Consider the following 144179-nt stretch of genomic DNA (forward strand, 5'->3'; position numbering starts at 1 on the left):
TGTGACAATTTTTAAAAAGTTCACATTTCATACTCGCATGTACTTGCTTCATGCTTACACATACAACACAACTTTGACATCTACATATCTCCTGTGTATACCTTACAACAAGTTTCTAAGATATACGAAGGTCAATTTGGAGAACTCAGACACGAAGACTATTGACCAACTTACACGAGCCCAACTTTATGTCCAAATTCAGAACTGAAAAGAATTTTAAAGGGTCAACTCAAGTCCAGTAGGATAAGTATAGAGATGAACATTAGAGAACAACAAAGTCGGACAAAAAATTATTCTTATTGTTATACCCCTAGTCACACAAGAAAGATATGTCCAAATATCGCTCAAGCTTCTAGTTTCCGCCATTGATTTATGTTGTTGTTATTATTTTAAAATCTTTTTAATGTCATTTTTAATTTTATGAATGTCATTACAACTTTTAAATTTTTAGTATTTGTAATTTATATTAAATATATAATTATATATAATATATATCTACATAATATTATATTTATTAATATTAATAATATATTTTTTAAATAAATAATTATGTATAAATTTTAACAAATATTAATATCTCAAAATAAATACATAAACTGGTTATTATTTAATAATTTTATTTAATTTTTAAATATATAAAATTAAATAGATTCATATTATAATTTTTAGTTTTTTAAATATAATATTAAATAACTAAAAATATAATTTCAGAATATAATATTAATATCATTTTAAAAAAATCAAACTTATATTAATAATATAATAAGAAAAACAAAAATATTATTTATTATCTTAAATATGTAAAATAAATTTTAATAAATATAAATATATTTTAATTAATAATATTTATTATATTATATAAAATACATACATATATATATATAAATTAATTTAGAATTCAGTTCTCAAGATCCGAATTTTGAATTGACATTTTTATACTATAGTAATTAAGTTTGTCCCAAAAAATAAATTCTTGTTGAGTCTATTTTTGTAATTTTTTATTTTTTTAATAATATTTCTGTAAAAAAGTCTACATTTTCATTTGATTTGTTTAGAGAAATTCTTGCATACAAATTTTTGTGTGATATTTTGTAGAAATTTTAAAAAATATAATGTGATAAAAATATTATATAATTTTATCATGCAGACACCCTTTTTCTTAGAACAATCTCAAAGCACGGATATGATTTGGATCCACAGAAAACGAGGCATATCCCAACTCTGACCTGACTGCCGACACCGACAGAGAGTTAAAAGGAAAGGCAAACAAATTACAAAAACCTTCAACCTTCGACAAGACCTTCCATTACCCACAAATAACACTTTTGTTGTTTAGCAGATCTTAGGCACCCATTCCAACTCATCATATTATATTAACTGCGTGTTAGCTAATTTACGTAGCTCCCACTCCCACTACGCTTCACATATGTTAATTCATATCGTATGAAAATAGGACCGTAGTTTTTTACGTACATTATCTTACATGAGTGTGGGTGGGTGTGATTAATGGCCAGTCTCTCATAGTAATACACTCAACGCTCCAACACCAACCACTGTACATCTTTATCTCCCTCCTTCCTACTTCCATGACCAAAATGCCTCTTCCATCATCACATTATTTCTTCTTCGCCATCTTCCTCTCTTACACTCTCCCTCCCACTCTCCAAGTTCCCCTCTTTGCTCCAATATCAAAAGACCCTTCCACGCAACTCTACACACTCTCTCTCTACCTCAAAACCCCACTCCAACCCACCAAACTCCACCTCGACCTGGGTTCCTCCTTCACCTGGCTCCTCTGCGACTCCACCTACACCTCCTCCTCCTACCACCACATTCCCTGCAACTCCTCCCTCTGCGCCTCCTTCCACTCCACGGCATGCTCCAACTGCTTCCACCCACGTGCCCCTAACTGCGCCAACGATACGTGCGCTCTCTTCCCCGAAAACCCCCTCACCCGAACCACCCTCCTGGACAACGCACTCATCGATTCCCTCGCTCTCCCCACCTCGGACGGGTCAACTCAGGGCCCACTCATTCTCATCTCCGATTTCATCTTCTCATGCTCTTCATCCTCTTTACTCCAAGGCCTAGCCACCAATGCTGCAGGCCTAGCTGCATTGGGCCGGTCCAGTAACTCACTCCCGGCCCAAATCAGCGCCGCTTTGTCCTCCTCACTGTGCTTCGCCCTATGCTTACCCGCTTCAACCTCAAGCCCAGGCGCGGCTTTCTTCGGCTCCACTGGCCCTTATTTCACTTCTTCCAAAATTGACCTCTCCAAGTTGCTTAATTACACCTCGCTCATTGTAAACCCCGTTGGGGACACCGTTATCACTCACGACGCGCAACCGTCCGATGAGTATTTTATAAACCTCACCTCCATTCTAATCAACGGTCACGCTGTTCCCATCAATTCCTCTATCTTGACCGTTGATAAGAACGGATTTGGTGGAACTAAGATCAGCACCGCCGAGCCCTACACAGTTCTGGAAACTTCCGTGTACAAACTCTTCGTAGAGCGTTTCGCGAACGCGTCCGCAGCTTTCAACTTAACGGTGACAGAAGCCGTCGAGCCGTTTGGGGTGTGCTACCCTGCGAAAGACCTGACGGAGACGCGGGTTGGACCCGCGGTGCCGACCGTTGATCTTGTTATGCAGAGCGAGGACGTGTTCTGGAGGATCTTCGGGGGGAATTCGATGGTGAGGATTGAAAGGGAAGGAGTGGATGTGTGGTGTTTGGGCTTTGTGGATGGTGGGAGCCGTAGGAGGACGCCCATTGTGATTGGCGCGTATCAGATGGAGGATAATCTCCTGCAGTTTGATCTTCATTCCAACAAACTCGGTTTTACCTCATCTTTGTTGCTACAAGCTGCCACGTGTTCTGATCTCAATGTCGCTAATTTTTACAACCACACAAAATAATTCCAATTACAAATATTTGGTATTTTTTCTTTTTGGGTAACATGTACAGTATCTACTTGTTGCTGTTTTTATTGTTTACATTATCATTGTAATTGTAAATAGTCAATGTTCCCGGTTTAGCTTACCATGAATCATTTTTCATATATTCGTTCTCAAGGGACTATGCAGATTAAAAATTGCATCACTATTATTGAATTAAAATTTCAAACTCTAAACTTTACAAAGTTAAGAAGACATTGCCAAGTACTGCAATTGGAGGAATATTATATTATTGTCAGAAAATCTATTGCATCAAGTTAGGAATGTATTTCTACAACAGAATTTTCAGACTCGACTACAATACAACCTAGGAGAAATGATGAGCTTTTCATATTAAGCTTATTTGAAGTGCAAAAATTACTCAAAACACTTTATTTTTTCTTGCTAATTTGCAGTAGAGAGTCGTATGAAATACACATTAATGTTCTTTCAACAAGTCAAAATCAGATTAATTAGTATTGTATGTATGGAGCATCCAAAAGTAAAAAATGATGATAGTATTGCCTTTCTCCCCAGTGTTGCATCTCAGCAGAGTTGAATTCTTAACAGGGTCCGCATGAAAACTCAATTTAATATAAAATCCATCCCGAGTATGATTCAGAAGAAAAGTGGTGATTATTTTTTACATACCTGTTTTCATAACTTTCTGTTGAATATTTCACAGAATCCTCAACTTATCAGCCAAAGACAACGAGCGAAGATTGATAACACACAGAAACTTCTTTTATAACAAAGAAAAATGCCCCATTGGACTCACCCATGTTTTATTCTCTCCATTTAAGCTAAGAAAAGGACAAAAGCATTAAAACATAAAATATGATGAAGTTACTAATTTAAGTAATTAGATTATATTAAGTTATAATAGTATCATCATCTATTCAAGAAAAAAATTCTTTAATATTTCTCATATATCTCAAATAACTTAAAAAAAAATTTCTATCGAAGTTTTTCTTTTTATCTTCTTTCTTGTATCAAACGAAGTGATAGGGAAGAGGGAGAAGAAAAAAATGTTTGATACTTCTTTTTGTTTTTTAACTTTTGAATAGTTTTGTATGTGGAACAAAAAAAAAGGCTCATAATATATTGAGCAAAAATGTTTAATACTTTTCTTTTATTGTGTGCTTGGTCTATATATTACTTCGTTACGTCCTATGGCTATTTCTAAATCAAACATGGAACATGTATTCTTGTGTTATTTAATTTAAGATATCCAAATATTCCCTTTTAAACTTATGTTATCTTTTAAATATTTATCATCAGTTTGCTCTTAGTTTCTTCATGCATTTTTTCCCTCTCAAATTTTAAAATTAACACGAGTAAATATACTTATTTATGTTAGACAAACATTCGACAACTGTTGAATTGTACTATCAATGAGTGACTGATTTAAGTGGGACCCTGAAGTACAAAAAATAGTTTACTTGAAGTCACTATAACTAATTTTTTCCCAAGATTCATCCCGAAAAGAGAGATCGAACCAGTACTAACTCATTTCTGATTTGTATTAAGAAAGGAGTATATTTAAAGCCTGTATATTTTTCATATCTTGTGAGATAGGCCTTTGATACCAGCTACCAGAAACCTTTATACGTGTGCGAGAGACAAAGTTTGGAGATAAAAAGAAGGGAATAATAACCGATCTTATCATAGCAGTACATATATACTCTCTGCAATTTGCTACTCTAGCTACCTATATAGCCCCACCTAAGAAAGAAGAACCTTGTGCCCACTATTCGTATTCTCTGATGTTATAGTAACACTTTGACCATGAAGAGCTAGCTCGCTTTCCCTTAATTATTGAGCCTCCTCAGGATCAGCACAATTTCTATTTGGCATGAAGACAAGTCTAGATATTTGCATAATATTCAGGCTTCAAAATCATGACCGCGTTACAAATTTGAAACTGTGGGAATATTTTGTGATGGCCACTATTGCATATTATCTTCTTGACCGATCATAATTCCTAGTACTTTACAATCTTGAATAAATCGAGTCAGAGAGTGATACTTTTTTTATCCCTTTCGGCTTGCCTTAGCTATAAATACTCAACAAACTAATGTTCCCAATCTCAATATACACAACTAAAGTTCCTTTGGGAAACTTTGAACATACTTGATATATGCCCTCCAATCGCCCCCTTTATTCCAATTGATTCTTAATCTCTTTTCTTGCCCGTTTAGACCCTTTTTAGTAAATTGGGTCCATTATTCGTTCACCAATTAATTTACCATGACCATTATGTCAAAGGTGATGTGCAGGCCAACACAACCACTGAAAAATGTTCCCTCCAATGGGCAAAAGCAGAACATTAGGCAGAAAGAGAAGGTGGTGTTGGTGATGGGAGCAACAGGAACTGGAAAGTCAAGGCTTTCCATCGACCTAGCCAAATCTTTTCCAGCAGAAATCATAAACTCGGACAAAATGCAAGTCTACGAAGGGCTTGACATAGTCACAAACAAAATCACCAAAGAAGAGCAACTTGGGGTGCCACACCATTTGCTAGGAACACACAACCCCAACTTAGAGTTTACAGCTTCTGATTTCTGTGACATGGCATCACTCGCCATCGAATCAATCACGGATCGTGAGAAGCTTCCAATAATCGTGGGAGGCTCCAACTCCTACATTGAAGCCTTGGTCGATAAATTTGGTCCAAGGTACGATTGGTGTTGTCTTTGGGTGGACGTGTCAACGCCCGTTCTTCATTCCTATGTAGCACAGCGTGTTGATCACATGCTTAACAAGGGAATGGTGAATGAGTTAAGACCCTTTTTTAATCCCAACGGGGATTATTCAAGGGGCATAAGAAAAGCCATTGGGGTACCCGAATTTGACTCGTATTTTCGAAGGGAAGAGTTCTCCAACAACGAAACGAGACAGAGGTTGCTCCAGGAAGCGGTTGGTGAAGTGAAGAGTAATACGTGCAAATTGGCATGCAAACAAGTTGGGAGGATTCATAGGCTTCGAAGCGTTAAAGGGTGGAAGATTCATCGCGTTTGTGCCACGCCCGTGTTTCAAAAGCGTGGCCAAGAATCAAATCATGCATGGAAGAATATGGTGGCACAGCCTTGTGCCTCCGTAGTTGCCCAGTTTCTATACAATGCTAACGTTGTTTCTGGGCTTAGAGTGCCAGCAACATACCACTCAATGTCATGAAGTATAATAGTTTTTTTCTTTTCTTTTTTTGTTTTCATAGGTTAAACTCATAGTAAGTCTTGTTATAACTAAAAAAAAGTTTGAAATACACTTTTTGCCACGCTAGCTCATTTACAAACTAGCTTTTATGTTTAAAAATGTACTTTTACTTTATATACGAATCCTTCATTACATAGGTTTTTAGAGTTATAATATCGTTACAAAATATAAATATAACAATATTAATAATTATTAATAGTTTCATAATGATAAGATTAAAATGTAATAATAGAATCATTTGACCAATCTAAAAACTTTGTAAATTTAAAATTTTCAAATATATGCGCATTTAATTGTAAAATTTGTATAGTTTTGATGTTATTTTACATTGCAATTTTGAAGAAAAATTAAGTGATATAAAATCAATATGTGTATAAATTGAGACACTTTTCTTTCCTTTTATTGTTACTTAAGAATATAAGAAAACAAATAAAATACCTATGATTAAGCCTCTTAGAAGAAGCATGGTTAATCAACAAGAATTGATATTTTTTTTACTTACTTTTCCTATATTAATTCTATACCTTTTTTTAATAAGAGAAAATTTTATTTAATTTTATGTTTACATAGATTACTAATCCATAAAAATATTAAAACATTTAATAATAGCTTAACAAAAATTTTATTCAATTTTAATCTTAAAATTAATAAAAAAACATGATTTATGTTTTTTTTTACCAAAGATTGAAATCACATCACATATTTTTTTAGAGACTAAAATTCTATCATATAGTTTTAGAAATTAGTAACTCGTTTAAACTTTAATTTTGTAAAAACATAAAATCTAATAAAAATATAAAAAATATTTTTCTTATCAATTTATAAGTGTTGAATTCTGTAAAATTTTGATTTTTAACATATATTTTAATTTATCTCTTTTTTTATTATCTTACCTCTCACGTTACTCTTTCTATATTTTCAAATCTTATTTTTTTATGTTATCATAAGGTGATGTTAGAATTTAATTTCTTAAAAATAATAAACTTTAATAAGAAAAAATTAAAATTGATTTTTTAAAGTGTATTTTAAAATTTTTAAAATCCCTTTTATTCTTATCTTCTGGATGCAGTTTTTAGACTTTCAATTCTAGATAGTTTATGTGTTTGGAGTTTATCTTATTTTTTTTTTATAAAAACAATCCTACTTTTTTTTTTACATTACTTGTAGGCTACTCTTTTTTTTTTAAAGTAGAAGAATAAATTTCATTTCAATTTATGTAGGAACAGTACATAATAAGAGGAAAATCAAAATAAAATAATTTGATATAGTAAATAGTATAATATAACAGAAAGATAGTAATATAAAAATATCAACTATTTTACAAACTTTTTTGACCTAAGGACTCGAGCAAACCTTAAGCATACGGTGCTTTGAAAATACTCTTTTAATTCCAAGATAACAAAAAATATATAAAAAATATTCTTGTCAATTTATGAGACATAGAATTAATTTCTGTATATTCATAATTTATAAATTATCCATAAATTATCTCTAACATTAGATAATATTATTTAAATGATATTTTATCTTAATATTTAATTTAATAAAATAATCATATAAGCACTTTTTTTTAATTTATACAATATTGTATATAATAAAAAGTTAAATATGATATTTTTTATTAAAAATTATAAATTTATTATAATTTAATACATTAATATTATTAAAAACTATAATTTTAATACAAAATTATTATATATATAATTTTTTAGAATATGCAATAACACACATATTAAAAAATTGTATAATTTATTTCATTATCTTTAACCTGAATATTTTGTCTTCTCAATATTAAGAGCATGTGATGATTGAATCGATGACTTTTTGGCTTTTTACGTAATATGTTCCGTAATTCGTGTTAATGGACTTTTGAAACTAATGCAAAGAGATCATTAAAAGTTTGATTTCTCTTAACTCGTCGAATTTAAATATTAAAAATAATAATTTTTTATTAAAATTAAAATATTTATTATTTTAAAATATAATAAATATTTATTATTAAAGTTTTTAAATTTAATCTTAAGAATTAATGTTTAAAATATTTTTTTTAAGAAAAATTTACTAGATATTATTTAATTATTATATATTAGTTAAAAATTTTATTTCAACAAATTGTATAATTAGAATTGACATTAAATATTAATATATTAAAATAAACTTTAACTCAATTTAAAGAACAATAGCAACCATATAGTACAGTTTTTTCAAAACGTGCTTTGAAAAACTTACGGCTTCATTTCCAATTTTCGGTCATAAATAGCTGTCACCTCATAAAAAATGGAACAAAAATATGATGAGGAAAACGAAAAAGCAAAGTAAAAAAAAAATTAGGTTGGGGGAACTAAAAGAAGGATACCACTCAAACTTCTTTAATCTTCGTTTACCGCTGAACCGACCATCAACGTTTTTTTTTTTTTTAGATATTTTTAATTAAGAATATTAGTAATATAGGTTTACTATTAAATAAATTTTATGTATGTTTTTAAAAACAAGTCTTTAATATGTGCTTAGAAGCACGAAACACAAAATGTTATAATATTCAATATTATTATTACATTAAATATTAAAATACCACACAATTTATAATAAAAATATTATATATATTATTTTTGCTATGAAAATACTAGTCTTCAAGTCTCTGCTTGGGTAAGATGATATCCTTCCGTATCTTTCTGACGTTACTTGACGTGGGAAAGGTATTTGCAAAAGGCACTCTGATGCTGAAGTCAGGATTCGGTTCTGAGCAATAAATGTTATTTTATATTGAAAAGTCCTCCCCTTTTACCTATACTTCCTACCTTCCTTTTATAGGTAATGTTATGAGCTAATGGGCTTGCTGAATCAGCCTTAGTTTTGGACCCTTAATTAAAGTAAATAATATTCTGATTATTACCCTTAATTAGATTAATTACCTTTTAATCTGACAAAGGATATTCGTCTATATTAGACCGAAGGGGTACTCAGTTACCTTTTCCTAAAGATAAGACTGAATAGTACCATATCCAGTACACTAGCCCCAAGCCCGAAGAGGTACGAGACGAGGGCTTAATAATGTATTTACCCATGACACTTTGACGGAGGAGGTATTCGGTTGTAATGAAGAAGTAAGCAGGCCGAAGGGGGATGTTAGACGCCGTTCATCCAAGGATGAGGTTGAAGGGGTGTTAAGCGTCATACATCCAAGGATGAGGCCGAAGGAGGGTGTTAGGCGCCATGCATCATTGTCCTATGGTATTGTCAATATCTCTGTTGCTAAAACCTGCTCAAGTACCTTGGACCGACTGGTGTTTAATATTGTGTAACTTACAAACCTAGGTCTCCTCGGGAGACGTTCAGTTCTGATCTTTTGGTCCTTGTTTCCGTGTTTGTTTCTTGCGTGTTCCTTCCCTTCAAATTCTCTTCAACTGGATACTTGCTCCATTTGGGCCTAGTTGTGGAACTCGGCTAATTCTTCAATTTGTATATACTTGGTTGCTCGACAACGTAGTTCATCTAGGTCAACAGGGTTTTTTTTGCAGATACTATTGACAAACGGCCCTAGCCTAAAGGCTATTGTGAGATGGTGCATCGCAACTGCCGGATCCAAGTTCCGGATAGAGAGGGCCATTTGCCTGAAATGTTTCATAAACGACCTGAGTGTTTCCTTCTTCTCCTAGCAAATATTAACCAAAGCCAACGAGGTCAGTTGATGAGGATGACTAGTGAAAAACTGTAAATTGAATCATCTAGTGAGGGTTGCAAATGAATCAATGGACGAAGGGGGTAGCCTAGTGAACCAACTGAGGGCCGATCCTCAGAGTGAAGTAGGAAATATTCTACATCATAAAACATCATTTTCTGTATACAGACCGACCTGAGTTGTGAAGATATCCAGATGTTCTCCAGAGTCTGATGTTTCATCATACTTTTCTATTGTTAGGCTTCTCCAGTTGTCTAGTAACTTGGCATCCAATATATGGTGAGCAAACAAGCTTCGGCTCACTACATCATTTCGTCAGTTTGGGTTCCAAGTTGCTGAACCACCCTTGGCATCTCTTGTAACGCCGAGGACTCCCCCTGCTCTTGGGCGAGGGGTGTAGTTTGAGAAGGTATGTGAGTTCTTATCTCTTCCCTTAAGTTGACATTTTCCCTTCTCAAAGTCGAAAGCTCAAGAGCGTCTTTCTCCCTTTCCTTTTTCATTTCCATTATCTCTGCTTTGAGTTGCCTCAACACTGCAAAGAGGCTTTCATTGCCACCTCTCTCCATTAGAACTTCAGGGATAAGCTGATTAGGTGTAGTATCCTTCTGGTGTCGAGAGGTTCCGCCTTGCTGAGTCTGTCCGTCTTGCTGACTTCTTGTAAGTACCATGATTACTCTTAAAAAATGAGACATATATATATATATATATATATATATATAGTTTACTTTTTTAATGTGTATTCAATAAATATGAAAAAAAATTATATATACTTTATTTTTATAAAAAAGTATAAAATTTAATAATAGATAATATTAAATATTATAATATTCAATACAATTACTATTTGCTTTTATTAATAGCCTTCATATATATGTTAAAAAATTTAACAGTTTATTTAATAATAATAAATATTTTTTATTAGTTATTAGTAAATAATGATAAAATTTACTGTATCCTCTATAGTTGAGAAGGCTTGATACTTTTTTTTTACATGTAAAACAATCATCACCATTAATTTTATATTAATAAATAATAGAGTTAAAAATTTAGTTTAAAAAATTAATACCTTCTAAATTTTAAAATATTAAAAAATTATAATTATTAATTTAAAAAATATAAAATATTTTTTAAAATTTATAAATACCTTAATTTTAATTATATACTTCATACATGAAATTGGTTGCTAAATGCAAGCTCCAGCCCCTTTCATGTTCCAAGATTTAACTTTTTTAAGTCTAAATTTTAAAGTGACTGACAAGGAAGCCTCGATACATAATTTGCAAGAGAATAAATGGATTTTAAGAAAATATATACCTGGGATCATTGTAGCTTTGTGGGATTTGTAGTAAATTAGCCTTAGAATAATATTTGCACGAATTTGAAGCTGAATTAAAGCTTAATTAAATGTTGTTTAGTTAGTCTAGTGCCGCATATATTTCAAATTAAAACGTATTGCATATCTTAAGTTTAAAATGGACACTTCAAAATTTAATTTAAAAAGATTATGGACAAATAATTTTTTTAATTTGATCGTGGGTCCAATTATATATAAGCCTTTTAAAAATGAATTTATAATAAGCTTTTTATAACCTTTTTCCGAAGTTCTTATTTTTTCTCCCTCAAGTCTAGTCACAGCTTATTTAGATTAAGGTTACTTTAGCATCCGATAATTAGAACATTAAACCGCCCGGTGAAGAAGGAATTTTTGCTGCGTTTCTAACCTTCATAATGATTCCTTGGGGCACCTCATTGTCTATATTTTTTCAAAATATAAACAAACAAAAACAGGATAAGAATTAAAAATTGACTAATCAGAGCATACATGTTTCCTCTGTTCCTGTTGGGTCAACATGAATAATCACCTTCAAGTCTTCTTAATTTAAAAATAAGGATTTTTTAAAATTAAACTCATTAGATCAATGATACAATTCCTATTATAATATCTAAATTTTATTAATTCACCTAGGATGACTTAATATAATATCTAAAAAATGCTTTGGCCAAGTAAATTTCTTAAAAATGTGGATTTAATTTAAAGTCTAAATGGAGTCAAACATTACTGCTGCTCAAGTGCCGCATGTATTCCTACCGTACTGACCATGATAATAACAGTGCATTGTGGTGGATGATGCTGAACCCGAAAACAAAGAAAATAGAGCTATTCCATTCCATTTGTGATGCAAAAGAGTATAACATAATCTATTTAAGATTACGAGCCACCAGCGTTGTAATTATCATAGCTGCTACCAACAATGACAATGAACACTATCTTTATGTTTACATTACTAATATTGTGTCGACCACATAACTCTGTTAAATGGTTGTCGGATGTAATTCCGGAAGTGCTTGCAACGTAACTTAAGCAGATCATATGGGAATGCTGTGGCTAAAAGCATCAACCTTCCATATGGGAATTAATGTAGTTTGTGGTCGTTGTTATTATTGCTTCCAGACTCCAAACTTCTCTTTATGTTGCTGTATTCACATGGGAATGTCGTAGCTAAATGCACCAACCTTTCCTACAAACCAAGAAAGATCAGTCTTCCTTGTACTCGATGCATTTGATTTTGAGCGAGTGTTATCTGAAACTACTTAGACCGACACCGCAGGATATATAAATATTCAGATTTGTTTACAGTAGTCTACTTAATAATTTTTTATAAAATACTAAATTAATCAATTTAACTGTTAAATTATTTTATATTAATTTTTTGATGATGTATGATAAATTTTATATAAGTATGTTATTTAAAATTTAGTATTTAATTATAATTTAAAAATATATCACTCATTGAAATAAAGTAATGTAATAAAATATTTAATTAGAAATCTTTAAATTAACAATTAGATTATTTAATCTTGCATCCTATAAAAAATTATTAAAAAGTATAAGAGTTTAAATCTGATACTTAATATTAATGAATCTTGAATCATATATCACACTTATTTAGTTTGGAATATCAACTTATCTGAAACTTGGTTTTGAAATGAAGTTTAATTATGTCTCGTTAGATAATATCTTAACCTTTATTTTAGCATAATTAAAAAAAATGAAAATTCTGTTAGCATAAAGTAATTTGAACTATATATTTTTGTTGGAACACAAGTTTTTTAGGAATATGTACAAGAAGCAATGGGTCCTTATTTTTTTCGGTCAACCAAGCAACGAGTCCTCTTAAAGCTCATGCTCAAGGCCTCTTTTTGAAACCGAAAACCATGTTTTACCTACTAATTGCTTACTCTCTCGTTGATCTCACTTTTAACTTTAAGAAGCGTTGCTTTTACGAGAGACAGCATCATAAAGTCATTTCTTTCTCTCTTACCGTCCTATTATAAAGTTGGACAGTAGATAAAGTTACTCTTAAGACTATGCTCGTGTTCCTCATATTTTCGACATCTGTTTGCACGTTCTTCCTTTTTGTAGTATACATATTACGCTTTAGACTTGTGTTGTTTATGTTCTAGCGGGAAATGTTATTTCCTATCATTTGAAGACTTAATCATATTAGATTCTATGTAGAGTTGGTGTGATTAAGTTGATTATTCTTGTATGTGACTGTCTATAACTTTATTTTAAAGTGAATAACTAGTGATATTTTTTCGTATCATTTATCTTAATGTATAATATATTATTTAAAATAAAAACAAATCATTACTATTTGATTATTTTTTATACATGATTATGTCATGATAAATAACGTGGAGAAATCAGTAAATATGTCAAAGTGCTTAGCTTGGTTCAAGGCGCAATATGGGGGCAATGACAAGCTTGCCAACAATAATTCAAACTGCCCAAATGGAATCTGCAGAAAATTCGAGAAATAGAGAAAGCACATTGTTTATTTGGTCAATTGCAAGAATGCTTACAACACTCTCTCAACACAGTGGGTTAAAGGGGTGCTAAAGATTTATTTTTTTAGTGGAGGACTATGCAAAATAAGTCCCCACTAAATTAAAGGCGATGATATGTAAAAGCGGTGTTCTATCTGTTGACTATAATTAATGTGTGATATGTGTGGTAAAGAAAAGAAAGATACCCAACATTTATTTTTGGAGTGTAATCCTTCTGCTAAAGCATGATATGATTGTCGCAACTGGTGGAGAATGTGGTAATTCCCTATTCCTGGGAGGTTTTATTTTGGTGTAATAAGTAGATGTTTGAAAATAGAAAGTTGAAGGAGGTATGGGTTCATTCGTATTTTTTGGCATTTACATGGGAGGTGTGGAAAATAAGGCATGCTCTAAAATATAGGGGTAATTCTCTCGAGAATGGGTTATTGGTAAAAAAATCAAGGTGTGTGCTTGGAGATGGCTTAGCACAGGTCTCTTACCTATGCAAATGTCTTTTCCAATTTGGTACTTTATTCCAGTTGCTTGTAAGTAGGGATTTGACAAAATAATTATGTATACAGTCATTATTTGGATTGGCAGTCTTATTTTGGGATTTTATAATTGAAATTTTGATCATTGTAAATGTGAAGTACCTTGTAATATATTACATTTTTTTTTAAAATTTTAACAAAAAAAACTGTAATATATATATATATATATATATATATATATATATATATAAATCTTCTCATACTAGAATAAATTTAAAAATTGTTACATTTAATTTAAATTTTTTAATTAACTTACATCTAATAATTTATATTAGTATAACAAGATCTTTATATATATATATATATATATATATATATATATATTAATATAAGACTGTGATTTTACTTGTTATGATAAGAAAATGACACATATATTTTCTTTTTAAATCGTATTTTTTTAATGTAATATATATTTAGATAGAAGAAATGAAGAAAGAGATAAAAAGAAAAAAAGAATATGACTATCATAAAAATAAAAAGAATAAAAAGATTATAAAAATAATATAAATAGTAAGATGTACTAAAAATATTGAAACTAAACGTTTCTTTTGATAATATTTAGAAAATTAACTTTAAAAAACATTTCAAGCTCTTGCACAAGTTAAAAGTTCTCTTTAGGAGGTCGTAACTCTCTGCAAAGCCCCCATCCCCCTGTAACTCGTGAGTTATTCTACTTGATGAGTTAATATACGTGACTTTAACTATGACATGTTAAATGGGTTGGATCGGCAACAACTATTTTTCACTCAATAAAAAATCGATTCCAAACCTTATTCGATTAGGCCATAATTCTGCTTATTATATAGTACTCGTGCCTATATATATATATATATATATATATATATATTCACTTTACACAGTCCAACAAAAGCTGCATCAAAGTCTAAAAACAGTGGTAGTAATTCTTATTCTATTCATAGTACATATAAATTCACGAAATAAATATGGTTATACAATAGTTAACCAAGCCATTGTTTCCAACCTCTAACGATGGCCCAGTAAACATGACTAAACAGCAGCTAGATAATAAGACTAGATAGTAACTAGAAACGAGAAATATAATGTTAATCCTTAAAACCAAACACAAGATTGGAAGGATGGCTCAAAATGAAAGTTTGGCAATCAAATTGGTGCACCACAAGAGTAAGTGATGTCGCAAGATTCTCCAATGTTGAGAGTGTACTGATGCAAAGGTCTTGTAAGGAAAGGTGGTAAGCGAAGTAGAAGTTCACACACACATTGGTTGTCCACTTCCTTAGCCCACCGGCAACAGTTCTCTTCATCAGCGGTTTGTTGGTGCCTATGCCTGTGTCCATGTCTGTGTCCGTGGCTGTGACCGTGCCCGTGTCTGTGATGGTTGCTGTGTCCATCATCATCATCATCATGATTGTCATCATGATCATGATCATCATCTTCAGGGGTTGGTGGAGAGGTTGAGGAAGATGAGGGTGCAGGTGGGATTACATGGATGAATGGCAACCTTGAACATGCATAGTTTACTAGTGCAAATTGTGATGCACAGAGTGGGCGAGGAGTTGTTGATGGGAGAGGAATAATTGGGGACCTTATTTGGCTCTCAATCTTTGGCACTATTGCCAGAAATGTTAGAGCCACTGTTACTATATTGAAAATCTCCACTCTCTTCCCCATCAGATCCTAGAAGAGTTTCAATGTTCATGTGGCCCTGTAGAACTGTTTATATACTTGCAATTTCATAGGAATGCTTCAAATAGGTAGTTTTATGGTGTGTTGCAAGAGTGTCTACTTGTTCAAAGTTTCTCATCCATTTTGTGTGATGACTTTGTAGGTGACGTGCAAATTATTCTAATTGGGCTCCAACCACCAACCTAGCTTGTTCCTGAACAATTTTTTAATTAATTAGTCTCCATTGGCGAGGAGTGTAGTTAAACGGTGTTAGTGATAATGCACAAATAATCAGCACGTAGAACTTGTGAGGGAGAAAGGCACTTCAGGGGAAAAAAAAGTCATATATTGGGAGATAAAAAGTGAGAGGAACAAGTCTCAAACAATATAAGAGATAGCCTTTTAGAAACCAATGTTTTCGAATACTGCTCATAAACTATGTATTCACGCTTGTTGCAGGGGTTAAAGAAACTACGTGAACAACACCCAAGAACAAAAGAGACACATGTATATAACCATTGGATTGCACGCAAATTTGTGGGGGAAACAAAAAAATTGATGCGGTCAAAGAGGTAAATCGAATGGTACAAAGATAAATGTGTGACCATTTTGTTGTATATGTAGTGTTGTCTAATATCGTAGTTCATGGCAAAATGTGTGATCAGTAGGATAGTAAAAAACACAATGTCATTAAATTATAGACCAAGATTCAAGTATTAATCATGTAGACTCATTTTGGTATTTACCACGCATTTCATTGGTTCCCCATCTAGTCCCCTCGGCCCTTCAGTGATAGGATGTTATTACATAGCTTAATTCTGCAATATGAACAAGGTGGGGGGAAGATGAACTTTTACTCGAATTCCAACATTTGCATTTTTAATTAATTCTAAATAACTAACCAACCAACAACACAAAACCTAAATTATAACTAACTAGGCAGTAACCCAATCTATACGAGTAACTAACATTTCGATTTTTGTCATTTCTTTCCAAATCAAGTTGGGGCATATCATTAAAAATACAATCCTTTCTAAGATTAGTGTCAACAATAAAGACATGGACAAGAAGTTTTCATCACCAAAAAAACAACGAAACCATAAACTTCTACTATAGCATAATTTCAGTAACATAATAACGGGGAACAACACATGCATCCAAGATACTTTATTTCAACCAACTCCAACATAAACCAATTCATGAAATACTCCCATTGCCCCTTTCTCCATTAATCTCAAACAGAACAGTTCTGAAAGATGTGTGTGCTTTTAATTTATTTGTCAAGTAAAAGGTGAATTGAACACCATTTAGCACAAAAACTGAAGGGGCCTGAAATCACAATTCATAAATAAACCTGTAGAAACTTCAACATAAACGGGCCACCCTAACACACAAAGGGGTGGTTACAATTACATTGACCTGAATGACAAAAAAAAATTAACTTCACCTGGGCCCAACACAATAAAAACGCGTACACTTACCTGACAACAGAAAACGACACATTATTATGATATACGTAACGCATGACACGATGAAAATAATGATAGGATCATAGGAGTGGACGGTACATTTTGTCAAATATTAGTATCGTCGTAATGCTCGGTGTTTGTTTCCACACTATACTAAGGTGTCAATTCATGCCCTGTTTCTTTTCTCTTTTCTTAGTTCCAAGCGAAAGAGCATGTTGTCTCCGACTCTGAACACCCTCAGTCATGGTGGGAACGAGTTCCAACAAGGAAGCTTCGTGTACGATGCTGAGGATATTCCGTTTGGTACGCTGTGGTGGTTCGTTTATGCCGGAATCTCTTGCTTGCTTGTGCTCTTCGCTGGAATCATGTCTGGTCTCACTCTTGGTTTGATGTCTCTGGGACTCGTTGACCTTGAGATTCTTCAGCGTAGTGGATCTTCCACTGAGAAAAAACAAGCTGGTAAATCGCTTTCTTAGTGAATTCTAACAACTTGGTGCTTTGTTATTTGGTTGTTCACTTTTGGCTTCACTCTGTAGCTGCTATTTTGCCAGTTGTTCAGAAACAGCATCAGTTGCTTGTTACCTTGCTTCTTTGTAACGCTTGTGCCATGGAGGTATTTGAAATATATTATTATTTTTTGGAAATTCAATTCTTCTGAAACGGTCTGTTTTTTTAGCTATATGATGGCTGTGCATAAAAGTGTTCATTTATTAATTTATTTTTTCCTAAGTAAGTTTTGTTCTTTTTAGAGAAATTTTTTTCTTTGAACATTTAACTAACTGTTGGCCTTTCAAAGGGTTTAGTGCTTCTGCCAACAATATTGCCGATACTTTCAGTAACCAAATGATACATGATATGGTATCTTGAATTTGGAATGTCTACAACAGTATATCTTGCTGGCATATATTCATCGGAGAATTCTAAGGATTTAATATTCATCCAAATTTGGTGTAAGAAGTGTTACACTGTTAGTGAATCACATAATGGCAATTATTTAAAGAAGATTAAAATTAATGCAATCATGTAATGTCAGTAAATGATATAATTGTTACTACAACTAATGAATATCGGTGGATCCTTCATCTCTGCGTTTCCTTTCATGCCTTTTTGATTTGCAGGCACTTCCAATTTACCTTGATAAAATTTTTCATCCTATTGTAGCAGTATTGTTATCTGTGACTTTTGTTCTAGCTTTTGGAGAGGTACAATAATTTTTCCAATCCAGTTTACTTGGATCATATAAGCAGGTCATTGCACTGACTGTTAATGCCACTTGGGCTTAGGTTATCCCACAAGCTATATGCGCACGATATGGGCTCTATGTTGGTGCTAATTTTGTGGGGCTTGTACGTGTCCTAATGATTATCTGTTATCCAATTGCTTACCCTATTGGAAAGGTGAGTCTAAATTCCAACTTTAATTGAAGAAATTATACTAAAGTCATCAATTTATAATAGAGCATAAAGGTGATACATAATTTCATCCACCTAGTAGAATTTGATTCTTACAGGTTTTATGAAATTATGATTCTAATTATTTAATCAATTCTATGTTCAGATAGATCATTCTGAGTTTTTCTGATTGCACAGTAACCTTATGCCCTATGGTAAAAGGGTTGGTGTTAGAACAATTTGGGAGTTGGGTTATCTTAGGTTGAACCACTCAGTGTAGTCATATTAAGTTAATTTAATTTTTCCTGGAGGCATCTGCTATATACAGTTCATAATAGTGGACATTTTTTTACTTAAAACAAATCATGGCTTTTGTAGTGCTATACCTTTATGCTTCCAGGTTCTAGATGTTTTGCTTGGACACAATCATGCACTGTTTAGGCGAGCACAGTTGAAAGCCCTTGTATCAATCCATAGTCAAGAGGTAATCTGCTTGAATTACCACGTGCATTTTATACAGCTTCCTTTTCAAGTTGAGTAACCACTGGATTTTTCTGAAAATATGTTTTAGTAATGGTATTTTAATCTTTTACCATGTTAAAAATGATTTTGATAACATAATATAAAGGAATTATGCTAATTTCACCATGAAAGATTTCAAGTTTCGTCAATTATCTTCAGTCTCCCTTAAATTCAATTTCCTGACAATTTTAGGCTGGTAAAGGAGGTGAACTCACTCATGATGAGGCAACAATTATCAGTGGAGCACTGGATCTCACTGAGAAGGTAGTCACTGATTTGGAGAAAGGCATCTACATACATACATACATATATGTATTTGCTTTGTTCTAAAATAGAAAATATTTTTAAATCGTTATGCAGACAGCAGAGGAGGCTATGACACCAATTGAATCTACGTTTTCGTTGGATGTTGCTTCCAAATTGGACTGGTGTGTTTGTTTTTATAAGTTTTTCTGTTCAGATCTATGTAGCAGACACAGAAGGTCCAGTTATTTTTAACCAAAGTATTGTGGATTATGTCAGTCTTACTTGACCCAGACTTATCTCACTTTATCAATCTCCTAATAAACTGAACTTGTGTATTTGAATTATATATGTGAATATTTTTCTCATTCTTTTTTCTTGTTCCATGATTTATATTGAAGTGGGTCAAATGAATGAGTTTCTAAAAGCTGGTGTGCTGCAGCTCTCCTGTTTGGACAGAAATTTCTCTGTTGTCTTGAATTCTACTCTCTTAGAATTTCTGCATAGTTAACTAAACACACACATAAACATAGTGAACAGGATGTTATTGGCTAGTGAGTACCAATGGCTTATTTGATTGATGAAAAAGGATGAAATGGAGTCAAATGAAATGGAATGATATTTGGTTCATTGTTTTTGTTGTTTAAAATAAGATGAAATAAAATGGGACTTGATCAAATGCATTCCATTCCCTCCAATACTTGAACTTTTTTATCTCTCTTCAATTTGGAAGTGTGTTTATTGATTAATTATATTATAATGCAAAAAGCATATATATATATATATATATATATATATATATATATTTTGCTTAACTGATGATGTCATTCAGTTCTTTCCTATGCCCGAGTACCAAATTCTGTGAGGATTTCTTTATGACTTTATGCATATAATATATGCTTGTATTTCATAAAATGCATTGCTTTATCAGATATATCACATTCCTTTTTTCTTTGGAATGCTTAAAAAAGGTTATCCTTTTTAGTACAATAGTTGTGGTTAGTTTTGAATTGAGGGTCAGGTTAACTTCTACTGAACCATTCTTTGATTAAGGCAGTTGAATTTTTGTGGACAACATTCCCAAAAACGAGTGAAGAAAGGCCGTCTAATTACCATTCTTTCTAATGAGTTTTGACCTGTGACATGTCATTGAGACCACACACATTTCTGACAATAAGTATGTATATTAGAGCTGAAGTAAAGTCATATACTTCTTTTTTGCTGCTATATCATAGGGAAGCAATTGGGAAAATTCTTGCTCGAGGTCATAGTCGTGTCCCTGTATACAGTGGAAACCCCAAAAACATAATTGGCCTCTTACTAGTGAGTGTTTATATATGGTGTATCCAAAATGCTTAAAAAGTTTGTTTTGTAGGTACATGCTTCTATAGACAGTTTTTCACTTTATAATTTCGTAGGTAAAAAATCTTCTTACTGTAAGAGCTGAAACAGAGACACCAGTTAGTGCAGTTTCCATCCGGAGGATTCCAAGGTTTGACCAAGGTGCCGTTATATTTCATCTTTCAAAAACTTATTAATTGACCTAAAGTATTGTTCATAAACAACCCAGGGTTCCAGCAGATATGCCTCTATATGACATTCTCAATGAGTTTCAAAAAGGAAGCAGCCATATGGCAGCTGTAGTCAAGGTTACAAGACCTCATGCAACTGGTGATATTGAAAAATCCAAGGATAAAGAAGTCATCAAACATAGTTCTCAACTAACTATGCCATTGCTAACCAAGACTTCTGAGAAAACAAAAAATGTTGTTGTCAATATTGACAAGCCTCATAAGCATGCTGCAGACCAACAGTTTCAAAAAGATGGCATTGCAACAAATGGTGTCCACCACTTTTCAGATAATGCTGAAGATGGGGAAGTTATTGGCATCATAACCCTGGAGGACGTTTTTGAAGAACTTCTGCAGGTACCATCTACTTGCACATTGCACTAGTCACATCTTACGTGTCTTCAGCTCCCAGACTAAGAATTAGAATTATGGATTAACTGCTAGCAACTTGGTGATACACTTACATTTATTATCACCCTTTTTAGCTTATGTCAATTAGATGGGATTGTTGAGTGTGGTGCTACAACGAAAATAAAAATATGTTGCCCTTGCTAATATTTTTCATTCATGCAGGAAGAAATTGTGGATGAGACTGATGTGTATATAGATGTACATAGAAGGTGATCTAAAATTTCTAGTTTTATTTTTCTTCTTAATCTATTGCGTCCCCTAGCTTTTGAGTGATTACTGACTAACTGAATGTGGAATGAACAATGAATTTGGCAGAATACGTGTGGCTGCTGTTGCAGCTGCTACATCTGTGGCACGAGTTCCATCTGCCCGAAAGTTGACAGGTCACAAGCCTGTAGTAAATTTGAATTAGTGTTACGGTCTCTCTCTCTCTCTCTCTCTCTCTCTCTCTCTCTCTCTCTCTCTATGTTGGTATAGAAACATGACCATTACGGATCCATTTCTTCTAAGTTTGGTAGAATTTTGAAAGAGTTGATGTTTGAAAGCAATAACTTTGAAAAAACTAATGTGAAAAATGGTTTGTATCTGGAAAGGATATTTTAAAAGTGAGTTTTAATCGTTGTAACTTGCAAGTATATGTATGCTTATAAAATTTTTCAAGTATCACACTCAAAATGAATTCGAGTAAATTGTAAGCTAAAATATTTCATTTCTCTCCAAATAAATTGTACTTGCTGTAAAATTACTTTTGTGAAAGAAAAAAAATGTCAAGTGGACAATCGTACTGATTTTAAAGATGGAAACTAGATTATGAGAGCAACAAAACAGCTATGTTGGGGCATTTTGCATTGTGTACTAAATTTATTATGTCAATTGCAAATAATTATTTTTGGCCCATTGCACATAAACTTTGAAGTACATGACTATTCTGATTTCTGCATTAATTTATAGGACGAGTTCTGCTAGAGTTCAGGTGAAAGATGATTTCGAAATCATCAAATATAAATACCCTGCTTGCTATAGATTAAATTTGGAGCTCAAGCTTTCCCCCATTTTTCCTTTTCCGTAATCTAGATATTCTACTGGTAAATTTCTCTGAAACTATGCCTGCTACTAAGTCAATTTTCCAGCCTCTCATATCAATCTTCAGTTAGTCAAATTATACTTTAATTAAAAATCGTTGCAGATGCATAAAACACGTGAAGCTTTTTCCCTAGATGTTTCCATATATAGAATTCTGGTAACAATTATAGCAAATTTATGGTTGATACTTGCTAGTATGAGATCATGTAAATATCTAGATATCTTGTTTTGAAATAATGTTGCTTTCCTTCAGGGGAATTAAGCAAGCAGGTTAAAGTTAGATGAAGATTTTGGAGAATGATGTACATTTAAGGATAATTTCAGGATCTCTGATGGAGCCTGTAGGGAATTTAAGATGAGCTTAAATCAGACCACTCTTCCTATATATAGTTATGTGGCCACTAGTGCATTTTGATGTTTGGATGGCATAATACAGCATGGAGATGTTGGTCGTGATTTTTATTTTTCAGTTTTTTATGAGCAAGTAGGTCCCCGATTTCAGAAAATAAATTCTTATCTTTGACACATTTGTTATCTAAGCAATTTTGTTTTAATCAAATCAATCGTACTTCTTGTCTATAATATGCACAGTTGTGTTCCTTCTTGTGAGTTAAAATTGCTGCATATAATTTGGACTTGGATCCCCTCCTGTTGTGCATCTCTCTGCAGCAAAATCACAGCCTTCAAATTTCCATCCAAAGGTTATAAAATATTATAATGTTTTATTGTTACTCAATCACACATTCAACTATAGGTGAATTTTGTATTGGAGAGGGTTGCACGCTGTAGAGGATCTATTTTGATATAATTTCCAATATATCATAATCTCTATACTGTTTTGTCATTAAACTTTTGATGTTTGGGATCAGGTATAGTATGACAAGGATGATGATTATGGTGTCAATGAAATGGCAAAGAAAAAACTAGGCCAGAAAAATGCGTGTTTCTTTTAACAAACTGACACATATAAGCTTAGTTTGTGTCTTGGTATCTTAGAAGGAGATTGATTTGTCACTTTCTATTCACGTGAATAGTTCCATGTCATCTAGCCACTCTGATACAACTAGAAGTTCCAAAATAGCTTTCCTTTCAAATCTTTTAAGTCTTTTCTACACTATTTTGGTGAAGCAAAGAATAAAGGGTTCACCAAGTAATAAAGTTTTGGTGTACCATACTCGATTCTCAACCTTGCGTTTGTGGAGGAGTTGTTGGAAAAATTATAAGTTGTTTTGGAAGAATGAGACGTAGAAAGAAGAGGATTTTTTTAAAATAAAAAATGTATATACAAGAGGATTGTATTTCAAAACTTAAAAAAAAAAATAGATAGGGACAATGTCTAATGTTCTTAAAGGTAATTATTTAAAGTTTCAAAGAAATGAATAACTAACATAATTGAAAAAGATAATTAAGTTATAAATGTGATGAAAAAGTTTTAAATTAGAACAACAAAACAAAAAGAAAAGAAAAAGAAAGAAGAAGTAAGTCAAAAATTAATTTCAATTTAAGGTGATATCGCATGAAAGTCACATTTAATCTTTAATGTAGAATTATTATTTTTTATTATTTACAATTAAATTCAACACAAAATTTACATTAATTTTTTATTTTTTTACCTGAGTCTTTTCTTTTCTTTTTTTGTTAAAATATTCTTTATTTAAAAAGTTTATTTAAGTTCACGCTTACAAAAAATTTATAATAAACAATAACGATGATCAAAATTGATTTGAATTTTCTCATGTTGCAGAGTGCATGCTATTATCATGTTAGAAGGTTGATTTTTATGTGATAAAAATTGTCTTTTTCTCTCCGACATGACCATATTATGTTAGTTATAAACATGGGAGGAGTCAAATTTAGAATATTCTGTTAATAACTACACAAAAGAAGCAGATGAGCATACTAAGAAGAAGATAATAAATGAAGAATGTTTTCTTTAATGCACAAGGCCTGTCCCTTTTCATCTTCATAAATGAATAAAAATGTTATGACTTGAAGTTTCTACGGCTGTGTGAACGTTTTGTATCAACAATTAATGCACGAGGTCGTTGTGCAGTTGTTGATTTCAGATAAGGTAGCATAATCTTTGAAAAGAATGACTTCAGACCATCCTCTATGGTACTTGAGTGGTCTGATACTTCAAACTATAACATATATCGCTATTTGTTTTAGACGTCATCTAAAATTGTATTTTTAGGAATTTTATTCGATTAATATTTTTTCTCTTTCAAATATTGAAGTTATGTTTCATCAAAACTTTGAGATCTATGAACATCAAGCATCCTAAGTGCTAACAATATATTTTTTTAAATAATGGCAAACCTTTAATGATTCGATGAAATGTTTCCATTTAAACAAATCAAAGTATCATTTTCTCGTTTAAACATATGTGTTTGATTGTATACTAAGTAATATAATTATCAAAGGAAAGTGAATTAAAGTAAGTCAATGAAAAGGATATAGTGGAAATATTATCCTCCTTTCATGTTACATCAAATCTTATTTTCGAAAATCTAATTATCAAGAAAATTGTTTTTTCTTTCAGAGGTAGGAATTGAGAGAGGGGGATAAGATTGTAGTTTTTGCATACCGTGATCCTTACATATTCCTCTAAATTTACCACTAAATTTTTAACTAATCACAAGAAAATAGTTTACTTAAGAATAAAAATACTATAGAAAATAGTTTATTCTAAATATCATTTAGCTTATTGAAAACTAGTTTTCAATAAATTTTTCTATTTTTAATCTTAACATTTTAAACAAATTTACACACATAAATTAATCTTAACGCTCTATTTATTTATTTAATAAATTTTAATTAATTGTATTACTAATTTTATCAAATTATTTTAATTTAAATTAAATTAAATAATTTATCAACTATAACCTATATCCTGCAATATTCAAGCTTTCAGTTAATTTTACTTGACGAAACTTTAATCAGACAACGCTTAAAAATGTTATTTTTAACAAAGGTGTTTGCAATTCAATTTAGATTAATTTTAAGACAAAAAAAGTGTCATATCCAATTGTAAAGAAGACTTATGATTTGGATTGATTTTTTTCTTCTTCAAATTTTACCTTATTTTTTTTAAGAAACAATACTTTTTCTTTCTGTCAGTAAAAAATAAACAATACTTTGTTAGTATAACTTATCAAAATAAATTATTTAAAATTTATCTTAATAAATTTCATCATTAAATTTTAGGCTTAAGTTATCATTTAAAAAATTATTAAATAAGTATGTAAATAAATAATTATCTAAATGTACCCATAGTAAATATAATAAATTTTAACTTAATTCATTTAGTTTAAGAATATTTTATTTTTAAATAATTTTATCACCTCACTTCACCACATGTAAATTTAATTTTTAGGATATTAATACTTAAAAACAAAAATAACTTTCTTTGACCTAAAAAAAATTAATATCACTGAGAATTATTGAAATAATGGCATGCCCATTTCTTGTTTTTCTTATGTCTTATGTCTCACGTTGCTCACTTCATATCATAGTTAAGTCTTTATTTACTCTATTATTTCTCCTTTGTTAGTCTCGATTAGTGTTAGAAGTATGAGCTACTGGCTAAACACATAAAACGCGTGTCGTTGGTTTGGTCGAACGTAGGTGTGTCATAAAAATCCAACTTCTTCTAAATTCCAAGACTTTTTGTAGACAAACTTTAATTTAATGTACTATTTTGTAGCATTTATATTTAAGATTTTAATTTGTTACATGACATTTCTATAATGATCCAATAATAACATTTATACCGTAGAGTGCATAGTTGAACTTCTTTCTTTCTCTTTTATGTGCCTCATTCCTTTTTTGGGTAATAATTGTCACAGGATCTAACATGTGTTAACCTTATTGAACGCAGAGTTCTAATGTATTGTTGTATTAGCTTTAATATTGTATTTGGTTTAAGAAAGAAAATAAAATCGGAAAAAGAATAGATAAAAATAAAACAGTAAGAAAATGACTAAAGCTTTAATTTGTTTGATGTAAAAAATATATTAAAAAATAAAAAGAAATAATTTTTTCTTGAATAAATAATCATACCCTTAAAAGATTATGAAGTGTTGTAAGTAAAGAGAATGAATAAGGAATAGTAAAAATCTCTCTCATATACTTTCTCTCTAACTTTTGCAAGATTATAATTTATGCAAGTCTTACACAAAACACTTATTTATTATTATTTTCTTGATATAACTAAATTATGGAGGAGTTAAAATTTTATCAAATTCTTTTTCTCTCACTTTTTTTTTTCTTAGATACTAACCATAGTATATTAAAAACACATTAATATTGCACTAGAAATTCATCTAATTCTTACCTTTATGATAGTAACTTTTTTTATGGCCTAACATTCTTCATATCTCCTTTACTAACAACGCCACTTAAAAGTAATCCTTTGATAGAACAATAATTACCAATAACAGTCATGCCATTATTGCTACGCTTGATAACATATTAGAACAGTCCACCATTATTATCATTTAAAAGAAAAAAGAAAGAGAGAGAGGAAAAAGACAGAAAGAAGAGCAAGATCATTGGAAGAGAGTTAAGAATAAGTCGACATCTTGAGTGTGGGTTTGGTTGCTCCAGTGCTATGATTGTGACCAAACAGCAACTTGTTTTTTTAAAGACTAAAGAAGTCTGCGAAAGTGGTTCTATAAAATGCTATGTTCCTATATTACACAGTGAGAAATTTTGTTTTATTTTTTAATGGTATTCACTTTGCCACGGATCCAAAAAATTCAAAGGCTGAAACCTCGAGCTTTCAGTTTAACAATAAAACCTTTGACTTAAATTATGTAGATTTAAATATATTTCTAATTCTTAAAGCGTGAAGTTTATTATTTTAAAATTATTTTTGTTAAATACAAAAAATAAAAGTAAATAAATTGTTCATACAAACTAAAACAAAAATAATATTATATTTTTAAGAAATAAAACGTATTTAAGCCGTTATATCTTTTCTCTTGAATCTGAACTGACATATCAATGCAATTTAAAAATGTGATTGAGCTCTTCCTTTAGTAAAAATTGATAGACCACTGGTGGAACCTGACTTAAAATGTGATAAACCTGAATTACATATTAATTCCATAAATTATAAAATCCTAATCAAATTAAAATAGAAAAGCTTAACCTAAATGAGATATAAAAAAAATCTCGAATAAGAGAAAATTAAATTTCTGCTAATTAATAATTTCTAAATAATTCTTATAGATTCCACGGCACTACAAATGAAATAGGATCTGGTTGGTAACCCATTGACCCAAGTTGGTCGTTGCTCACGTTAGCAAATGGTTGCACTAAATGACCAACTTTCTTACAAGACAACAAGTTTACCAGAAACATTTGTCAATTAAAATTTTGTACTCTTAACTTCGGTGCAGCGGCATCAATTTACCACAAAACTAAAAAGCAAGGACTGAACTTATTTTAACAAAATGAGTGTCATGTCAAATACAATCAATGAAAACTGGGGCCTGAGATCGATCGATCGATCTTAAAATTAATTTAGCTCAGCATGTTTAACTTTTTTTCTATTTATAACAGCATGTAGTTTACACATTCAAGAGGTACCCTTCTTCGTCTAATTTCTTTACATACTTACCTACCTCCTAACGTACAAGTTTGGTCTGGATCAGCATGGTTAATCAACAAAAATTCTTGAAACATGCATGCAGTAGTGGCACCAGACAGAACAGTGGTACATAGTTTGTTTACTAATAATTAATTACTCGTGCCAACATAAGAGTAAGACAGTGCATCTCCAAACGATGTAAAGCCGAGTCCTCTGTTGCCGAATGTATTTGGAGCATCTTCCCAATGGTCGAAGCTTTGAATTTGATGAGAACACAGTAGATGCTGTCATTTGCTCCATACCTGAAGGTTGAAACTTAATTACGTGGATGAAGAAGTTATTGAAGCTGAGTTAAATGCTTGTAGTCTCTGAAAGGTAATGGTACTCTAGAGGGAGAGAATAAATCATTTATATATATATATATATATATATATATATATATATATATATATGTGTGTGTGTGTGTGTGTGTGTGTGTGTGTGTGTGTATAAGAATGGAATAGCAAGTTATGTTGAAGATATGAAGGAAGGGAATTTGTGGTGGAATAGATGTTGTGGCCCATAGTTTCAGAAATGGGACATTTCCCACTGTCCACCTAAGATATCTAAGTGACACCTATGAGTCTGTCTCCTTATCACCAAACCCGCATGAGAAGGACTTCTCATCCACTTCTACTCAGTAAGGCTCTTCCTTGTCCCCCTTCAATAGTAGCTATCCCTTTACTTTTAGTTTGTGGAATGCTTATGCATCTACTCCCTACTACTAATACTGTATATGTACTCTACTGCACTACTGTTTGTGTTTTCTTATATTTTAGCTATGTTGAAAAAGATATGGTTGATATTAGATCAAATTTGGTGAATGAAATAAGTTATAATCTTTAAAAAAATGTTATAGAGTAATTAAATTATTTTATTCATCAAACATTTTATTTTAGTCACAAAGTTCTTAATTAAATAAATAAATCAATTAAATTACTCTATAGATTCTTGAATTTTTTGTAAAACTGTAAATGTTTCAATACTTTAAAAAATTTTATAATTAATGTTTTCAAGCCTTTAAATTAGTTTTAATTGAATCATTCACTACATCTTAATTAGGATTTCGTCAAATGCATGGACTTGATTATAAATTTTTAAATAGTTTAAGGGATCAGATATAACAAGTTTGATTATTTAGTGAGTCTTTCAACTATTTAAAAATTCGTAATTAGACCCCTACATTTAATGGAATTCCAACGGAATCTTGACAGAAAAGTGGTAAAAAAATAATTAAAAATTTTGGAAAATGAATTATAAACTTTTAATTTACAAGAATTTATTTACAACTTTTTTAAAGAATTCAGTAACCTATGGAGTAATTTTAATAAAAAAAATTATAAGTTTTTCTTAATAGAGAATGAAACATACAAATGTTTTATAATCTATTTAATTATATAAGCCCTATTTTATGTGTACATTACTTGGTCTAACCAATGCTTTTGTTTATTGTGAAAACATTTCACTTTAACTATTTATGAGTAAGTTCTCCTTCTATTAATGGAAATGAAGTATGATTCTAGATGACATGTAGATTTAGAAATTTAAATTTAGAAGTTGTCATTTTAAAAAAAACTACATGTAATGTTAGAATTTTAAGTTACGAAGCTGGAATTTTAACAAACCTTTACATATTAGGAGATCTTTTTTATGTGCATTGACCATGTCCTTGAAAAGAGTTACTAAGTCATGTGTTAATTTATTGAGTAAAAGAAGTATGGCTGCTTTAAATATAACTGAGAGCCAATGCAGAGATTTCAACTCATGCGTATACTAGTCTAATGTGTCCAGATTTCAACCCATGAAGACATATTCTAACAACAATGAAGTATGACATGTATGTTATCTTCTAATTTTTGCAATTATATATATATATATATATATATATGATCAATTTAAAAATTTTGAACGTTCTAACAATGCTACATAACTTTTTTGTTTGCATAATAACTATATTAATCATAAATTTTAACGGTTAATAAAATTTATTCTCATATTAAAAAATCTCATTTGATGCGCTCTCTCTTTTTTTCTCTCTCTCTCTCTATGTATATTACCATTAGTTACTCCTCAAACTTTTGTTGCGTAAAAAGTTAACTTGTACTTTTAAGAAAGTTAAAGAGTTAGATACTTCGATACAAGAAGATGATGCATGAGTGGAAAAGTAAGCTTGAGTTAAATAATTATGGGGCTTTTGTAATGTTCACGAAAAAGAACAAGAATTGTGTTGTAAAGTATAATAACCACAATAGGATATAGATATTTATATACCGTTTATGGCAATTATTGTATGTCGACCGATACTTAATCATTTCTTTTAAAACTCTATTTAATTTTAAAAAAACAATAAAATATCACATAAAATTTATCACTAAACGAGTGATTAAGACAATCATTCTACAATGACTTGTGTAAGTTACTGAAAAACAAAAAAGAACCTGTGCAGTATATAGCCGTGATATACTATTTTGGCTTAAATAAAGTTATAATTCTTTAATAATTTTTAATATGTTATTTTTTATTTAATTTAATTTTTCAAAAATTATTCTTATTTTTATTGAGTCCTTTTTTAGTTTACTAATTCTGTTATTTGATACTTATAATTAAGGTTAAAATTTTAAAAATTTTTAAAATAAGGTTATTATTCATCTTAACTTCAAGTTATATTTTTATAAGTCAAGTTATATACCACATATTTAACTACATTATGGTTTACTTCAACTTCGTCACATTTAACAAAAAAAAAAAATTAATAAATCATCAATAAAAAGTTTTATAAGAATAAAAAAATTAATGGACTTGTCTAATGAAAAAAAATCAAATGAGAAAAACATGATTTAAACCTAAACTTAATTAAGCCAGTTATTGTTATCTAAATCTTAATACTTTCTTGTTTGAAATGCATCAGGCTACACGATTTAACTCAAGTGATCTGGCTTGATAGTGAACGCAGATGTGTTCTTTTATCTTAACCTTTCGATTTTCAACCTTGAACAAGTAAATAGAGAAATTGAGTCATATAGAGTGAGCCCTAATTACCCAATAAACACGTTTATTCTCACTTGACACCAAAATTAGCACGAAATTAGTATCTTTACCCAGAAGTAGTTAATTTTTATTGTGGGAAGAAACCACACACGTGTAATTTTGCAACTTCAATTCTATATAATCATAAAATACTTTAGGACCAATTAATCACAATAATATGATTTTCAAGATATATGTGCCATTGTACATAAAAATCTTGAAACCTTTCGCAATATATTGATCACCAACCACACCTTGTTGTCTTCCGTTCAGCTAAAAGCCTGAATGTATGATTGTACTATCAAAAGTCATCCGGTTCAATCTTCTTTTTCTGAATTCCTAACCCTCGAATTGATAGTAATTAATTAATTTTAATTTTCTATGTATGATTTGTATTAAGATTAAATATTTTTATTATTTAGAATGCTAAAGTATTTCTACTTGAATTTTTTTTAAGAAATATGACAGTAAGGTGCATATTAATTTAAGAATATTTAATAAATCTGAATTTGTACATTGTTAAAATGTTTAAAAAAGTAAAAGTGAAAATATCTTATATAGCAACCCTACATGTGTGTATAAAAGGGTAGATCAATTTACATCAAAATAATACCTACGATTATTACATTATTTAGTAAATTCTATAAAGAAAATGATAATTATTTATTTAAAATACAAAGTTCATAAAAGAAATTCGAACCGAAGAGTTTCTCCGACAAACCGCTAATTATGGATGATGTGACTGATGCTTGTAGACAATGGACATTTCTTTTTGTCCACTTAGATATACCTTTTTTTCCATCTCAATCTATTGGATGACATTAAAATGTGCTTAAATCTCATATTCACATTACAACCACATTGCAAATTAAACATAGTATATACGACATTTTTGTTTAGCACTAATTAATCAACGCCAGCATCAATCAGATATTTTATTATAGTTAGTCAAAACACGATATTTTAAACAGAAGAAACTTGGTGTATACCACAACCCAAGAAAAATCTTCACAGCCTTTAGATTTGTAATGAATGTGTGGAGGGTCTGAGAGAATCATGGGCACTCGTAGACCAATGATAACGCTATAGATGTATGTATTGTATCCTCCTCATGTTGCTGTTGAATCTTGAGCATGAGAAGACATTCACTTCCCCACGAGGCTAGAATATAATCATGATTCTTAGCCTTGAAGATGCATGCATGCCTACAGTAGAGTCCACAGTCACGTGTACTGTGTCGCTGCAAATCAGAACCAAAACCTTGTCATTATCAACCCAGTTTGCCGGCAGCTATGACACCACGTCAAAGGTTTCAACATCCTTCATATTCACCACATCCTTATCTTACAAACTTCTTTCTGAAGATCTTTTCAAAGTTCAAAATTACTTGCAAGTCCCACATCGATTTGTCCATATGCGGACGCTCTGGGTATCATTGGGCCAGACTCTATGACTTAGTGGGTTGAGTCCAGTACACGTATATGATGGACTTGGTTCCTGGCCCATATTCTATATTTGGGCCCAGATTTGTCCTGATTTTTAAGTGTAGGGCAGGAAATTGGAATATGAAGTACTCATCGGGACATGGCAAAAGAAAAAATTTAATCCCAATTCTTCCCTTTCTTTGATCTTCCGAAAAATATTATAAATTTTTGGTAGAGCAATTTATATAAATTTAAATCATATCATTTGTTGACTATTTGCTAATTACGCGACTTCGTAAAATTGAGACTTTTTTATTGTATTTTGTTGATTTTATTTATTGACACAGTGAAAAAACGAAATTTCCTGTTCTTGAGGTAAATATGATTTTAAAACATCTTAGTAAGGTTGCTTAAGAGTACTCTAAATTCAACTTTAACCTTAATATCCTCTCTCTCTCTCTCTCTCTCTCTCTCTCTCTCTCTCTCTCTCTTATTGGCCCACATGTTAAAAAAAACTACTGTAATATTTTAAAATTATTTTTGACTTAATTATATTTTTAATCTTTACATTTTAGTAATCTTTTAGTTTTAATTTACTAAAATATGAGGATAAAAATGCATTTAAATTTTTTTTATTTTTCATAAATAATATAAATGCCTGTTAAGCAAGTATACTAAAAATGCTGTCAGTGGCAGGGTTCACGCACTGTCATTATTGGTGTCGTAATCAGTGACATGACTCACTGGATGTCATTATTACTATGTTCTTAACATAGCTAAACTTTATAGAAAAATAATTTTGGGAGGTTTGTCTGAAGGAAGCTTTCATGGGCTTATCTGAACAGGACTTGAGATTAAAAAATCAAAAGGGATAAGATGTTTATGGTGCAATAGTGTAATTGTCTACCCTCAATGCCACGCGACAGTGACCCTCCCATTTGTGGAGTGGAATTTAGTGCTGCAGGTTTTGGTAAATTTCATCATTCCCCTCCCAATGTCTTTGCACAGTCATGTTTCTTTCCCCTTTTTATTGTTCTGTTAGAATTTACACATCACTACTGTTTGGACTGTACACCAATTTGATTAGACAGAATACAAGAGATTTAAGGAAACCAACGAAAGCATTCATGTTCTGTTTCAATACATAAATGTTTACCAGCATACTTCTATTATCAGGATCAGCTTATACGGACAATGTTATCGTCTGTTGTTAGGTTCACTTTTTAAAATAGTAAGATAAATTATTACATAAGAAAAATAATAAATATTCACTAGATAAAGCTTTATATTTTTAAATATTTAAAATCAATCTGAAAACCTTACATTAACAAACTTATTTACGTATCATTCCCTGTATAATATGACTCACATGAAATTTCTCTAAATAAATGTGCCCTTCATCATTTTGCCTGTACTTCACACCTTCATTGCAACCTACAACGATTTTTTTTTTCTCCACCTAGTTTAACATTACTTTTCAAATATTTAATTTCAGAATATATTAAGCTTCTGAAAAATTGATTCAATCTTGAAGGTAGTTTATAAATTACTTCTGAAATTAAATTTTCAAAAGAGTATTTAATATATTTTAAAATTAATTTATCAAAAGTGATATAAAAAAGTGTTGATGATTAAAAAAATATAATAACCAGAAAAAAAAGTGATAAAAAAAATGTTATTTCACTTTATAGGCTGCAAGCCTAAAACCTGCTGGCTTCGGTTATGTACATACTGCCATGCATGGCTACTACATTTACAAGCCAAGAGCAATTCACATTTCCGTTTATGCTTCCACAAACATTTAACAACTCAAACCAATGTTCATCAATCAACATGTAAATATCGACTACTATCACAAGGCCAAAACAGAATAATAATACAACAAACAAAACCTAGCCATGAAATATGTAATAAATATTCACTAGAAGAAACATCTACAAAATATACATTTATTTTGTTCCAAGTATCTTCAACACGAGCCCAATTTGAAGTGATTCTAGAGTCTTTCAAGCCTCCCCCAATGCCTTCTTGATATCGTTCTGTAAAGGCAACAATGAAATCGGGTGGGTCAATAATTTCAAGTTTCAAGATCGGCACATGCCACCATTTCTCACAAGAAACCATTGCACACTCTTAGTAACGTGAGTTTGTGCTCCCTCCATTCATATCTTAACATCTTAGGCTTAAATGGAAAACCCCATCGTTATTTAAGGCTGAGATGTCAAAATCCAAATGGAATGAGCACAACCTTACTTGGAAATAGAGAGAAAGAGAGAGTACTTCAATGGCAAACGGTGAGGTGGTTGGACCGTATCGCTGGATGACTTGCCCTTCCTTGTCAACCAAAAACTTGGTGAAATTCCACTTTATCCTAGAACCAAGAAATCCAGATTTCTTTGCTTTAAGGAATCTGTAGACAGGTGCGGTATCAGGTCCATTGACGCGTACCTACAAATAAAAAGAAATTTAATATACATGGTTAACAACCCAATGCACTTTTCTGTTTCTTTTTGCTCCAATGGTGACATGAAGGCTTGAACCTGTGGGACTCTAGACCAGGGAAATACCAATAGGGGATCCAAGAAGAGAAAAGGCCAAGTGAAGAAGCACGTAAGCCCATGATTTGGCATGTGCACAGGAGGAGGGATAAGAAGAGAAAGGAAAAATCTCATCTGTAGAGTGCGTTGTGGTTATGGGAGAGGGGATACATGCGTAAGAGGAGAATAGAGGTAGGGAAAGTGGGGTTATGCTTGTGGTTCAGCAGGAGAGAAAATGCTTTCTGCATCTCTGTAAGAAGTGTGACTCTAAGTATTACATGGGATACTCTTCTATAATTCCTATATTCAGTAAACAATACAACTTCTCAGTTCGTGCTTTTGGTTTTCTATCAAAACCTATGACCTCTTGCAAATTATCCATAACACTCACCACTAGCCCAATCTTAGCATCTTTCAAAGCTGCATTTATGAACCTAATATAGAGCTTGAATGAGTTAACAGGGTGCATAACGAAAACCATCTCTAACCAATGGAGGTTCTATGATTTACAATAAACTTAGACTGATCATGTCTGCTAATTATAATTCAGCGAGGGGAACAATCACAGAACATTGAGTCATCGGAAAACAAAAACTAAAGTTTGATTTAGAGAGGCAAAATCAGCTTTAAAACAGTTGCATGTGTAGCAAGGTAAGCAGATGTGTGATCAGTGTAGCAATCTTTTTAGAGAAATGCTACTAATACACTTTTTTCAACATTTTATTATTGGGTGAAATTTAATGACAACTCAACTAACAAAGAGTGAGCTCCACTTATCTAGTGGAGTTCACATGGTATTTCACCCAATGAGTTGAAAAGAGATGCCATGTTTGGATTGATGGAAAGAGTGGAATGAAATATATAGTATACAATCTGAACAAGTTCCATTGTTTGGATTGCTTATATTAGAATGAAATGGAATGGATTCCATTCCATTCAAAACTTCAATCTTTATCTCCTCCCAATTTTGGGTGTATGGGATGGAATCAGAACAATTTTTATTATTATATCTATTAAATTATGTTCTATCCTGTCTCTGCAATCCATCTGCAACAAGTACAGCTCCTTGCTTCATCCCAGCTTTGTTCCTTTTGGTAAGCTAACTTAGATAAGCCCATGCTTAGTCATATCTTCATCATGACTGCACAGTCCAACAGTACATAGAGACATAGCTACCAAGCCTGGTGTTTTTTAATTTGTCACAACCCATCTCCTCCAGCATAATTTCATCCAATCAAACTCTAGTTGCCTGAACCATTGGATCTAGCTTCACGTAAATTATTCATAACTTTTTCTTTTGTTTTTTGGTTCCTTCCCTTTTCCCTGTGTCCTTGCGTTCATATGATTTGATAACATGCAGGCGTACTAATTTGTAAAGCTTAGTTTATACAAACTGTAAATGTTGCTAAGACAGTTAATTTTTAACTTCTCTTTTTTTTTTTTTTTTGATCTGCACCAAGGTATTCTTTAACTGATAATCAAGGACTAATTCTTTTTGAGGTGAAAAGATCATCGGAACAGATACAACCTCTCTCAACTAAGGACACAACCAGTACCATGTCATCGAAATAGACTATTTACTTTTTTATCTTTAAGTCATGTCGATATGATCAACACGGAGCTGGTTACATATACCGTGATTGTGAGGGAAAAGTATGATGTCTATAGCTTCACAGTAGTAGCAAGCTGGCAATTGCAAGTTTGCAACTTCCATGGGAAGTCACCCTAAGGAAATAATGTGAAGTACTGGACCAATGCCTGCCACTGCCAAATATGATAGTTTTACTAGGCATAATTCTTGTTGGCGTAGTAGCATTTGCATGTTTAAACCCCAGTCCTTGCTCTTGGCCAGCGATGCAATACGTGTCTCAGTGTTTTGTTATCAAGCCAACACCGTAAGGCATTCCTTTACATGAAATTTCATTGCAGCAGCGTGAGTCCAGTATTAAAGTATTATTTAGACTTGTCTAGTAACCACCTCTCTGTAATACACTTTTTTCACTCATAGCCAACTCTTTGGTCATACTCAGTAGTCCTAATAATAAAAATTAGAACTAGAATTTAGACAAACACTGAACTTGATCATAGTATTCAGTAGATGCAATAACGAGTTTAACAGAACTAACAGCATGGTTTAGATTCATGCAATATGACATGTTCCATTCTTCCATTTTAAAAATCACTAATTATCACTAACTTAAAAGTTAAAACTACTGGATCAATCTTCATTTGATGACAAAATATAATTACAACAACCAAACCAATTAATCACTTCACCGTTGTATCTAAGACATACATAAAAACAATATAAGTAAAAGGATCCAGATGCACAACGCAAACAACCAGCATCATACCTTTCTAAAAATGGGATACTCAGCCTTGTATCTTGTACAGGCAAATTCCTCTGCCTCCTGGCTGGTCCCGGGCTCTTGCTTTAGAAACTGGTTGCATGGAAATGCCAATATCTCAAGACCTGAGATCAACCAACAAAACATCCTCAAGTTTAATCAACTTCGTAATTTCTTTCAGGCCTTTCACTCTAACTAAGTTCAAAAGTATTTGGTCACTGAAAAAACAAAGTTCCAAGACATGCAACAGCTGCATACCTTTGTCTTTGTATCTGTTGTAAAGCTCAGTTAACTGTGTGTAATTGGAATTCGTAAATCCACTGTGATTTACACCCACGAATTTAATTAGCTAACCCATTTACAATAAAAGAAGAAAGAGAAGGAAAGATTGAATTTTTGTAGAGAAAATGAGAAGAAAGTTGGGTTAGAGAAGAGGGGGAGATACCATTTTGAAGCGACGTTAACTACAAGAAGAACCTTGCCCTTGAAGCTGCTGAGGTCCACGTCTTTGTCCTTGGCGTCCTGTGCCAACCATAACCCATATGATAAGAGATTTCAAAACCAAAATCAAATAATAAAAAAGGGTTTTTTAATTCTGGTGTTGAGATTCTAAGAGATAAAAAAAGTGTGTACCTTGACCGTGAATTCATAGATAGATTTTTCTGAGATTGATTGTGAAGCACCCATTTCTCTTCTTGTCTTCCCTTCAAAGACGGGAAGGGCACAACTTTCTGTCTCCTCGCTTTCCCAATTCGGATGGATGCTAATATTTGGGTTTTTCACTCTCTCTTAAACACTTTTATAGTATTCAACATCTCAAATCTGTTTCAGTAAGTTTGTGGTCCAACAATGGCAGATAGACAGCTTTCATATTTTTGATGATTAAGTTTGACAAAGTTTCCAATTCAACATTGTTTTAATCGATTAAACAAAATTTCAAAATTTAAAACTCGTTATCAATATTTTAGTATTTTATTTCCTTTTCTAACGTAATTTACAACCAGTCAGAATAATCAACGTTGAGCTCGTCCTTTTATTCCAAATTTCCAACTAATAACTGGCCCCTTTGCACCCTGGAATCATGACTTGACATCGTAATTCTGGAAATGGAAGAATAAGAAATAAATTTGATTTCTAACGTAATTCGTGCAATGCTGGTATAATAATAATAATAATAATAATAATAATCACATCTTTCATACGGTGAAGAATTTACTGTCAGCTGAGTTGATTACTAGCAAATGTCATACAGCATACTACCCACTAGGAAATTATTAGTTTCCATTTTAACGGTTAATCACAGTTACACTTCTGTTTAGTGGGAAGAAATTCAATTCCTTTAATCCTGTGTTATAAATATTGTAAACAAAAATTAAAAGAAGAAAATATTAAGAGAACTTTGTTTTAATTTAATAATATTTGTTAAGAGACTTTGAGCGCTAAACGACTTGTAAATAATTAAATATTAATAGTTTTAAACAAAAGGTGCGCACACATATTCTAGTGAGGAAGTTACACCTCATATTATACATATATTTACATCATTTTAATGATTTCCATAAATAGCACCTAATAATATAATAATTAAACTAAATATTGTGTATATTAGCTCCAACTCACTGAACTGTTGGCATAGAGGACAGACAGTCACCTCTGTACTTCTTGATTGTGAAGAAATAAGCCTATCCCAAAAGGAAAGAACGTGACCATAAGTGACACGGAAGGTGGTCCTCACTCTTTTTGAGCTTCAGCTTCGTGATGCAATGATTGGTTGATCTATATATATTAAAGTTCCATTTTTAAAAAATAATATGGACTAACTAAAATTTTTAGACAAAAAATTCTTCAAGTTTTTCTTCACTTCAGAAACAAATTTTCTAAGGACTTCTTTGTTTTACAGTTATAAAATCAATTTCGAACTTCATGATAAAAATATACAATTCTAATTAATTTTACGCATATCTCAATCACATTTAATCACTCAAAGTCAATTTTATCAAAATTAATTGTACTCAACTTTAAATCAAATTCACAGTAAAAAGTACTTTCATAAATTAGAACAGAAAGTCACGCTTCATGATATGGAACACTTGCGGGGATAAACACACCAACTACCTCAATAAATTCTAACCAACCACGAAGTGGCTACAAATGCCCCACGCGTTTTTATGTAGGGCAACGTTTTATTGTCACATGTCAACCACCAAATTACAGGCTGCACTGAACTCAATGCTGTATTGGGGGGGGGGGGAGGAACACAAGTAACTCAGCTAAGAGTTACCTGAGGTAAAGTTTTCGGTGTACTAGGAAAAACAATTTCAAGAAACCGCACTGAAAATTGTTTTATGTATTTTTGTCTAAAATCTACAAGGGCTTCCATGAAATAAATTATATAATCTGAAACAAAAGAATTTGATTTGCTGACAACCTAGAGATAAGTTACAGTTCTTCAACAACTCTACAATGACTTCCTGCTCTGCATTCTGCAGAAGAGGCTGCAATATATATAGATATATACAAATCTAGCAAACTATGACCATATCCTGTGCAGATTCTGCGGAACTCTAATGATTCTTTCTTGCATGTACAGAAAGATGGGATAAAAACCACCTCTTCTAAACGATGACAGGACCCACGCCAAAAAGTGGGTTGTATCTAACATTCATTTGGTGAAATATAAGTAACAATGATACTGATTGTTGAATGATAACTATAGAGGCCTGCTGATTAACGGAGTATGCCAGCCTTCATTTATTGGTTATTTCAGTTCACCTTGGCTGCCAAAAGCTTGGGCCTGAAACATAATTATTATAAACCAAAATATGTTTATAAGTAATATTTCAGAATGTCGAGGAAATGATAAATCGAAAAATAAAGAATTATTCATTATTGATGAAAACCTGTAAACAGAGGGTAAATACCTCGGTTAGCTACATGAATTGGATCTTCGAAGTGTGGTCTAAAAGGCATGGAGCCCCTGTAATTCATTGACTGGGGAGGAAATCTCCACCCATGACCTGGTAATCTACTTGATTCACTTGGATGACAACCATACGGGGCAGGCACACCTTTGTCATGATACCGAGGACCTGAAAGCAGAAACCCCAAGAATGACAATTATTAATACATACACCACCAAAGCAAACCATGCACCCTTTCACCCCAAATATCAGTCACCATCAGTTATCACAGTCTTACCAGAATAAGGAGCAGGAACACCCCATCTCTCTTGGTAATCATATGAAGGTGGATTTAATCTCTCGTGATTGTCATAAACATTCTCTCTCGTCATGTTCTGTGCAAAGTGGTGTCTATTGGAAAATGAAGGGGGTGGTGGGACCTCCCTCTCAGACATCATACGACGTTCCCCATGAACAAAAGAAAACTGATGGGATGGCACATAGTGAGGTGGCCGTAATGAGTAACCTTTATTATGCATTGTCACACCATCAGTATTCCTAGAATTGTCAGGTGGTTGTCCAGGGTAAGTGTTGAAAGAACAAGTAGATTCCGGCATCTGCATCTGCCTATCTCTACATTCATGGACAGTATATTGCACTGCATCGCTGATAGGTTCACTATTTCTTGGCAGAGCCACGGGCTGAGCCATAGGATAAAGTGCATTGGCTTTCACAGGCTGCAAAAATGAATCCAAGCCCAAGTAGAAAAGAGTAAGTTTACAACATGAGTTGTCATTTTCTGCAACTTACAACATGGAGTGCAAAAATCCCAAGCAAAAGTTGTAAAACATACCAGCGAATCTGTAAAACTTTTTGAATCCACTGCAACATGATACTGTTTAGAGGTTGCTGACATGAGGTGCAATGTAGGAGGTGGGGGTGGAGGTAGAGGTAGAGGAGGAGGTGGCAGGGGTGGAGGGGAAGATGGTGGAGGTGGGCATGACAGTGTCACATCCTGTGGTAAAGGAGGAGCAAAGGCCGAAGGAAGATTGTTCTCAAACTGTGTAGCATTTCCTCTTTCAACATTACAAACCGAGTTCAATTCAACATCAAAAGAGGGAGCCACATCTTCCATTTCAAGCTCGCCATCAACATCTTCCAACACATGCCTGTGTTTTTCAATTGCATGTGCTGCTTCTTGCACTTCATATGTATCAGAATGATGCTCAGGCGTGACAGCCTCAAAGTTCCCTCCATCAGAGTCACTCCCTTCATCATCAAGCATTCGGGGCATGCAAAATCCAGGTAGCTGAAAACTTGAGTTGCTGCAAGGCCAAATGCAACTGAAGTAAAAACACTAACAGAGGTACAAGATACAATGACAAAATCAGAATTGTTATGCCAACAAATTCCAACCTTCCATATTCGTCAACCAGCATACCCTCCATATCTCTGACAGGGTCATCAAAAGCCCTCTCTGTTCTTAATGAACGACGTGAGAAGACACCTGCAGAAGCAGAACTGCTATACAAGTCTAACTCCCGGATGTGATGTCTAATAACGGGTTCAGGTAGGATTCTTCTCTCCAACCAAAGCCTTAAAACCTACATAATTGGGATGAAAGCTTAACAAGAATAATGACACAAAAAATAGATGTTTAGAAAGGACTTGAGAGCACATGTTCAACGTAGAAAACAGGAAATTTCATTAACTTGCCTTAAGACACTGCCTACGATTTTCTTTTGCAGCATTTCCAGGAGGAGCAGCAGCAGACAATAGGCGTGGTAGGACAGCTGTCATAGCAGATGGATATACTCCACCAATGTCTCCTGGAAAATCAGATATATTTCTAACATCAACAGATATTAAATACCTATATAATATTCTAATATGTTTACAACATCAACAGATACGCACATATTCTTTTGTTTTTGTTTGCAAAATTAAAGAAGCATCAAGGGATAAGCAATTACCTTTCAGACCTCGAGAGCATTGAGCAATAGAGTCAACAAGAAAAAACAAATCCACCCTCCTCTGCAAGCTTGACTCAGTTTCCAGATTGTGGACAAGAATTTCCACCACCTAGAATACACCCCCATAGCCCAGACCCCCAAAAAAAGAATTCACATATTATCAATAAAAGACATGAAAAGCTTTTATAAGGTACAACAATTTTCTACATGAAATAACCACAAAGTAAATTAGACAGTTAATTTCCAATTAAAGGGCAGACATAGTTATGCTCAGACAAACAAATTAAATAAAGTTCCTCTATGAGCCTGAGATGCCAAAATCTTTCAACCCGATTCACAAATATTCATTTAAATCAAAACATACAGGTGCAAACCTAGTGATACTCAGAAAACACATTAAATAAAGTTCCTCTGTGAGCCTGGGATGCCAAAAGCTTTCAACCTGATTCACACATTTGCACTTTTTAAAATTGTAAGCAATTATATGCAGAGGCCTCAGTGTTCTGCTTAATTGATTTTGACCATTTGGCTCTCTTTTTAATTATAGTAAAAACAAATATTGAGCATTTTGTGAAAGTTGACAATAAGAAAACATGTGGGGGTCTGGGGGGACTCCATTTTTCAATAATAGTATAAATAAATTTGTTTTAATTCTTAATTAGCATCCTCAAGTGATAAAACCCTGTGGGTAAGTGCGCTCTCAGTACAACTTTTCACTATATTCTAAATTCCACTATTTCCCAAACCATATAACTTGATTATGCAAATTGGACCAAAAAATCTTTACAGGCAACACTTATCAACCAATACTTGTGAGTTGTAGTTATAATGATTTTACAAGTACTTAAGCCTCTCTCCTCTCCTATACAAAGACATGTATGCCTACTTTACTTTAATGGCCAAATGAAAAGCAAGCTGAATGATACCCCAAAAAAAATCAAAGAATTTAAAAGACTGGCCCAAAAGATTTGGCCTTTTAATCCCAAAACAAGCATGCAATTTATTATTCAATTATTTGGGGGATGGGGGGAGGTATTCTGGCTAAGGATTCCACAACAGGAACAAGACAATCTTCAAGATCCACAAAGGACTAACGAACTTGACTCCAAATTTTTGGTCTTGCCAAAACCATATGTTCCCCCCACAAGCAATCCAAATTCTACCAAGACACAATATGGTTATCATCATCACACTAAAGTTTCCAAAAGTCAATTTTAATGCATGAAGACACAAATAATTTCCTATCAGCCTTGCATTTATATCCTGAACCTATAGAATATAAAAAAAGCAGAGAAAATAAGGTAATCTTGAAGAACAGGGGCAAATGAGAAAACACAGTTGTTCCCAAGCTCAATATACATACCAATATCCCATTATTCCATCATAGTTGAAACCATACTTCCAATAAATTTTTCAACCATAAGCAAAACTTGAACATTGTGATTAACATAGAAAAAACTAGAATATTTGACATTTTACCTCACTGGAATTCTGCATTTTTCTTTTACACAATAGTAATAGTAATAATAATAATACACCTAATTTAGGTTGCACAAACTCACTGTCCAATTAATACCAGAAGTTGTTAAGTAGATAAGATGTCAATGCACCAAGAGATCATGGGATCAATTTATATTTGTAAGTAAAAATCTAGTAAGTAACCAAGCTTCCAAGGTTAGACTATGAGCTCTCAAGAAGCATAAATTGGATACATCCCTTGACTTGAAAGCTAGTACAATATAATTCCCTTATTTTATTACACAAAAATCATAATGGTCCAAAAAAATCCTAAAAAAGTCATTTGTTATAAGTAAAACAAATCTAAATTAAAAAGTATTCACAATTCAATGATTAAACATTTCCTAAAGGGGCACAAGGAGGAAAATGAAAATTTAAAGTAACATTATACCTTAGTTGCAATGCCAAACTTTCCACAGTCAATAGCAATGCGTGTTGCTCGACCAATACTTTCCTTTGTCCTTGTCAATGTTCCAAGCATAGCTTCAAAGTACAACAAAGCAGCATCTCCGGCTTCAGTTGACTTGCCCACAGATCTTGATTGGTGAATTGCCACAGTCCCACTCGCATCTTTCCAACCATCAACAGGAGCAGATAAATCGTTCTTCTGGTGTACATCAGGGCTACAACTTCCATTTTGAAGGATATTACTACTGTCTGATGTAGAAATATTGCAAACTGATGTATTTGGAGGTGAACCTTGTGGAAGGCAAACCCTGCCATCAGTCAAGGATGGACTTGACAGAATGCCCAAATTACCCTTTTCACCTGAATAATCATTTGATATTGAAACAGAATTCATATCCTCCTCTTGTCCTTTAGATTTTACCTCTTTCACAACCTCATGCCTGAAGAAAAAATAAAATGAGTTTCTTGAATAGAAAAAGATGTAGCATACTTTCATTAAACAATTGTTCGCTTTTCATTTTCATTATCTTTAACAGATTGATAAAAATGTTTATCCTATGCAACTCCATCAAACATACCCCAGTAACTGAATTTGATAGACCCAAATAAAACATGTACAACACAAGGGGTGACAAATTTACCAAAGAGAGTTATAGTGGAAAAGGGTAGCAGAACTTGGACAGGTCACAACCTACAAATGGAGAGGGGAATATGGAGGATTCAGGGCACATGTGGAAAATGATGCGAGAAGGGTAGGAAACAGAGGGGCACAAGACATGGAAATCATGCAGATTGTGGGTTACCGAGCGCTAGTATTCATTTTGAGAAGACAATTCTCTTTTCTGTTTCTTTACTGTTTTTCCTGTGTAAGGAGGTTTAGCTCCATTCACACTCTTAGTTTCAGTGCTGTCTTGAGGTGTTTACCTCCAGCTCATATTTCTGTTTTTTTCTTAATCAGCAGCTGTAGCTATCAGATTTTAAGTTGGAAAACACAACTATTTGCACAAGTATGATCTAAATTACAAACACAAGTTCATCCAGTCAAATTTTCTAATGAACAATATTTATACATAACAGAGAATGAAAAGCAAAAAAAAATTGGGAAGGCCATTATAACTTCTTGCAAATTTGGACTAGCAATTTTGTGAAACCCAAAATATCTCAGCTTGAAAAATAGAATGACAATAGCTTGTTAGTGCTTTGCTCATATGCTATTTAATCTTTAGCTTCTCAACAAAAACTTCTTTCTTTAAAGAAAAATAAAGTTAAATTATATATTTAATCCCTATAATTAACACTCATTTATAAATTAGTATCTATACTTAAAAAAGTTACGTTTTGGTCCCAACAATTATAAGGTGGTTAACAAAAGAAGAAACCAAAACAAAACACAATAATCATATACGGATTAAAATGTAAGCTTTGTTAAGTATAAGGACTAATTCATAAATGTGTCAAATATAAAGACCAAATGTGTATTTTAATCAATTATAATTTTAAAATAATACCAAACACAAACTTAGTTGAGAAAAGACATGTATTATAGTTCAATCTTATCTTCATAACACTCAATTTTTAACTAATAAGAAATTTACTGAATTTTATATTTTACATTTTATCTTACCTTTTAAAAAAATAAACAAAATATCAACTTTAACATTTTCATTATAATTTTTTAATATGTAACTATCTCAATTTGTATATTCTATATTTTTTATATAATATATCAATTTCTATAAAATCTATGATATCATCTTTTTATAAGAAATTAAATATTTACTATATTTGAGATGTGAAATTACATAGTTAGTTTTAAGTTTAAAGGATTAACTTTATTACATAAATGAATTGATAACTTTTCTATCATAATATAAGCAAGCATTTCTCATTATATTGACTCAAAACATCATTAGTTGATCTTTATGATACTTTTCTATCAACTAGATATTTTGTCCATAAAAAAAATATCTAGACATATCTAGTATTCTATTCAAGCATAATAAAAACTCTATCATATGTGAGTTATTCTTAATATTTTATTAAATATAACTTTTTTTATTGATCTATGTATTCACCAAATCAATAAGTTATATATCAATAAATATTTATAACCTTGAACCATAAATCTTTGACTTAAATATGAGTTTTCAATTTCTTAAAAGTTCACAATTCTTTTATTTAGTACCCCATTCTTTATTTTTTCCTAGACAAGTCTACCAAAAATCTTTATTTATCTCCAGTTATAATGTACATTTGATCCTTATTGTTAACATTCATTTATGAATCAGTCTCTATACTTAAAAAAAAATTATGTTTTATTCTTAAACGATGCTTTGTTACATATTAATCTCTATTGTTATGACATTGTTAACTGTAGGGACTAAAATGTAAATGACATGAACTAAAACATAACAAAACACTCATATAAGTACTAAGGCATAATTTTTTTAAGTATAGAAACTAATTTGTAAACTTATCAACTATAAAGACTAAATGAATTATATTATTTAACCCAAAAACAATAAAAGTAATTTTTCATCAATGAACACAAGCAGTAAAAATGCTTTATTTTTTTCATTATTTTTTCTCACTTCAAGGTTACGAGTAGTCAGAAACTAGTAACTGTAGCAAGCTAGAAAAGAAGCTTACGTGTCATTAATTTTGCTGCTATCACCAACTGCTCGCATCATATCCTCACGGACATCCACATTCTGAGGCATGTTAATACTGTTTTGAGGTAACAATTTATCACTTTCACAAGCACATGCCACAGGATCAAGACTCATTCCACCAAGCTCTAATGTATCATCAGATGCATCTGAATGGTTCACAGGTCTGATATTATCATCATCATTTGGTGGCAATGAGGGACTTGGTGAATCTTGATTGCTTCCAACTTGACAACATTTCACATCAAGATCAGGAGAAATTTCTCCATGGAATTGAATCTGTGAATCTATTTTAGCAGGCTGACAAACAATAGAATCACTAAGATCTTCACCTGAGATGACATCCTTTCCAGTTTCATGTCGTTGGAACTTGGCCAACTGCTTATCCACTTCTGTAGATGACTCGTTCTCTATTGGAATAAGTGGATTTGAACAAGTTGTAAAACTACACACACTAACATGAGAACAGTCAATCCCACAAGAATCCAATTCTTGCAGTTCTAAACCATTACCTCCATTATTAACAGTTATACAAGGACAACTCTTGATGGCAGATATACAGCATGATGATTCCATACAAGCTTGACCTTCTTCAGCAACATTGGCAGACATGGCTTCTAAAGCACGATGGATGCGTTTGGATGGGGGTAAAGCAGCTTCATCATCTACAGAGCAGCCAAACATTTCATCTTTCTTAATTTTACAAATCCAAGACCCATTTTCAGAACATCGAGCTATTAAGTTAGAAGGGGAAACATTAACCAAAGCTCCATTCAATGCTGATGAGTCTCCTTCTGCAAGGCTACCATTTTCACAATTTGAAGATGTGATTATCTGCTTTGGCAAGTCAAAAATATCTTCCTTGCCGCTTTTCTCCTGAACATGTACAATGCCACTGAGCTCTGCCACTTCGGATGATTTACCCATTCTAACTCTGGCTCGTTTCAACAGGGGCAAGTGTTCATCTCCATCTTGGTCAAGGCATCTCTCTTTTGAATTTCCACACATTTTCTGCAAATTTTGACTGGCATTTTGAGCACCAGCATCATTAGTTTCCTTCTTCTTGTTTGGTTTTCTTTTCTTCTTGTTGATTACAGTCTCAGACTGTTCAAGTTTTAAATTAGAATCTATTGTGTTTCCCTCACTTAAGCTAAAGGCATCAGAATTTATTGTAATAATTTCAGAATCATTGTCCTCCATGCTACCATTTGAGGCAAAGCCAGATGAATCAGTATCATCACAACCAAAAAAGTCAGGTGATTTCTTGATACGTTTACTCCTTCTTATTGACGTATTCTGAATTGCATCAGTTGATATGTTACCATCACTATTGCCACCATCACTACAAGATACAACAAAGTTTTGGACCCGTAATGAGTGTCTATACCTATGAACTGGTGCATTGCTCTGGGTTCCTAGAAAAGGTGATTTTACAGTCCCAGTTGCAATAGCATTGCCAGTAGGTTCTTCCAATGAAGCCTCTACATTATAAGATTCATCCCTCGGTTGTGCAACAGTTGAGTCCTCCTCAGCCGCACAAACTAGCTCAGGTCTGTCAATCATAGAATTTGAAGATTTCATTTGTGAATGAATTGTCAAAGGAGCATCCATCTGATCCTTTAACCCTATGTTCACAGATGGATCAAGTGGATTTGACACATTTGCAATAGCAACTTCACCCCGAGAGCTAGTGTCATCAACTTGATTCTCTCTCTTTAATTTTTCATAACTTTCAATAATCTCATTTACTGCACGAACAAAATCAGCACCCCTTCCTTGACGTTTGACAAGAGACTGTTTCTTCTCTTCAGTAAATGCTTCCACATCAGCAGGATTGCAGAAAGCTCTACAAAGCCAAAACCATTTCAAACTAAGGCTACGTGCAGGCTGAATAAAATTCAGGCTTGTACGTGGGTGAATAACTAAATATTAAGAGAGAGATTCCACATTGCAGCACAGTTACAAAAAGTCTTACATAAAGCAAATGCAGTTGATCGATAAATAACTAAATGCTATGAGAGAGATTCTGCATTGCAACACAGTTATGCAAAGCTTAACTTAAAGCCAATGCAGTTAGACAAAAATAATATTATTTAAACCATGCCCATTAAATCATATCATCAACGAAGAAATCAAAATTCAAATTTCAACACCTATTATTCTTTGCCTTCAAGTTCGTGTTAATCACTCCGTCCCCTTATTAAGTATGAATATTGGATTGAATATTAAGTCACATCATACCTTATTTAAACATAACCAATCTTGTTGGTATGTTTTCTCTGACATAGAGAGATATTGTCTGCATTTAATTCATATTTATTTCCCTAGTCATTACCTGTAATTCTTTCCTTATTTGTATTTGTCATCTTAATTGTAGTTATCAATTTTCTTTAATTATAGGAGAAAGTCTATCATACATCTTGTATACATATAGGAGATACGCAGTTTTCATCTAATCAAATATAGAAAAATTATTCCAGAACTTCTATCACTGATTGTATCAGAGCCCTTACAGGAGCTCTAGTGCAACTGTCCTTCCATTTTTTCTAAGCTAAAGGCCTTCATTGACACTGCAGTCCCATTCATTTAGAACCTTCCAAAACAAATAGTCAAATTTCAAAGTTGCAAAATTTGGGGATTGTCGTACAAAAATGGATGGCAAAAATTATTTTAACCGCAGACAAGATTAGTGAAGCTAGCTTTAAACGGGAAGCAGAGACTTCATCATCTCTGAGACAATCAACCTTAGTGTAATGATAAGAAGTTCAAAACATGGGATGTAGAAGCATAGTAGTCAATAGCGGAAATAGCGGCCGCAATCGCGGCAGAGCGGGGCGGAGCGGCCCTTTCCCGCGACGGCGACGCTGTCGCGTCGCGTTTCACAGTAGCGGCTGTCGCGCCGCGATTCGCGGCGGAAAACACCGAAAATAGCGGCTGGAGCGGCCGCTATCTCATTCTCACGCGTTTCCCCTTTTTGCCCCTCATCTTTTACCGTTAGGGCCCTTTAAGGGGGGGCAATTTTGGAATTTCGACCCCCCCTTATTTTTCTGAATCATCTTCTTCAACCCTAGCCTCCATCAGTCTGCTCTCCTCTCTTCTCCCGTCGGTTCTCTCTCCTTTGTTCTCGGTTCTCTCTCCTCTGTTCTCGTTTCTCTCTCCTCTGTTCTCGCTTTTCTGGTCATCCTCTGTTCGCTGTGCTCTGTTTTTCCGGCGAGACTTCCACTTGATTTTCCGGTCATCTTCTTCGTCTCCGGCAAGCTTCTAAGGTGACCCAAATTATTTTGAGTCATTTTCTTCATCTCTTCTCATCTTCTTCAAGGTCAGCACAACTTTCCGGTCATCTTCTCCAACTCCGGCAGACTTCCGGCAAACTTCCGGCGAACTTCCGGCGAACTTTCCGGTACTGAACATTTTTTTTTCCTATATTTTTCTCTGTTTTTTTTTTCTCTTCTCTGTTTTGATTCTTCTATTATTTTCTGTTCGAAATTTCAAAGCTTAAAGAAGTAATGGCTACTCCTCCCAATCTGTCACAAGGAACCGGCTCTGTTTCAATTTCATCCTGTGCATTAGTGAAGCCTTCAGGAAATAATTTGGATATAGGTTGGCAATGGAATAGTTTAAAAGACATAAATAATAAAAAGTCTGTTACTTGTGACTTTTGTGAAAAAACGACTACAGGCGGTATTACCCGAGCAAAGAGGCACCAAATGGGAGTGAAGGGAGATGTTGATAAGTGTCCAAGGATTCCCAAAGAAATAAAAGAAACACTAATAGCAGCTTATAAGAAGAAGAGAATTGAAAAAGAGGTATATTTACTTCAGCATGATGAAGATGATGATGATGAAGAAGAGGTGCAAGAAATTCAAAATATTCGTAGTGAAAAACAACCTGCAACCTCAAGTGTTGCATCAGTTTATGTTAGTGGTTGTAATGCCACCAAAAAAGGAAAAAATGTCAAGGGCCCATTGGATTTATTATGGTTAAAGAGTACAGAAACAAGCATCAAATTAGCAAAATCAAAAAGACAAACAAGTATAAATGATGCTTGTGTCAAAGAGGCAAGAGCAAGAACAGTTCAATACATAGAGCGATTCCTTTGTAGGAATGGAATTGCTTTCAACGTTGTGCGCTCAAAAAGTTTCAAATTAATGGTTGAAGCTATTGGAAACTATAGTCCACATCTAAAGCCTCCTAGTTATCATGAGTGTAGAGTTTCTCTTCTTAAAAAGGAGTTAAAGTATACAAAGGAAATGTTGAAAAGTCGTGAAGAAGAAAGAGAAAAATGTGGATGTTCAATTATGTCAGATGCGTGGACGGATAAAAAAAATAGAACATTGATCAATTTCTTAGTAAATTGTCCAACTGGTTCTATGTTTGTAAAGAGCATTGATGCATCTGCTTATATGAAAACTGGAGAAAAGTTGTTTGAGCTCTTGAATAGCTTTGTTGAAGAGATTGGAGAGAAAAATGTTGTGCAAGTAGTTACTGATAATGGAAGTAATTATGTATTAGCTGGTAAGAATTATTCTTAACTCCCTATATTAATTTCAGTTACTAATTATTTTATTAGTTTCTAATTTTAGACTATGCAATTTAATTTTAGGTAAGTTGTTGCAAGCTAAAAGACCACATTTGTTTTGGACTCCATGCGCTGCACACTGTATTGACTTGATATTAGAAGACATTGGAAAAATACCTAGAGTCAAGAGAACAATCCAAAGGGGAGTTACTCTTGTGGGTTTTATTTATAATCATTCATTGACTTTGAATATTATGAGGAAGTTCACCAATAAAGCTGAATTGGTTAGATATGGAGTGACAAGGTTTGCCACAACATTCCTCACATTACAAAGGTTGCATAATAAAAAAAACAACCTTAGAAAAATGTTCATTTCCGATGAGTGGTTAAAGTCCAAAACAGTCAAAGAAGCTAAAGGAAAAAGGGCAACAGACACTGTACTTATGCCTTCTTTTTGGAATGATGTGGTTTTCTGTCTTAAGGCTATGGGGCCACTTGTGCAAGTTTTGAGACTTGTTGATAATGAAAGAAAGCCTGCAATGGGTTATATATATGAAGCAATTGATAGAGCTAAAGAAAGCATTCAAAATGCATTCAAAGGAAATGTAGACAAATATAAGGAGATTTTTGCTATAATTGATAGAAGATGGGAGTGTCAACTTCATCATCCATTACATGCTGCAGGTTATTATCTGAATCCTCAATTTTTTTATAGCAATAAACAAATTGAGAATGATCCTGAAGTTGTGGAAGGCTTGTATAAATGTATTGAGAGACTATGTACAAGTGAAGATGATGTAGACAATGCTACAGTTCAATTGTCAACATATAGAAGAGCTGAAGGTCTCTTTGGTTTAAGTGGAGCAAAAAGACAAAGGGCTACAATGGCTCCTGGTAAGAGATTTGTTTAATTTTTTTATTGTAATGTAATTATGTAGATATAACACAAAAGGTTAATAAGTTGATGCATAACTTGCAGCTGAATGGTGGAAGAATTATGGAGTACGTACACCACATTTACAAAATATTGCTATTAGAGTGTTGAGTTTGACTTGTAGTTCATCTGAATGTGAACGAAATTGGAGTACTTTTGAGCACGTAAGTAAATATCTGAATCCTCAATTTAAAGTTCTTTTATGAAAAGTGAAAATCTAATATTTTTTTTTTATGGTAAAATAGATTCATTCTAAAAAGAGAAGCAGACTTGAGCATCAAAGGTTACAAGACTTGGTTTTTATTAAATATAACCAAGCTCTTAATGAACGTTTTGAGTGTTCTGACGTGGTGGATCCTATTATCTTAAAGGATGTTGATGATAGTAATAATTGGTTGCTAGAAGGAATAGCTGGAGATGATGAAGATGCTGTAGATGAATTAGTGTTTGATGATGATAACTTGACTTGGGGAGCTGTTGCTAATGCAATTGGGGCTAGTGAGCCTATAACCTACACTAGGCAACAAGCTAAATCAAAATCCAAGACAACTACAATTGCTTCTTCATCTAAATCTAAGGGAAAAGGGAAAGAAATTGTACAAGAAGAAGAAGAAGAAGAAGAATGTGATGACGAAGACTCTGAAGAAGAGGATGAGGAGGAGGAGGAGGAGGAGGAGGTTCTTTACAAAAGTAGTGATGAAAGTGAAAATGAAGAGGACATTGCAAATCTTGGAGATGAAGATGATGATAATTATTAAAATATTTGTATTTGAATTGAACACTTAGTATTTTTAAACATCTAAGCATTAGAGACTTAAATTTAGTTAGTTAAATTTATTTTTATATTTTGTTGTTACTTGTTATTGACATCTAAGCATATATATATATATATGTGTGTAATTTAATTTATGAGTTTATGAGTATATTTATAATACCTAAAATAGCGGCCATCCCGCTATCCGCTATGCCGCTATAGCGTTTTTGAGGTCGGCCGCTCCGCGCCGCTATCCGGGATTGACTACTATGTGTAGAAGGTACTATCATCATAACCTGGCTGCTGAACTCAATGCTGGTTAAAGGCATCTCAGAATTTTATGTTACTTAAGACACAAAAAAAAGGGGAAACAGTCCAAAAGAATTGCTTGTAAGCCCCAGATGTTGCTACAATCTACGAGTTAAGACAAGGCTTGTTCATATGAAGCAAGGCAAGTAGACAACCTTTTCAGTTACAGAATATTTCAATGTAAGAACAGTTTATAGCAGGCAACAAACTTGTTTGGAATCTGGAACTGAAATCAAAAGAAGCTAATCAAACTCTTCCATAGGTGAGGGAAAGAGCTCGAGTTTTTTCATTCCTGCCTGGTCAAAGCATAGATTTTGATCAAGTTCATGTCCAGACTTTTGGAAGAGCCTTATCAAGCCTAAATGAGACCATCCCACTGTCCAAGGAAAAGAAAGACCATCCTGTAATGATGGATTATACCTCTTCCCCTCAATCCAACAACACGGATTCAGTTTTCACAGCTGCAGAGAGGAGAACTAATGAAAATGGTCCATACCAAGACCAAGCAAAATCCTGAACCAAGGGAATCTGTGGTGTACTCATTGCAATAAAACAAGGCACAGCAGGAAAATTTGAAGCGCATAATCAGAGGCAGAATGAAGCTGGTTCTACAGCCCAGAAAAGAAAGCAGAACCTTTGAATTTGCATAAAGTTGATGTTCAGTGATCGGTCCCTCTACAAAGAAGGGATTGAGAAGCTGTGAAAATTTCTTGAAACTTAAATAGCCAACTCTGGCTCTATAGCTCATTCAGGCAAGTACCCTTCCTGCATACCGCATTCACCTACTCACTTACCTTGAACCAAGCTAACTTTAAAGTAAGCTTGTGACAACAATGTAAAATGTGAGAAATCAAGTGTCTATATGAACCGTACATTAATACCATGTTCTTGGTAACTATTTTAAGACTAATCATACAGCCATGAGTCATAGATCATAAATTTAGCTGTAAATGACCACATGAACCACTCCTCACAAATTTTTAAAACCTACAAGCCTAGTTCTACTAATTAGTCCATCTTTGCTGCTGCTAATGAAAAATCCATTATAGTTAAGGGAAAGTGAATTATTGATCTCTGAGGTCTCACCAACACTTTCATTAAAAAATGCCCTTCACATTCTAAAAATCTCCAACAATCTAATCTCTATTAATGGAGCAAGATGATTCATATCCTTCATTGATGATTGTACAAGATTAATTTGAGGTGAAGCAATGCCAAACTTCAAAATCTCTTTCAAACAAAAGCCCTTTATATGCTCTTCTAAGCCATTATCTGATCTACTTCTTTAAACACATTGCACTGAGAATTTTTGGTTGTCCTCATATTCATAAACAGCAATTGTGACAGCAAACTTGGTCCCTAAGCCCTCAACTGTGTGTGTTTACGATACTCCAATGTCTAAGAGGGGTATACAGTATATACATTTCCATCGTCCTACCATTAAAATTCTGTTTCTATAGATTTTTTGAATCTCTCCCATAATATTCATATGTCAGGAGGAGAAGTCTCATGATGTTAAACAACTGTTGTTATCTAACTTAACAGTAACTACTTTACTCATATCCTTCCACCCTCCAATCTTCCATCTGATTGTCAAACTACTCCCTATTCACCGAAACTAACTTAGTTCATTCCTACATGTTCAGGAAAACAAAAAAACAGAGCCTACCTCACAGTCCAAAGAACCACTAAAAGTGTACTTGAGGAGAGGAAGTCCAGACCTATTCGATAGCATGCTCAATCATTGGATTTGACTTTTACTGAAGCCCACAGAGAATCATCAGGATGGAACCCAAATCTAGTCCTCTTTTTGCTGATACCTCTACTCTAGGTAAGAAAAAATCCTCGTTACATGTTGTGCAGAATTCTAATCTTCATCTATCCATTGCTGTAAGAAAAGGCAAAAGAAGTTGCACCCTACACTCCATATCCCATTATGTATCTTACGACAATCTTTCAAACAGAAGATACAACTCCTTCTTGCTAACCTTAAACACCATAACTTATACTATGACCCAATAGAAAGTTATCAGTAGAGAGCGTATGGATGTTGACTAGGAAGGATTACTAGTTAATCAATTCTGTTCACAGGATACTGCATCTTTATCAGAGTAACTATGTAACATGGAGAACAAATGCGATGTAGTAGCAAGATCAAGTGCAGAATTCTAGATTTTTGAGTTACTGTGGTTACAGATAATTCTGGATGATTTTGGGACTGAGAGAAGAAAGGTCAAAGAACCAGAATTGTGACAAGTCAGCAATGAGCCTTGTATATAATCCAGTTCCCCATGATTACCCAAAGCATTTGGAGATTGATAAGCATTTTTTCAGAAAGCAACAAGTTAGCAACTGGTATAATTGACCTCCCAGATATTTAATCAGAAGATCAAATAGCATATGTACTAATTGAAAGGCCACTAAACTAAGAATTTTCAGAAGCTAATTAGCAAGCTGGGACTAAAGGACATGTACGTGCCAGCCTGAAGGAGAGTGTTGCAATAACTTCTCTAATTTGGAGATATTGTCTGCATTTATTTCCTGATATATTACTTGTCCATTCTTAACTTATTTATACTTGTCAACTATCATTAAGTAGAATTCTGTCACTTTGATTGTAGTTACCAATTCTCCTTAGTTGTAGGAGAATGCCTCTGTTCCACATCTTGTATGTGTGTGCACACGCACACATAAGTAGTTTGCCCCTAATCAAATATGGAAATATTTCCAGAACCCTTATCATTCAAACCTTATTTTAATATTTAAAACAATCAACAAAGAAGTGAAAGAACTAGCAATTCCCAAATAAATTAATAATCCTCCTCTTTAAATCACACAACATAATAGGTTATGAGGATCTCAACACAAGATAAAAATTAAAGCCTACTTTATGATCAACCACTTTAACTCAAGAAGTGAAACTAACATAAAAATGGAGATATATCAATATGACAATATTTCCATATTAGATATGCACATACACCAAAATTTAATATTCTCACTGCATGTTCAACCAGCTTATAACTTCCTTGGGTATCAACATAATAAAGAACTGGAAAAAGTTCCAAATTAGATTTAATGAGCTTAAGAATAGGCAGAGACAGTGCTAAAGGAAGGATGATAGTGGGAACATAGTAAGAAAGTTAATTGAGGATGTCCATTTTTTTAGGGAAATAAAACAAACATAAAACCCATACAACCGCATTCAGTCTCTGTGAATAGGATAAACAACAAAAGATTAAATAAATCAAGAATCCAACCTGTAGCACAGAGGCAGGACAGTTATTAAAGACAACAAAGAGACAAAGGACCGAGCAGAAACCAAAACATTTGGGTTACGAGAATTTGCAATCACAAAGCCTAACTAGGGATCCAGTATAGAAAACATTTCTATCCAATAAAAACACTAGAAGCACTACTCTCTAATATGAACCAAACACCCCTGTTTCGGTAATTACACATACAAAATTAATTTTATCAACTCTTTCAAAAATCAAGTATCAAAATATAGTCCAAACAATAGTGTGTTGGCAACATAACTCACTCCACTGCAATATGTGACAAACATTAATCAAATCCCCCCATAAAAGTAACTGACATAAGAGCCATTAGCATTCATTTTTTTCTCCCTTCTCTGCAGGTGAGAACTAAAAAGCTAAAACAGACACTACAATAAGCACAAATATGTATGGTCTGATTCTCACAAGAACCATGCCCTAAAGGTAAAAACTTATATATGCACAAAACTTGTAACTACTATTATCAACTCAAACTACAGAGAAAAATTATCAGAGAACAAAATCTTTTAAATATGACTAAACCAATAATACATACATGCCATAAAGGCACATTAATGGAAAACAACAGTCAACAGGTATGTCCTCAATTAGCATTATCGTCACAAGTGGACTACAATAATTGAAGCCATCAGGTTTTTTACTTTGCATAAAAAATATTGAAATATACAATGTACTCCCAAGTAATCCAACCGTTCACCTTGACATATGAATAATCAAGTTGTACTCAAAAAACCAGCAGTACAAAAGGAAAATTACTTACTAACACCACAATCTCTAATAACTTTACAGCAAATACCAAATCAATGACATATCAATAAGAATGCCACAGTTAAACCTTACGAATTACAATGTCCCTAGGTGAAACAACATGATGTTATTGCTATCACATATATTTGTTTTGGGATTTTTTTCATGTACATTCAATTCCATAAGTTACACAGCACATCATTGCTACAGGCATACTAACAGCAACACAATCAAATGAGACATGGATTGAATACATACATTTGTTGGGTACCAAAGAAGTAAACAAGCACTTTCTTCCAATCAGCAGTGTAACCCCACTTCTCTGGTTCACTTACCTGCCCCCAGCGAAAGAACTTAATCAGCCAAACAAAATCTCTATAACATACAAAAAGAAAAGAAAATTAAAAAAAAGTGGCCATAACAAACCTATAAGCTATATAGGACCATAGAAATATCAAAGCAAGGCTCTGGGTTGTATAACCTAGGGCCTCTGGTCTGTTACCTTTTCCATCCCCGTTCCTAATCAAAGATTTCCATAGAAGCCTTCCGGCCCGCTTAAGTTATCCATTAAATATCTCCACAAGAATATCATTTAAGTACACCAATGCCCAAGTAATATCAAAATACAACGGCACAAACTTAAGATAAGAGATATCAGAAAATCAAGGTTAGACCCAAGAACTTTAAATTAAAAATATATATTAACCAAAGAAAAAATCATCCCCAATTCATAAATTAACACCAGACAAACCCTCTACACTACACCAAACCATGGTTGAGGGAAAATAAAGTATCATGCAACACAAGGGGGTACTATTCAACAATCAACCCAAAAACAAAAGCCTTTACTAAAAGTTAGCTAGAAAGCTAAAAGCACCCACCGTTGCAGGCCAGGGAGGGAATCCCTTAACCTTGGCAAGCACAAGATCGCCAACCTTCCATTGCCGGCATGCAGCGGCTGCTGCTGCCGCCGCCTTTTTCACGGCCTTCCTACGACTAGGCGGCATGACAGTAACCGAAAGTCAAATAATAGTGAGCGATTGGTACGGAATCGAAGCGGAGAACTCAACAGTGCACCAAATTCGCTCAACAAATGAACGGATTGGCACAGTTGGGAAATTGCAGAGAGAAATAGAATTAGGAGGCATTGGGGAAAACCCTAATTGGGGAGAGAAGAAGAGAGAGTTTGAATTGAAATGACATGAGCTGGTTTGGTGGTGTGGAAGAAGAAGTTGCTGTTGTTGTTGCTGCAGCAGTGTTGTTTAGGGTGCGGAGGAGCTGAGTATGCATTCATACTCCCGTGAAGTGCGCTAATGTGCGCCTTGTGTGTTTAATTGTCTTTCATAGTTTAATTGGCTCTTCCAGGTGACCCCCTGAACTAAACCTAGTTTTCTACCTTATGTGAAAAATCCATTAATAAGGAAGAAATTACCATGGCTGACTTGAAGTATGAGGCATTTAAACTTAATATAATACTGAATTAATTTGGAGTCTTTCTGGATAAGGGTATTGATTACTAATGTTTTATTAAAAATTATGTAAAAACAAAAATCGTAAAAACAGTTAATAAATATTTTTATAAAAATTTTAATTTAATATATTTTTAATATGCCTTTTAACAAAAATCATATTTTTAATAAATTTTTAATCCTTGATTTTTCAATTATTTTCCTAAAAAAGTTATGCAAATGACACGTTGAGTGTCAGTCATTTATAATAATTTTGGTCAAGTGTTAGTTTCTTTTTACAAATCAATCACTGTAATTTTAATTTACGGAATGTGATTATTGGTTAAGAATTTGTTTATGTAAGTTTTAAGACATGTTAGACCGCATTATTTTTCATTATCATACTCTATTATAATTTTCTTGTAAATTATAAGTAATTTAATATAGAAATTGTTTTTACCTTTTTTCTGTAATTCAGTTGTTTTAATAAAAATATAAAATTAAACTCAACTTTATAATAAAATGATTGTTCTTGTTTACTGAGTGTGGATGTTGACGGAATGCTCGGAATTTGTGACCTAATTAAATTTAACATCAGTTAGTTTCAACAATTTTTTTCTTTCAAAATAAGCATTGAGATGCGTAATTTCACATTTAATATAACAATAAATATTATTTCTAAATTATATATAACATTTTTCTAAAAAATATTTATAATAATTCTCTAAAAATATACTTCACCCTTTCTTTTTTAAAATCAAATTATATTTTTTTATACTTTAAATATAAGGTAATATTTTATTACGGTAATTAAGATAAAATATTTTATTTACATGTTATATGATATTTTTCTAAAAATACACTTCACTTTTAATTTTTATTTTGAAAATTATAAAATATTTTTAAAATATTTAATTTTTTTACACTGTTAGTTTATTAAATTTTACATTGTTAACTAATTAAAATATATTGTTAAATTAATTTGTATTTTATATAAAGGAAGTTATTCAAAACACATTGACATGTGAATTTTAATTTAGTCATTTTAAGTTAAATTGAATTATAATTCGTCAAATAAAATATATTTATTAGACATTTTTATAAAATTTAATCAATTTAATCCAGTTATGTGCATTAAATGCACAAGTTAAAGAATATTAAATGCACACTTTCTAAGTCTTTAAATATTTTGGTTTAGACTTTTTAACACTTTAAATTGTTTATAAATAAATATTAATTTTGTTATAAATGTAAAATTATTTATAATTTTACTTAATATAACCAAACAAATTATATATTGTATGCATTTGAGTTAGTTTGTGGTAATAAGTAAACCTTAATAAATTTGCCTAAAAATATTTAAATTTAATTTAGATTCATATAAATAATATTTAAAATAAGAAAAGTTGAATGTTTTATAAATTTATTTTGAGTCTTAATTAATTTTGATTTAAAAATACATATTTAATTTAAACTTAAAATTTAAACATACATGCTTTGTTTCCCACTTTACATATAATAACAATAAAAAAAAAACTTAAACTGGATAATTTAAAAAAAAGATGTTAAAACATGACATTAAACAATTTATTTTAGGTAATTAGTAATTATAGTTTTTTATTAACAATGTATAATTAATAAGACTCTTTATCCTATTTTAATAATTTATATTTATTTATATGAAAATATTTTATTTAATTAATAATTATTCTATTAAAATATATTTATGTTATAAATGATTGTTTATTGTTTTTTAAATAAAATATTTACATAATTATTCTCTTTCAAATATGTAACATATATATTTTAAAATTAAAATTGAGTGAGTTATATATTTATTATTTTTTTAATGAATTTGAAAATTAAGATTGCTATTTAAAATTTTCTTATTATCTTATATAAATTTGTATATTTTTTTAATACATATTTTTAAATATTTTTTTAGATTAGAGTTTACTTTTAAAATTTTTTAACTCTTAAATTTATAGTTATAAATATATTAATTATTCACACTTAATAAAAATTTAACATTGTAGATAAAAATATTATTTTAAAATAAACTATATTTTAAAAGTATTTAATTTTATTACATTTTTATATTTTAATTATGGCATATGATATTAGTCAATTCTTTTGTAAAGGTAAGTAAACAACATTTTTTTATTCAATTATTGAGTGTATATAATTAATGACTATAATAATAGAAAAAAAATATTTATGATATGAAAAAATAGGGCTTGTAAATTAAAAACTCTGTTTCATAGTTCTTCAATTATTTAGATTCAATCTTAATTTAGTTTTCTAAATCTCTATGACATTGAGTTCAAACATTAAAAGATACAAACAATTTTGTTTTGGTTTATAACATAATAAAATAAAATGACTCCCTTATATGATATCATAATTTTTATTATCAATTTGATATCAACTAAAATAAATTTAATATCTTTGCATTTTTAATATTTCATTTATTATAAACATAATTCGAGATAAATAAAAAGACACTAAATATTTAAATTTAAAAGGAATATATATTTATAATTTTTTATACTACCATCAATAATAGATTATTATATAAGTAGTATGATAATTAATTAAAAATTTATATCTACAATATATTTTAACTAATTTATAAGAAATAAGTTATTCAACTTAACGTGCCTCAAAATTACTCATTTTATAAATTGATATATTGTACAAATGCAAAATATAGTTTAATTTAAGCCAAACATTTGAGAAATAACAAAAATGTTTATGTATTTTCACATTTAAAAAAAATTAAATACATTAACAATGTAATATTTTTTTATTGCTACTTAATTATATACTATCATGTCAATGTAGATCATTGACTATGATAATAATAAATTTAAAAAATATAATAATTATTATTTTTATTAGTTAATTTTTTATATTAACAGTATTTTAAAAGTATTTAAATTACATTATAATATACTATGTCAAAAGTTGAGGCAATTATATTATTTTTGTTTAAATTAACTTTTCATGTATACAGTGTGTGTTAATTATTTTCATCATGTTAATATAAAATGATCAGTTTACAAGTATTTTTAAGAAAATAATTATTTGTATTCAAAAAGTGAAGATAAAAAAAATGTTTGGAAATTATTATCTACCCTTTAAATATGTGTAATATTTCATAGAATAAAAAATTAATAAGTTTTTTTAAATGTAATTTTTAGCAGTATAAATACATTAAAGTTTGTAATTTTTCAATAAAAATGTATTAAATTTAAGTTTTTTTGTGTAGACACATATATGTTAGTGAAAATTCAATGTAAAGTAAAATTAAGAAGGACTTTAAATGAGAATAGAAAAAAATTCAATTTTAACTTATGGTTACAGAATTGTTATAACCTAACTGGTTTACATTACTAAAGTATTCAGTTTATAGTTATTGGGTTATAAATATTTAATACTAATAGTTTAGAAACAAATAATATAAAAATATTTTCTTATCGTTTTTTACTGGGTGTGATCTAAATAAGAACTTAAACTTTAAAATTTTTTAATATATTTTTTAACAGCTTTGAATTATGCACATTTTATTTATTAGATGTAATAGTTATTGGCAATTGCCACGCTTAAGAGAGTTTATTAATTGCTTGAATTCACTACAAATCATAAAAATTAAAATTAAAATTTCAAATCAAACTAATTAAAAATAAAACATACAAAATAAATTATTGAATTGAATCAGATTCTAAATCTAAGTTTGAGAATCAACCAAATTCTATTCAAATTGAACTTATGTGTATACATGTAATTTTAATTATAAATTTATACTTATAATTATATATATTTGTTAAATTATAATACTTAATTCTTTTTTTTATGATTTTACACTCGGAATTGTATCTTATTATTTTAATGTGTTTATAAGTTTATCTTTATAAATTGTTTTAAAGTTATTGTTGTGTCTCATATTTTTTACATTTAAATAAAAATATATAAAATAATTTATTTATCATTTACCAAAATAAAATTAAAATATAAAAATAAAATCATTGAATTAAACTCAAACTGCTTTTAAAAATATTCATTTGCCAAATATAGTAATTAGGTCAGTTCCTTCAACCTCAAAGCATGCCCATTGGAAAATAAAAAATAATATGGAATTCTATGAATGTCAGTAGTTAACTAATAATAATGCTGATTAAATCCTTACTTTTGCAAACTGCAAAACGATCACTAGATGAACTTAGTTAGCATCTTGTTCTAAAATATACCTTTTAAAAAAAATTGTGCTAAAAATGTAGGGTCTATTTACTTTTCTTTTTTCTCAAAACCATTTTATATTAGGAAAATATATAAGTATTTTTTAATTTTAACTTTTAAAAATGAGTCTTAAAATTTCTGTGTTTGAAACGAGAACAAAAAACAACTTTTGAAAGTTTTCATTTTTTTTTTCATAGATAAATTGACACGAGTAGACTTTAAATTGAGTTACTAACATTTTTTTTTTCATTTTTTTATTTACAAAATCTAACAAGTTGCTAACATTTTGACTAACCTCATCACCGTAGAATTCACCATAAACTGAGTCTTCTCTCTCAACACAAAACAAATTAAATCATCATAAATTACAAGCATAAAAATGAACCCACAACTATTCTCATTATACCTCACTTTTCTCTATAGTAGTGATGTTAGAATCTGCTGGTAGTCAACATCTTGCAATGGTATAGCCTCTTTCTTCGTGTTCAGCTTGAGTACTTTATTGTCACCCTGAACTACCACTGCCGTCTAGTACTTGTTAAGCCACTATCATTGTCATTCACACACACACTTGGGTTGCTATGTTGTGTGAAAAAGTTGTGACTACCACCTCGTAATAGTTAGTTTTGAAGTTATTGAAATTGTCAGTCTCTTCCATTCTCATCAGCTCTCTTGCCCTTACTAAACACACACACACACACACACACGACTTTGTAGTAAGGACATTGGCATCAAGCTTCAAAGCTTTATGTTTGTGGCTGGCAACCATTTCCCAAGAATTCTACCAAATGACAGGCAAAACAAGCATACAAACTGTTTTCAATATATATATATATATAAGTAGAAGAAGCACAATCGAACAAACCATTGTTTTATCAAGTTTTTGGATCGAGGGTATACTTCAAAGAGTCCAAATACACGACTTTTAAAGGGTTGGTATATACTTTATTTTTGGAGTACAACCCTTGATTTCAAAATTCAGGACAAAATCATCTCACATATAAAAAAAGAGAATGGATAAGAGACTTTTACATTTTTCCAGAACCTAAAAACGTATTTGAGACTAGAAAAATGAAATAAAATAAAATAAAGTAAGCTAAAGAAGAAGAGTTAAAGAACAACAAATTAGGGGAAAACATGTTGTGCATAAGCTCTTTTACATTATATTAATATTTTGAAATTTATGAAAATAAAACATTCATATTAATGTTTTGATTTTATGAAAATATTTTAAGAAGATAAGATTAAGTGAAAAAGTTTTACTGTAACAATATAGATTACTCAGAATTTTAAAAATAGGTCATGTAGAAATTTATCGCGGAGATTACATTGAAATTAATTTTTTATAAAAAAAATTATATTGAAAATGTAAGATGTATTATATCATAATAGAAATATAAAATAAAATATTATTTATTGAGAGACTCAAAATATATTTAATTTTTATTCTGTTATGTACTATGTCTAATGTATTTTTATATTGTAAAATTAATGTTTAGATAATTTTAAAAGCTAAATATCGTATAATTTATTAATATTAATATGTTTTTAATAAAACTGTCAATAAAGCAAATTTTTATATTAATTTATATTATTTATTGTCATAAACAAAATTGATTTTATCAACTTGCACCTAACATGGGAAAGAAAACTACCAGTAGTATGTATTTATTTAAAAAATATTTACTTTAATTTTAAAGGTTAAATTTAAATATTAACAAAAAAAAGTTAAATTGAAATACTTAAAAATAATCTTTATTAAAAAGTTGTTTATCTCATTTTTATACTTTTAATATGATACAAATGTTATTTTAATAAAAAATTATTACTTTTAAGTATTAAATTAAGTCTTAAAAACTGATGTAAACAAAATCATTATTTACTTCGGATATTTTCCAATTTCTCCTCAGTGAATTTGAAGGGAAGTACTTGGAGTAAGCAAAGTCCAAATCAAAGTTGAAGGGAAACGTTAAAAAAGGGTGGTAACAATGAGACATTCCTCCGAACCTTTTGGCGCCAACTCTATCGTTCTCTCTCTCTGCACCGTACGCTCAAAGAGCGGTAATTCTTTCTCTGCAAACCGAAATTCAGTTACCATTCTTCTCTGTTTGACACCGGCTAAAGTCGAAACGCCATAAACCATAACAATTTCTGCTTTCTCTTGTTGTACAGATCCGCGTACAACCGCGTTGCCGTCAACCAAACACGGCTGCACATTTGGGGTTCATTGCTGGATGGAGCCTTTTACTGTGAAATTGTTATTCAAATGTACGTGTCCTCGTTGCAATTCTTAATCTCATGTTTTCGATATAGATATTTATTTCGAAAATGCCTATGGCGATAGTCATTGCTCTTGCTTACAATCGTTGAAAGGTCGATCTGGTTTTTGCGATTGTCGTGCATGCTATTACAATAGCAGAATTTGATGAAATTAATAGGTTTTCTTTGTTTTTCTGTTTCTTATATCTAAATCTTGCTCTAGTTCACCAGGGAACAGGTGAATGCTTGAATATAGAATTGTAAAGTGACTCAACAATATTGATGCATGTAACTTGGGATCATTGGTGTGGAAGTGGAAACTAGTTAGAGAGCAATTTTAAATTCAAAGTGCAAAGAGGATTGAGTGTAGTTGATAACCATTAATATGGTTGAAATTGTGATACAATATATACACTTGTGTAATTTGAAGTTGATAAAATTGCAACCGTTGATTTATATTTCAATTCAATGGGGAGAAAAAACATAAGATGTTGGAATATTGCTGAAAAAGATAGTATGGTTGCTACTTGCTAGTTAAAAAATGGAAAGCACAATTTCGGATGTTTATATTATTCTATATAATACAGATTAAGTGCTTCAAAGGAAGAAGACAATGGCGACTGTTGGGGATATTTGTGTTTCGGCAGCCATCAACTTGTTGTCTGCACTGGCGTTCTTGGTGGCATTTGCAATATTGAGACTTCAGCCTTTTAACGATCGGATCTACTTCCCAAAATGGTATCTGAAGGGGATAAGAGGCAGCCCAACAAGTTCCACATTTGTTAAGAAATTTGTTAACCTTGACTTTGGAACCTACATCAGGTTTCTGAACTGGATGCCTGCGGCATTGCATATGCCAGAACCAGAGCTTATTGATCATGCAGGGCTTGACTCCGCTGTGTTTATTCGGATTTATATTCTTGGGTGAGTTGTATGCCAATTTTCTCATTGAAACCCTACTCACAAGGACATACTTTAAAAGACAGTATAATCTGATTTAATCTACTGCTTTCTATTCAAATATTTGATGTTTGATTTTTTTTTTTCTCTGATGGGAATACTGGTGTACAGCGTCAAAATATTTGCCCCAATTACGATACTTGCTTTTATGGTTTTGGTTCCCGTTAACTGGACCGGGAAAACACTGGAAACACGGGGAGCCAAGAATTTGACATTTAGCGATATTGATAAGATTTCAATATCAAACGTTCCATTTGGATCAAAGAGGTGAGAATGAGATGATCCTTATGATAGTGTTGTCCTAGTTCTAAGTTTCTCTCCTTTGCTCTAACACACTCTGGATTCTTAACGAATTAAAGGAGTTATTGGTTGTATTGGGAACATAATTGATTGCAACTTTGATCTTTATCTTTTGAGAAAACCAGAGTACAAAAGTTTGATTGTTAATCGAATTAACTTCTTCTTGTATTATGATAGGGTTGTAGGTTCATACTTTGTATCATGAATCTAAAGTTTTGTACTTTATGTTACAAATTTCGTGTCGTTTTCTTCCAGGTTTTGGGTGCATATTGTTATGTCATATGTCTTCTCATGTTGGACTTGCTATAGTCTTTATAAGGAATACAAGATTGTAGCATCAATGAGATTGCGATTTTTGGCGGCTGAGCGTCGTCGTCCTGACCAATTTACTGTAAGTTGGTCTCTTTTTTACTGTGCTGTACCCTGTGCTGCTTCACTGTCCTGAAAAAGAACAAAAAAATACAAATATTGTCAATTGCTGTTAAAATCAGAATGCTTTGGAGTTTAATGTGTTTAGTACTGCAGTACAAGAAATACGTGTGGATACTCTACGCTAGATCAACTGTATTGGACAATTATTCATACAAAAATGGAAAATAAGAAAAAACGATTTATGAGATGCATATAAGCATATGTGCGTATATTTGAAAAACGATTTATAGTAATATTTTGTGGCTGATTTACCATGTATTTCTTTGACCTGTTTTGATTTCCTTAAAATACAAAATACCCTGTATCGGTGGACCCAGCATTGCTGAATATTTTTTATCTTGTAATTCAAAGGAGGGGATTTAGTTAAAACTGGTTGCATTGCATCCACGTAAAAATCATTGAAAAAAACACACATACACACATTTTATTAGGATTTAGTCTCTCACGTTTTAAAAAGTAAGGATTTAGTTTTCATTATTATTAATTTTTTATATTTTATCATGTAAAAATTAATATTTACAAAAAAAAATCCTAAAAATTTAATATTATTTTCTCCTTGGTCCTTCAAATTGGAGAAGGAAGTAGTACCTGGAAGCACTCCAAATTGAAATGTTTTGTCCATTTGGGCACTATGCGTTATTCACAAACTTGATTAGTTTCTGACATATGCCGGGATAAAGGGCATCGACTCACTCTTTTCATCCGGTGAGTCATCAATGACCGGAACTTCAACCATGAACTTGGGTTGCCCTAGTTTATTAAGTTTGCCTATTAGTTTGGGATTGTTGAGGAGTTTATCTAAGGTTGTTGAAAGGGATGTTTTAGCCTGAAGTATGACCTCCTCCTTTGAGATGGGTGGGTTTGGAGAAGAGAGTGAGGAATGGATGGATGTCGATGAAGCTTTAATATGAACTTTTACCAAAATAAAAAAAAAAAAATAAGAGAGATATCTAACACTAATATAAGTAAAAAAATGGTTTAGATATTTAAGTCATGAGACCAAACCCAAGCACACTCAAAGAATTGTATTAGACATTCTTCGGCAATGAATCATTGTGTCATCCAAGCAATAAATCAAATTGTGATTAACTTGCCGAAGATTCAATTTAAACATAGTAGCAAGGTCTAATAGCTCTTATATAAAACAGTTGTTTCAAAGCTCAATCTGGCTAAGATATTAAGATGTACATTTTGATCACAACCTCACCATAGTTCCAACAAATGGTGGAGAAGCTATAATAATTTATAAACCTACGGCCCATGCAATATTACAGTGAAGTAAATAAATATATGTCTAATTTAGGTCGTTAAAGTCAATGGAAGGGTAGAGATTGAATTGCCTAGAGGATAAATGACTTGGGTAAAGGATGAGTGAGGGAGCATTGGAAATTTCTCTGCACTACTAGAAAATCTGTAAATATAGATGAATTTACTGACAAATTTTTTTATCATTACAAACAAATTTTAGCATTAGAGGCAGATTTATAGACAGTTATAATCTGTCTGTAATATGCACGTCAGTAAATAATTACAGATGAAAAAATTTGTCTGTAATTCATTTATGAAATTTTTTAAAAATTATTTTATTTTTTATAAACATAATTATTCCTCCTGTTCCTAATTATCACAATTTATAAACATGATAAAAATTACAAGATTATATATTTAAATCAAAAATTATTTATAAAATGTAAAATTAAAATGTCATTACAAATGAAGAAGTAAACATCTAAAAATATAATACCAAAAATAAAATAACATTGTGTATCACCAATAATTGGTGTGATCATCTTCCGAAAAAATATCATCATTAGTAGAGGAGCAGTTAGAGGGGAATGACACATGGAGCTGAAGATTAGTGATGTTGAAGCTGGTGAAGGAGGAGAAAGAGGTGTAGAGATGCTTGCTCTCATGATCTCAAAGTATGCATGCATCTGCTGCATCTGCATATGTTGCTGCTAAAAGTCCCCTAGAAGCATGTATACCTTTAGGGAAAAAGATATTTGCGACCTTACTCCACATCTTTTCTTTTGGTAGGGATACTAGCCCATCCTGTTGAGAGTCTTTGCGCTCAATGCTGTCTGGCTTATACCGATGTCATGGTTGAAAGGGTCCTATGACAGAATATGATATTTAATGAATGGTAGGAGTTAACACCAGAACAGACATGCGTCAACAGAGTAGAATCTAGTATAAGGTGCAAATCTCCTTAATATAAGGAGCATTGCTGCACCTCTCATTGCATCATCGATGTCACCTTTTTCTTTATTTTCTTCTCCATTTTTTTCGCTCATTTCTTCTTCCATGTACTTTCCTTAGTCTGTAAATCTGTAAAAAAAAAACCACAAATCCATCTGTAAATTTGTCAGTATTACATACTAATAAAAATCTGTCTGTAAATAGCGCTTTTCTAGTAGTGCTGGTTAGGGTTTTGAGAAGATGTTGATAAATAAATATAAGGGAAGTAAGAATGTTAAGAAGAATTGAAATAAAAGGTTGAAGAATGATTTTTTTTTGTAAATATTAATATTTTTATGAATTTTTATAAAAATTAATTTTAAATAATAAAATACAAAAAATTAACTATGACTTGACAACGATATAACTAAATTTTAACATTTTTTTAAAGAACAGAATCTAAATTCTTACATTTATGTTAAGAACTAAATTCTGATTTTTTCAAAATACTTGTCTCTTAGCATACTAGGTTCAAAATTACTTCGTAAGGATTATTTTAGCATTTATAGAAAACTTTTGCGGAACTGTATCTTTTTCAAATGCTTGTCTACTTATCTTCTAACTTGTATTTCGTATGCTTTTTCTTGGGCCACTCCCCGAAAAGTGTTGAACGGAGCGGCTTTCATTTATCTTTTGATGCTTCCGTTCCGGTTGTTGGAAGAACTGAGCTAATAACAGCAGTCAATTTCCGGCTGTCCTGAAGCAACCTGAATGTTGTTTCTTAATAACCACTGACTTTTTTGACAGGTCCTGGTCAGAAATGTTCCCCCAGATACTGATGAATCAGTCAGTGAGCACATTGAACATTTTTTTTGCGTCAATCATCCCGATCACTATCTGATGCATCAGGTATGTTGCTTCTATTATGATAGTCTGTCAAAGATGTATACTGTTTTAGTTGTGACTTAGGAATTTCTACATTCCTTTCTCCATGTGCTTACATAAGCACTAAAAAAAAGGGCTACCTGGGTCCGATTGATGTTACCGTTGTGCCAAGGCTTCCTTCTCGCCATAAACACTCATAATAATAATAAATTATCACAAACACATCAAGCAAAATTAACGTGATTTGATCCAACATGTCTAGATTCTTGAACAAGAAGAGAACAAATCAATCGAGGAACGGCATTATAGCACACCTTATAAGCAGTAAAGCGACAAACTCTCTCCCAATACAACTACAACTTTTTTAGGAACGAAGTTACAAATCCTCATCCACTGCTAGTATACAATTTTATAGACAAACCTATAAACCTTATGCCGATGCAGCTTTTATGGACTAAGTTGCAACTCGCAAACCCTCCTCCAACATTACAAAATATGTTGTCCCTCCTACTCATAATCCTTCCAATTCCTGAATACAAGTATTTAGAAATTAAGCTTAATTACCTTTTTTTCTTCCTCTAATTTGGACTGGATAATTTTGGTCCTCCAAGTATTTTGCGAACCAAATAAGTCCCTCTAATTTTTAAATTAAACAAATTTTGAACTGAAGAGTTAATTAGTGCTACATAAGTAGAAAACCTTCAATAATTATTTAGTCAAGAATTTGGCTCAAACCCAACATTTTGACACGTTGACCTTCATCTAGGAAATAGGACTCGTAATTTATTGACGACCTTCTGTTATGAGTTATTGCGATTTTCTCTAGTGTAACAGAAGAATAATTTATTCTGAGTTATTGTTAGGTTGTTTATAATGCGAACAAGCTTGCATCAATTGTTGCACGGAAGAAGCAATTGTTAAACTGGTACATTTACTACCAAAACAAATACGAAAGAGATCCTTCGAATAGGCCAATTACTCGGGTAGTTTTCTTTTCATGATTTACTGTCAATTAACTTCCAAATTAAGCTGAAGAGACCATCTTTTAGCATTTCCTTTTACACGAAATAGCCATGAGGCGATATCAACTGATAGCCTTTTATGTTTCACGATTTAATTTCTTATCTATATAGACAGGTTTCCTTGGTCTCTTGGGGACTAAAATTGATGCTATTGATTATTATACTGCAGTACTTGATGAATTGTGCAAACAAGTAAGTACTGGTTAAATTGTACAATCGTTATGTCAACGTCACCCTCCTTTTACAGATTTTGTTTTAAATATAAAGCAGATTTTTCCCCCACTTTACACAGTCTATTTTAGAAAAGTCAAATCAGCTTTTAAAATATTGTGACGTAATCAAAATATGGTAACTTGTCTGTCTCCGCTTAAAATGTATTCATATAGTGATTAATTTCATCTTAAATTGATTTGAAACAGGAAGCGGAAGAAAGGGAAAATGTTACAAAGGATCCGAACGCTGTTGTTCCTGCAGCATTTGTTTCATTCAAAACGCGATGGGCGGCGGCTGTCTGTGCTCAAACTCAACAAACTAGTAATCCTACAATTTGGCTCACAGAATGGGCTCCTGAGCCTAGGGATGTCTTTTGGGAGAATCTTGCGATTCCATATTTTGACCTCAATATGCGAAGACTGATCATGACTGTTTCTTTATTTTTCCTAATTTTCTTCTTTATGTTACCAATAGCGTTGGTCCAATCTTTAGCCAACATTGAGGCAATCGAGAAGGTCCTTCCTTTCTTAAAGCCAATAATTGACACGTAAGTGCTCTCAATCTTATACCAGTTGATTAGCATACTAATTTTTAATGCTAAACTGCTAATAAATTCCTCCTTGATTTCCCAATGCTTATTCGCTGAAGAAAACGTTTACCCTTTCCCTCTGAAATACTCTAATATGAAGCAGGTCATAAAGTCAATCTTGAATCATTCAAGAGGTAGAAATGTGTCTGAAGTCTGAACTATCATTAAAATGTATTACTGCCTTCGTGTTTTTTTCTTTTGTTTTTATTTATCTTTAAAAACTTTTGATGTTTTAGAAATTTGAGATTAATTTATTTTTTCAACTATATCCCTATTTAATATAATAGATAATAACTTCATCTAACTATTATAATTATATTTCTTATTTACTAATTTCCTTTTTTAATTGCTACATGAAATGCTTGGCATCTTGCTGCGTCATTCCTGTTTGTAATGGGTTTGGTTTCACTCCGAGTTACTGGTTGCAGGCCATCCATCAAGTCTTTTATTCAAGGATTTCTGCCAGGGCTAGCATTAAAGATATTTCTTGTATCGCTTCCAAAAATGCTCATGACGATGTCCAAAGTAGAAGGTTATACATCGCTTTCAGGTTTGGAGCGGAGGTCAGCTTCCAAATATTACTTGTTTGTTCTCGTCAATGTGTTCCTTGGGAGTGTTGTAACAGGAACAGCATTTCAGCAACTTAAGCAGTTTATTGACCAGCCCTCTACAGAGTAGGCTATGAGCTTTTTTAATTTAGATAGCTTGTATTGAGCACGCGACTACTGACACGGAATATTTACAGGTTCACTAAAACTGTTGGCAGTACAATCCCCATGAAAGCTACATTCTTCATCACATACATAATGGTCGACGGTTGGGCTGGAATAGCTGCAGAGATCCTCAGGCTATCTTCGTTGATTACGTTCCACCTGAAAAACACATTCTTGGTGAAGACGGAGCAAGACAGAGAGAATGCTATGGATCCTGGCAGCTTGGAATTTGCTACCTCTGAACCTCGTATCCAGTTATATTTCATGCTGGGGCATGTGTATGCTCCAGTTACACCTTTTCTTCTCCCCTTCATTGTAATCTTCTTTGCTTTTTCCTACATGATCTTTCGGCACCAGGTGAGTTAGCTGCCATTTTTTTGGTACTTTATAATTAGTGCATATCTTTTTTTAGGCACAGTTAATGCATATCTGGACAAGCCAAACTAATAATAATAATAATAATAATAAGATGATGATGACGGCGACGATGAATACAATTGAACTGACTTTTGCTTTATTGTTTGATTTCTTCACGTACTAAATATTAGAGTAAATATCATTCTGTTTCTTGTTATGCTTAGTCAGCGTTTCTTTTTTCTTGTCACGAGATTATCAACGTGTATAATCAGCAATACGAGAGTGGGGCATCGTTTTGGCCAGATATCCACCGTCGAGTAATTACGGGCTTGGTTATATCTCAAATTCTTCTAATGGGATTGCTAAGTACAAGAGGTGCAGATAAGTCGACGCTAGTACTTATTGCACAACCCGTCTTGACAATCTGGTTCCATATATATTGCAAAGGGCGTTTCGAATCTGCATTTGTAAAATTCTCCCTAGAGGTTGGTTAAGCACTAAGCATGCATATATATGTTAATTATCGTGTGTGTTAACATGAGACTATTCATATGTGCCAAAAAACAAATAAGCTGGTGGTGTGGAATGGGAGATGCATGAAGTGTGTTTGGATTGGATTCACGTTAAAAGACCTGGAAATAAGATTCAACACAGACATTTAAAGGGAAGTAGATATATATATTAATAATGGTGTTCCAGCGATAACCATATTAGCATGACATATATGAGATTTGATGACAGGATGCCATGGTGAAGGATACACTTGAACGAGCTGTTGAACCAAACTTGAACCTGAGACTTTATCTTCGGGAAGCGTACATACATCCAGTTTTTAAGGGTGGCGAGTTTGAAAAACCAGCAATCATTGATGATGAAGAGGACAATCCACTTATTCAGACAAAGAGAACTTCTCGTCTGAGTAGCAAGCCAGAATCTGATAGTGAAGACCATGGAGTAAAATACTCGTGAATGAGAATCAGCCATTTTTAGTAAAAACTGTGAGATGCAGCAAACAGCAGCATGCTCAAAACCGATTGCATCGTTCTTACCCTTAGAAATATTTCAGGCCTACGTTGTTCTGTTGCTCTCAATGGCCTTTGGAAAATGTTTTTTGTTGTATATATGCCTGTATATATGTTTTGTTATCTTGTGAATAACGTAGAAAAATCCGCTTTCGATACAGACAGTCCGGGAAATTTGTGTACATATTGTTGGAATTGAGAGCCAATCCAAATTTGTCAACCTTGAGTGAGGGAGGGGACTGAGGCTGAGCATATAATAGGAATAACTGCCCAAAATACGAACACTCATATACACTCAAGCCTCTGACATTTCGGTTAGTGCGATGCTTCTTTCAACACATTTGGAGTAAATATACGATTTTCTCTCGTAGAAAGTATCTCTCTCTGTCCATATATTCATGTATATTTCACCACGAATCATTATTTAATTTCTATATATTCATATTTATATTGAAATTGTGTAAATCTATGTTATAACACGCCCCTACAAACTTTGAAAGCTTTTTTTTATCCTGAAAATTTTAAGGGTTTAAATATATTATATTACATGCCTTAATAAAAATTAAATATGTGCATTTATTAATCTCATGAAAATTAATTCTAGATTTTTTAATTTTAAAAATTATATTTGATAATTGCATTTTAATCTTTTTCTACTCTGGACTCTTTTTTCTTTTTTTATCTTCTCGTAATTTCTTTTGTTAGAAAAGATAAAAGGTGATAAAGAAATTGAACTTTATTGGAATCTTTATTGTATTGCCAAAATTAATGACATAACTTTCAAATTTGTAATTAGAAATTTTGAATGAAAAATAATTCTTTGTTTATTTGAGTGTTCAATAAGAAGATTTGTAAATGTAAGTTAATCATTTTTTTTTGGTTAAAAAGTTTTGTCTATCAAAGGTTTGAAAGAAGCTTGCAAAAAAACTCATTTTGATATTCATCAATTTTCAAACACGTATAAATTTTAGCAACTAAAATTTTACACGACCACTTTTAGCAAACTCACGTTGCAGGTCGTCAAAATTTATTGTTATATTATGCATGCATTTTTCTACATTAAATGACATTAAGTTGCTTTTAGAGTTATCATACATAATTCTTATCTTGTGTTATGATGACAACTATTTTACAAGTAGAATAATTTTTAAAACTTGTTGCTTAGATTACTGTTTAAACATTATTGTTTTAACAATAAGCTTCAAAAAACAAGACTATATATGAAACAAAATAGAACATTTTCTTAGTCCTTATTATAAAAAATAAATGATAGATTTAAGATGCATTAATTATTAAAAAAAATTTATACTCTTCTTTTATTAGTATTATTAAATATACAAATTACTAACTACATTATTTAACACTACTAGAAAATCTGTAAATATAGATAAATTTTTTTATTATTACAGATGAATTTTAGAATTACAGACAGATTTATAGATAGTTATAGTCCATCTGTAATATGCGTGTCGATAAATAATTACATAAAGATTTTTAAATCCATATGTAATTTACACACAGAAAAATTCGTCTGTAATTCATTTATGAAATTTCAAAAAAATTATTTCATTTTTTTATAAACATAATTATTCCTCGCTGTTCCTAATTATCACAATTTATAAACATAATAAAAATTACAAAATTATATATTTAAATCAAAAATTATTTATAAAATATAAAATTTAAATGTCATTACAAATGAAGAAGTAAACATCTAAAAAAATAATATTAAAAATAAAATAATATTATATATCACTAATAATCAGTGTGATCATCTTCCGAAAAAGTATCGTCATTAGTAAAGGAGGAGTTCTCAAAGTATGCATGCATCTACATCTGCATATGTTGTTGCTGCACCTCCCTCTGCCATATCTGAATCAAATATAATACATATTTAGAGACTAAATACACAATATTGTATTAACCTTTTATTTTACATTACACAAATTTTTAATGTAAATTTTGGCAGAATCTCCCTTAATATATAAATATTTTCTTATATTTGTTTACACTTATTACAACAAATTTCTAATATAAATTTTAACAAAATCCCCCCTAATATATGAATATTTTCTTATTTTGTTAACACTTAATACAATAAATTTCTAATATAAATTTTGGCAGAATCTCCCCTAATATATAAATATTTCTTAACATCTATTTACACTTAATACAATAAATTTCTAATGTAAATTTTGGTAGAATATATCTTAATATATGAATATTTCTTTACATTTGTTTACACGTACTTAATATAAAAATCTAAATTTTTTTTATACATAATCTATATATTATGTAACAATTTACCAATCAATGCATCAAAAATATACACATTACAATCCTAAACCATTCTAGAGCACATCCTCTTATAACTCCATAACATTCATATTTTATAAACTTCGCAAATACAAACAATCCCACAGCATATAATAATCAGGTTCGGAGAAGGACCACTACGCTCTTCCTCTCACTCATACAATCTTCAATCCTACAATTTTATATAAGAAATTTTAAGTCTCTAAAATACATCAAAAAATAAAAAAATTAAACCGATTAAAAGTTACAGTTTCGTACCAGGAACACAATTATGCAAATTATCTTTCAAATGGATGCTTCAATCACTCGCAAAGGCCAAAAAACTGAAGTTTCTAGAGAGAGAGGAGAGAGAGGAAATTATGCAAAATGAGGAAGAAGAAGGAGGAAGTGCGGATTTATGTGTTTCGCACATTATAAACAAAAAAATTTGTCTGTAAATGGTTTAATAAAATGGTGCATTTTAAAAGTTCAATTACTAACAGATTCATCTATCTATAAATTCATCAAATACAGTTACAGACGAAAAAATCCGTCTGTAGATTGTCAAATGAAAAGTCAGTTACAGACAGATTTTTTCGTCTATAACTCTCGCTCTAAATTTCTCTTCCATTTTCAAATTACAGATGAAAAAATCCCTCTGTAGTTCCTGTTTATAAAATACTTCGCGCCAAATGATGGGCCAATTACAGATGGCCATTATAGATTCATTTTATAGACAAATTTTTTTAAAAAAATAAAAAACTAAAAATTTGCGTGTAAATCCGTCTGTAATAGCCGTTTGTAAATAGTATTTTTCTAGTAATATAATATCATGAGTATTTTTTAAATAAAATTTATATTTATGAAAAACAAAACTTGCTTAATTGCTTTCTTTCATCCTAGTAATTTAGTCTTTTTTTTTATTATTAAAAAGACCGAAGATAGTATTTTATAAAAAAGACCAAGATTTTAAATCATTAATTTTATAAAATTATCCTTTGAGGTTATTAAGTAATTTAAAAATGTTAAAAATAATATTTTAAAAATTTATATAATGAAATTTTGTTTAATATTTATATGAATGGGGATAAATTTTAGAACAAAATATTAACTAAAAAAAATTAAATTTGAGAAAGATAAACTAAGAAAAAATTGCAAAAAGATGCTAGTGTACAAATCTACCAAAAAAAAAATGATATACCAAAATTATGTTTAGTGCTTTTTTTATATATATATTTCGTTATTCATATATTATAGTATAGTATAAATTTTATTTTTTAATTAGGTGCACGATAAATTTTATGATAAGAATTTAGTATTAAAATGGAGTTATACATTTTTTTAGAAACACTTACAAAATAGATGTTGATATATGACACTTTAGTTTGTATTCTAATGATAAAATTTTGACCACTTTTTCTCTTTCTTTTCATTTTATCATAAATTCATTTTATCGATATAAATAATATCATAAATGTTATAATAATGGCAACGAATTTAATTTTTTTCAAATAGAAAGTAATTTATAATAATAATTAATATTATTTAAATATTATAATAATATATTTAAAAAACAGTTAAATTTATAGTAAAATAACAATTTCAAAAAAATACTCTAAAATTTCATATATAAAGTCATGGAATGACAGTTTATCAATAATATTTGAAATAAGAGTTAAATTTAATTATTATATTTATTTCTATAAATATAATTTGCTTCAAAATTTATTTAAAATTTTTACTTTTCTTTACATTTAAAAACTTACTTTTGACAATTTTTTGATATAATTTTTATCATTATTTAATAAATAATAATTTTATAAATTTTAATTTTCAAAAAAATTTTGTTTATATTTATAAACAAACTCATAGTATACACGTAACATATATAATTACTAATAGAATAATACTAACAACCTACTCTTTGTAATACACATTTTATTATTACTTAAAATTTATTAAAACTATAAAAATTATGTGAGTCATATACTTTCTCACTTTAAGTTAATATTTTTTAAAAAAATTTAATAAATTTTAATTAATAATAAAAGTGTGTTACTAATATTTTTTTATGGTAAGTATATATATTTTGATGCTCAAATGTGTTGATTTAATCACATGTTAACCTTTTTAAGAAACTAATTTATATTAAGTGTTGATGTTTATTATTTAATTTTAAAGTATAATGATTTTACTTATATTTTATTCTTATTTTGGTTACACATTTATGAAAAAAGAATTAATATGTAAGTGAACACATAAAAAATAATAAACAAAAACATTAAAAAAAATGTCACTTTTACAAATCAAATTATAAATATATTTTACACAATTAATAATTGTGTGAACAAAAATAACTCTCAGATGAAAATTAACTTATTTTTTTATAACTTCATTTTTAAAAATTTGATGTGTGAATTATAAACACTTGTAAAATAAATTATTTTTAAATATTTTTTACAATATTTTTTATATTGATTTGTTGCACAAGTGATAAGTTGTATTTATACTAAAATAAAATAGAGTATTTTTTATTTTTGTTTTTTAAATACTAAAATAATATATTTAAAAATATTTTTTATTAATTAAAATTTTTTAATACAATTAAATTATTTTTTTCATTCTTTTTTCTACTCATCCAAACCTATATAAAATGAGTTTTTTTTACTTGGAGAGAAAGTTTTATCTTACATAATAGTTTTACTCAACTCAAACAAGATTATATTCAATAAAAAATAATTGTGGTCTATAATTTTTTTTATTTTTATTTCTTAACTTATGCAAACATAATATATTTTTATTTTATTTTTTATTTTCTTAATTTTTTTCCTCTTGACTTTGATAGTGAAATTCATTCTTTATTGCTGAGAAAAAGTAATTTTATTTTACTTAATTAATTTTTTAAACTTTTAAATTATAAAAATTAGTCTTACAATTTTTTATTCAAAATTTTGGATGAGTTGGATTAAAAAATAATTAATGAAAAATTGGTAAAATTTTAAGAATTTTACAAAATGTGAAAGTAGAGTTTAGTGAAAAAAAATTAGTTGGTTAGTTTTTAATAGTAAACAATTTAATTTAGAAAAATTTAGTAAATATTTAGAATTTTAAGTAAACAAAAAATCAATGAAAAACTAAATTTGTATATTTTAAATTTAGAAGAAATTTGTTGGCTTAAAAAAATTTGAAGAATCAAAATTATACATATCTCAAATTAGAATGATAAAAAGTTAATTAAAGCCGGATTTGACAAAACACATTATCTCATATCCTTAATTTCTAACAATATCAATACTTATTTATGATTCTTTATTTCTTATTATCACATCATTTATTATATTAATTAATACTTATTTCAATTTTATAGCAAAAAAAAAAAAATTAAAAAAATACATTTTTCAATTTTACCTCTCTCAAGTGATAAACATTACAAGCTAGTCTAATGATATTGAATGATTCTTTATTAATGAAATTGTGAAATGCAAATACCCTTAAAATGATCATTGTAGATAAAAATTCATCGTATAACTCTTGAAACGGAATTTGTATACTTTTTAATACCCTTATATTACTTTTGAATGTTTAAATTATATCTTAAAATTTGAAATTAACAAAATTGTTAAAATAAAAGTCTTAATTAAAGAATGTGAATTAAACAACTAATAAATAACTTTTCTGTTAAAGTAATATAAAAATATATTAAAAATTCTGGTAAATAAATATCGATATTATTTTCTTTATAATTTTTTTAACGAGAACTTTCAAGTCAGACTGAATTCAATGTAATTAAATTCTCCTAAAAATAACGGTTTTCAGAATGAATCAAACGTCATAAAAATATTAAGCGATGTTTGTTTCAGAGAATAGTTTCAACCAAAGAATCATTTTGATAGAGAAGCGGACGATGAGGAGTGAAGAAGAAAACGAGTGTCGCCCAAACAGTGCTGTCCCTGAAATGATTACACTACGACAACGCAAAGACAAGTGAGTGAACCACAATTCACAATTTCACACCACACTCACTCACCAACTCTTATCTCAATTCCTCATCATCTTTTCCATTAATCATTCTTTCTGTGACTCATCAGATCAATGCCTAAGTTTCCACCGCTTAAATTAAATTTTCAATATATATTTGCTCTGATTAGCGATCACTGTTGTTGCCAACACAATACAACACAACACGAATCTCCTTCCTCTGCGTTGTGAATTATTGAACACCATAATCTTGATGGCAAATCTCGTGTCATCGTTTTCATTCTCAGTGATTCCTTGGAATCAGCATAAAAACGGAGTTAAATGGTCTTGCTTTCACAAATCATGTGTCCAAAGGAAGCATCATCAACTTGGATTGCAAAACCCCATAAATCCCTTTTCCCAAAATCGAACTTCGAAATTGGGTGCCACATCACGATTGTCTGTTGAAGAAACTGAGCAGCAAGTCACTACCTTGATCCCACCCCAAGACCTAAAAGAAGCATTGGCTTATTTGTTTAGGACAGAAATTGGTGGGGGTTTGGTGAAAGTTTATGTTACAAAGAAAAGAGCTAGTTATTCTGTTTATATTGAGATTTCTTCTTTGGATATGAGTGGTGTTGAGGGTGAAACATTGGTGTTATGTTGGGGTGTCTATAGAGCTGATTCTTCATGTTTGGTGCATCTGGATTCGATGGACGCTGCAACAGGGATGAATTTTAGTCCCTTGATGCAAACTTCTCTTGGCAAGTTTGCAGTTGAATTGGGATTTGATAATAAACATGTTCCCTTGTACTTGTCTTTTTTCTTGATGTCATCCTCGGATGCAGGGTTGGAAATCAGAAGCCATAGGAAAACAAATTTTTGCGTGCCGGTTGGTTCCCTTCCGGGATATCCGGCCCCTCTGGGGCTGTCTTTTTCACCTGACAGGTCTATCAATTTTGCCATTTTTTCGAGACACGCAGAGAGTGTGGTTTTGTGCTTGTATGATGGCACTGGTGTGGAGAAACCTGCTTTAGAGCTTGATCTGGATCCCTATGTCAATAGGTCAGGTGACATATGGCATATCTCATTTGAGAGTGCTGGAACTTTTGTGAGCTATGGTTATCGCTGTAGAGGAGCTCTTCTTCAGCGAAATAAGGATAGTGCTGCTGAGCATATTATTTTGGATCCATATGCTAAGATTATTGGGAATTTTTATCCCAATGATCTTGGATCAGTGAAGAATCTTGGACGTTTGGGGAAGGAACCTGCTTTTGACTGGGGTGATGATTATCGTACTGATTTATCCATGGAAAAACTAGTGGTGTATCGGTTGAATGTCAAGCGCTTTACGCAGCATGTGTCAAGCCAAGTTCCAAGTGATTTAACTGGGACCTTTACTGGTTTAGCTAAAAAGGTGCAGCATTTTAAAGATCTGGGTGTGAATGCTGTTCTGCTGGAACCAGTTTTCACATTTGATGAGAAAAATGGACCATATTTCCCTTGTCATTTTTTCTCTCCAATGCACATTTATGGGCCATCTAGTGGTCCTGTGTCTACTAGCAACTCTATGAAGGAGATGGTTAAAACCATGCATGCCAATGGAATAGAAGTTCTCATGGAAGTTGTTTTCTCCAATACTGCTGACACTGGTGCTCTACAGGGAATTGATGACTTATCCTACTATTATGCAAATGGAGTAAGTAATTTGAAGATACAGAGTGCTTTGAACTGTAACTATCCTATAGTTCAAAATTTGATTCTGGATAGTCTTCGGTATTGGGTAACTGAGTTTCACATTGATGGTTTCTCTTTCATAAATGCTTCACATATGTTGAGGGGATATCATGGAGAATACTTGTCTCGACCTCCATTAGTTGAAGCAATTGCTTTTGATCCTGTACTCTCAAAGACAAAAGTCATTGCAGATTGTTGGGATCCGCATGACTTAGTAATGAAGGAAATTCGCTTTCCTCATTGGATGAGATGGGCTGAAATAAACACTAAATTTTGTAATGATGTGAGAAACTTTCTCAGGGGTGAAAATCTTCTTAGCAACCTTGCAACAAGACTTTGTGGGAGTGGGGACACGTTTTCTGATGGACGAGGCCCTGCATTCTCTTTTAATTACATCGCTAGGAATTTTGGACTTCCTCTTGTGGACTTGGTTAGCTTCAGTAGTGATGAGCTAGCAGCAGAATTAAGTTGGAATTGTGGAGACGAAGGACCTACTAATAACACTGCTGTCCTTGAAAGGCGACTCAAACAAATCCGTAATTTCCTCTTTATCTTGTTCATGTCACTAGGAGTACCTGTTCTGAACATGGGAGATGAGTGTGGTCAGTCTTCCGGTGGTTTGCCTGCAAATGGCGACATAAAACCTTTCAATTGGAGTGCTTTGAAAACAGGTTTTGGTAAACAAATGACACAGTTCATTTCCTTTTTAAGTTCATTGAGAAGGAGACGGAGTGATCTTCTTCAGAGTAGGAGCTTCTTAAAGGAAGAAAACATCGAATGGCATGGAAGTGACCAGGCTCCTCCAAGATGGGAAGACCCATCCAGCAAGTTCTTGGCCATGACTTTGAAGGCTGAAAAATCGGAGTTCCTAGAGAGCTCTGTATCTTCTGATGTATCTGGGGATCTATTTATCGTTTTCAATGCAGCTGATCATCCAGAAACTGTAATTTTACCTCCGCCTCCAGAAGGGATGTCATGGTACCTTTTAGTTGATACTGCTCTTCCATTTCCTGGTTTTTTCTCGACCAGTGGTGAAGTTGTCCCTCAGCAGACAGCAGGTTCGTTTACTTACCAAATGAAGTCTTTCAGTTGCACTTTATTTGAAGCAAACAATCGGTCCATTTAGAAGAAACACTTTCCTCAGTTGCGACCTCCCTCAACCTTTGCAAATTTTGTCATTGCAAGTAATTGACTCTTAGTTGTAGATTTGTAGATTAATTATTATGACATAATGATAAATTGGTGAGAATGCATGCCCTGTGTAAATACTCAATAATTTCATTGTAGTGGAGGATTTAGTTGCTCCTAGTCTGTCTGCTATCATTCCGCAAGTTTGACGCTATATTTTTCTATCAACAAAAGGCTTTTCTACGGTAGGTACGTCGTTTTTATTTTAAAAAATAAAAGTTGTATTTTTAACTATCGAATTCAGAATAATTATATGCTTGTGACTCTAAATGCAAACTTCATGATTTTTTCCTTTCCTTATCCATTTAATTCAGAAAATGTTTTATTAATTTTTTTAAGGTAAGAAATACTGTAGATCAGTTTCAGCATATCCCAGGATCTTTCCGTACTCCACTGTTCTGAACAAATATCTTGCGACAATGCATTCACCTCCTTTGCTTATACCATCCTTAACAGATTACCCTCAGCTTCACGAAGTGTTCGATTGTGCTTAGGACAATACAAGATTGAAGAGACTGATATATCGATTACGACAGTATAGTTGCATGTATTTAGGACTCGTGATATTCGCATTCATAAATTCTTTACTTATATCATCCAAGAAAAACAAAGTACAATCGAATAAAAAAATTCCATAGATAAACAACTTACAGAAAAAGCCACACCACAACTAATATGAAAGCCATTTGACCAGAAGTGAAATGAAATGAGCAAAAATGTATTCCATTGTAACAATTGGAAAATAATTTGCTTGTTTTTTTAACCTATAATTGAGAAATGTGGGCCAACATCTTGACGATCTACAAATTCACTGCAAGGCAGATCTTGTTTGCCTTGTTCTAGTTGGTTGATATGATAAGTGACCTTTTCTAGACTACCTACGGAATATACCAATCTTTCTATAGTATATTTGGTCCAAGAACTCTTTGCCTAAATCTACTGATTGGAGAATAGTATACCAGCATGTCTTGCACTGAAACCCTAAGCGCTTAACAAAGAATGACTCATCCTGCTTTCTCATATTAAAACTTCACATAACAGGGTCATGCATAAGCTTTATGTCCATCTCTCTCGATATGTGAATAAATAGGATTCTGTAAAAATTAGTAGAGATAGATATAAAAATTAAACATGACCTATTATGTTTTACATTTAAATTCTATGTTGAGAATCAATTATCATTTCAGCTGCAGCACCCATGACACCTACTCCTCCAATTTCCAAAAGGCGAAGAGCCAACTCGTGTTCATTCAGCTGTCTTAATCCCCTGCTCAATCTCTTCAACAAATCCACATCAACTTCCCGGACCCACAACGGAGCACAACCAACCATCAAACTGACAAACCCTGACACATAGGCTTGCCAAGTAGCACCATGACAAGGCAGTAATGTATCTCTGTTCAGGGCACTTGTAAGAAATTCCAAATGCAACCCAACAATCTTTGCCCGTCGTTTTGGTGAATGTACATTGTCAATGCCCCAGGCAAATGCCGTGCTAAGAATAACAAAAAATGCCAGCGCATAACCTCTAAGCATAGCAACCACAACTCCAGATTCTCCACCATCCTGCTCCAACATGTTAGCTGATAAAAACCAGGAAGGCAGAGTCTCTCCTATCAAATATTGAACCAATTTTGTTCCACCTGATATCCAAACCAATGAAGCCCCAAGTAGAGCGGCATTCTTGACACGTGCCATGGATCTGGCAAGAGAAACTTGTCCATATTTAATCCCAAATTTGGTTTTCTTTAGTTTCTTTACATCCCCCTTGGGCAAATCACTACCTGCTATGTCTCTAACTGAAAGCATTAGAATAGACACAATTTCTTCAACCACGAACGTGATATCTCCGATGGATCGGTACACTGTTAGGTAAAGAATCCCAGGAGCAACTGGTGAGATCCCATCGGATATTTGGGAAACAAAGTCGCGACCAAGGAGGGCACTAACACCACCATTATTATAAATACAGCTAGAACTATGGCCAAGAGTTGATGTGAAGCAACACTTTAGTAGTTGAACCACAGCATCCCTGTTGTGGTGGAAAACAGTTCTGCAAGCAGAGAGCACAAAGTAGTTACTCCAGCGCTTCACCTTCTGGATCCACAAAGAAGTTACAATGGGCATGCACGGCCAGGGGCAACTAGAAGCAAGGGCTCTCAATGCAGGCGCAATCAGGACAATGAATCTCTCAGTGGCTTTGTCAAGTTTATATGTTATTGTGAGGCTTACAAAGGCAGCCAAAGGCAAAGGAAGTGTGGCCGGAGCGTCCCCATCTACTCAAAGAGAAATAAAAATATTGTCAACATAAAGATTCTTCTGTTTTCCACGTACCATAAAATTAAGACCAATGCTAAGCCATATTTTAACAGTACTCGTTAACCAAAAAATAAATTAGTTATTATATGAAAAATGTGAAAAAAAAAATCTAGTATTTACATTTTTAAGTAAATAAGAGTATGACAGGTGTTTCAACACAAATTTGAATAAAAATTATTTATTGATTTTTTTACCAATGAGCTTAGGATAATGGTTAGTAAGAAACTAAAAGTATTTAGTAGATATATTAAAAGGTACTAAAGGTCCTCGTCAACAATATCTTAAAATAAAAGATCAATCTGTTTTCCATCAAAATAAATGCTTATATGAATGGATATTGCTAGTCTTTTTTTGGGTACTACTCTTCGTAATCACGTCATTTTATTAAGGATCTTGCAAATAGTTAATGTTCAGGTTTAGCTGATGAGTATCCATTGAACAATTATTAAATATAATATATATTAAACGTTTCCAATTACTTAAAAGAAAGTGTTAGGACATTGATTATGAAATTAAAAGTGATTTTCTTTATTGGAAAGTGTAACAATGCACTCTTCAACTAATTTCTAACACAACCCTAATGTGATTTCTAATAATTTTTTTATTTATTAATTGATTAGTAGGATTCTTGCTAAGCAAAATAAGTATTAAATGAATTCTTTAACTAGTGCTTTAAGGATACTCATTAGAAATCTTCTTAATGCTTAAAAAAAATATTGAGAGTAGAAACTAAGATCAATTACCTACAGCAAGGCTTGGGACATCAACACCAGTGGCAGCTAACATTTTCTTTATCTGTTGCTCAACTAGGGATAAATTTGCAGCAGGGCTAGGCCAGTCGGTTCCATTCATATTAGCTGGCTTCCATATGCCCCGTGTAACTTCAGATGAAAAGTAGCTCGCAATGGAAACTAAAGATGCAGGAAGAAAATCGGCTAGATCTTTGAGGCCTGAGATAAAAAGCACATGGAAATCAAATTACACAGCAATCATCCCAAAAAAAAAGATTTGAAAAAAAAAATCAGCATTAGCAGCCCAGTTTAAATTTGGGAAATATGTGATTTCAGTATCATGATATATATAGTTGAAAAATACTATTCTATGCCACCTGAAAGAAGCAGCGCGGGTTTATTAAGGAAATGCAGATTTTTATAAAAGTTGGTGGATCTAGGTCAAGTAATATTTTGGTCTTTTGCTCCATGAAGATTAACAGATTCAAATGTGCAGAACACCTACTTTATTATTCCATAAAATTACGGACCAATGTTGCCAATATGGCTGTTACTGCAGTTGCGTAGATTCATTAGGAGATACAAATACCAATATTTATCGTGGTTCATAGATCCTGTTAACGTTACTGAAATCCTAATTCCTAAAATTACTGTAGTCTAGTCCTGGAATAGGGTTATCAAGAACTGGAGATGGTGTAATAACTATAAGATATTGATTCGACTTTAACAGGACATAATATTTTCATGATACCCATTTGATAATACACCATTTTCAAATGGTTGCTGCACTGCTATCATGTGTGTAGCATCCTTAAATTTATTTATTTAATTGAAATTTTAATCTACCTTAAATTTGTACTCAACAAGCTTGGATATTTAATCTAATGAATACATTCTTTTTATCTATAAAAAAGAAAGATATTACTTATTAGAGTAATATGGTGATTTATATTTTAAAAATAAATTTCATGATGATCCAATTGAATAAATCTTTTGTTTTAAGTTCTGAAAATAGTATTTTCTAGTATTTTCTCCTTGTGAAAAACCATTCCAAACGCTTTTTGATCTCTTAATCAAATTGGAGCTTTATATTTATATTCAGTCTTTTTTGTATAACAAGTTATTCCAGGAGTCTAGTGTCATATTCATTCTAGACATCTTCAGTCACTAGACATTCTGACATTCTTACATTCAAAGCATCAATCCTTTGTAATAATCCTGACTCAATATGACATTCAAAAGTTAAAAATTGGGTAGGCAAATAGAGAACAAGGAAAACCTGTGGCCAGTTCACGGGTAGAGAGTCTTCCATAAGCACAGGCCGTCAGAGCAGCATCCAGCACAAAGGGAATAGCTTCAAGGATATCCCAGGCAGGCACTTTTAGTTTCATCGAAGCATCATCCAATGCAGACGCAGATGAACTGTTGCTTTGTGAAGTCGTTGGTGTCAAAGGTTCAGTGCCATTATTTACCTTCCTAAACATCATCCCTAAAAGAGCATCAACAATCTGATGAACAGGCCCTTCAGGCACAAGACCAGTGTGGTTTGAAGCAATGCATTCTTGATGTTTCCGATACCAAAAGTTTAATTTTGGAAAGGAATCCATAAATACTGATTCTTCAGGAAAATGTAAAATTTTTGACCATCTTTGGAGCCTTTGTCGATCCTTTGTTCTTCCAAATGATGCCATTATACAGTTTCGAATTAATAAAAGGCATTCAGGACTAAGTAGTGATCCAAATGGAGGAGTTGTTGCATCATTCCTCACTTCTTCAACAGGTAGATGATCAAATTGCCAGAACCTCAGCAAAAGAGTAAATGCATTAGAGAATACCTCCCAATGAGAGAGTTTTTCTCCAGTTGCAAGAGTACATGAGGCATGTGGAACACATGATCCAAAAACCTCACATATCAACATTAGCCCTGCCGCAAGTAATGGAACCTGAAAGTAAATGGAAAAACCACAACATATTAAACTAAGAAAATTGATGATAGAACCCTTCTTGACTATGAAACAAACACTTAAAAAAACTTCACTTAAAAAAGCAAAAGGAGTTGACAATTATGAGTCAGAATACAAGGATTATTAAAATGACATACCAAACCATGTAAGGAGAATATATGAATACAGTCTACAGATGAAATTCCGATAAGGAGAGCATTTAAAAATGGAGCTTGGCTGATCAAATGGCTTTCAGTCTCGGAGTAATTAGGAGAAACTGGAGGTGAGAGCAATTTTGTGATGAAAAGAATGGTGTGCTCCTGCAAACAAAGATAATAATGTAAATCTAAAATAAAATAACAGACAAACAAAAGAACAATCAGAAGATACATCAAACAGGCAAACAAGCTAAACTAGGATTACCTGTACATTCCATCCACGTACTAGAGATGTCCCACACAGAATGGTAGCAGCAGATATCCTTTCTTCTTCTGAACCATTGATTGCAATTTCATATATTTTCTCAATCTCTGCTAAGCTTCCATTAAACCCATGAACTTCAACTCAGTGCCTTACCTCATAAGTTTTTTTAAAAAGTAAGGCATATAATATACTTGCTTCGTAGTGTGTGCACACGTATGTGTGTATTTATTTCTATAGTATATATATGTTATTTCCATATATATTATATAATGTAATACATACCACACTGATATTTTTATAGATTATATTTTAATTATTCGTTTACATATTACTATAGTAGCCACATTTAATTTACATTAAAAGCACAAAATACATTTATATTCTTGCCAATGAGTGCATGATTATTAGTGACAAAATATAGCGAAGAGAGGATTGATTTAAGGACGATTACATTTCTTATGTAAGTATTGTGTAGATATTTTTAAAACAATTGAAAAAATGGTGATGGAGAGGATTAGTGTATCAGTAAGAGGTTGTTGCTCTGTGACCAGGTGATAACAGATTATAGTCACAGAAAAAAGCATCTCTGCTCATGCAGATAAGATTGCACATATCTAACCCCACCCCGAAAAAAAATGACAAAGATTGCACACATCTCTGCTTATGCCATTTTGAATTGCAAAGAAGATGATGCAATACATAGTAGGCAACTATTCGGAACTGCAAATAAATATTACTACCAATGACATAAAATATCAAACATAATATTCAGCAATGCATTCTAAAATGTGCAAAACCACATGCTGTTGGCTCACACAAATGAAGTAGGTGAACCATTCTGAAAAAAACTATCATTTGTCTTGACATTATCTAGAGATAAAACATGTGGATCATAAAGAACAGTGTTCTACATCAGTAGCATGAATATTAGAAACCAAGACTTTGCATGAAGTTGTTTACGGAATAAATGGACGCAAATTCAATGATTCAAAGACATATATTAACTTTACAAAGAAGTAGTAGACAAACAACTCCAGGTGAAAAGATAACCAGGGGTCAAGTAATGTTGATGGAAAATAAGAACTTGCCCCCAAAAATATAAAATACAGAAGCATGACAAAAAAAGTCTAGACGAGATGATATTGTAGGTCACTACTGCTTTGTCAAGAACAGCATTCAAGAAAGATAAAAATTCTATAACTGAAAAATCTCTTCTTCTAATTTGCCTGAATCAACCATCTTCCCAAATCTTGCCCCTCAGAAATCAATTTCAAGAGGCCAGTAAAATGGACAGAGTGTATGAACTAAAAATGATACGAGTCATTAGCATACCTGGAAGCCGGAGTTGCTACTAAAACATTAACCAATCCAGGAGTTAGCTGTGATCCCTCCATCAATGAAGACCACCCATTCATGTGATCAGAAATGCTATCAGGAATTTGATTGCTGCATGCATTCACATAGCCAGGCCAAAAATAAGCTGATGTATCAAGTAGGTTTTTCGCAATACAAGCCTCAACAATTAGATGCCGTAAGTTGCCAGCTGCCAGGAAAAAGCATGTTAAAAAAAAACACCAAAACCAAAAAAGAAAAGATAGGGACCCAGAACAAATATATGAACACTGTTACACAGTAAACTTATAACAAAGCAAATAACAGAGGCAAAAAGAGCATTGCGTGACAATGAAAATATGATTAAGCACCACAGTGCCAAGGTTGCCAACTAATAAAATTATCGCAACTAAAATTATGACGAGGGAGAGAGAAGTGAATAAAAATAAGCAAATGTTGACTGTTTGTGCACAGGGAAACTTAAGTTTTCTGTTTGGGGTAGGCAAGGAGGGGAAATTCACAGAATTTAAGACCTGCACATAATTGTAAAATGTAAACAGTTTCTCACTTTCCATAGATCCCTTGGATTATTTTTTGCTTTGGTCCATTCCAGTAGTTTAATCCTAGGTCTGCCTCAGTTATCAGTAGCACATACCAATAAAAGGATACATATCATTATAATTTATAAGTACAGATTCTGTAGCCAAAATGAAATCTTCACAGTTTCATATTACTACAATAAAAGAGATCACTCACAACATTTCGTGGGCAACTTATTCATGCTCATATCAAAGTATCCACTACCATCAGAGGTTCTGGATAAGAACATAATAGCCTTGGCAGCAGCTTGGTTGGCTTCCATAAGAACAGGTTGAGGTGGAATCAGTAAGGACTCATAATCACCCAATAGTTGTAAGCTGGTAATCAATTCCCCACAACACTTCTTTAGAACCTTTTTATCTTTGCTTTGATTTGTTGGGCTATGTTCAGCTTCTTCAATCAGTTCACCTTCCTCTTCTTCAATAATATGAGCAACCACGAGGGTTGTAATGCTTAATAACATACACATGCAAGTATCAAGGCGAGCTATAGGACCTTTTGAATCCCTCTCCTAAAATAAAGGGAATAAGTATAACATAAGTGAGGAATATGGAGAGTTTAATTGCATGCAATTTTCCAGTGTCACTATATTTTTTTTTATAAAAAAGTTAATCAATTAATAGTAAAACTGCCATGCGCTAGTGCACACAAAATAAAAGGTAAATGACATGCATCATGTCTTTCCTTGGTGATATACACAGGAATAAATTCGTCAAGCAATTATCCAGAAGATCATTAGCTCCCCTACACCTTTTTTGGGAACAATTCCTACCCTTTGAACTAACCGCAGTGCTGCAACCCATAAACCCAAAAATGTATTGTGCCACACAGTGCCATTAACTCCATGTAAAGTCTTCACCAAACCTGCAAGAACAAATTCAATAAAGAATCCTGACTTGAAAAAAAAAAAAAACACAAGTCATCCTTTCAAATTAAGTATTCAATTCAACTCCCTGTGAATTGTCAATGTATTTGGCATGGGAATATCAGATTCTAGTTTCTACTCTCCCTTTGACTTGAATCAGAAGGCTTAGTAAGCTTTGTACATTAATTTTATTTTGTGTATATAAAACCATAATGAAGATATATTAACGATATGGATCATATTAATGTCTAAAAGAAAGACCCAAAATTAATCCTGGAAAAACTCAAAATATCTGTGCATATAGAAACAGGATTAGGAACCAAAACAATAATGAAGCCAAAAATGGAAGAAAAGAAAGGCTAGAGCAGAATGAATTCAGAGTTGTTAATGTCCAGGCCATTTCTTCTGAGTGCCTGAGTGCAAAAGCAAGTCTTAATTCTAAAATCCTTACAAAAGGACAAGTACTGTTCAAACTATTTCACAATTCACAGTCTACCAACTCTCTCCTTAACACCCATTTGACAGTATCTCCAGAAGAATAGAAGAAATAAAAATAGAAAATGATGATGCAGTAAGTTTGGAAATGTCAGAATACTGATGCAGAAAAATAATCTAAGTAGAATCTTTTGAATGGGAATAGTATTGAGTAATCAGTGTTACAATAGGACTAGAAATTGTACCCATTCCAGTTGCCCTAATTCTTAAAGCTGGAATCATTGCTGGTAATGGTAAGGATTTCTTAAATTTAGACATTAAAAAGGGATTTTACTCGTGGAAGTTAAAAAATCATATCTTATTGAAGAAGAATTAGTATGAATTTATTTTTTTTTTTCCATAGTGAAGATAGGAAATAAAGAAAATAAGTTAAAGAATATACAAATGAGGTGATAAGACTTGAGCACATTTTCTTCAAGTTTGTGTGGCTAAGAATATAAAAAGGATGACAAATCAGGTTGAACATGCATGTTGGAACCAATAAGTAAAATACTTGGTCAAGAGAAGATTTGTATGTGAAAGATGTCAAGTAGAACAAAGGCCAAGTGTGGTACAACCGTACAACATTTCTTATTTGCAGAGGAATGTTCCCCAACTTTATGACTTAAAAAAATCAATCATACCAGTAACAATTTCAATAGCACTAAATGCTGCCACTTGGCCTCCATCCAAAGCATCTTCCAGGATAAGATCAATAGGAAGCCAGAGCAAAGACCAACTATCACCAAAAGATTGAACATCAAAATATTTCTGAGAACCAACAGGCCTGAGTACATTAGACTCCAGCTTAAATATTGTGTTGTACTCTTGAGACACAACCTCATGGATATTTTCCGTCAAAAGCAACAGGGTCTCTGCAGTAATATGTTTCAAATTCCTCAAAACTGAAGAGTTTGATGCAAGAAGCTGAATTTGGTGAACGAAAGATCCCCATTGCGATGACCTACAGAGATAACTTTCCGTCAATGAAGATTCCAAAATCTCAGTTGAGATTGAGTATTTTAGACAGTTTACCAAATGTAAAGTATATAAGAATTAAGTTCTTACATGTTCCGATGAACTAAGGAAAGGATTCTTGAAGTTATTTTGTGCTGCAAAAATTCTGCAATGATCTCTATAGCCACCACTGTATTTGCCTTTTGCAGCCCCTCCTGCTCAGTTTTCTTTTCACTAAAGCTGTCAGGTTCATCAATATTCATATCATGTGATCTGCTTAGCCATCTTGGGTTATTCTCTGAAGTATGATCTAGTAACCCTTCATCATCTAATGATGCTTCAAGCAACTGCCATACAATTGAGAAGACAAATTCAACCAGAACAACTCCTGGCTCAGACACCTTTTGGCTGTATACTTGAGAAAGCTGAAGAACTTCATCAATTGATTTCATAAACCTGAGATACCATTGGTGTTAAATGTCATTATTAGCATTCAAAAATACACAAGGAAACTATTCCGTCCCCTAAAAGAGAGACAGAGAAACTAGAACATAGAAAGAAATCACTTAAGCAGATTTATCTTTCATTTATGATTAGATGTTCCTTTAGATATAATTATCTTAGGTCGCCACAAGCACTGAAACAAGTAAAGGTCAACTAGTTAATTAGTCTGTAGTAAAAGATAATAACATAAGTATCTAACAGAAAATGACGAAATGTTGTCTTAGGATATAACACTGAAATCTGAAGAAAAGTCAAATCTACTTTTGCAAACCAAAGCAGTGGATGCAATCTTTTCTTCACATATATACATCCTTGAGATATTTCCCAAACATCCATTTTCAATATAAATTTATCAAGCTCTAAAATCTTATTCCATTCACAAGGTGAGCAGCATTCAGCCTTTGAGGAACAGATATGTAAAAACTTCAAACCTGAGACATCAACATATGGCTTCATGTTGACAAACATAAAGCTAGCGTAATAAAACTTTCTAGCACCACAAAAAGTTGGCAAGATATACTTCATTTCTTTTACCAAAATAGATTGCTTTAGCACTATAAAGAAACAAGATACTCATAACAAAGAAACAATTTCCTTTGTGGGATTGCAAATGATCAGGACCTATGCATAGTCATTGAGTACAAATATTATCTTCAAAATAGATAACTGAATAGTAGATGCTTTCTTCTAGTTATGCCAATATCATTCAAACATGACTCATTACAAAGGGGATTTTTCATCCATACATCCCAATTCCTTTACATGAAATTTTAAATGTTTCTGTACTCATCAGGTTGCTTAACTATTTTCATAACAACCTTAGCATGTACAACAGACCATAACACAATATACAAGAACCTTCAAACAACATTAGAAATGAGATTTTTAAAACTACAGCATTAACCAAGACATGAATATTATAAACAACATTTAAAATATTCTAGTGCTCTTTAATATTTTAAATGTTAGACTTTTATGTTTAATTATTAGCATTCCAGATGGAAATTAAACAGTAACACGTATACACCAACCTCTTAACAACACAAATTTTACAGTTATAGAATTTACCAAGACATGAAGACTGAAAACAACATCACTGACCATATTTAGCTTTGGCTGGAACAAATGGTATTTGTTTGCTTAAAATTGAACAGCTCTATTGTATGATATCATAGTTATTTGTGCAACCGTGCAACGATATAGTTCATGTTCCATTCCAACCTACATTGTTCTCATTTTGAGGTTGAACCTCAATATTAAATAAAATTTCCATGCATATTAGCTTAAACCAAATACATACTAACAAGAACCATACAAAAGATGAAATAGTGTTTTCACATACTACATAGATCATGCAATATATGAAAATATTCAAGAGTATACCCAAGATATTAAACATATTCAGAAGCTAATACAGATAAATTATTCATGTACAACAAATCAGTGCGAGTTGAACCTCACTTTTCATAGTTCTTAGAGTTTATACAAGATCCAAGCATAAAACCATATTGCTTCAGGAGTTGCATATAAAGTCTGTAAGCCGTAACGTGGAGTTGTCTGCTTGGAACAACCCTGCAGCCATATAAAAATACAGTGAATTAAAGTTAATCAGTGAAGAAAAAGAAGCAAATCAGTAAAATGATATAGGTATCAGGCAAAGCATCCATAAAAAAATAGAGGCTACAGAAGATAGCTGCATTGCACAGAATATTCAAACCTATTACTGTTAGCATTGAAGTAAACTTAGATCCATATGTATTCTAATGCGAAACCAAACAATCTACCACACCAAAATCCTATTCCAATAATGGCCGACGAAAGACACATACGATACCACGGCACAATAAGGAGCCGAATTGATTCATTAATAATGCACTTCCATATCATCAAATGCAAACGCTGTAAGCACACAACGGGAAAACGCACATTCAATAAACACAAGCTGAAAAAAGAAAATAAAACCTAATTCGAAATGCGTAACATAGCAGGAGACTTTATTCAAAGACAATGAAAAAGAGAAAATGAAAACCAGAAAAGAACAAAAGTATATTAAGTTAGTAGAAGAAGGACGATACCTAGTGGAGAGAAGAGCGATGACGAGTAAGGGAGGGAGCATGTCAAGCGACATGGCAATGTCTAGAAACTTCCATGCGGCAGGGCAGTGGTTGTCCCAAAAAAAGTGAGAGACCAAATGGTGAGCGAGTTCAGCCGAAGGAAGTGAAACGGCAAAGGAGCTGAGCGTCTTTGTGACCTCAAAGGCCCATCGGTGAGGATCGGTGTTGCTCTGGAGAGCTACTTTGGTTTGGCGTAGGACGGTTTCCCACGCATCAACATCCCTGGTTTGCGCGGGAACTGCCATTAACAGCAAATCAAAAGAAAATTGCAAAGAAAAAGATAATTTAAGGAGGAAATGAGAAAGTGAGAGCAGAAGGAATGCATGGGATGGTTCGCCCCTATATTTATAAATGACAAAAGTTGTGTGTTTGGTTTTGGCCTCTCCTCTCCCTCACTCCCCTCCCTTCACTTACTCATCCTTCAAGTTCTATCATATCTCCTCTCATATTCTTGTTCGTCTCTCTGGATTTTGGACTGAATTTTTTATTTTTTTTTTTCTAATGAAACCGTTTTTTTTTTATTCGCATTAAATATAAGTAATTATATGAAACTTCGAATAAGCATATGCAGTGATATTATTGTTGAAATAAATTTTTTATTTTAAAAATAATAAATAATTGGGATTAATACTGAATTTAATTTCAATCAAAGATTTTTTATTTTATTTTTAACATAAAATATCTCTTATTACTGTTTTTTAATATAGATATGGAGAAATAGTTTATTTTGTGCTTACTAAATATATTTCTTAACATTAAATTGAATATTCATTTTTTCGAAGATCTAAAAATATCTTTTATAAATTAATAATTAAATATAAGAATTGTTAATATTCATTAGAAATTTATCATTTTTATAACTCAAAAGATATCAGTTAATAATCATTCTTTAACATACATGTTTTTTATAAAAATTTTAGACTCAAAACAAATAAATTTTAAACAAAAACTCATTTAAAAATATTATATCTTTAAATCCTAAAAATATATTTAATATTTTCAAATTAATTTAATTTTTTTTATGAAAGTAAAACCTTCCTGCCTCTTTTTCCAATATAATTTTGATGTTATACTGTAATTTAATATAATCAAACAAGTTAAATCATTAAAATCAAATTCACACAAAATTTAACTAGTTATATCAATTTGTTTTTCTTATGGAGTGTCACTAATTTATACATGCTAAAATTTTATCATTAAATATTACATATCAAAATAGTTAGCATTTCAGTATTTTTCCATTTAAAAAAATTAAAAACATTCTTTTAACCTATTTAATATTGTACTAAATAAATAAATATAAAATAGATTTTGTTAAAAATTATGTAATTTAATAGTATTAACTTATTGAATTACATTAAAAATTTTAATTTTAAAAAATTAATTACAATATATAACTCTTACCTTGTGCAGTGTTGTACAGTTTGAACAGATTATTTAAAAAATAATCTTATTATAAGTTATTAAATATTAAATGATTTATAAATATGGTAAGCATACCGAGGACTTTTACAAAATAATGTTAAATTTTGCTAATAAATAACCTTTAGTCATTATTAAGTAATTAGTAAATAAATATTTTATTAAAATCACAGTATGATTATACTAAAAATTATAAAAAGACATTTTAATACTGTTTTCTCATTAAAAATAACATTTTATACTTTAATTTTATTATTACATGTATTTCATGTTTGTTTAACACTTTTTTGAAAATTACTAGGCTGCTTAAGGCTATAAATTAACTTATATTATTGTTTTTATTTATAAATTGACACTTTATTTTAAAATATTTATAAAAAATAGAAAAATAATTCAATATTATTTAAATATTTAAAAATAAAATAAAAATAAGATAATAAATTTATAATTAAAAATGTAAAAAGAATGAAAATAAAGTATTTTTTTATATTTATAGCTTAAAGATTTTTAAAAAAAAGTCAAACTTATATTTTATTTTATTCAGTTTATAAAAAACTCAAGGGTATTCAAAAATATCACAAGAAATAGTTTTAAAATTTTAAATTTATAAATATGGTAAAAATTAAAATTTGCTTCTTGATAATTTATTTACTTTATATCACATATGTATAAGTTTAAAACATAGACAACATTATCTTTTAGTAGAATAAATTTATATTCAAAATTGAATGTAAACTACAATCTACAATTAAAACGACTAACTATCAAATATTACATATACACTTCAAATAATTAATTATAATAAAACTTATCAAACTATTATACATTTAGAATAAATAATATGAAATTGATTATATATCCTTATAAACTTTAAATAAAAACATAATCAAAATTATTACAATATTCGAAATGAATTTAAATTCTAATAGAGCAATTCTTCTTTATAATCTCACTGAAAATATGATTCGAAACTGAATCAACTTCACTTCCTGAAAAATAATTTGTAAGGGTGAGTATCATTCACCCCATTAAATTCTTTATTATAGAAACATTATTAAATACAATATACACCAAAACAATACTAACTCATATATTATATTAAGGAATTTACAGCAGATCAAACATCATATCATTAATATTTTAGCATATGCACTAAGACCATGTCATTTCATATATTTTTACATAGATCAGCATATCATAATACATGTGTTAATGTGTTATACTTATATTAATTAATGCATTATGATACATGTACACTCGTCGATGTAATATAATACCTGTATTATAATCACACCAATTAATTTGTTATAACTCACATATTATGATCACACATCTCATAATTTTACAATCATTGCCCCTAGGTCTTTTGAGGTCTTCTATAACTATAGATAGTTGTTGATTAGCCCTTAAACACAGATACAATGTATACAATAGAGGGTCCCTTAATAAAAAAAATAGTAAGAAGTATTGTCAAGAAATAAGTGTGAGGCCATGTAATGCATTTGCACTAATTAGATGGTGCACCCATAAGCAAACGTCATTCACTACCGTACATTTTTCTCAAATTTCTCAAATCATCTTCATATTTTATACTCCCAATGTATCTCTATAATTATCAATATATATTTAGTCAGTTTTTCATGACACACATTTTCTCAGTGATTCTTAAATATTCACCTTCATTTCTTTTAATCACTTTTCTCATGATAGTACAATTTTCACTCTTTTTCTTTCTCATCATAATACAATTTCACCACGGTCTTTCAAATAAAATTAAATCATCAATCAATTTGTTAAAGGTTGAACATCCCAAGACTCAGTTCCAATCGCATGTTTTCAATAAAACATATTTCACTTTATTTATTACTTTAAATAAACAATCATAATCTTAACTCGTATTTCCACACAAAAAAAAAGAGTACATAATTACACACACCAATAGTCTTTTTAAAATTTTCTATCATATGCAATCAATTCCACGTTATACAAACCAATACTATATGCCAAAGGTTAGACACCTTTGAACTCAACCTAATTGTACAGTTTAAAAATGTATTGCCAGAGATCACACACTCTCGATCTTTATAAAAATCATCTATCATAAAGTTTAGCCTTTTTTCAAACACGCATGCATATATACATATCGAATAATACTTTTATGACAATATTCTTAATAACTTATTCTTGAACCATATCATAGGTTTTCCATATTCAAAAATACATTTTTAACCATATGACTTCAAGAAAACTTTATAGCTTTGCTATTTAAAATGAAGTAGTTTGAGTTTTCTAAGCCAAGATGCATAATTGAGACTTAAAGTTTGGGATCAACTTCCTTTACGAAATGGGTCTCTCACAACTAAAGGGATGACAACTATTGTTTCTAAGACCAAGATCTACTCAGGATTTAGAGGGAAGTACAATGTTTTGAAGGAGCTATTGTTCAAAAACTAAGTTCTTCCTATACATTATGAAATAGAGTACTTTTGAGAAAAGAGGAAACAAGAAAATATAAAAATGAGATTGAAGAGTTGAGCTCCAGAGAATTTACTCAAGATTAAGTGGAAAGGAAATTCAGGTTCAGAATTCATAAGTAGTTTAAAGTTTGAGAAGAGTTTCTCTGAGAAAAAAAGTAGAAGAATAAAGAAAGAAGTGAGTGAGAGATTTCTTGGATTACAATATAAATTTTGGAGTGAAAATTCCTTAAATATCTTTTAAAACTCACAAGTTTTCGCTTGAGCGAGAAAACTAGATAAAAATTACTTTTTTACTAATATTTTTGCTTGAACGAAAATATTTTTGTTTGAGTAAAAATATGGCAAGAAACTACCTATTTTCGCCACAAATTATCGCTTGAGTGACATATTTCTCACTTGAGCAAGAATATAATTGAAAAAATCTTATCAATTCTCGCTTGAAGGAAAAATTTTCGTTTGAACTAAAAAAATAATATTTTGAGGTAAAAGGAATATTATTTTTTTTAGAAACTCTTTCATTTTGAAAACAAGAAATATGCAATTATGTTTACAAAAATAAAAATATTTTCAGAAATTAAAAAATTATGCAATTTTTTATATTTTCAGTGCATACTCTAGCATTTTTTAACACATATTATACAATACTCTTTTTATTATTAGAAAAAAAATTAAAAGCTATAAATATTCTCACTCTTAAATTAATATTTTTATATATATATTTTTTATAAATTTTAGCTTATAATTGTTAAACAGTGTTACTAATATTATTCTACTCTTTATCGTCCATGGAGTTGTTATTTATCAGACTGCCCAAATTGTTTACATTATTATATTTAGTGTCTAAGTATTATTATTCATACAATTATGATAATATAATTAGTATGTTTTTGTGTATTACATTAATTTATAGAATTAATATTTATTATTAAAATAATACTATTTAAAAATAATAAATATTTTATATATTATACTAATATTTTTGTAAAAAATGTAAAAATTTTAAAACAATATTGGAAAAACACTTTAATGCATAGAAAAATATTTTAATGATAATAAAAAATCAAAATATAAAAGTATGGATTTCAAAGCATTTATTTTCAAAAAATTTTAAAATGGACATGAGTATATTTTAACAAGGATTTTTTTAGTATTTTAATGAAGATTTATAAATATTTTATTACATTTAATGTTAATAAAAATTGAAATATTGATTAAAATGACAACAGTTATGACTCATGTTTTAGGCATGATTATTATTAGACTAATGCTATTTATTACACAAAAATTAATATGAATAACATAAAATATTATTTCTGTATTTTTATAAACATTATAAATTAAAACACATCTCTACACAAAAATGAGACAAAAATTACAAAGTCGCCAGTAATTTGTATGTAACTAGTTTACTACGTGCAATGTATAATTGTTTTATTTTATAATAAATTTATTTTATAATTAAAATAATCAAATTTTAAAAAATTATTTTGATTTTATTATAAAACTATGAATTATATATAACAAAATAATAATAATTTAATATAATATTTAAAAAATGAATTAAATATCAACAATGATATATATATATATATATATATATATATATATATATATAAAACCATAAGATATGAGACTCTTAAAAGTAAATTTCAAATCAAATTAAAAAATAGAAAAATAATTTTTATAAATATAAGATAGATATTCACAAAAAAATATATAAGTTAATAACGGGAAGTTAAGTAACAATTATGATCTTTAAAATTTATAATGAAATTAATAAATATTTAAAATAAACTAAAATTATTACAACAAGATAAAGTGTAATTCATATAAATAATAATAAAAAAAAGAATATGCTGGATTGGACCGCGGCTTCAACTTGTCGGCTTGCTCGCTCTTTAAGTTCGAGGCTAGTTTCACGTAATGTAATTCATATCTCATTTTCAGTTAATTGTAACTTAAAAAATATTCATTTAAGAAACTACGAAGAAGAGTAGATTTAATAATATTTTACTTCTCAAAATAAGTCTCATTTATAATATTAAGATCAAATACATTTTACTTTAAAAAAAGGTGGGAAGGAAAAATAATTTTTTTAAAAGTTAAATTAAAAAATTGTATAAAATTTACACTTTTACCTAATAGTTTTAAACTTGAAATTAAGGCATTGTTTGGTTTGCTCAATGAAAATAAAAAAAATAAAATTGTTTGATTGATTTTTAAAAAATATTTTCAAAATTCAGCTCAATTTAAAAAAATAATCTTGTTTTCAATTCTCTTCTTTAAAAATGAGAACACTTAATAAAAAATAGAATAATAAAAATACAATATCATTATAAATGTTATCAATTATTGTTTTTTCGCTCATGGACTACTTGTTATAAGTAATTCTTTCTCTTATTTCTTTTTATTATTTTCTTATGCTCTTTGATCTCTTTTTTTTTTTTTCTTTTTGCGTGTGATTTTTTTTTCATTTTACGTTGTAATACATTGACAAAGTTTTTATATAATTTTTATCATTAAATATTTGATAAGCATTATTATTTTCTATATACCTGTATATGAGTTTTTCAGTTTTATATAATTTTGATGTCATTCTTTACATTGAATAAGCATTCATTTTTTGTATAATATGAATATCATCCACTACATATGAGTCTAATAAAAATAGTAATTATGTTGATTGATCTATATATAAAATGCGTTGTTTAATAAACATTTTAAAAAAATTATTTTTAATATTAATAAAATTTTATTTAAAAAAAATTAAAACATATTGTTTTAATAATAAATTATCACTTTACTTATAAGTTATTTATTTATTTAGCACATTTATTTTAAAATCAATTAATAATAATTTTTAATTATATATGCTTACTTGATATAAAGTTATTAACATAAAATGAGAGAAAAAAAATAAGAAGATAGAAGTTATAGAATGGAAAATCCAAAACATAAAAACTTTTATAGATGTAATTTATGAATAAATAAAGTTTTTTTTTTATAATTAAATCCTAAATCTTAAACTAATGATTATAATCTATATTATATATTAAAATAGAGACATATAAATTATGATTTTTTATTATTTTCTTAATCTTTCATCTTATTGCGTTGCAATGTTATGGATTTACTCTTACTTTTTTAATCTCTATTTTGGTGTATTACAGTGATATGAATATAATTTAAAATGTTACATATTCACTTACATCATTCACTTGTTGCTTCTCATATTTAATTATTTTTTATACTATGTATGTTATTTTTTATTTTTAAAATATTAAAACGTATATATATTATACCATTTATAATTTTATGTATTTTATTTATACAAATTAATAAATAAATTTTAAAAAAATTCATATTTAACATTTTTTATTTTTTATTATTACATTTGTAAATGCTATTTTAAAAGATTTATATGTTTATATTTAATAATAATTTTTGAAACATACGAATACATATAAACATTATTAGAATACTCGTAATTAAACAAAATAAAATATATATATATATATATATATTAATTTTTATTAAAATTAATGAATATATACAAGATTAATGAATTCATATTAAAAAAAAAACTTGTGCATCACACATGGTCTAAATTATATTTATATTATATTTTTATTATTTTTGAGTCTTAAGATGTAATAATGATAGTATTTAAACTTGTTAAATAAATAGTGCAATAAAATTGACACTAAGAAAAATATGTATTACAAAATTTTTTATCATGGAAATTATTTATTAATAAAACAATAATGATTAATTTAAAACTTTATATAAAAAATAAATAAATTGATTATAAAAATAGTTAAACCAAATGCATTTTCAATATTTTTTTAATTTTGAAATAGAAAATAGAAAGTCAAATCAAACACATTTTTTAAATATTGAACATTTAAAAATAAAAACTATTTTCAGAAAATACAAATAGAAAATAAAAATAGAAAAATGTTTCTTGAACTCAAACCGGTCCTAAATTTCTCAATTTGCTATTATGATTAATAAATTAAATATTATTTACAAACAAATTAAAATCAACTTTTTTGTCCTTTTTTCTTCTAAAATATTTTTTATGGTGTTGTTTTCTCTTAAATTGATTGTTTAGTTTTAGGGCTCAGGGTAAAAAATTTAAATATAAAAGTCTAATCTACAATCAATCCATCTTTTAGCTTAGTTTTGATTTTTTTTAAAAAAAAAGTTTTTAAGTTAAATATTTTGATTTATTTATTTATTTTATTAAGCTTTGTAACTTACATTTTTTTCATCACACTTGCCTTTTTAAGTGTTAAATCTTATTTATAGCTTACTAAAATTTTTGTTGAAAACGGGAGTTATCGCACTGAAAACTAGGTTATATCGTTCAGAGTATGAGGTGAGCATTTAAAAACACTTAATTTTATTTAATAATTTGTTAAAATTGACTAAATTTGTTTTTTTAAAAATTACTAGATTGGGATCATTATATTAAAAAATTATGTGATTTCATCAACTAAAATAATATTAAAGTCTAAATATTAAGAATTATTGTTGTCAAATCTAAAAAGTAAAACATCCAGTTTTCATTTTTTTCCCATTATTTTCTCCCTAACCAAAACATCAAATTTTATCAAATATAAAAGGAAAAAAACTAAAGTTTTTCCTTTCACATTCCAACCTTACATCTTATAAACTCATTTAAATTTTATTTAATTTATATTAAAATTTAAATTTATAAACCTTTATAATCATTTCATAGTAAAAAATCATCATAAACTTTCAAATATTTATATAAAAAAATAATTTGAAAATTTTAAACAAAAGACTAAAGTTGCTTAAAAGTTTTAAAAAAAAAAAGGCTAAAAAAATTGATTGACCAAAATTGCTTAAGCTTTAGTCGAGTCTGAAAACACAATTAAAAAAACTACTAATACAACACGCACTCTTACAGTTCCTATTTATTTGATTGACATAAATTTTTAATATTAATAAGGGCAGATATATCAAAAGAAAAATATATTACTAACATTGATGATATTTACTTTAACATTATAAAATTAATTTTCAAAACATTTAAACAAAACTCACATTTTAATAAAAATATATATTTTAAATTGATGCAGAAACACATTTTAGTCACATTCAACTGTACGTAAACAATTCTATTAAATCTAAAATTAAAACAACACAATGTAATACTAGATACACTTATTAGTACAAAAAGTGAACCTAAAATGGGCCAATAGTTAATTAAACAATCACTGATTTTTTTTTTTCTGAAATATTTGCAAGATGATAGATACATTATAATATTACAAGACTGATTTATAGGTTTATTTTTAAAAAAATGCAATTATGCAATGTGAGGCGAACTAGTTTGCATCAAACACTAAACGCCTGTTTAGTGGCCATGATAGAATCCAGATGAAAAGAATAAAAAAATTAGATTAGGGCAAGAGAAGATAAGTGCACGATAAGTTGTTGTCATATCCAATATTTTATGCAAATTTAATAGAAATAAAGATATGACAAAAATGTACAAAAAAATGATAAAATTAACCTTTTATTTACATTTACTAAAATAAATTTTTTAATTTATTTACTCTATATAAGTTATTTATTTTTAATTTATAAAAAATATATAAAAATAATTTAATATATTTTTAAAAATATATAAAAATAAAGAGGAAAAAAGTAATAAAATAAATTAAAAGTATTTTAAAATAAACAATTGTCATCATTTTTTTTTCTCCTAACCCAATCATATTCTTTGGATGACAAATATACTAGTCCAATTCGATATGATAAGTACCAAGATAAATTAATCTCATCTTTAAAACAATCATTATAACTCAACCAACACTTTTAAGAGCAAATGCGATATGCTACCCTATCCTATATACCCTTATTTTACACACCAAACAGGCCCTAATTAACTAAGGCTCCTTACAATGCAATGCACTAGGGTAGATATGGTAATTTTCTGAAGTAAATGTGTGAATCGTCATTTTCGATATTTGACATACTCCGTAGTGTAAATATTTATGCATTATACTCTGTGACATTTCTTTGAACAAATAAGCACTAGGAGTAGGAAAAAGCAATGCAGGTACCCCAATATCATTTGTCGCAGTAAAACTAGACAGTGCTTCCAAAAGAAATAAAAGGAAAAGACAGTACAAGTTACAGATCCTTAACATCTATAAAACGTTTCGTTCTGTAGTACGAGGATAATATCCATATACGGAGGACTACCGAATTCTCGTACGAAGATACAACACAAGAATGACACTAACCACCCCGAGCTTCTCTCCTTGTGGCATCATGCAATAGTTCAATGTCCACCCCTTCAGGAGGCAATTGCACGTATCTAACTACCGACCCTCTGATGAAGCAGTTCCTTACAGAAAGCTGACAACAAATAGTCACGAGTTACTGACTAAAAAATGAAAAGAATCAAAATAGAATCAACATTGAAGCTAGGCAGGTCATGAACCAAAAGAGGGAGCTAAATATAACAAAATCAACTGGAAAATAAGTCAGCAGTATTTTCTTCGCATGCAACAGGTGATGGAATGATTTGAGAAAATTGTATAAATCTCCCTGGAATCTAATGCTTGGTTCCCTCATACCCCAATGATGTATCCTGTAATCCTGTTGCAATGATATCCTAATAGTAAGCATCTCTCATTTATCTATTCTATTATTGCAGCATACCTTGGTATTTAAATCTTCTATGATATAATAAACTAATAATGGCATACTAAAATAACATTAAATTCAGGGCCATAAAACTTACAACTTAATCATGCATCCCCTTCAAAACACAGCTACCATAAAGATATGATTCTTATGGATTCCAGAATCCCAACATATTTCCCAATTTCCAACAATCTACGAGTAGTAAGTTCTAACCATTTCAATATCTCCCTGTTCACGAAACACAACCGAACTAGGAAAGACAAGCATTAGCAGGTAGCAGCCTCAATCAAATCCTTATACTTCTCCCACTATTGCTAGAATAATATCAATCTATTGATTGTCCTACTCTTTTTAATGTAGATTAAGTAAAATATCACCTCCATAGATAAGTCCTCTAAGCCTTACAATTTAGCATACATATCCACACACACTTTCAACATACACCCTTTTCCTATAAACACATGAACAAGTATATCAAGGAAGAATGAAGAAATGACAGGCCAAGCATGAAAATAAGAATCCCGATGCTGGTTCGGAAAAGAACCAAGAAAGTCAACAATATATAATCTCACATTCAATGCTTCCATTCAGGACCACCCAATTGACAAAAAATTCTAGCATCCTTCAGGCTATGTTTAATATCAACAATACATATTACACAAATAAAAAACCTAATGGGGAACATATACTAGATCAAGGCATATTCCCTTAAGGTCAGCTAAATTCAAATTTCAAAATTAAACAGCAATCACATTCAGCACCCCAATACACAATTTGAATCCTGGATACAAAATATCTTATTATTTACCATGCACCTGAATTCTTAAACACTTCATCAATGGATAAGAACCAGTGAAGCACTGAAACAATTTTAAATCTAAGAATACCATGGTAGAGTTTGGTCCAGCTTATCCAAATAGTCAGGCCAAACACTAACTGAAAAAACCTTATTTTAATTTTTAATTCTTGGTTATGTTGGGGTGTAATTTAAGCACCTGCAAAGGGTAGTGGGGAAGGTAGCATCTAGCCTGATGAGAGTTCTGAACTCCAACATCAACATCACACCCAAGTCATTGAGACGTAGACGATGTTAACAAAACAACTCAATTACCAATTTCTACATATGCTGATTTTATTAAAAAGAAAAATCCCTAAGAAGAGAGATTATAATCTATTGAATCTAAATCCAAATTTAAAATTGAAAACCTGATAAACCCTACATAACGCCTAAAATTGATAGAGCAAACAACTAGTGAAGAGTATGAAACGGAACGTGTGACAGAAGTGAAAAAAAGAAAAACCCTAGAAAGAAAGAGAGGGATACAACACCATGTGAGGGTACTTGTCTTGATCGACAACGCGAGTGTTTTCGAGCTTGATGTTGAGATACTGGTCAACAGAATGCAGTGTCCCTCGGATGGCTAAATCGTTCTTGAGCTCCACGGTTACTTCTCTGCCCACCAAATCCTTGAAGTAGGAGAAGAACAACTGCACCAAAACCAAACCGTTGCAGCCCCGAAAATGAGAAAACAGAAAGAAGAAAGAAAGCAAGAAAATAATATATTTACCATTTTCGCAAGGCCAAGAAGGACAAAGGATTACACAGAGCGAAAGCAAAAGGGGGCGCAGTGGTGGGAAACAAAATGATACCAGAATTTTAACCTTGCTCACGCTCTCTTCTTCCAAAAAATTTTATTATTATTATTATTATGAAATTCTACCCTTCTGCCCAAATTGCCCCCACATCAGACTGTCCCCGCCTAAACCCATTGCACTTTTCCCTTCTCCCTTGGCCAGCGCGCACTTTCTAAGTTTGGATTTTACATTAAAATATATCGATTTTCTACGTGTGCATCATTAATAAAAATTTATTATATATAATTTTTAAAGCACTTAAACTGTTTTAAAAAATTAAAATAAATAATTATTTCACATGCAAAAGATATATTTAGATTAATAATTTAATTAAATAATTATTTAAGTTATATCATGTTATGAGTTATCCATTAAGTAAACTAAAGCTTTCAATGTAATACTTAAGTTATATAACTTTTTAACCTAATAAATTAATCTTATGAATTAAATTCTTTTTGCTTAAATCACAACCTCAATAAAAGAAATCATAGCATATTACATGAAAGTTTATGTGATAAATTTGACTATAAAATTTATTAAAATATTATTAAAAAAAAAAACTTAACATCAAACTATTTTCTTAAACTCAAATAAACTGTTCACAAAATAATCCCTTAAACCAAACATGCACTTAAGAAACAGAAAGTACTAAGTAGATAATCTCCCCTCAAGCACAGCCTCATGTTCCAATCATGAGACAAATTTTCGTTAACAAAAATTCGTACTTTTGGCCTATTGTTTCTCAAAAGTTTATAATTAAATATTTTTTTCACACCTTTATAAAATAGTTTAAAACGAATTCAAATTTCCCAATTTGCTATTATGATAATCAAATTAAGCGAAAAACGAGAAAAAAATTGCAATTAGACAACTAATTTGATAAAGTATCAGTAATAAAATGTGTTCATAACACGACGACTACTGGGCTCATGGTCATAAGGAGGACTCTTTTAAGACCCAACTAAAGATAATCTAACGACTGCGGCTTAAATTATTACAGGAGTAATTGGTATAAAATGAAGATATAATTCTATCAGAATATGCCAGTCAAATGTTTTTGCAGTACTTATGCTGCTAGACTGAAGAAACATACAGAATGTCAGAGATAAAATACAAAAACAAACTTAGAGATCAATACTTTCAAGACGTGTTTTCCAGTAAAAAGAAATACAGAAGATGTTACAGAAACCTACGTCAAACAGAACAGTAACAACATAAACACAAATTACATTTACATCTCTTACACATGAATAAGCTAAGAAAATTAAAAATTGCCTCTGATCCTATAAAGATTATAATCTCCCTCCATGGCTCTCGCTATCTTTTAAAAAGGAGAGTGGAAGAGGTTGTACAGAAAGCTGTTCAGTGTTCCCGCTAGAGCCTTTGCTTCACCCGCCTCCCATTTATGTCGCTGCCATCAAGTATTGCTTCATTCCTATGCTTGCACATGAAGTCCGAATGCTCAGTAAATCGAGCCACGTACTCCAATAGCTCAGTCAGAACAGATGGGCAACTTTCCTTCAAGTACTCAAATCCGTCAGTTTGCATCACAGCTGAAGAACCAAAAAGATGAAAATAGCTCAGTAATAATATTCTGGATGAACAATAAAGTAGTTGCCAAAATTTCACTCAAATAGGTCCAGACAGATATTTGTAACAGAAATTTTCGTAATAGCCATCTTTCCAATCCCATGAGATGTGTTGTTAACCACAAAGAAATGTTATTAAAATATGAATACCAAATATTTGTCCCCTAAGTTAAACCAAAATCTTGGAAGACGTAACTAATTGTTCCATAATCAATGTATGATGTATCCTCGGTCTTCCTTTTTTATAATTTAGAAGAGAGATAAGGAAGCAGAAATGCAAAATTTACACACTCCCAACCCCTCCCCCTAAGCGGAAACGTTCATAAGGTTTACTGGTACAAATTGGTCGTACCAGACATTGAGCTCACCATGGGACAGTCACTCAGCACTATTTGCATGGATAATTAGTGGTAAATAGGAAAAATCACATTAAAGCAAAGCCAAATAAACCCTTCACAACTTAGCATTTTTCCATTCATGCTCATACTGGAGGACAAAATAGTGACAAAATGATAATTGAAAAGCATTACTGTCAATATTCAGCAACAAATTTAATTTTCAGTCATACTTAAAAATCCATATTCAGACCATTTAGTGTCACAATGATCACCAAATATTTATTGTTCTTCTTTTCTTAGTAAGTGACGAAGTAGAAGTTCAGAGAAGAAAAACAAACCTCTGAGATTTTCAGAAGTAGCAATAAACTTGAGACAGACAGCTTTCAGCCGGAAACAATGGTGCTGCTCTGCCAAGGCTAAAGTTGTAGCTACACTATTAATTGCAACATCTTCACATAGACTTGCTTCGCACATCAGCCTAAGCCTCTCTAAGCCATACCGATCAGCTGCTGCTAGAAGATGCTGAGCCATCAAGGTTGATGCCCATTTTGAGTTCAATCCAGTAAGCTCTTGCATGTCTGGTAGTGAGTCCCAGTATATAAAATGAAGCAATGCCTGCAAAATAGAGAAAAGACACAGCTGAGCCTAATTTATCAAGCTAAACGAAGTCACGTTCACATTAGAGTTAGACACAAACCTTCCATGTTGTAATTGGATGGAAATTAGAGTCACAGTGTATTCCCATAATATATTTACAAAAAACCAAAACTAAAACATTTCCTTCTAAAGACAATTATATACTAAAGTAAAGAAATCAATAAAGATAAGATTTTAACTTCTATTTCCATTCAATTTTCTCTGCATATCAAAGTATCAAACAAACTATTTACTATATATTATATGAGACATCAAATCTCGTTCATTGACCTCAACGATCAAAATTGAATTGACATGCAGCACTTCGAAAAGGAAACTATAAAGTCAGAGCCAGCTGGTACAACTTCCCCAAGGAGAACCTATAAACTAAGGAACCACAATCTACTAAACAAACTCATTGTATCAATTTAAATAAAAACTTGTCTATATCAATTTTTTTCTTGCTCTTTCAAAAAGATCCATGCATTCTCTATGTGGACTCCCCAAAAATGAGTGACCATCCAAGAGCCAAAAAGATACCACCATCTGGACCACAACAGTACCACAGAATCTTTGACTTCCCAAACAAACTAGTGTCCATTCATATGGCTAAAAGGGAAATTCAATGAAATATGTCTTTTTCTCATAAGGAAGAAGCACAAAAATTGATTTTTTTTTTTTTCAAACCCATTTCAGAACAATACACCTATCTAATAGATGTATCAGAGCATGAGAGTGGGTAAGACTAGTGCCCAACAATGGAACTACAAAGAAAAATGCAAGAGAAAAAAAAAACTATAAAATCATGAAGCACAATGTGTGATTAGGGATATAGACAAATGTAAAAACCAAGACAATGCATGGCAACCACATTACAAAAAAAAAAAATAGGAAGCACAAAGAGCATACAATAAACCTTAAAAACTGGAGCCTCAATGTCTTCAACTTTAATACACTGGGTATTTTGATCTTTCATAGGACCAAAAAGCTGTGCCCTGAATACAGGTGAACGAGCTGCTAGTACCAATTTATGAGCAGAAAAACTTTCTCCATTCACTTCAAAATTCACATCACTTCCCTTACCACTTTCCAGCAGTTGCCCAAATTGCTGACCAATGTTAGATGGAGGTATTACTACGGAATAGATTTTAGGACCTTCTGTCCGTGACCTCACAACGCCAACACTACAATTCACTGAGAGGCAATTATCTTTAAGGTAGTCTGATGTCTCCAGAGCTGTTCTCTTAAAAAACCGCTTGTAACCCCTGAAACATCCAGCATCAAACAATTAGCACTTACCAAACTGTTCAGAACTTCAGATTCCATTCTGACAAACAGTTGTGTGTGTGCAGAAATTGTACAAGTGGCAATTAATAAAGTAGTTACATAAAAAGACAATAAACTTTTCCCCACCCTCTCCCTCCAGGCACCAAATATTATTCCCTTCATCCCTTTTCCACAGCATCCCAGCTGCATTTGTGGGAGCAAGGGATGAAAGATTTCACCCCCTTGAAAAGCTCCACGAAACCCATAGGTTATTGGTTAGCTGCATGAGGCAGCCGGTCCTAAATATGCTATAGCAGTATAGCACATTGCGGAACAACCATTATCCTGAAATTTTGTATACAAATTACAAAATTTATACAATGACCCAGTTTGAGTAAGCTTTTAGGGAAGTCCTCATAGAAGAAAAAAAATCAATATGAAAAATGAATACAAATTTTATCATAAGTTAAAAGCAACTTATCTCCTTAAGTTTTAAATAAGTTAAATGACAGAACTTATAAAAAAAAAAAAAGAGAAATATAAATTGATACTAACTTATGGGAAAAATTTGATTCATTTTACTATTTTATTTTTGACTCATAAATATTTATAGAGAAGTTTGTTCAAACTGGGTCTGTATATATATAAATGCTTTAAAAATAAAAAATAAAACTCAAAATTCATGACATATTCATAATTGACAATAAGAAGTCATAAGTCTTAAACAAAAACATACAAATAAATAGCAAGGAGAGACCTTAGACAAAATAATGAGTTTGGGTCTTTTGGAGATAGATGACAAAATAATAAGTTAAACAAGAGAACCAAAAAAAAAAAAAAAAATTAGAACAAGGAGAGCATTCAGAAAAATAAAAGGGAGTCCTTAACCGACAAAAAATAAAGAAAAAGAGAATTAAAAAACGAAGAGGAAAAGGAGAGAAAACAACATGCAGCAGAACAGTGAGTACAAAAAAGAAAACAGGGCATTTGACTGAAAATGCAGAATCAGTGGACAGAGAGCATGGGTTTGCCAGAACACACCAAGAGCTGACCGGGAAATACCGGGACGTGGCTGGAAAATCATCGAAGAGCAATGGGCAGATGAGTCGCACAGTAATAGGCAGGTAGAGAGAAAAGAGAGTGCAAAAATCAGATTTTGACTTTTTTCAAGAACCCTTTTGAAACCCATTTTATTATGACATGAAAACCCCAAAATACTGCAAATTAAGATAAAAAATGTAGGGCATATTTGAGTTTTGGAATGACTTCAGCATAGTGGCCAGCTGCGTTGACACCTTAGCGGCACTACCACACGCTATTAAAAGGTACAATCATGCGGTACCCAACAAGACTTACCTCGTATATTAAAAAGAAAACAATCACACAACTTGTGGCCTGTTTGTATATTTATTGAATCTCCATTTCTTTGGAATTGAAATGTATCTCCTCTCAGAACTTTCGCTAGAAATTGATTTTATGGCTCATAAGGTGCTTAGAGTCAATTATGATTGGTAAACAAACAGGCAATTGATATACAACAGCTGTCTTCAGGATAAGACAGGCAGGGTAGGACATGGAAATATAAACTTAGCACCTCAAACCTTCTAAAGTTGAAATATTTACTGCATGTCTGGTTCTGCGTTTTTTGAAAATAAACTCGAATTTATCTTTAATGTTACAAAGAGTTATGTTGGCTCAACCGTGCGTGCACAAGCAAAACACACTTTTAAAGACTCTTGTTGAATAAGTATCATTGGATACTTGTAAGGAAACTCTACTCCAACTAATTAAATGCCTTCCCTTGCTTAAAAAGGCAGGTAAAGTCGTGTTTGTTTTCATTAAACAGTTTCTATTTTTGTCTTCATAACCAGTTCCATAAGTATACTCGTTCGTTAGCTTTTGATATACTTAAAATTCAACATGCAAACCTACCAATGTTCAACAATATTAACAACTTCAGTCACATCACACATATTACACGGACGTTAACTAACATACTTAGATGGAAACTTCACCGATTATCCCAAAGCTGTTTTTATTTTTCAGACAAATATAGCACGAAAATAGAACAAAATTCAAAGGCGGAAAATCACGATTAAAATTTTAAATCAACCCACCACATACTACCGCGGTATTTTAAGGTGTAAGGCCCACTTTCAAGGGTCCTCTCGAAATGGCTATGCACCTTATGCCTCTCCTTACCACTCTGATCCAGTAGAGTCAACTCAAAAAGTGCCCTAACGTCGGTGCCGTCGCTGGCGAGCGCGATGAAGAGGGACACGTAGGTAGCATTGTCCTCAACGCTCTTACCATCCGGATAAAAGTAAATGGCCCAATCGTATCCACCAACAGTAAACACGTCGGAAGCTTTGTACTTCCCAATTCCCATCCCTTTCAAAAGGGAGTACCCTGTGATCTTGAACTGGTGCGAACCCCTCACAGTCTCGGTCACTGAAGAAGACGACGTCGTTGCGGGTGCCGAAGAGGGACACGCCGATGAAGAATTCGAGGACGGCTTCGCGGTTTCTCGGAGAATCTTACCCATGCGCTAGCCACCGTAACGGTATCGACGATGAATTAATTGAATTGTTCGGAAACGTCGCCGATCGAGGGAGGAACCGATGCGGGAAATCGAGGTGGGGATTGGAGAATCTGATTTGGATAAATGAGGGTTTGATGAGGAAATCTAGGGTTCTGTTAAGGAAACTTGTCAGATTCTGGAAGATGAATGTCTAGGGTTTCGATATTCAGACAGAGAGAGGGAGAAAGGAAAGAAAACAAAAACTTAAGAAACAAAATGACTGACTAAAGGCTTTTAATAGTAACATGGCTTTAAAAGTTTAAATAATTTAAAGAAATTAAAACTATTGATTACTGGTGAGACGCGCAACTACCTATCTCAATCCACTCGCTTTCCTTTTGAAACACGTGTGTGTAAATGGTAAATTAAAAAGTTGCTGCACCACTGAAACAGTAGACCTACGAATAAATTTTATCATGAAGTCAAGGGAGAAAAAAAAGGAAAGATGTTAATGTCAATTTTTTAAGTTAAATTTAAATAAATAATATTGTAAAATACATTAATATAATTATTTTTTAAAATATTTAATTTTAATTTTAAAAAATAAGGTCATGAAATTATGGTGTGTCTACAGGATCAATTATTAAATGAGATGTCGTAAACTTTTTATTTTATAAAGAAAATAAAAAATGGTTGAGGTCAAATTTATCTATTGAAGTAAGAGCAGTTAACTAGTACGAGAAAAATCTCAATTTTGGGAGGACGGTATACCGTGTATGCAAGAGAAGAAATAGCATGTATTTAAGCAAGTTATGAAAACAATCATCAAGTACTTCATAAAATTTGGAATGATTTAGCTGATTTCGTCCAAATTAAAGTAATTAATTAGTTGAATTTGTTGTTTTAAAGGGTTATTATTTTATTGACAAAATGATCAAGTGAATGCCTCTCTTTATTTCTTAATTTAAAACAAATTGTCTTGAGCAAGTGTGTTGTAGATTGATACAAGAGAAACTCTATTGCAAAGTTATTACGAAATAAGACTCAAAATACAATGTTTATTTTTTGTAAATTGAATGTCTAAAGACTAATTTGAATTACGATACTTTTGGTAGTGAGCTACTATTGCCATTGGTATTATTTTTCAAAGTAGAAGATAAATTTTATATTGATAACCTAATAATATAGTTTAATATTAAATATCAGCTTTAAAAGTTAATATATATTATGAAAATAAAACTTAAGGTATATTTCAAAAACATATCAACAATATTATATATTGCACCTAAATCTTATTTTTTTGATTAACTTCTAATTTAAGAATTTCAATAGCTTATTCAAAAATATTGGATAGTTGAATTCCGGCATGGCATGTTTGGGAGGAAGTGAATTTACTTAATCACAGCTAGTTTTGGCCATAAGTTTAGTTTAGGTGTCCATACCTTTTCAATGAAGCTTGCTACAACTTTTTGTTAATGTAACAGCAAACGTTGCTAAAACTTGGTTTATTAGATATGACTTTTTTCTGGGTCACAAAAATAAAAGAAAAATAGTAATAAAAAAGAATAATTTTGCTGTGTATCATGTAAAGATTAGTTAAGATCCTGGACATTTAATGATCTTAAATCATATAATAATTTCTTCTTATACAAAGAAGATAAAGTAAATGAAATTAACAAGGGTAGAAATAATATTTTAGTTTAGGTTTTTGTTTAGTCTTTTAATTCTATTTTAGTTTAATTTGATTCATCCCCATAATATGAATGATGCTTGCTTAATTAATACTAACACGCAAAGCTGATTTAATGTAATGACAGAGAGAAGGAGTTTTCTGAAATGTTACATCCCAAATAACACCATCCCTGGCTCCTCCCCTCCTGTCCATATATTTCAGACAATAGTTTTACCAAACAATAACGAATCAGTTGATAATTTTTCATTCAGCTCAATCCTTCTCAGCCACTCCTTAGTATTTTCTAAGGGTATTTTCTCTGCATCTATCATTTTCTTCCACAAAATCTACTCCATCAGACAAAGATCATACATAATCTGCTCTCTGAACTAGACAACCAAGGTATATAGTTAAATACACCTAAATTCAACATGTAACACAGATCACACGCAAGATAACACGATACAGTAACAAGGAATGATTAAAACATACCATTTTTAACATTTTTTTATTATTAGTCTATTTTTTAAATAATTAAAATAATTTTTTAAAATATCAAATTCTGATACAAGTTTCTTTATATATTTTGAAAGGTTTAAAATTCATAAAAACATGTTAAAAATATGTTTAATAAAGAAAAATACTAATAACACGTTATGTTTTATATTTTTAATTATTTACTAAAATTTATTAAAAATTATAAAAGTTATATAAATCTTATGCTTAAAATTTATTAATTTTTACATGATTATATTAAACATCGACGGCTGGCATGCATATCGAGTTCATATTTTATAATTTAGTAATTAACATAAATCAGTAATGTCTTATGGAACTGAGAACCAAATTTGGCTATAAAAAGCAAATGCAGTAGGAGAGGCAACACATCACCAAAAAACAAGTTAAAGAGTGAGAAGAAGCAAATATGGGTTCCTACTCTACAAGTGATGTTGAAGTGAAAATGTCTCCGAAAGAAGAGGGAGAGGATGAGGCTTGCCTTCATGCTTTGTTACTCTGCATTATTCAAGTGTTTCCTTCAGCACTGAATGCTGCTGTTGAGCTGAAACTGTTTGACATAATAGCAAAGGGAACCCCAAAAGGTGAAACCATGTCAGCATCACAAATTGCTTCTATGTTACCAAACCAACACACAGACTTGCCTAATAGGATTGAACGCATGCTGCGTTTGCTTGCAAGCTATTCTCTTCTCACTTCTTTCACTCACATCGATGAAGATGGTAGCATTCGGAGATCTTATGGACTCTCACCTGTTGGAAAGTACTTCGTCAATGATGAAAGAAAGGGATGTGCAGCTACAATCACATCATTTCTCAACTATCCCACACTGTCCCAACTTTGGTACCTACTTTTCCTTGCTTTACAGTATTATTAGCACTACACACAAACATTACTATTATGAGTAGATCACCAAAGTTGGTTGGTTAGTTCAAGCAAGTGTTTATATTTTACCTTGACTTGCTCCTTTCATTTCAGGCCCAATTTGAAGGATGTAATTATTGATACTCAGAAGGACCTAGTCAAGGAGGTTCATGGAATGTCGTTGTACCAATGCACTGAAAAGGATCCAAAATTGAATTACATTTTCAACAAATCAATGGCTAATATCTGCATTATAGAGATGAATAGGATCCTCGAAGTGTATAAAGAATTTGAAGGAGTTTCAACCCTGGTTGATGTGGGAGGATGTACAGGGCAAAATCTTCACATGATAATCTCCAAGTACCCTACAATCAAGGGTATCAATTTTGATTTGCCCAAGTTGTTGAAAAAGCACCAGCTTATACAGGTATGTATTATGCCATTCCCTTTTTATTTCGATCGTCACTTTTACATTGGTTTGATGATGCATGCAAGTACATTTTTTTTAACTAAAGCATTGACTGAAACACTGTCCAAAATTGCATAAATTAAGGGATAAAACATGTTGGAGGAGATATGTTCAATTATGTAGCCCAGGGTGATGCCATAATTGTGAAGGTTAGAAAACTTTTTGTGACACTTCAATTTTAAATTTCAGAATGATTGATCCGACAATTTTGTCAACAAAAATATTATTAATTTCTCCAATTACATTATGGTAGGCTGTATTACACAATTGGTCAGATGAACAATGCGTAAGCATTTTGAGGAACTGTCACAGTGCACTGCCACAAGATGGAAAGGTGATTGTCATAGAGTTTATAACACCAGAAGCATCAAAGTCGAATGCAGCAAAGCTTGTCTCCACCCTCGACCACGTCATGTATATAACAAATGGGGGAATGGAAAGAACTGAAAAGGGATACGAGTCTTTGTGCAAGCTCTCTGGATTTTCAAGATTCCAAGTTGCCTGTCGTGTATTCTCTGCCTTGGGAATCATCGAATTTTACAAATAAATTTATATTTGATCATTCAAAATAGAATAGGTTCTGTTTGTATCCGGTTACAAATAGTAACAAATTATGTTTTCTACTTTGAAGGAGTTTGTTAATTATGTAGTCCATTTATTTGGTAATTTTGAATTTAGTGGATTTTTTTATTTCTATTATTTTATCATTTTGATTTTTATAATAGATAGACTCCTATAAATATTTTATATGCTCATCTATTTTTTTTACTAAGTATGCTCCTCTATTAAAAATACAACAGCACCTTATTTTGAACGAATGAAGGTTTAGAAAATTAACATCATGTTTAGTGCAAACTGATTAACAATAATTAGAAGTTACTATATCGATTTGATTTTGCTTCCCTTTTAATTACATTTGGTATAGCTTTTGTGCCTCTACATTGTTTGTTTTTGAAAAGCTTGAATACTTTTTTTTAATATAGATTTTGTATGTTTTGACCCTTTCAATCAAAACTAAATATGAAAAGAGATAAAAATTTGCTTTTTTCGGCCTAAAACTAGGTTTAATTTCGAGTTTTCAAGTTTTAAACTAAATCAAACTAATCTGGTTAAAGGTTGAAGATAACTAAAATACAAACTACATTTTGTTTTACTAATATATATATATATATATATATATTATTTTACATCAATTAATAACTTGAGATAGTGTCGCAGAATGCATCCTGTATAGTTGAAGAGATTTATATTTGGACTTAGAATTATGGAGTCTATTTTTAGGTCATTGAAGTTGTTCTATGATACAATTTTGTTGTAATATTTATGGCTAATAATAACTAAGAGTGAAAGTCAAAGTAAACGCATACACATTATATATTTAATCATAAAAAAGTGTATTAAAGAAATCAGAGTGATCATTAAACATGTTAGCATTAAGTTAATGATTGTCAATTCTTTGACTAAAAGCATGACACCAAAGAATTTTAAAAATCATATAGCACAAATGAGACTTGATTTTGACAATTATTATAGGTAATTTTTATTATTTTGATAAGATTTTTATTCAATTTTAATGTTTTTCATTTATTTTGTGCACATATTTATTTATTTACTTTAAGAAATTTCACATAGTTTTGACCCTGAAATATGTAATTTATTCATTAAGTTGAGAGACTTGATATATTGTGATACATGAAAAATAATATTCATCACTAAAGGAATTATCGCCGTAAATTTTAAGAATCATATAGAACGAATGAAACTTGATTTCTATGATGTGACACTTATTATAGGTAATTTTTATTATTTTTATTCGATTTTAATGTTTTTCATTTATTTTGTGCACATATTTATTTATTTACTTTAAGAAATTGCATGTAGTTTTAACCTTGAAATATGTAGTTTATTCATTAATTTGAGAGATTTAATATATTGTGATACATGAAAAATAATATTTATCATTAAATGAACTATCGCTGTAATTCATATATTTAGTTTCTTATTATAATTAATAATAGGACAAATAAATTAAGTAAAAGAATGTTAGTATTTGTATAGCAATAATAACAAATTATGTTTTTTATTTTCAAAGTGTCTGATACTTATGTGATCATTTATGTAAAAATTTTAATTCAAACAAATTTTTTTTTATATTATTTTATCCACATTTTAAACTCTACAGTGGGATAGAGTTTTATAAATATTTCATATGCTCATTTATTTTTATAACTAAATATGTTCTTTTATCTTAAAAATAATGCTATTATACTTTGAACAAGTGAGAATATCAAAACTTAAAGTCATGGTGTAAAGTAATTGATAATGGTTGGAAGTTAGTATTTTGATTTAATTTTACTTCTATTTTTATTACATTATTAAGAGTTAAGAAATTCAATCCTTTTGCAAATTATTAAAAATAAAGTTGAATTTCAGCTAAGCTACTCTTCCTGACGGTTGTTTTTTAAAACGTGCATCAATGAATTGTTTGTATGTTTGTCTTTGCCAGGTGTGAAAGCCAGCTGAATATATACATTTACTTAAATGTAATATTCAAAATTCCAAATTCTCTTTTGCGGTTAATCTATTCAAAATCTTCCTGTTTTATTTTATTTTATTTCAAAATTCTGCTGGATATTCGATTATTTATTATTACCGGCGAGTGTAATTTATTAATTATACTATACGAATATTATTAAATTCAAATATATTTTTTAAATAAATAATTTAAAATATATTAATAACCATTTTAAATTTTATTAAATATCATAATTATTAATAATAAATATTTTATTATATTAAAATTAAATTAAAAAATAAAGTAATAATATAAAAAATTAATGGACATAATCAAATAACTTATTCTCTTAAAGTGTTTTCGTTTTAAAAAAAAACTCATAAAAACCCATGTTAATGATTAAGATTTGACATTATTCATCAATCATACTAAAAATAGATTGTTGTCGGACATGCTATTCTAAAACCCTACCATAGATATCACCATCTTTTAATTTATATCCCATCTATCGTTTAATTGTACTTTTTACAATTTTTAAATTTTGTAAAATTTAGGATTTTTTATTTTTTAATGTTTTTTAAGAAATAATTTCTTAAAATAATTTTTTTAAAACATATTTTTTGTCTGAATTTTTTTTATATTAATACTTGTTTTGTCTATTATATAGACAAAATTATCTTTTAAAATTTTTTTATTTAGTTTTGTTTACAAAACTATGCAATTGTATCATGTGTCATAAATTTTGTTTGCTACATTAATTTTTCTCTCTTTCTATCATCAATAGCATTTATTTTTATAATTATTACTTTTTTTGTAACTTGTATAATTAGATTTTAGACATAATTCTTTGAGTTTCATATATGTAAAATTACAAAATTTATCAAACGATAATACGTGTCATAGTCACGTAATTTTGTTTTTGCTGAAGATAAAACTTAATTAAAAAATTTTAAAAATTAATTTTATTTGTATGATAGACAAAATAGGTATTGACATGAAAAAAAAAAGACTCAAATGAAGAATATATTTTAAAAAAATATTATTTTAAAAAATTATTTTTAAAGAAACATTAAAAAAATAAAAAAGCGTAAAATTTAACAATTTGTTTCAAAATTAAACACTGAAATTCACTTTTTAACTTGATTAATAAAAAAATGTTCAGTATATTTTTCTCTTGAGTAAAATTTCAGGAATGTAGAAAAATGAAGGGGTTTTCCTAGAATGAGATAAATTAAAAGACAAATTTCTAAAATAGGATTAAATAAAAGCATATTATTTATTTGAAGCTATTTTGTCATATTATTTTAAATACTATCATTTATAGAGAATAAAAAAATAAATATCATATTTACCGAGACAGTCGAGATGATATTATTAAAAAATATAAATACACTTGGTGACATGATTCCAAACCTTGAGTTGGCCAAGCTCATAGCTTGAAAGGGTCATCGGGTAAGCTTCGAAACCACCCCAAGAAACACAAAACGCCTCTCGAAACATGGCTGCGTGAAGCTTCCATTGCCCAAAGTGGAGAACTTTCCAGAAAGCGCAGAGGCCACTACCGACATCCCCTACGACGTCGTTCCATTCCTCAAAAAAGCTTACGATGCCCTCCAAGAACCTTTAACTCGTTTTCTCGAATCTTCCAATGCCGATTCGATCTTCTGTGACTTTGTTCCCTTCTGGCGAGGTTCTGTGGCTTTCAAACTCGGTATTAGGAGCGTGTTTTACAGAATTTTTACTGTTTCAGCTCTGGGCTTCGTGTGGCCCGCTTTGTTTCTCTCCGGCCTGTACCAATCTACTATGTTGCATGAAGTGACGTAGTTTCTATCTTACCCGATAATGATGAGATCCGATGCTTTGTACTTGTGGTAATATGCAGTTTGCGGTTTAAATTTATTTAATTGAAAAAAATTTGTTTAAGAACCTAAATAAGTATAAAAATTAGATTATTTGAAGAATAAATTATCTGTATTAGATATAAAAGTAAAAAACAAGTCTTCTTTTTTATTTTTTTTTAAAAACTCTCTCCTAAACATACTCTTAAAAAATTATTAAAAGGGATATGAATTAGTATTGATGAGTGTAATAATTTAGTGATAAGGTTATTAATAAAAAAAATTATTTTGTCTTAACAGTTTTTTAAAGAAAATGCTCAATTTTAAGCTTTTAACTCAATAACTTTTTTCTTTAAAAAATAATATGCAATTTTTAATTTTTTTCATCCAAATATAATTTTAATAAGCACTAACAGCTTTTTTTTTTTATCTTAAAAAGCTTTACTATACATGCTAATTTGATTAAAAAAAGTAAATTTTATTTAAATTAAATAAATTTGATGAAAAAGTAATTTTTATTTAAACTAAAAAAAATTATTTAAACTAAAATTTAAAATTTTTAACATTTCATTTTTTCTTAAAATAAAATAAAATAAGATTTATTTATTTTATTAATAACTATATAATCATTAATGATTCTTCTATATATAATCTTGTTAAATATTTTAAATAGTGTATTACTTATATTAAACATTAGAAAAGTATAACTATTTAAAATTGAGTTAACTTATTAATAATAATAATAATAATAAAGATCCTATGAATGAAGTTATTTATACATGTATAATTAGTAATAAAGATAGCTACAAAGTGTAATCACATGATCTTACATAAAAAATTTTAATTTTTTTTAATTTAGAAAAGCAAATGAAGTTTTAAATTTTTTGACAATTTTAACTTAAATAATTTTTTTATTTAAGTGATAATTACTCTCTTTTTTTATCAAATTTGTTTAAACAATTTTTTTAACTTAAATAAAATATTTTTTATTAAATTCACTTAAATAAATTTAATTACAAACTACAATTTTTGCTAGAATAAGAGAGATTTTAGATCTATCAATTTATTCTTTTTAGTTCTTTCTTAGGATATTAGTTGTTTTTATTTTTTTTTAATGATTTATAGTAAGTAAATACAATTTATTATGATATACGTGTGTTGTGTGTAATCCTCCTATCATTTTATGGTACTTTATTTCTTATGGTGTGTAATTTGTTTACATTCTTTATGTAAAATACTAATTCACGTTTATAGTTTTTATACGCATGTAATTTTATGTAAAAAGTACTGTTCTATGGAAAAAGAAACTTATTCTAGAAACCTAATATTAATATGTTTAATGTCAAATTATGATTTTTGTGTGATAAAAATATTTGCATCTATAATTTAAAAATTAATATATTTTTATATGACATTTTAATATAAAATTGAAAGCATGGATGAATTGGCTCATAGGTGGTATCAGTGTAATCAATAATCCAGAGTAGTCGTATTAAATATTTAAAGAAAAAATATTATAAATTTAACAAAATTATTTTTTTATAGAGAATATTTATGGTTTAAATAGCAAAAAACTATAAAAGAATATACTAAAACTATAAGAACATTTTGGTCATTCACTGTATTTAATAATTTTTTATAAATATTAAATTTTATTAATTAAATCTTATTTAAATTATATATATATATATTTTAATCCTCTTTAATTTTTTTATAGGCAAAATATATATTATTGAAAAAAGTTTAAGGATAACTCAAAACTCATATACATAAAGAAAAAATCAACATTTACATAGAAAAATAAAAAAACAGATACATACTCATGCTAAATTAAGGTAGATGCAATTTTATGGATTTAGATACCAATCAGCTAATAAAATAGTTTTTCTCTTATTAACAAGTGATAGTCACTTTCAAGACCTCAGAATAATAGAATATACGATTTCCTTCTTATCCAAAACACTATTCTATTTTTATGTAACCACAAAGACTAAACTGTATGTAACACTTTATGTTTAATTTCAATAAATCATAATTTTTCAAATTCAGAATAAAATAAATTTCATTTCGAATAAGGTTCTCAATCATTGGTTTCATCAAATATTTTAAAATAAGAAAATGGATTACAATTTCTATCAAGTCACTACTACATGACCCATTCAAATACATTAGTTTCAAATTAAAATCCTAGTCCTATAGCAGTTTCATCCGCCCCTTCACTGAGTCCGATACTGATCGTCTTGATTACCTGAAAAATGAATATAAGAGTGAGTACTCTACACTACTAAAACATACAATTAAGCATAGAGTCTCACCTCCAGCACATTTTCAATACATTAAACAAATACAAGCACAGGCAACATTATCACATCCATAAGCACAATTCATGAACCTATGCATACTCACACCAGCCACACTCACATTGACACTGTGATAACAGATTTACACCATGAATGGTCGCCGGTTACTCCCGCCTTACGGATACCACTTGGGCAGTCACGGGTGGCTCAGCAAAGGTAATGGTCAGAGGTCTAACCAGGAAGAAAGTGTATGGCCCGTGGTGCACCCGTTCCATAGTCGATGTCACCACCACTCCCTCTTTTCCAGGGTATTTCTACCGTCCTCATCTCCCACACCTCCAGTGTATCGCTGAACCATTCACAACACATTACAACAGCGTTACACGCCCTAATCACACACATTTCAGTATACGGCACATAGCCCACGTTTAACAGTACACAGCACTAGGCCCATATTTCATTTTTACAGTACACATAGCACACAATTCATTCAAGACACACGGCCCCTAGCCTATTTCTATTCAAATTACACGACCCTCGGGCCCACATTTTCACAATGTTCATTCAGATATACACACATGTATAAACAGCACAAGTGCCCACATCACATATCTCAGTAATTTCCTACCCTCTATTCAGCCACATCACAATATCACACAAAATATCAGCAAATCACACATAAAGGAGTAGGGTAGAGCCCCCTTACCTTGGATTAAAGACCTACGCCCAAACTCAACCACGGAAATACTCCCTACACGACTTTCGGCCTAAACACATGAAAGAATTTCATGAGAACCCCGAAAATTACCAAGAATAGAGAAAGGGAAGGAAAAACGAAAACCCTAACCATTTAAAACTCACCTCCAAGCGTTTTCCACACAAATTTGAGCTCCAATCTCGCTCCCGAACAGCTTTGGAGGCAATTAATCGGTGGAATAGGATTTGGGAGTGAGAGAATCGAAGGGATTTCGAAGAGAGAAGGAGAAATTACTCTCCCCGAACCCTAGCCCCCTTTAAATCTTTTTCTGGTCACGACACTCTTGCTACAACGAGGTCTTCTCGCTGCAGCGACACGTCCTCTCGCTACAGTGAAAAAATCAGAGAAAACTGCACTCTAGTTTTTGTAGAATCTCACTACAGTGAGACCCTTTTGCTACAGCGAGACTGCATCCAGAAATGCACCCCAAACTGTCGCTTTGTCGCTATAGCGAGAAGGCGACAGTTTTGGTCCTTTCTCTCAGGGTCTTCTCGCTACAGCGAGAACAGCCCAGTATCTCGCCCTGTACTTAGGCACTTAACCCATTTCAGCCCAAACAGTCATACATACACATATCCATGTAATTAATATACATAAAACATCATTATCAAATAAATCAACACACATATGAATATATATATATATATATATATATATATATATATATATATAAGAATAATAATAGTAATTAATATTACCAAAATTCGGAGCGTTACATTGTACTTACCCAAATAATTAATAAATATATCCCTTCTTTTTTAATATAACCAACATCAATTTAAGCAAGTAAGTGAGTCGATAAATCTAAAGGCAAAACTAGCGAGAATCCAAGGCAACACACAGTAAAGTAGTACCAGATTCGAGATGAAACTGAGCAAGTTAAAAACAAATGACTTGAAAGTTCCTCCAAATCATGGTAGAAGTAATAAGTTATATTATCAATTTGAACACCACGATCAATTAGGAGACCTTTACAAGGAAGTGCATTAAAAAACAATTGACAAGAAAATACTAGACACTTAGACGAGACCTTCTCTCTCTATAGCCTTTGCAAGGCGTCCACTGTACATTGATCTATACTATTAAGACTACCAAAAAGTTCAAATAGTCATGAATACGCAGATTGTACTGAATAACAAACTGAAGAATTCACCCTCCATACCCATTTATCTTCTTGTAGTATCTTAATAGAAATTCCATCAATAAGCTACAACAAAAGATTAACACTTGAAATCTCATGTTGAAAGAGTCCTTTGCGCCAACTAAAATCCCAAACACACCTTGTGTCATCATGAAAATCATTCTCTAATACACAAGATTTAACATTTCTTGCTACCATAAACAATTGCAGAAAATGTCTCATACAATCGCACCCTGTCTGCACACTTATCTCTCCAAAAAAGGGTGTGCAAACCTGCACCCACACTCCTATCCAACTTCTCATCTAGCCATGAATTTCCTTGATGAATAACCTCCAACAAATCACGCCACTATAAAGAATATTTGTTGTGTATTGATGGATGTTGAATAGAAGAAGCTAATCTGTCGTACCTAGTTTCCAACACCTGCACCCACAATGAACTATAACAATTAACACCTTGTCACAATCATTTTATGTGTGGTGCTACTCAAAATTCTAAATTTCATTGTTTAGAACACTTTTTAAATTTTAAATTTAAATTTTATTTTTTTGATTTTTTATTTTTTTGAATTTTGATATCTTAATAAAATAAAATAAAATAAAATAAAATAAAATGAAAAATTCTTAGAAATAGAAAACAGTGTATTTAAGTTGATTTTGATTGTTTTGCCCATTAGTGCATGACTAGAACTAATCCTGAGCAATTGCATGCATTTGATCCTAAAATAGAAAGAACTTAGAATAGATTAAATATATTAAACAAATTGGAAGGTAGTGTGCATATGATAGAGATAGTGATAATGTTTATAGTTTTGCTGTGCATTTTAAGTATAGTGATTCTAATAGTATAACTATGCATTCTGGTACCATGACTAATAATCAACATGAAAGAACTCTTAAAGACTTAGCTATACCAGATGTTACCTACCAACCTTTTAGCATCCATTATCCTGATGTAGACGTTTCATTTAAGTTAAAATTTGGTCTAATCCATTTGTTGTCTAAGTTTAATGGTAATGCAAGTGAGAATTCTCATAAGTATGTAAAAGAATTCTAGATAATTTGCTTAACAATGAGACCTCAAGGAGTACCAGAAAATCACATCAAGCTAAAGACTTTCCCATTCTCCTTGGATGGTGCAGTAAAGGATTGACTTTACTACTTGTAGCCAGGATTAGTCACTTGCTAGATAGACCTCAAGAGGATTTTTTTTGAAAAATTTTTCCTTACATCTAGGGCTACGACAATTAGGAAAGAGATAAGCGGCATAAGGTAGTTCAGCCAAGAGAGTCTCTATGTGTACTGAGAGAGATTCAAAAAGTTATATGCAACTTGTCTACGTCACCTGATTAATGACCAATTGCTTATTCAATACTTCTATGAAGGCTTTGCTCAAATGAAGAGAAGTATGCTTGATACAGCAAACGGTAAAGCTCTCATGGACAAAAAACCATATACAGTTAGAGCTCTGATTGATAACATAAGTTTTTCATTTTCATGTTAATGATTTTATTTCTAACATTTAATTGAGGTTTCTTAAGATTTAATTCAAAATTTTGCAACGCCGATGAAATAATTGACAAAAAAATATTTTGATGCCAATAGTGAATTAAAACATGTTACAGTGAAAAACAAATGAGTTTATTTAAAACCCAAATCTAAAATTTGAATTGATTTTAATTTTGATTAATAAATTAATATCATGATGTTTTTGAGATGTTTATGAGCGAATTACATAAGTTAGTTAAAACAAGCACATATCATTGCTTGTTAAAACCAGAACAGTTTATTTGTGGATGCCGTTATATTTTGCCAAAAATACATAAATATAATTATGAAAAAAAAAAGTTATTGACCGTAATGGATTAGAATGGTTCTGTAGATATGAGTATTTAATTGTGCACAATTTTAAAATTTTCAAAGTTTAAAGTTGTCATTCATTACAAATTGTAGAAAGAAAACTAAGAATTCGACAAAATTTCCATACTATATTATACATGATGGAAGTTTTAAAAGCCCTATTTATCGACATAGATTAAGGTTTATAGCTTAGAATAAACATATTTGGCCATCCAAACTTATTTATTTATTTGATTTATGATTAAAATTTATACTATTTCCATAATTTTTAACTCAAATTAAACTTGTGCCTGAATTAACTAATGAAAAATCATCAAGTTTGATGCAAGTTTGACAATAACGCCGCCTTTTTCTCAACCCAACCTCGCCATGTATTATAAAGATGAAGCAAAAACTGCACGAGTCGTGCAAAATAACATTAATAATCACACATGTTGGCATCCAGTCTCGTATTTAAAATGTTTTAAAATAAAATATATACAATTAATATTTTACATAAACAAATAATACATTTAAGATATAAGGTGAATAATAACTTCAAATAATACAATTCATATTATACTGCCAACGTTTGATAATTGAATTTATGAGAGTGAGCACTACACGTCAGTAACTGTAACCTGCAATTACTGCAGCGAATATGTAAAAATATAGTAACTACAGGATGTAATTGGTGCCAAAAATACAGAAAATTCTAGTTAACGGAAAACACACATTTTAAGACAATTTTGATAAAATTTAATATTTTTCAATTCTACTGCGACAGAATTTCAGACTTTATACAAACAAGCACATAATCATGGCCAATGTATACTTGATAATATAAGAGCCTAGTATAGCTATACAAGTCTACATCGCTACAGGAATATAGTTGTGGTAGCGTTCCTGAGGAGGCTGGCCAATTGTGTATGCATTAATCAAGGCCCTCCCTGCAATTACTCACAACCCCAACTCTACAATTCACATAGAGGCAATCATCTTTAAGGAATTTCGATGCCTCTAAATCTGTTTTCTTGATAAACCTCTTGAATCCCCTGGAACACCCGATATCGAGCAATCACAGCATTTACCAAACAGTTAGACTTCTCTGCTCCAAGAACCAGTATTTAGGAGAGAGTCCTTTTCGTTTTTAAAAACTTGAACTAGTATAGAATCAAGCATTAATTTATTTTATTTTTAATTGTTAATGACTATTTGTCATGAGTAATCTTATCGACTGATATCACATAATTTTAGAGTCAAGTCTTATATGATATATGTCTATTTAAAAGGTTCATTGGTTAAGGTATTCTAAATTCTAAAACATTCCCATAATATTAATGATGCTTGCTTAATTAATACTAACACGTAAAGCTGATTTAATGTAATGACAGAGAGAAGGAGTTTTCTGAAATGTTACATCCCAAATAACACGATCCCTGGCTCCTCCCCTCCTGTCCATATATTTCAGACAATAGTTTTACCAAACAATAACGAATCAGTTGATAATTTTTCATTCAGCTCAATCCTTCTCAGCCACTCCTTAGTATTTTCTAAGGGTATTTTCTCTGCATCTATCATTTTCTTCCACAAAATCTACTCCATCAGACAAAGATCATACATAATCTGCTCTCTGAACTAGACAACCAAGGTATATAGTTAAATACACCTAAATTCAACATGTAACACAGATCACACGCAAGATAACACGATACAGTAACAAGGAATGATTAAAACATACCATTTTTAACATTTTTTTATTATTAGTCTATTTTTTAAATAATTAAAATAATTTTTTAAAATATCCAATTCTGATACAAGTTTCTTTATATATTTTGAAAAAGTTTAAATTCATAAAAACATGTTAATTAATAATGAGAAGTACTTTCTTAGCACTTCTTTTAAATAATAATTTAGTAGCCTCTCTTGTATTATAAAAGAATGAAATTAGTGTATACTTTGATATAATTTATTCTGAAAAAATAAGTGTTTAATTTTTTACTTTTAAGTTAAACTAACCATTAGTTAAATTGTAATTTGGAGACCAAAGTCTATGGAACCAAAAGAACAGAGAAATTCAACTTACCACTTGCTGCCACAGCATTTCAACGTGTAAGGGCCGCTTTGAGGGATGGTCTGAAACTGGCTATGGAGCTTATGCTTCTCATTTCCTGACTGATCCAAAAGTGCCAACTCGAAAAGGGCTGTGACATCCTTGCTAGCTTCGCTGACCAATACGATGAAGAGTGACACGTAGGCAGCGTTGTCGTCATCGTTTTGGCCGTCAGGGTAACAATAGATAGCCCAATCATGGCCACCCACTGAAAGCGTGTCGGATGCAAGGTATTTCCCACTCCCAATTCCATTCAGCAAAGAGTACCTCGTAATCTTGAACTGTTGAGAACCCTTCACGATCGAGGTTGATGGTAACGATGAGGTTGTTGTGGATTCTCCAACAACCATCTTCTTATCCATCCCCAAAGTCACGGTAAGGGAATCAACGATGTCTTAAATTTGGGTATGGAATATGGATTGTGCTGCTTGACTCAACAAATGCAATAGTTATCGTCAAATTCTCAAATACTATTTGTAAGTTCAAAGCTCCCGTTAACAACTTTCGTAACTTACTTGTTAATGAAAAAATATTAAAAATTATGATATTTTATTAGTCTTATAAATTAAATTAAGGAATATTTTATATCCTTGTCATTATTAATTTTATATTATAATATATATAATAAATAATAAAATTATTAATTTATTTAAAAATATAAATATCTTTTTATTTTTATAATACTAAAAAAAATTACAATAATCAATTTAAATAAGATATAACATATTCTCTCAATTTTATAAATACACATTATTATTATTATATAATTTTTAATCAATATATTGAGAATAATTATCAATCTTTATGATTAATCTCTTCACACGCACTTCGGACGAAACAACCGAAATTTGTTCCGGTGAATTTACTGGGAGACGGGTTTGGTGGTTAAAAAATGTGGAAGATCATATTTTAGTTTGAAAAATTTCGGTTATGTTAGTTGTTTAGTGTGTGGTATTTTTATTTTTCTTATAACTAACGTGTTTATACTTACTTAAACATAAATAAATTTTAACACTACAAAATGTAACTTTCAGATTAAAAGGATATTTAATATAGTTTTTAATAATTTTCAAACATAAACTTAATAAATTTTGTTACTTTTATATTTTCACTTAAATTTATCTACTTTCATGTATCAAATTTGAGTTTTTTTTTAACAAGACAATTTTTTATAAATCTATTTTTAGATAATCACTTAATTTTAAATTTTCATATCGAATAAAATCAATATTTTATGATTACTTAATAAAAAACTAATCTCTTTCTTTTTAATTATGATGTAACTTTGTAAATAAAATTAAAATGAAGAGGATTTTTAATATATATTTTTAAAAATATAATATATTTAAAACTGCAATGTGTTGTAAGTTGTTTATATTACCAATAAAATAAGTTATTGTCAGTTGAATTAATTTTTTAAAAAATTCTTAGTTTATTTTTACCTCGCATCTCACGTAACTTTATAAATATTTTTATGATGTATAAGATGTATATTAGTTATACAAATTGAAATGATTCATAATTGATGTGAAAATTAGTTTTAAAAAAAATACCATCTGATTTATCTAATATGTGAAAAATTCAAGGTTGAACTTAGAAAGTTAATAAAATTTTGCTTCGTGGAAATTGTAATATAATGTAAAACTTCATTTGAAGGCTGTTGTATATTAATATGCTTGACCAATGTTATATGCTATACACAGCTTGCGCTAAGTCGTTCTTAGCAAATTTTAATTAAATGCAAAACCTTAACAAAATTAATTAGAAACGATATTATTAACAAAATATATTTAACATAAAACCAAATAAATCATGTCACCCTTGGTGATTCAATATTATCCAAATAAATTATCTCTAGTGAAAAATATCTGTGATTTAGATAAAAAAAAATTATATTTAATATAATAAAATAAAAAATATTACCATTTAAATATTTTTACAAATTTTTGTAAAAATACTAAAAATGCTTTGATGATGGGTAAGCTTGTTGTAGTCATTACGTGTCCAGTATTTCACACACAGCCCAATCGAGGGCACAGCTGTTTCTACAAAATACTAAAAATAAGAATAGACTAAAAACAATATAATATTTTTGTAATTAAAAAATAAAAATATTTTATTGACATTAGCAATTCCTTAGACAATTTTTTTAGTTTAAAAGAGAAAAATAAACAAAACACCTTATAAAACTGGAACAACTTTCTTGATCCACCAATCTAAAATTCCATGTATAAAAACAGCTATCATTAGTGATTAAACAATAAAAAATTATGAGTAAGTAAAACTTGAATTGTGAGAGATTTTGGCCTCGTTTATCTCCCTTCCTTCATTTTTAAAAAATTGAATCAAATATGAAACAGTTATAAAAAAGTTTTCTCTCTTTTTTTTCATTCTTTTTTCATCTGACTAAACATTATGTAGTTAGTAATTAACAAATTTTAAAAAAAATTCAAAATAGTTATTTTTGAAAAAAAATCGTTTGTGAAATTGTCCTCCCTTTTTCGTAGATCTCAAATAATTTATATTAATTGTTTAAAGGTTGGATCCTTAAAAACTAATGATTTAATTATATATATATATATATATTTTATTTTTTTCATATAAGTGTATTTGAATAATTGAATCTATTTTAATATATAAAACTTGAGTCTTTATTTTTTAAAATAATTGTTTTAATACTTTTTTTTGTCATATAATCACTTATAATGTATGTTAATAGACATCAACAAATAATTCCAACATACTACCATATTCATTAACTATTTAAAAGAGCCGCCAATAATATTGAATATCTTATAAGGCTTGAGAAATAAAACGAGGAGCACGTTAATTTTTTGTTTTTTGTTTTTTTTTTTAAAGGAGGAGTCCATGCACATATTTTAATATCTAGGTTTTCATTGATAAACGTAGCATGTAGCACACAAAAGTTCAGTTCTTTTTGTCTTTTTTTGCCGAGCCTAAGACGCTCAAGCTCGTGCGGACCATTGGTTCTACCATTTCGGAAGTTTCTGGACTAAACAATTTGATTTTATTTTTTATCTTTTCATTTTTGGCCGGAACAGAAGGATATATTAGGATCATAATAAAACCTTATTTGTTTTTTGTTTTGGGGTTTGTGGAAAATATTTAGGATTTGAGGTGCAAGAAGGGGGATAAGTGTGTATGGGGGCGTGAGGGAGGGACGAAAGGAGGAAACTTTTGGCTACAGAACTGGTCTCTTTAGCCGGGTTTCTTTAAAAAAATGGTGCAGAGTCTGTGTTTGATGGCTTCTCATGGTTACCCTCCTGGCCTTGTCTTACAGCAAGAACTGAGCTTGGCCGGTAGCAATATGAAGGTAACGTCTGCAAGTTGAGATTTTGCTGCTTTTAGATGAATTTTGCGGTTTTTGTTGTATTGTAATAAAGGATGTTGGCGTATCGTGTTGTGAATACGTTTTTGCAATATTAATATTAAATTATTACTGAATGGAATGATTTTATACTGTAATATGAGTATATTAGGGCTTAACCATGGAACTGTGACTATCTAACCTTGATACGACCACCCTAGAATAAGAGGTTATCATGTAATCTTTCAAACCATCCTTATTCATACTTCATCAAGGTTGTCTTTGAAGGAAGGAGGTTGGAGGAGAGAGTTGATTTTTTTATTTATTTTTTAATAAATTTAGAGACTTATAAAATGTTTAAGTAAAGGGATGATTGATATATAGCACTTCATTTGTTTGATTTAAAAAAAAAAAGTTGTCAAACAAGGGAATGCTTACATATGATAGAAATTTCCCCTTCCTACTCTTCAATTCCAATTTACCCTTGGTTTTGATAGCGTTAAAATTTCTATACTGACTAATAATGGATCAAAACTAAGCTAATAGTAAGGACCCCCTCAAAGTAGTACTTTTTTTTTCTCTCTGAATTTTGAACTCAAGACAGGTTTACATGGTTCTGCTACTTATTGTTTGTATGGTTACTTATGGTAATGTGGCTTAGTAGTCTGGGCAATTGTGTATGCATAAAATTATAAACAATTATTTTTTTCAAGACAGGGCTGCTCAACATTATTGCCTTCTACTGCAACAAAACCAGATCTGATCAGATATCAGGTTCCATGTCTTAAGCCAAGTCCACATGGGGAGTCAAGAAAATTCCCAAGCGAATGTTTTGATTACAATAAGTTTGTCAATGTTGACTTCTCAGCTCAAAATGCCGTGCTTACTGATGAGCAAGGTATGCTTCAGTTTAGCCAACCAGTTTTTGGTTATCTTTTTTCTATAATGTTAGATAATTGTTTTATCATTCCCATGTATTGGTCGAAGTGTAGAATATGTAAAAAGCTCAATAGTACTCCCTCTACCCACCTTGTCTTGTCTATTCTTTATGATTCTATCTCATCTTGTCATAGACTGGTCATGTGAAACTATATCACATTTGGCTAGCTAAACCACTTCAATTCTATCTGTGGATGTGATGGTCCTGCAATACATTTCAAATTTCAACATTCTCTAATTGCTTTGTGTCTTCTTGACTTCCAAAATCTCATTGAAAGTTTCATCATACAATTGGGGAGAGTTTGTTTTTGTCTCTGTTTATTGATTGTGCATCTTTCCTTCACATTTTAATTTAGTTTGAAGATATTAAATCTGATTACCAATTATTTAGAGTAATCAGTGAAGGTTGGGTTGCTCAATCAGATGTTATATGTCACTAAGTTGCCTCGTTGATGTAAAAAACCACCAAGCAGATGACAGGAATATGCTTGACACCTTTTCTTCTGTCTTCATTTACTGACGATATGGATGCTTAAGATGATTGTGCTGTTAAATCTGTTGTGTTTTTATGTTATGTACATTATTCTGATTTCTGAATAACATTATTTTTCTTTGGTTGCAGCAAACTGCTCAAATGCAGTACTTTTTGGTTTTGGCATTGTTGAAAAATGCACTAAGCATGATAAAATTTTAAAGTTCCTAATGTCTGAGACTGCAGAAGCAGGTAGAGATGGAGCAAATTTATCTTTGCTATCTAACTTGATGAAATTGCAGTCGTCAGGCATTGGTGAATCTCAGCAATCATTGTCATCTCTTATCTACCCGCATAGCAACTTCAACATCCGGAAACCTTTGCTGTATTTAGTTCAAGATTCAGCCCTTTCTTCAAAAATCACGGTTCATCCAGATGGTCAGATCACATTTATGGGTTCTGGGATTGAGTTGAAAGATCTTCTTACTGTAGTTGCTGAGTCATACTTATCACAAAGATCACATAGGGGTGAAAAGAGATCTATGCTTGTTCCACATTTTAGTAGGTATAAATATATTGACCATCTTGGCCTGCTTAAACTTCAACCAATTAAATGAAATTCTGACTGTCCAGACATTCAAAGGACTATTTTATTTACTTAAAATTCACTTTTTTTATAACAGAGTGAAAATCTAATTTTTGTTTTAAATTATATTGATCTTTGGATTAGCATCCATCATTCACATAATTAGATTTCAACATTGAAAGATATGTCTCTTTTCTAGTATATTGTCAAAATATTATCCTTCTAAATGTTTTAAAATTACCAGAATCTTTACAGGCCTTAACACTGTTGACTCTAGTGTATTATTTATGTGACGAGAAGTTCAAAAATCATGTCCACAATTTGGAAAATTGACTGTGGATCATTGATATAGGGTAAAGAATCTTAGGTTAAATCTGTAGCACTGAAGAAACTAGGAAATGAAATAATGGGCAAGGAAGTTTAAAAGATCAGCCAGAAAAGAACTGTCTTCTTGTAAGAAGCCTTAGGGAAAAAAACCTTAAATCTGAATTATTACCTATTAAATCCTTTAAGCTCCTTTGTATAGCATGAAAGCCCGAGTAAAATGAAATCCTAAGACCGATTTAATCTTTATAATTTAAAGTAGCTTGAATAAAAATAAACTAAAAGGCATAAATAACAATAGTACACTACAAAAAAGTCTGTGCTACAGAAGCATAAAGTGTACTTGCACTAGGGCAACAGTTTAATTATAATTGATCCCCTTTGTCTTGTATTAACTACTATGCATATTTTGTGTATTCATACAAGTTACACAAACACAAAAGTTAAATATACATTGTTGTCACTGGCAGAGTTACTTACCTCCTGTTTCACTTGCCTTGGCTGGGCTACAATGCTAATTTTGGAATAATTTTATCAAATTAAATATATTCTTGGGCCTTATACATGATATTCATTTTTAATTTGGTCCCTATACGAAAAAGTTTTCATTTTAGTCCTTATGTGTACAATTTTTTTTTTTGGTCCTGGCAGTTTACTGCTATTATAATATTGTTAGTCGGAGTTGTAACACTGAAGAGTTGTATTGATCAAATTAAAAGTGAGTGTTAGGAATGGAAATATTTTATCTTTGGTCCCCATTATGTAACAATCATTTTCAATTTCATCTTTATACTTCATAATAACTTCATACCTAGTGAGATAAGACTGGTTGTTGTTGTACTTCATAGTAACTTCATGTCAATCTCATTTTGTTATAATGATAACAGACAATAGGGATGATGATGAAAATAATTGTAGGACTAAATAAAGAACCTTTTTTGTATATGGACCAAGTTGAAAATGAGTCTCATGTAACCCGCAATGCACTTTAACCTTTTTATTTATAATAGCGGAAAAATGGATTGCAGGGACAAAAACCTCTACTATCACTCCAAATGTGTTGAGTTTCTGTTTGTTTTCATTTTTAAGATTTTATTTTTCAAATAAGTTTGTGTCGTATAAATGCATGCATGGTAATTATTTAGAGGGTCAAAGTGCAAATCTTGAAGGCATTTGTTGGGTGGCTCTCCTAGTTAGCAATTAGTTGTCACAACTGACAATGCCTAGGGGATTAATCTCATTGTAATTAATGTGTACGTGTGGGGATTCCCAGTCTTTGACCATTAAAAATATTAATATCTGAATGGTAATTACAAATGAGTAGAGGAAAAACACTTTAGTACTTATATACAAGAATAATGATGATATTTAGAATTGTGCAAATTACAGAAAAATAAAATTTGAGTCATATTATGAAATTATGAAAAAAAGTGGTTAAACACAAATTAAGAGAAGAAATTAAGATACTAGAGAACCAATTTGATTTTATGACAAAAAAGTTTATAACAAAAGCTATATATCTTTTATATAAATTGAAAAAATGCTGCTACAAAGTTTAAAATTTACATATGATTTTTATTGATTTAGAAAGAAAAGAGATTCATGTAACATATATTTGGGCTATACAAAACATGTATAATAGAGTAATTATAAGTCTGAAAACTTTTGGAGATGTATCTAAGAACTTTGCTTTGAGTCTTTACTTGTTTAATTTAATGTTAGATGTGCTTACTAATGAAATACAAAAGAAATTATCCTTAAATGCATGCTCTTTATGGATGACATAGTATTGATTAAGGAATTAGAAGAAGTTAATTCCAATGTTTAATTTGTACTTAACAAACATGACCTTTCACTTTTCATTCTCCTAATTTAACAATCTATTATTGTTAGCTTTGTATTAAGGAACTGACTTTTGCTGAGATTCCATATGGATAGGGTGGATATTGGTGAAGCAAAGAGCAGAAGTCATTTCTCCACATTGAAGGATCAATCTATGTTAACTGCTCCTTTAAGGAGGTAATCAGAAAATACTTTCCCTGAATGTGTTGACCTGTTTATTGACTAGTTCGTGCTCTGCTTTTGAACTGTAAAACAAACAATATGTCACCCTTGTTTAGCATTTAAATCGCTGAGCATTGCACTTTCTGTACTGTGAACTTTAATAGTTAACAAGAAAAAATACCTGTTTATAGCCAAGTGGGGTTGGGAATAAGTATTCTTTTACTCCTCCCAACCTCTCCCATCAAGAAGTTGTTTGGAAGGAGGGTTTTGAGGAGAGAACAATTTCTTTTAATTTTTAAATTAATATAATTATATGACATTTATGATAATAAATAAATGATAAACATATTATGTTTTTGCTAATCTATCATTTTATATCTTTAGTTTTGAAGTTTTATCAAATTAAAATATACTTATTTAAAGTAGCAATGTTGCCCTTCCCAGAGAAAAAGAAGAAAAACATCAAGGGGAACATGAGTTGCATTGGTAAATCTTATTTTAGGTGCTTCTTCAAACCATTGAGTCATTATTTAGGCTGCTTCATTGCCAACATCTAAGTTTTTGAGGATTAGCTAGTTGAGTTCAAAATAATCTGTTTGAGACTATACTTGCTGTTTAGTTGAATTGGTGGTTTAAATGTATTTTCTTGTTCCTGTAATCAAGCACAATCAATGCTATACAGGGAAAAAGTGCTATTGTATATTTGCATTTAGGCTTTCTCTCTTGTTTGACAAAGGGGGGAAAAAGTTTTTTTGAAGTTTGGTGCAGAAATCAATAGAAAAAAAAAACTATTCAATGAAAATATTTTTTTAGAGCACAAGAGATCATTTTTCAAAAACAAATTTAATTCAATAGTTATGATATTTTATTTTCTAAGAAACTGTTTTAAATTGAAGTTATTTTCTAGGTAACGGGGATTTTAATGGTAAATGTTTCTCTGGAAATAACTTTTTATTCAAAGAATTTGGACATTCATGCTATTCTATGTGAAACAAGTGTGGCCTTTTTGTAAGGGCAGTAGGGCATTTTATCTAATGAGGGTTTAAACATATACATCACTGTTTTGCAATTTATTTTATTCACATTTGAGATTATGGGAATAGTCCATCTAAACTGATATTTAGAATACTTGCCTGATGAGAAAGGGTTATTATCTTCTATAATTTTTTATTTTTTTTATTGACATTATACATTGGTGTGGATTTTGATCATGCTCATTGTTGGGCTGCATTATCGCTTTCATTTAAGTTGAATGTATCTACCCATTGTGAATATCTTCATCTACTGAATATTCAATGCTTGTAGTAATTTCTTGCATTAGAAATGTATAAGATTAATGCTTCTCTCATGTCTAGCAGTCCAGAGAAAGTCAAACTCAAGCCACCACCAAGAAAGAACAAAAAAGTTGGTAGGGAGAGAGATCTCTTTAAGAAAAACAGTTCACATGCATGTGAGACCCTTCTGTCCCTGATGGTTAACAAGAAGCAGTGTCCGAAAACCGCAATTATCTCGCTGAAGAAATCTGGCCCCAAGCTTCCTGAGCTCCTGACACAATTTTCTGCTTGCATTGCTGGTACTGGTCTTGCTGTCCTGCTATCTGTAATGTGTAATATAGCTTGTGGAAGGGTTCCCTTTTGTGCTTCTAACTTGTTCAACACTGGGTTCGGATTTGGGTTGGTTTGGCTTTCTTGGGCAGTAAATAAGCTAAGGGCCACCGTTGTCAGCATCAGCAAGAATGCAGGAAAGTTGGGTTTGAAAGAAGAGAAAATGATGCAGAAACTGGATAAGAGCTTAAGAGACATTTACTATAGCGCTGCAGCATTGCTAGCAGTGGTTGTGCTAAGGTTTGCATGAGTAACATCTCCAAAGATGTAGTTTGAAGAACTGTATATCATATATGGTTAATTGAGTAATGCTCAGTTATTTCTGGTTGGTTTGATGTCGATAGTGATGAATTTGGGGTGAATCAAATAGCAAAAGCAGACAGTAAGAGCAATGTGTCAGAAGTTAATCAACAATCGGTTGTAGAAGTTAATGTTCTACTTCCAATTAACTCGGGAGGCATTGTTGGATAGCATGTAATATAGAATTTTGGAATGGAATCAATAAACTTAATTTCTTATTTAATTTATTGTTAAAATTAATGTGCTGTCGAAATAATTACTTAGGTTAAAAATAGAACAACGTTTGCTCCTATACCCTACTAAAAGCTCTTGACCACCATTACCCCGAATTGGGAGGTGCAACCCACACTTGCGGAGTCCAGCAATAAATCAACAAAACCTGTGAAGTGGGGTTACAATGATAAGCCAAATTCTTTATTAATGTTTTTAAAATTGGACGGGTGAAAATGTTAATTCATAGTTATGGTTCCATTCAATATTTAATTTTAAATGTTATATAATAGAGAATAACAATTTAATATAAATTATAAGAAATTAAGTTGAGAAAATATTAAAGAAATATATTACATGGTTTATAAGATAAAAATTGTCATAATATAATTTTCATAATATATAGTTAAATAATAGAAATTCATGAATATATCTCATATATAATCTTTTATACACTAAACATAAGAATTAATTGATAGGGTGTTCGAATTTAACGTGATCTTGAATTTGAACCATAATGAGTGCAGATGTGTTGAATACTCGAAAAGAGAACTTTTGTCATCTTTAATAAAGGGAGAGATTTGTTGCCTATAGTAATTTTATCCTGTTCAACCAAGATTAAATAAGATTGCCTTTATTGGAGGATACAAATAAGATTGCCTTTATTGGAGGATACTTGTGGTCTAGCAATATATATATATATATAATTTTATATTTATTTTAGTTTTTTTCTTGAAAGTAATTTTTTTTTTAAAAAAAAATCGATTCAAATTGGTTCAATAGCATTGATTCAGAAGTTAGTTCTTGACCAGTTCTTTCTCCACCGATTTTGTGGATCGTTTTGATTGCTGACTAACCGATTTTTTCATCCAATCGGTTGGATCGACCAGTGTGGTCTGATTTTTAAGATTATGCTCTATATCCTACTAAAAGCTCTTGACCACCATTGCCCATAAATGTTTTGCATACATACAGAGTTATATAAATGATGAAAATAAGTATTTAGTTGAGCTAGTGTTTAAAGTGTATAGTTGAAATGATGTTATTTAAATAAAATAAGGGTGAGTATATCCCATTTAAGAAGTTTACTTTAGAAAAGTTATATTTATATATAATTTTTTAACATTTATCATCGTGTGCACTGGACAAGTTTTCACAAAACAAATGATTATGAGAAGCTACAAAAGTTTATAAGTAAAAGCAGAGTTTATAAAAAAAAAAAAAAAAACTTGTCTAGCAAATGACTTATTCAAATGAGTTCGTTTTTGGTTTATTGAATAAGCACATAATTAAACTAAATACCTAAATGTACTTAAAAGAATTGTCTAGCACCCTTGCTTGAGAAAAATAAAGCAAATTGTATGTACAAATATCATAACTCATAGGTCGTCAACCCTCGAAAAATTAAAGCCAAATCGTATGTACATATAACGTTGCGGCAACAAAAATAACATTTATTATATGAAAAATTACAATCGTGCCCCGTAAAATTTTGATACCCCTACCCATTTTACTCTTGCAAGAATCACCTTTAATTAAACTGTGTTAAGTGACAATGACTTTTATAGGAGAAAGACACGAATACTCTTCATGTTTATTGAGTCCCAATCGTATTCCTTGGGCCTCCATACATCTAAAATAAAAGGGATTGCCAAGAGGGGTTAGAGTTTTTGTAAGATGGAGATATCAGGGAGGGCAAGTGACGATCAACATGGGCTAAGAATTTTGTGCACAGGGGACCACTTGTTCATGAGTGAGAGAGGCGTTTGAGGGGTACAGTTAAGATGGTCCTACTAGTAGAGCATGAAGAACCGAGGTAAAGTTTGAACCACTAGTTTGATGTTTCTTTCGCTTTTTACTAATCAAGTGGACAAAAGTTTTATGTTTTTCTTTGTTTTGCATGTTAGCAAAACACACGGGTGATTGCTCACATGCCATATTTTGATTCCAATTTGGGTGGCGTGCACATCTTAATGCACTTTACAGAGAAGAATTACCAACTTAATCTAATTCGTAACGTAGATCTTGATTATTTTGACTGACACACATGATGCCGTTAACATCCCAGCAGAGGTTGAGAGTAACCCTTTTAAACTTTCTTTTGTATGGGCCAACAATTTTAGTGTTCACATTTAACTTGATGTTTGCTTAGTCAGGTGATTCAACTAATGTTACTTAACTGGATGGTTAAACGTTAGGAGGGGGGCACTGTTGGATAGCTCAATCAATTAAGTGTAGTTACTGTACGTATAAAATGGGCATTGGTATCGAGCGTAATTGGAATTAAGTTCAGGAGTGTACAGCATTAACTCGATATGACGAGTATCAACTAGCGATACTCAGACAAAGGACATCATAAGTTTGACAAAAAAAAATAAAAATACAAGATATCATAAACACAACAAACACATCATGTCTAAATCTATTTTTATCAGATGCAACCAACAACAGAGCTTCAAGTAAAAGGAGCATTATTTGAAACATCAAAGATTTGTAAAATCCAATATCAATGGCTGACTGTTAAACACATAAAGATGATTAACGAATTATTTTTCATAAAGCATAAACAGTCTGCAGCGATCAAGAGCATGTTGATAAATTATGCACTACAAAAATGAACAATGAAGATGAACTTCTCTAAAATTTACTCAATTTCATCCAACACAACCGCTTAATATTAATTTCTTGGCACACAGTTTGTAATTTTCAAGATAATAGTCAGGTACCGGGGCCTCCAACCCCTTTTGCAAATGTGTAGAATAAAAGTTGAATCACATTGCACGTATTAGCTCAATACTTTTGACACCACACCTGCACCAACTGTTCTGCCGCCTTCTCTCAAAGCAAATCTTTGTCCTGAAAAATCAACATCAAGCAGTAAAGCATAGTTTCCACTCTAACAGCATAAATGTATGTATGTCGGTGGTTAATATTCAGCTTATAGATAATGTATGATGTATGTATTGTATGGTGGTTGAATAATACACCAAAATGACGTTTTTTTTAATTCAATAAATGAAGTCATACTGACCAGCTTCAAGTGGAACTGCTGAAATCAATTCAAAGACAGCAGTAACGTTGTCTCCAGGCATAACCATTTTAACGTTTTCAGGCAACTCTACTTTTCCAGTGACATCAGCTGTCCTCAAGTAAAACTGAGGTCTATAGTTAGAGAAGAAAGCAGTGTGTCGCCCACCCTCATCTTTTGTGAGCACATATATTTCTGCCTCAAATTTCTTGTATGTTTTTACAGAACCAGGCTTGGCAATGACCTTTTCAATAGAAGGCAGCATTAGGAAAGTGGTTTCTCAAATTTAGAAATTTGAATCCAAAACTCCACAAATTTTGCTGAAACAACTACAGTTAATATACAGGTCTCTTGCATGTTGCTACAAATGTCTAACAAACAGGAAAAGCTTGATCCCTGCAACTAACCTGACCACGTTGAATATCTTCACGTTTCAAACCTCGGAGAAGAAGACCAACATTATCACCAGCCTAACAAAATGTATAAACTCCATATTGGTTTTACATATGCTCTATGTTAAATAGCCCCTGTAGAAAAAGATAACAGTAACTTACTTGTCCTTGATCCAAAATCTTCTTGAACATTTCAACTCCAGTTACTGTTGTTTTTAGAGGACCACCCTACCATCAAGGAAAACTCAGTTTTAGGAACCACCATTACAATAAAAGAAATTTACTTTATTTATCACTGAACCAATGCTCATCAACAAACAGATCATTAATCATTATTTATCACTAGTGGTAAATAAAAAATATAGGGGCAAATTGAGAGTATAATCCAAAGGAATGATGAGAATAAGAGGGCAGGTAAATATGGGAAATGACTGAATGAACATACCTGCATAAGACCCAACACCTCCACTTCATCACCAACTTTCACGATCCCTTGTTCAACACGACCAGTGGCTACTGTTCCTCGTCCCTTCAACACAAATTAGAAATATAAAGCAGCTAAAATGACATTCTGTAATCATTGCCCTTATGGTTCTTTCCAATACATGTGAGGAAATCAATGCAGATTTTGAGAGCACTTAACAACATTGAAAAATATAAATTTTGATATTCTATTACTAGGAAAAAAATAACTTCAAAATGAGGCAACAATATTTTTAAAGAATCATATTTGATTGAAATTTCACCACATTGTCATGTCACTGTAAACAGTATGGCCCTAACAAACACTATC

At 31.0% G+C, this 144179-nt stretch overlaps 13 protein-coding genes and 1 pseudogene across 20 annotated transcripts in view; 7 read left to right on the forward strand and 7 right to left on the reverse strand.

The window, feature by feature from the left end:
* Positions 1–1586: 1586 nt before the first annotated feature.
* On the forward strand, positions 1587–2918 carry LOC113862125 (basic 7S globulin-like). The gene has a single exon (XM_027495261.1). It carries the CDS (start codon positions 1587–1589, stop codon positions 2916–2918), a length of 1332 nt encoding a protein of 443 aa, XP_027351062.1.
* Positions 2919–5186: 2268 nt separating this feature from the next.
* Positions 5187–15873, forward strand: LOC113862126 (adenylate isopentenyltransferase 5, chloroplastic-like). The gene is made up of 3 exons (XM_027495262.1): positions 5187–6060; positions 15615–15667; positions 15736–15873. The coding sequence occupies exons 1-3, from the start codon at positions 5187–5189 to the stop codon at positions 15871–15873; spliced, it is 1065 nt and encodes a 354-aa protein (XP_027351063.1).
* Positions 15874–17485: 1612 nt separating this feature from the next.
* LOC113861478 (DUF21 domain-containing protein At4g14240) lies at positions 17486–23123 on the forward strand. Its single transcript, XM_027494312.1, has 13 exons — positions 17486–17785; positions 17863–17939; positions 18445–18528; positions 18610–18723; positions 19118–19201; positions 19432–19503; positions 19600–19667; positions 20718–20805; positions 20901–20974; positions 21053–21410; positions 21627–21673; positions 21780–21883; positions 22801–23123. Exons 1-12 carry the CDS (start codon positions 17539–17541, stop codon positions 21874–21876), a joined length of 1410 nt encoding a protein of 469 aa, XP_027350113.1. The 5' UTR covers positions 17486–17538; the 3' UTR covers positions 21877–21883; positions 22801–23123.
* An 11176-nt stretch (positions 23124–34299) lies between these two features.
* LOC113863860 (probable glutathione peroxidase 5) lies at positions 34300–38615 on the reverse strand. The gene is made up of 6 exons (XM_027497614.1): positions 38152–38615; positions 37964–38040; positions 37777–37838; positions 37525–37643; positions 34914–35081; positions 34300–34672 (listed from the first exon to the last, which is right to left on the reverse strand). The coding sequence occupies exons 1-6, from the start codon at positions 38203–38205 to the stop codon at positions 34640–34642; spliced, it is 513 nt and encodes a 170-aa protein (XP_027353415.1). The 5' UTR covers positions 38206–38615; the 3' UTR covers positions 34300–34639.
* A 998-nt stretch (positions 38616–39613) lies between these two features.
* LOC113863859 (protein HUA2-LIKE 2-like) lies at positions 39614–58836 on the reverse strand. Its single transcript, XM_027497613.1, has 11 exons — positions 58430–58836; positions 57807–57883; positions 46967–48832; positions 44301–44757; positions 42392–42500; positions 42135–42247; positions 41835–42022; positions 41272–41743; positions 40717–41155; positions 40440–40607; positions 39614–40312 (listed from the first exon to the last, which is right to left on the reverse strand). The coding sequence occupies exons 1-11, from the start codon at positions 58553–58555 to the stop codon at positions 40287–40289; spliced, it is 4041 nt and encodes a 1346-aa protein (XP_027353414.1). The 5' UTR covers positions 58556–58836; the 3' UTR covers positions 39614–40286.
* Positions 58837–66107: 7271 nt separating this feature from the next.
* LOC113862127 (CSC1-like protein At4g02900) lies at positions 66108–74112 on the forward strand. The gene is made up of 11 exons (XM_027495263.1): positions 66108–66418; positions 66566–66721; positions 67010–67145; positions 70172–70273; positions 71113–71232; positions 71383–71463; positions 71691–72031; positions 72502–72747; positions 72819–73143; positions 73395–73628; positions 73885–74112. The coding sequence occupies exons 1-11, from the start codon at positions 66108–66110 to the stop codon at positions 74110–74112; spliced, it is 2280 nt and encodes a 759-aa protein (XP_027351064.1).
* Positions 74113–80280: 6168 nt separating this feature from the next.
* Positions 80281–83940, forward strand: LOC113861659 (isoamylase 2, chloroplastic). 2 transcript variants are annotated; one of them, XM_027494622.1, is made up of 2 exons: positions 80281–83527; positions 83682–83940. In XM_027494622.1, exon 1 carries the CDS (start codon positions 80692–80694, stop codon positions 83278–83280), a length of 2589 nt encoding a protein of 862 aa, XP_027350423.1. In that variant the 5' UTR covers positions 80281–80691; the 3' UTR covers positions 83281–83527; positions 83682–83940. The 2 variants fall into 2 exon arrangements, with proteins under 2 accessions (XP_027350423.1, XP_027350424.1); XM_027494623.1 differs by lacking the exon at positions 83682–83940 and having other exon boundaries at positions 80408–82777; positions 83114–83525.
* A 103-nt stretch (positions 83941–84043) lies between these two features.
* Positions 84044–95849, reverse strand: LOC113862128 (mediator of RNA polymerase II transcription subunit 33B-like). The gene is made up of 12 exons (XM_027495264.1): positions 95566–95849; positions 94952–95062; positions 93098–93442; positions 92674–92993; positions 91463–91554; positions 90847–91201; positions 90091–90301; positions 88759–88873; positions 88494–88655; positions 87672–88335; positions 86405–86611; positions 84044–85618 (listed from the first exon to the last, which is right to left on the reverse strand). Exons 1-12 carry the CDS (start codon positions 95847–95849, stop codon positions 84495–84497), a joined length of 3990 nt encoding a protein of 1329 aa, XP_027351065.1. The 3' UTR covers positions 84044–84494.
* Positions 95850–105316: 9467 nt separating this feature from the next.
* Positions 105317–107869, reverse strand: LOC113860930 (sm-like protein LSM2). Its single transcript, XM_027493495.1, has 3 exons — positions 107759–107869; positions 107520–107678; positions 105317–105899 (listed from the first exon to the last, which is right to left on the reverse strand). The coding sequence occupies exons 1-3, from the start codon at positions 107759–107761 to the stop codon at positions 105780–105782; spliced, it is 282 nt and encodes a 93-aa protein (XP_027349296.1). The 5' UTR covers positions 107762–107869; the 3' UTR covers positions 105317–105779.
* A 1004-nt stretch (positions 107870–108873) lies between these two features.
* LOC113860928 (BTB/POZ and MATH domain-containing protein 2-like) lies at positions 108874–114441 on the reverse strand. 2 transcript variants are annotated; one of them, XM_027493493.1, is made up of 4 exons: positions 113772–114441; positions 111305–111653; positions 110091–110367; positions 108874–109378 (listed from the first exon to the last, which is right to left on the reverse strand). In XM_027493493.1, the coding sequence occupies exons 1-4, from the start codon at positions 114197–114199 to the stop codon at positions 109200–109202; spliced, it is 1233 nt and encodes a 410-aa protein (XP_027349294.1). In that variant the 5' UTR covers positions 114200–114441; the 3' UTR covers positions 108874–109199. The 2 variants fall into 2 exon arrangements, with proteins under 2 accessions (XP_027349294.1, XP_027349295.1); XM_027493494.1 differs by lacking the exon at positions 110091–110367 and having other exon boundaries at positions 108874–109352; positions 111335–111653; positions 113772–114427.
* A 2331-nt stretch (positions 114442–116772) lies between these two features.
* LOC113862129 lies at positions 116773–118243 on the forward strand (annotated as a pseudogene).
* Positions 118244–128828: 10585 nt separating this feature from the next.
* LOC113863843 (BTB/POZ and MATH domain-containing protein 4-like) lies at positions 128829–130635 on the reverse strand. The gene is made up of 2 exons (XM_027497585.1): positions 130173–130635; positions 128829–129141 (listed from the first exon to the last, which is right to left on the reverse strand). Exons 1-2 carry the CDS (start codon positions 130559–130561, stop codon positions 129021–129023), a joined length of 510 nt encoding a protein of 169 aa, XP_027353386.1. The 5' UTR covers positions 130562–130635; the 3' UTR covers positions 128829–129020.
* Positions 130636–133129: 2494 nt separating this feature from the next.
* On the forward strand, positions 133130–139983 carry LOC113861385. Of its 6 annotated transcripts, XM_027494176.1 has the most exons (6): positions 133130–133533; positions 134245–134425; positions 135089–135503; positions 137787–137867; positions 139211–139425; positions 139549–139983. In XM_027494176.1, the coding sequence occupies exons 1-6, from the start codon at positions 133441–133443 to the stop codon at positions 139704–139706; spliced, it is 1143 nt and encodes a 380-aa protein (XP_027349977.1). In that variant the 5' UTR covers positions 133130–133440; the 3' UTR covers positions 139707–139983. The 6 variants fall into 6 exon arrangements, with proteins under 6 accessions (XP_027349977.1, XP_027349972.1, XP_027349974.1 ...); XM_027494171.1 differs by having other exon boundaries at positions 137772–137867; positions 139208–139983; XM_027494173.1 differs by having other exon boundaries at positions 139208–139983.
* A 2500-nt stretch (positions 139984–142483) lies between these two features.
* LOC113862657 (elongation factor Tu, mitochondrial) overlaps positions 142484–144179 on the reverse strand; it is a 4081-nt gene continuing 2385 nt past the window's right edge. Inside the window, exons 8-12 of the mRNA XM_027495762.1 lie at positions 143832–143915; positions 143549–143614; positions 143402–143464; positions 142998–143238; positions 142484–142822 (exon numbers count right to left, since the gene is read on the reverse strand). Of these exons, the coding sequence (XP_027351563.1) occupies positions 142752–142822; positions 142998–143238; positions 143402–143464; positions 143549–143614; positions 143832–143915 (525 nt within the window). The 3' untranslated portion in view covers positions 142484–142751. The remainder of the gene's footprint in view (positions 142823–142997; positions 143239–143401; positions 143465–143548; positions 143615–143831; positions 143916–144179) is intronic.

The sequence above is a fragment of the Abrus precatorius genome, unplaced genomic scaffold (genome assembly GCF_003935025.1).
Source record: "Abrus precatorius isolate BTA unplaced genomic scaffold, Abrus_2018 Scaffold3, whole genome shotgun sequence".
NCBI classification, from domain to species: Eukaryota; Viridiplantae; Streptophyta; class Magnoliopsida; order Fabales; family Fabaceae; genus Abrus; species Abrus precatorius.

Excerpts from the sequence above, each read along its gene's own strand:
- LOC113862128 (XM_027495264.1), bottom strand. The coding sequence starts at position 95,849 with ATGGCAGTTCCCGCGCAAACCAGGGATGTTGATGCGTGGGAAACCGTC. Across the intron at positions 93,443-94,951 it reads AACTCTAAGAACTATGAAAA|GTTTATGAAATCAATTGATG; the intron begins GTGAGGTTCAAC and ends ATGGTATCTCAG. Across the intron at positions 86,612-87,671 it reads TACCCGTGAACTGGCCACAG|GCCTCAAAGATCTAGCCGAT; the intron begins GTTTTCCTTGTT and ends TTTTTATCTCAG.
- LOC113863860 (XM_027497614.1), bottom strand. The coding sequence starts at position 38,205 with ATGGGTGCTTCACAATCAATCTCAGAAAAATCTATCTATGAATTCACG. Across the intron at positions 37,839-37,963 it reads GTTAACGTCGCTTCAAAATG|TGGATTTACGAATTCCAATT; the intron begins GTATCTCCCCCT and ends TGTAAATCACAG. Across the intron at positions 37,644-37,776 it reads CAACAGATACAAAGACAAAG|GTCTTGAGATATTGGCATTT; the intron begins GTATGCAGCTGT and ends GGTTGATCTCAG.
- LOC113861659 (XM_027494622.1), top strand. The coding sequence starts at position 80,692 with ATGGCAAATCTCGTGTCATCGTTTTCATTCTCAGTGATTCCTTGGAAT.
- LOC113860928 (XM_027493493.1), bottom strand. The coding sequence starts at position 114,199 with ATGGGTAAGATTCTCCGAGAAACCGCGAAGCCGTCCTCGAATTCTTCA. Across the intron at positions 111,654-113,771 it reads AAATACCGCGGTAGTATGTG|GGGTTACAAGCGGTTTTTTA; the intron begins GTGGGTTGATTT and ends TGGATGTTTCAG. Across the intron at positions 110,368-111,304 it reads TTGAGGCTCCAGTTTTTAAG|GCATTGCTTCATTTTATATA; the intron begins GTTTATTGTATG and ends TCTATTTTGCAG.
- LOC113863843 (XM_027497585.1), bottom strand. The coding sequence starts at position 130,561 with ATGGATAAGAAGATGGTTGTTGGAGAATCCACAACAACCTCATCGTTA. Across the intron at positions 129,142-130,172 it reads AAATGCTGTGGCAGCAAGTG|GGGATTCAAGAGGTTTATCA; the intron begins GTAAGTTGAATT and ends CGGGTGTTCCAG.
- LOC113860930 (XM_027493495.1), bottom strand. Across the intron at positions 105,900-107,519 it reads AAGACAAGTACCCTCACATG|CTTTCTGTAAGGAACTGCTT; the intron begins GTGTTGTATCCC and ends ATTTGTTGTCAG.
- LOC113861478 (XM_027494312.1), top strand. The coding sequence starts at position 17,539 with ATGTTGTCTCCGACTCTGAACACCCTCAGTCATGGTGGGAACGAGTTC. Across the intron at positions 19,668-20,717 it reads GTTGCTTCCAAATTGGACTG|GGAAGCAATTGGGAAAATTC; the intron begins GTGTGTTTGTTT and ends GCTATATCATAG. Across the intron at positions 20,806-20,900 it reads ACATAATTGGCCTCTTACTA|GTAAAAAATCTTCTTACTGT; the intron begins GTGAGTGTTTAT and ends ATAATTTCGTAG.
- LOC113863859 (XM_027497613.1), bottom strand. The coding sequence starts at position 58,555 with ATGCCGCCTAGTCGTAGGAAGGCCGTGAAAAAGGCGGCGGCAGCAGCA. Across the intron at positions 44,758-46,966 it reads AGCAGCAAAATTAATGACAC|GCATGAGGTTGTGAAAGAGG; the intron begins GTAAGCTTCTTT and ends TTTTTTCTTCAG. Across the intron at positions 40,608-40,716 it reads TGTTCCTGCTCCTTATTCTG|GTCCTCGGTATCATGACAAA; the intron begins GTAAGACTGTGA and ends TTCTGCTTTCAG.
- LOC113862125 (XM_027495261.1), top strand. The coding sequence starts at position 1,587 with ATGACCAAAATGCCTCTTCCATCATCACATTATTTCTTCTTCGCCATC.
- LOC113861385 (XM_027494171.1), top strand. The coding sequence starts at position 133,441 with ATGGTGCAGAGTCTGTGTTTGATGGCTTCTCATGGTTACCCTCCTGGC. Across the intron at positions 134,426-135,088 it reads CGTGCTTACTGATGAGCAAG|CAAACTGCTCAAATGCAGTA; the intron begins GTATGCTTCAGT and ends CTTTGGTTGCAG. Across the intron at positions 135,504-137,771 it reads CTTGTTCCACATTTTAGTAG|ATTCCATATGGATAGGGTGG; the intron begins GTATAAATATAT and ends ACTTTTGCTGAG.
- LOC113862127 (XM_027495263.1), top strand. The coding sequence starts at position 66,108 with ATGGCGACTGTTGGGGATATTTGTGTTTCGGCAGCCATCAACTTGTTG. Across the intron at positions 70,274-71,112 it reads ATCACTATCTGATGCATCAG|GTTGTTTATAATGCGAACAA; the intron begins GTATGTTGCTTC and ends AGTTATTGTTAG. Across the intron at positions 72,032-72,501 it reads TTAAAGCCAATAATTGACAC|GCCATCCATCAAGTCTTTTA; the intron begins GTAAGTGCTCTC and ends TACTGGTTGCAG.
- LOC113862126 (XM_027495262.1), top strand. The coding sequence starts at position 5,187 with ATGACCATTATGTCAAAGGTGATGTGCAGGCCAACACAACCACTGAAA. Across the intron at positions 6,061-15,614 it reads TGCCCAGTTTCTATACAATG|ATGATCATCATCTTCAGGGG; the intron begins CTAACGTTGTTT and ends GTCATCATGATC. Across the intron at positions 15,668-15,735 it reads TGAGGAAGATGAGGGTGCAG|AGTGGGCGAGGAGTTGTTGA; the intron begins GTGGGATTACAT and ends TGTGATGCACAG.